This window comes from Gorilla gorilla, chromosome 7 (assembly GCF_029281585.2).
Source record: "Gorilla gorilla gorilla isolate KB3781 chromosome 7, NHGRI_mGorGor1-v2.1_pri, whole genome shotgun sequence".
Lineage (NCBI taxonomy): Eukaryota > Metazoa > Chordata > Mammalia > Primates > Hominidae > Gorilla > Gorilla gorilla.
Genome location: NC_073231.2, coordinates 67,520,371 through 67,664,549, shown reverse-complemented (window position 1 = coordinate 67,664,549; position 144,179 = coordinate 67,520,371). Strand labels below are relative to the sequence as shown.

The 144,179-nt window shown below is 39.0% G+C and overlaps 1 protein-coding gene and 1 long non-coding RNA gene across 2 annotated transcripts; one reads left to right on the top strand and one right to left on the bottom strand.

The window, feature by feature from the left end:
• Nucleotides 1–59,468: 59,468 nt before the first annotated feature.
• Nucleotides 59,469–112,698, top strand: LOC134759095 (uncharacterized). Its single transcript, XR_010134984.1, has 3 exons — nt 59,469–59,904; nt 98,219–98,423; nt 110,373–112,698. It is a non-coding gene; the product is annotated as an uncharacterized lncRNA (long non-coding RNA).
• OPRK1 (opioid receptor kappa 1) lies at nt 108,152–134,131 on the bottom strand. The gene is made up of 4 exons (XM_004047004.5): nt 133,873–134,131; nt 133,216–133,520; nt 117,196–117,548; nt 108,152–112,274 (listed from the first exon to the last, which is right to left on the bottom strand). Exons 2-4 carry the CDS (start codon nt 133,470–133,472, stop codon nt 111,742–111,744), a joined length of 1,143 nt encoding a protein of 380 aa, XP_004047052.4. The 5' UTR covers nt 133,473–133,520; nt 133,873–134,131; the 3' UTR covers nt 108,152–111,741.
• Nucleotides 134,132–144,179: the final 10,048 nt, after the last annotated feature.

The following is a 144,179-nucleotide window of genomic DNA, read 5'->3' as shown; positions in this document are numbered from 1 at the left end:
ATAGGTAGGTATTATCAACTTTTAAGTGTTCTTAATATTCATGTGTTAAGATTTTTTTTTATTATTATACTTTAAGTTTTAGGGTACATGTGCACATTGTGCAGGTTAGTTACATATGTATACATGTGCCATGCTGGTGCGCTGCACCCACTAACTCGTCATCTAGCATTAGGTATATCTCCCGATGCTATCCCTCCCCCCTCCCCCCTCCCCCCACTCCACAACAGTCCCCAGAGTGTGATGTTCCCTTTCCTGTGTCCATGTGATCTCATTGTTCAGTTCCCACCTATGAGTGAGAATATGCATGTGTTAAGATTTTTTTATTAAAATGGATGTTGAATTTTTCAAAAATATTTAACATGAAACTCTACAAATCATTTTTCTTTTTAATTTAATATGAATCTATGATAAGTCTTATTCATACATTTAAAAATGGAAATATCTTGATATCCTACAAATAAAGCCTACTTATTCTTGGTATGTTATTTTAAAAATATGTTTTAGGATTCTGTTTTTTGTGTTTCATTTGGGATTTTTTATCTGTAATTTTATGTGTGTGCGTGTTTTCTTATTGGATGTACAGTTTATTATTTTCCTCCTTTCATGAGGAATTTAAAGAATATACTTTTAAATATTCTGAAACAATTTAAATAGCATTAGAATCATTAGTTTTCTAAAGATTTTGGTAGCATCTCACTCTGAACCTGTATCTGTTATGACATAGAAATGATATTTCAGGGGTGTGTGTGTGTGTGTGTGTGTGTGTGTGTGTGTGTGTGGTAGGGAGAAGGGTTGGTTAGATTAATGACAATCATCTTGCCTCTTGTAAGTATCTAATCATGCAATTTATATTTTCCTGTTATCATTTCTTTCTTTGTGCTGTTGAGAATATATTCTGTGCTGCTAAATATTCCTTTACTTCTATTATTCATCTTATGAGCTTTAAACAATATAGATGGACTGCAATTTTTTTAAATGAAATTAGCATATTTTCATCCCCTCCCACGTTTCCTTCCTCTACTTCTTCAAAATGTTGATTTGGGACATTTATATTTACCTGATAGTCTCTAATCCTTGCATTTGTTTTAGTCTGGTGTATTTAATTAATTCGATTCAGGGCTTATTTTTCCATTTGTAGGTGATATTCATGCTGATATTCATGCTATGCTCTTTCAAGATGAATGCATGATGGCAATATTATCTATCTCTTTTTAATATTATCAAATGTTTTGTCTCTTGCTTTTACACTTGAATGAGAGTTCAGATGGGTATAAAAATAGGGGAATCTTGTCTTCTTTCTCAAACACTTTGCTCAGCTCTGCTCATGTTCCACTGAATGCTTCTGTGGAGACTATTTTTTTCCCTTTTGAGCATCTTAATGTTTTTGTCTTGTTGCCCCAAAATCTCTTTCTTATTTTTGATGTCCAGAAACATTACCACAATATGTCTTGCTGTAGAATTCTTGGTGTAATTTTTCCTGGAATCAAATATTTTCTTTAAATCTGCATATTCATGTCTATTTCTTGAAAGTTTTATTGCTTTATAAACTTTTGATAACTTTCTTAAGTTTTATTTACATTGGACTTATTTTAAATGAGGATGTGGGGGAATTCATTACATTGGACTTATTTTGGATGAGGATGTGGGGGGATTCAATTATGCATGTTTTGAGTCTTATTTGCTCCTCTTCTTTCTATTTATTTTTCTGTATTTAGTTACTTATTTCTGTTCTATTTGGTTCACTTTAATCATCTTCATCTTCTTTGTTTTTTGTGATGTTTATACTCTAGTGTTCACAGCTTTCAATTTTGCCTTCATTTCTATGATCCACTTTTTGCTTCAAATTTTTCCCCTTTATGCTTCTAATTTTTCTGCCAACTCTTATTTCATTGTCTTTTGTAGTTTTGCAATTTCTTTTCTGACTTTTTACATCTTGTCTTTTTGATATCATTTTTTATAAAAGGGGATTATTTCAGATTTTAAAAAATTCATTGCAAAAGCCGATTGAATCCTTATCTGCTTCAATCACCATATTAAGCTTTTTTTTTTTTTTTTATGCTGAGTGCTCCCTGTCATTCCTATGTTCTAGGTTCTTTTCTCTTTTCTTTATCCTCAAAAATTTTATAGGTCTTGTGGTGGCCTTTTTTGAGAAATCATATTTGAATAAGTCATGCTCAAAAGGGAGAAAACAGCCTCCACAGCAGCATGAAACAGAACATGAGAAGAGAGCGGAGTAAAGTGCTCGAGAAACGAGATGAGGTTCCCAGACTATATACCCATTTAAACTTTCATTCAAATATGAAAGCAAACACTGTAGAAACCGCGAAATCATGGGCAAGCTAATCACCGAATACATGTAAAAGGTGGAGGTCAGACACTTGTTCCAAGCTAGCATTGATTTTTTAATGATGCAAATATAGATGTTCTCTTTTAATCTTTCTTTACTTCTACATAGCCAATTAAGATAAACAGCCACATAGTGTCCAGAGTGAACATCTCTCTCCTCTCACATCAGGCCCAACGGGTAGATGTTTCCTGCAAATACAACTTGACTATGGGATTTTTCATGCAGCTGAATCTTTCTCTACTTCTTGGAGCCATAAATGTGTCCAAAAGAATATCCTATTCTCATTTTTGCATCCAAGAGACTTTGGAGTCTCACCTCGCATATAGCCCTACTCTAGGGTGTCAACATTGCCGGTTTGTTCTGGGATCTATGACACACTTGTGCTATTGTGAAATCTTGTCATACTTCTAAACCATCTTCACACTTTTTCCATTTTTTTCAGGGATTCAAACATTTTGTAGTTTTTCAAAGGAAGTTTCTTCTTTTATTTTTGTGGAATAACACAACTCATGAGCATGCTTAAGCAACATTGGAGTATATAATTAATTCTTCGGTACTGTCAAATTTTAAAATCTATGTGTAGAAAATAAGGATAAATTCCATTCCTATAAGAGACAGGAAAACTTGTAATTAAGTTCCACAGGGGACAGCTAATTAAAATGTTATCTTGACACTAGCTGTTTCACATTCTGTCACCGGTCTCTCTTCTCAGCAAAAGGTACATTTTTAAGTAAGTTCACTTTTCTCAAAGGCCTCATTAAGTGAGCTGATTTCTGGACACAAAGATAAGCCCAAATATTTGGTTGTGATGTTCTGTGTCCTGACACCAATAAATTTAACCTAAATTCCCAGAGATGTTGCCAAGGTAATTTCCTATTACCATCCTTATGAGAATAGTTGATGGCTCCCAGGAAAATGAGATGATTTTGAAATATGAATCTTTTTATTGATATGCTGAAACTTTATCATTGGGAAAACGCATTCAGGGACTTATAAATACAACTACTAATAAGTCTAATCTTTGTTTTGATGTTTGATGGGAGGTTGATGAAAAGACAATGGATGTGGAATAAGGATATCCAACTAAAGTTGTATTGAATGTTAAGAAGGACAATCTCTCCACCACAAAATGTTATACTCTTATTTAAGAGGTAATAAACATTACTTATTAAATCTTGCTCTAAAAGTTAACTACTACCTTTAACCAGTGTGGAAATAATTCTTGACTTTCTTGGCCATTAACCTTTGAGACTTAAACCTTATTATAATATGCACAACTTGATAAATAATTTTATAATTCATTTATTTTCAAGCAAAAGGGGCACTGCTGAAAGAAAATTTATCTAATTCATAAATTATGCAGATAAAATGCAAATAGACATAGTATGGTCCCATCAGTTGACTTACTACTGAACACTCTGACATCTGAAAAATAAATGGCTAGAAAATGTACAGGTAGGACATACAGAAAGAGCAAATTGGTAGAGGGCTGTACCCTGGCACTCCATCTAAGTGCTTGTTTATAGAACCATGGCTCTCTACAGGTAAGGGGTGTTATGCTATTAATCTGGTGTTTACAGAGTCCATCAGAACATTGTTTTTTTAATAGGTGGTTTCATCACTTGTTTGCTTGTTTTTTGGTTTTTGCTTTGTCTGAATATATTTAAGCCATGTGAAATGCAAATTTGGCTAATTAATTAGCTTCTTTGGTCCAAATAGCTAAGTAGTAACTTCAGATCTCAACCATTTCAATGTAGTCAATAAATCTTTCCTTTTTGGGCAAAAAGTATCATATATCTGTATCTATCTCTATCTCTGTATCTGTATGTTTAGGGTCTTGAAGGGCCAATTTGACTGGATTTATAAGTTGAGATAATTCACATAAGTTCTCAGTATTCAGGCCCTTAATCTGTATTTAAGTTTCTATTGTACGGTTTGCTCCTGAAGAAGTTCTGGGTCATGGTATGCTGGCTTTGCTCCACTGCTGTTGTGTTCTTCACATGTGTTTTGGGCCTTGTGCATTTTCTCACTCTATATTTAGATAACAAATTCTAGGAATTAAGGTAGGTGTTGAGCAAATTCCGTTACTCTTTCTTTCATTCTTTCATTCAACAAATCCTTCTTTAAAGCTGGGCCCTGCAGTAGGACCTGGTGATCCATCAGGAAGCCGGAATGGAGAAGGGCCTGCTTTTTGTCATTCTGCTGTGAAACATTTACTGCAGGGGGTCTGATCATTTTGGTCCTTAAGGGAATGAAGGTAATGAGGCAAATTTTATGATATATACAGGAATCACTCCCATTCTCCTGATTTTTGACTAAGTTCTTTTGAAGATATTCTGGCTTATAAAGTTGCTGTTGCTCAGAATTAAATACCTTTTAAGATAAAACCTGTCATGAATCCCACCCATTTTTTGCTCCTAGGAAACACCCAAGGAGGATATCTAACAGCTTAGCCAAATGTTTTTCTGAAAGTATATTCTTGAATAAAAAATAAACACAATTTTTTTTCTTAGAAGGAAGGAGGAAAAATGTAATTTCCAGAAAATGGATTGAAGTAGAGATAAAAATTACCAAGAAAAGTGGCTTTTTAAAAAAATCAAAGTAAGAAAAAGCAGATTTTAGATCATCTACATGGGGTAAAGTATCCTCTTTTGGAATGTATGACATATTTAATCTTCAGGTAGTTACAATTTAACTTATTTGCTTTTTATTAACTTGTTTGTTTAGTTGAAATAGTAGAATGATATGGTAAAAGTTTCAAACACTGTACAAACGTCTATGTCAACATGCTTTTCTCCCTCCCACATCAGACCAGCAACTTCTCAGGCTCCCTCCTCAGATGTGGACAATGTCTTCAGCTTTTTGTATTTATTTTTGAAGGCTCTCTAGGTATACACATGTCCAGATCCACCTTTTTACATTCATTTGGGAGAATACGAATACATACTAATCTTCACCTTGCTTTTTCCACTTGACAATATTTCTTGGAGATTATGTCATATAATGTAAAGATACAGACTGATCAAATTTTTTATAGCTCTTTTATTTTTTTCAAATGCAATGTCAAATAATATTTGCTTCCCACTCCAACTGAAAGGTAGGTCTGCAATGAGCTAAGTTTCCCTGAGCCCTACCAATGGCCTGTTCATTCAGCAGGGGATGGGGCAGGGTCTTCTTGTCTTATGGCTAAGCAACTAAGGAACCACTAGGTGACAGAGTTGTTGGGGCTTTTCATTACTATCTTCAGAGAGCCACCATGGGTCTGGGTGACATCCAATCAAAACTTTCTTTTCCTTGTTTAGAAGACAAAGAGGCAATTTTTTTTTCTAATATGTGTATTGAGATGACACTATCAAAAAGAGTAAGCAGATAGAATTTCTCAACAGAGCAAGGAATTAGCAAATGTTTCATATTGTTTGGTAGTACAGAAGTGCAGAATAATTTTTGAAAGTGGTGCAGAAACCTCTTTGTATAGCCAATGGTCATAATCTTTTAGTCTCCATACTCCCAAGAGAAGAGAGAACCCTTTCTGATGGTGCCCAGACTTTCAGACTCCTTTCGAGGAATTCCCAAGAGCCTTTGAGAGCAAAGTTAAATTGCTGGATCCAAGTGTATTTGGAATTTAGTTTTGAAAGATACTTATAAATTTCTCTCCTAAAATGTTGTAGTGATTTACATTCCAACTAAAAAGTTTCTCTGCTCTGGGGATCAGAGTGTATATTTTTAAAGTGTTTTCATTTTTTTCAGCTTTATTGAGGTATAAATGAAATACAAAAGCCTGTATATGTTTAATGTATACAGTTAGTTGAGTTTGGACATCTGTATTCACCTGTGACACCATTACTACAATCAAAGTAATGAATATATCCATCACCTCTAAAAGTTTTCTTTTTTTAACTTTTTCACTTTTTTTTTCTGTGGTAAGAATACTCAATATGAGATCTTCCCTTTTAACCAATGTTTTAGTGCACTGCATGGTAATGTTAACTATAGGCACTATGTTGTAAAGCAAATCTCTGTAACTTATTCACCTTGATAACTGTAACTTTATTATTTACTTTTTAATGATATAGATGCAGTTTTAATATGGAAAGATGACTGCGATATAAGTAAACATACATTTTAATGTCTGCCATTATCTGGTTTTGTGTCTTTTAAAATTTTCTTTTAACTGACAAAAATTTTATATATATATATATACACACACATATATTTATTGTGTACAACATCTTGTGAAATATGTATACACTATGGAATGGCTAAATTGAACTAATTAACATATGCATTATCTCACATACTTGTCATCTTTTTGTGGTGAGAGCACTCAAAATCTACTGTCTTAGCAGTTTTCAAGAATGCAATACTGTGTTTATAACTGGAACTTTATATACATTGAACAGCAGCTCCCCATTTCCCCCTCCCCATCCTTGGTGACCACCATGCTATTTTCTGCTATAGGTTTGACTACTGCAGGTCCCTCATATAACGGGAAATCATGCCGTATTTGTTCTTCTCTGACTGACTTATTTCACTTAGCATAATGTCTTCCAGGTCTGTTTAGTTTTTATTTTTATTTTTTAGATTTTTTACTTTTGATTATTGAGATACATAACAGCTGTACATATTCAAATCTATTGGCGTTGCTGCAAATGGTAGGATTTATTTCTTTTATAAGGCTGAATAATATTTCATTGTATGTGTATATCACACTTCATCCATTCATCTGTTAATAGATATTTGGATTATTTCCATGTCTTGGCTATTGTGAATAACAATGCATGAACATTTATGCCAACCTTATAGTTAAATTGATAACTCAGAGTTGTTTAATTTGTCTTTCCTAAATGGCCTCTTCAAATGCTTTTGGGCCATTTGTATTTATTTTTTGTCTAAACTCTTGCCTACTTTTTAAATTGAATTATTGATTTTTTTCTTCATCATCTGTAAGTTCTATGTATTAAAAAATATGTCTTCGGATATATTGCAAACATTTTTTCTTTTTTTCTTTTTGAGACAGGGTCTTGCTCTATTGCCCAGGCTGGAGTGCAGTGACACAATCATGGCTCACTGGAGCCTCAACCTCTCAGGCTCAATTAATCCTCCTACCTCAGCTTCCTGAGTAGGTGGGATTACAGGCATGTGCCACCCCATCCTGCTAATTTTTTTTTTTTTTGTAGGGAAGGGTCTTGCTATGTTGCCAGGCTGGTGTTGAACTCCTGGGCTCAAGCAATCTTCCTGTCTTGGTCTCCCAAAGTGCTGAGATTATAGGCATGAGCCACTGTGCCCAGCTTGCACAGTTTTTCTGTTGATTGTTTTACTTTTTATGCTAAAATTTCTGTACTCAAAATTATCAATTGCTTTATATATGGTTTCTGAATTTTATGCTTGGCGTAGAAGGGTCTTCCTGTCTCCAAGTTCATGAAAATAATTTTGCCTCATTATCTCACAGGTTTTTTTCAGTTTTTCGTTTTTCTTTTTTTTTTTTTTTTTGAGACAGAGTCTTGCTCTGTCACCCAGGCTGCAGTGCAGTGGTGCAATCTCAGCTCACTGCAAGCTCCGCCTCCCTCTTCAAGTCATTCTCCTGCCTCAGCCTCCCGAGTAGCTGGGACTACAGGCACCCGCCACCACCTAGGCTAATTTTTTTTTTGTATTTTTAGTAGAGACAGAGTTTCATCTGTTAGCCAGGATGGTCTCCATCTCCTGACCTCATGATCCGCCCGCCTCGGCCTCCCAAAGTGCTGGGATTACAGGCTTGAGCCACCGCGCCCAGCTTCACATATCTTTAATTTAAATCATTGATTGATTTGGAATTGATTTTGGTGGATTTTTCCTTTAGCATTATACCCTAAATTCCCGCATGGTTTTAGTACATTTCTAGTCTCTGTATTTATTCCATTGATCTATTTATTAATATATAAGAATCAGAATGGTTTGTGTGTTAGAGAGAATAACGTCCCCAGTCTCCAGAACGTGTGGATCTGTTAGCTGCACATAGATGATTCGCATAAGGGTTCTGACACAAGGAGAATGCCCTGGAGGACCCAAGTGAGCCCAATGTCATCAAGGGCAGGAGAGTCAGAGTCAGGGAAGGAGATGAGGAAGCAACAGGTAGACAGGAGGGAGCGAAAGGAGCCTCGCTGCTGGTTTTGGGATGGAGGAAAGGCCGGGAGCTGAGGAATGCAGGCAGCCTCTGGAAGCTGGAAGAGGAAGAAATGGATTCTCCCATGAGCCTTTAGAAGGAGCCAGCGCTGCTGACCCATGTTGGGCTTCTGACCTCTAGAGCTGTAAGAGAATACACTTGTGTTGTTTAAAGCCACTTAGTTTGTGGTAATTTGTTACAGCAGCCATAGGAAATATATTTTACTCTAACTTGAAAATAAAAAGCTGTTACACTTGTTGGCCTTTCCCCCCTTGTAGCACTTCTATTTCAAGATTTTCCTACCTCTTTTTATACGTCTGTTTTTCCAAATAAACTTTCCACATAGCTTGTTCTGTTTCAAAACTATTCTGTCACCAGTTTTATTGCCATTACATTAAATTTTTCAATTCGATTAGGAAAAATTGATGTTTTTTACAAAATCACGTATCAAAGTCTTAACCAACTTTTGGATAGGTTAGTCAGTGACAGGTCATTCAGGACTTGGAAGTTATCAGGTAAAATAGTCAGGCACCCGCATTGTCGTAAGGTGAAAACTGATCCCTTGACAAAGCAGAGGCAGTCACCACGGAAAGGATTAGAGAATGTTGCCTGAGACAGGAGGCCTGACAGAGACTCCTGAATGACCTAGTGCTGAATCCTCTTTGCTTGTTGAAATAATCTACCCAGATTTCAGACAGGATTGGTAAATTGGAGCCTCGGGCAAGCCTGCTCCATGGCGTAAAGTAGAGCCAGCTACGAAAAGGAAACCGAATTCAGTCCTGATCCTGCTTTCCTCCATGGGACCCCTTCACTAAGGCATAGGGAAGATACAGCTCTTGGGGCCCTCTACACCTTTATTAGGGAGAATCCTCAAAGAATGTTAGCAAACCTAACTTTAAAAGGAATACCATTAGCGCTCTTTGTGAACAGTTTATTTAAAATAGGGTTGCATGATTTTAGTGTATTAAGATGGTATATTTTACTTAAAACATGTTTTGATCACTGAATCAAAGTGTATAATACATATACAAGCCAAAAGCAGTGCTTGCTGGAGGTAAGGTGCTGTGTCCTTCACTGCAACTGTCTCTCTTACATTACAACGCTTTAAAGACTGAAGAGAGAGCTTTGGAAGAACAAGAAAATAGAGGGCAAGTAAAGAAGTATTCATGTATGAAACGTGTGTTTAGTCATTGAGAAAGCACAAATTAGATATCAGGTGTTAAACGTGCATAATCCAGATTTGTTCTTTTTGCTTCATATTGCTTCAGCTACACAGGGTCTTTTTTGGTTCCATATGAATTTTAGGATTGTTTTTTCTAGTTCTTTGAAGAATGATGCTGGTACTTTGATGGGAATTGCTTTGAATCTATAGATTGCTTTTGGCAGTATGGTCATTTTTACAGTATTGATTCTTTCCATCCATGAACATGAGATGTGTTTTCATTTGTTCGTGTCATCTATGATTCCTTTCAGCAGTGTTTTGTAGTTTTCCTCACAGATATCTTTGACCTCCTTGGTTAAGTATATTCCCAGGTGTTTTATTTAATTTTATTTTATTTTACTTTATTATTTTGCAGCTGTTGTAAAAGGAATTGAATTCTTGATTTGATTCTCAGCTTGGTGGTTGTTGGTATATAGCCATTATTCTAAATCTCCGTAAATGAGTCATTATATCACACTGAGGCCAGTGAATTTTGTCATAAAGTCTTTAATAACATTGTTTATATAGTTAGGAGCCTACCAAAAATATTTGCTCGGAAACTTGCCACTCTAGGAGCAGTCCTGTAAATGACCATGAGAGAGTTACTTAACTAGAAATTCCTCAATTTTCTTATCTCCAGAATGGACTGAAAAATAATGCCATGATAGGTTGATTACAAAAAAAAATTGCTGAAATCTCCACCCCTTCCTGTATCCATACCTTTTTCCATGTGAATTTGAAACTTCTCCTGTCAAGAGGTGAAGTCTTTTCCTACCTTCCCACGCCTCCTTGAGCTCCTTGAATATAAGCTAGACTTAACTACTTGCATTGGCCAATGTGATGTGAAGGATGAGAGTATGTCAATTCTGAGACTAGTCTTCAAGAAGCCTTGTACACTTTGCTTTCTCAGTTGGACTCCTACCAATATTATGAAGCAAGTCCAAGATAGCCTGCTGGAACATGAGAGACCATTGACTATAGTAAAATACTCATCTTCTAGCTGAGCCACCAGCTAACATCAGACACAGAGTAAGCGGACCCAAGATAAACCAAGCCTGGGCCAGGTCAGAGACCCATCCAGCCAACTACAGACTTATGAGAAGTGAAAAATATTTATTTTTTAAGCCACTGCATTTGGCAGGTTTTTTTGTTTTTTGTTTTTTGTTTTTGTTTTTTTTTTTGAGACGGAGTCTTGCTCTGTCACCCAGGCTGGAGTGCAGCAGCACGATCTCGGCTCACTGCAACTTCCACTTCCAGGATTCAAGTGATTCTCCTGCCTCAGCCTCCCGAGTAGCTGAGACTACAGGTGCATGCCACCATGCCTGGCTAATTCTTTGTATTTTTGGTAGAGACGGGGTTTCACCATGTTGGCCAGGCTGGTGGATTTAGTAGATTGAACCCCTGACCTCGAGTGATCCGCCCACCTCAGCCTCACAAAGTGCTAGGATTACAGGCATGAGTCACTGTGCTGGGCCTTCATTTGGCAGTTTAAGCCACTGTGTTATTACACAGCATTAGCTAACTGATACAAGAGGTTGTGAATATTAGACTAAGTTAATTAAATTAAAAGAATTGAATGAATGAAAACACATAAGGCACTTAGAATGATGCCTCCTACAAAATAAATGCATTTTTCTTATTGTCATTCTTATTATTATCAACAATTATTTCAACAACTCTGTAACTTACCAAGATCTATGAGAACAGGGATTTCAGCAGAATTTCTCGCATATCTGTGAGTTTGTATGTGGGTGTTCACTGTGCTTGGGCCAGGGCAGCAGATGTTTGCCGTAAAGTTTTATTAATAACCTAACTTTCTCAGTTTTTCCATGCCAGCTATGCCACTTGGGTTGGGTCGTTATAACTTCTCTGCCTGGTGTGCGGAGATTGAGTATCAAGGCAGGAATATTTTAGTAGTCTGTGAACACAGGTCCTGTCAGCATTTTGTGCCTAAGGCTGAATTGTACTACATAGAGAAACCACAACACTTTAAAACTGTGTTACCTTTTTGTGTTACATAACGCAGAGGTTTTACGAGCTGATATCTCTGAATTTGATAGAATTCAGTCATTCTACAAAATGATCAAAACTTGGGCCTTGTGGTAATATCACTTCTCTTATGTAAAACTGTGCTGATATACACAAGAGTATAAGAAATTAAAACCTGGAGGTGAAGGTGAGGAGAGGGTATACGTTCCTGCTCAGACTAAAGCTTTCCGGACACTGGAGGTCCTAGAACGCCTGATAGAATGAAGAGGCTGTACACATTGAAACTTCAAAAAGCCTATGAAACTCTTGGGCTTTCAACCAATATAATGTATTTTGTGTTAAACATCATTTGTACTGCCTGAGAACACAGTTGTTTTTAAATGGGTGTATTGAAAATATTTTCCTACATAAAAGTTTCTTTAAAGTAGGGCACAGTAGTTAGAAAACTTGTTCTTACTTAATTCTATGCTATAATTTTCTACAGATTCATGATCTTGGGTAATGTTAGGTATCTCTAATACATAACACAGGAAGCAAGTGACCCAATTTTTAAAATATTGCACATTCTAGTTGGCAAATATTATTAGAACCATACTGCCAAGGATTGGCATAGCTGGTTCATGATTACAGCTTTGGCTTGGGTAAACACAGAGAAGAGAAGAAGCTAGCAACTTCAGAACAATCAGAACATGTACCCTTTAATCAAGTATTATAAAAATTCTTGAAATAAAGTCATAAGGGAAGGTTGCAGAAAAACTAAAGTATTTGCTTTCATTTACTAGAGATTTTAACAGAATGGCATTTGAGGAGATGCAAGAATGTCACCAAGATTTCAACTGAAGTGGTAAAGGAAACCTATCTCTAGATGAATAAGGAGAACAGCTGGTTGGATTTAGTAGGCTGAGACATCAAAGGCTGCAAGACAGGTGGCTGCAGGGGTGTCAGCTGAGATGCCACTCCAGCTTGAAAGGTAAGAGGCTCTTGGGAAAATTAAGGAGCCACATATATTATATTTTTCTTGTTCATCTTTTCTGGTCAGGCTTTTTTTAAATTTAATTTTACTTTAAGTTCAGTTTTTTTTTGTTTATTTAACTATTTATTGATTTTTTTTATTTCAATAGCTTCTGGAGTATGAATCATTTTTAATTACATGAATAAATTGTATAGGTGAAGTCTGAGATCTTAGTGCACCCATCACCTGACTAGCGTGCATAGTACCCAATATGTAGTTTTTTATTTCTCACCCCTCTTATACCCTCCTGTTTCTGAGTCTCCAAAGTCCATTATACCACTCTGTATACCTTTGTGTACCTATAGCTTAGCTCCGACTTATAAGTGAGAACATATGATATTTGGTTTTCCATTCTTTAGTTACTTCACTTAGAATAATGGCCTTCAGCTCCATCCAAGTTGCTGCAAAAGACATTATTTTGTTATTTTTATGGCAGATTAGTATTCCATAATGTGTATATAACACAGTTTTTTTATTCCCTCATTGGTTGATGGGCACTTAGGTTGGTCCTATACCTTTGCAATTGTGAATTGTGCTGCAATAAATATGTGCATACAAGTGTCTGTTTGATATAATGACTTCTTTTCCTTTGGGAAGAGACCTAGTACTACTACTAGGTCTTGTTGGATCAAATAGTAGATCTACTTTTAGTTCTTTAAGGAATCTCCATACTGTTTCTCCATAGTGGTTATACTAATTTACATTCCCACCAGCAGTGTAAAAGCATTCCACTTTCACTGCATCCATGCCAACATCTATTGTTTTTTGACCCTTTAATAGTGGCCCTTCTTGCAGGAGTTAGGTGATATCTCACTGTGTAATTTGCATTTCTCTGATAATTAATGATGTTGAGCATTTTTTCTTATGTTATTTGTATATCCTCCTTTGAGAAATGTCTATTCATGTCATTTGCTCACTTTTTGATGGGATCATTTGTGCTTTTTTCTTGCTGATTTGTTTGAGAATCTCGATATTCTTTGATGGATACATAGTTTGCAAATATTTTCTCCCATTCTGTGGGTAGTCTGTTTACTCTGCTGATTATTTCTTTTGCTGTGCAGAAGCTTTTTGCTTAATTAGGTCCAATTTAATTTAGTTTTGGTTTTATTGCATTTGCTTTTGGCATCTTAGTCATAAGTTATTGCCTAGACCAATGTGCAGAAGAGTTTTTCCCAGGTTCTTTCTAGAATCTGTGTAGTTTCAGGTCTTAGATTTAAGTCTTTGATCCATCTTGAGTTGATTTTTGCAAAAGGTGAGAGATAGGAGCCTAATTTCACTGTTCTACATTTAGCTATCCTGTTTCCCCAGCACTGTTTATTAAGTAGGTCATCCTTTCTTAGATTCAGGTTTAAGAGCAAGATTTTAACTCTTAGTTTTCTTTCCAGAGCTGTAACAAATTACATCTCATATTATAAAGGAACATACTCTATGCAAAAAGATAACTTTGTAAACTTCCCTGAAAATATTTTGTTAAATAAAAGGGACCCAAAGTAATCAATGCCACCAACTCCAAATTCTATCTAAATGAACTGTAGTAGAGACATAGAGACAATTGGGAAGATATTTACTGCAAATATATTAAGTCCAGGGGCTGCAGCACTGAGACGCTGGGAATGGTAGCAGGAGAGGTCCCAAACTTCAGTACTGCTCCGGGGTATGTCATTGGCTCTCAGCCCTATGCCAAACGTCCTGTGCTCTTGTCTTGTTTCCAAGACTCTTCCCTAGCCCTACGTTTGATTCTAATTCTGTAAATGACACAGTATTCTTCCAGTACATTCTGAAGTTAGCCAGAATCCATTGCTGGGTCTTGAAAACAAAAATACTGACTTTTACAACCTTCCAATCAGTCTTTAATTTCTCTGTTTTTCGTTCATCCACAAATTTCTAGATATATTCTTTTTTAAAATAAAAATAGTTAAGAATGGTCATTCAGGTAGTTACATAGGCTTTTGTGGGTTTTATAGATACATAACCATTATTAGTACAGGATAAGAAATCAACACAAAAAAATGAGTAGCATTATATATGCCAACAGCAAGCAATCTGAAAAAGAAATCAACGAAGAATAGCTATAAAAAATAAAAATACCTAGCAATAAATTTAACCAAGGAGGTGAAAGAGCTTTACAATGAAAACTATAAAATATTAAGAAAAGAACTTGAAGGAGACACAAATAAATAGAAAGATATTCTGTGTTCATAAATTAGAATAATTAATATTGTTAAAATACCCATACTATAAGCAATTTACAGCTTCAATGCAATTCTTATCAAACCGCCAATGACATTCTTCACAGCAATAGAAAAAATAATCCTAAAATTTATATGGGACCACAAAAGACCATGAATAGCCAAAGCAATCTTAAGCAAAAAGAACAACCCTGGAAGCATTACATTACCTGACTTCAAAATACATTACAAAGCAACAGTAACCCAAACAACATGATACTGGCATGAAAACAGACACATGCACGAATGGAACAGAATAGAGAATCCAGAAGTAAATCCATGAATTTACAGCCAGGTCATTTTTGGCAGAAGTACCAAGAACACACAATAGGGGAAAGACAGTCTCTTCAACAAATGGTTCTAGGAAAACTGGATATCCACGTACAGAAGAACGAACAGACCCCTATCTCTCACCACTTACAAAAATCAACTCAAAATGGATTAAGTGCTTAATTGTAAAACCTGAAACCATGAAACTACTAGAAGAAAACATGGGGGAAACACTTCATGACATTGGTCTGGGCAAGGATTTTTTAATGATAAGGACCCAAAGCACAGGCAACAAAAGCGAATTGGGATTACATCAAACTAAAAAGCTTCTGCACAGTGAAAGAAAGCAAAGGAAACAATCAACAGAGTGAAGAGACAACCTATAGAATGGGAGAAAATATTTGCAAACTATGCATCTCACAGGACATTAATATCCAGAATATATAAGGAACTTAATTCAATAGCAAAATAATAATAATTTGATTAAAGAATAGTCAAAAGACCTGAATAGACATTTCTCAAAAGAAGACATACAAATGGCCAACATGTGTAGGAAAACAATGCTCAACATTGCTAATCATCAGGAAAATTCAAATAAAAATGACAATGAGACATCATCTCACTCCAGTTACAATAACTATTATCAAAAAGACAAAAATAAATGCTGGATGTAGAGAAAGGAGAACTCACACACTATATTTAAATTAATACAGCCGTTATGGAAAACAATCTGAAGTTTCCTCAGAAAACTAAAATTAAAACTATCAAATTATTCATCAATCTTCCTTCCGGGTATATATTCAAAGGAAAGAAAATCAGTATGTTGAAGAGATATCAGCAGCACTCCCATGTTTATTGTAGCACTATTCACAATAGCCAAGATATGAAATCAACCAAAGTGTCCATCAATGGAGGAATGAATGAAGAAAACCTAATATATTTACACAATGGAATACTATTTTGCTCTATAAGAGAATAAAATCCAGTCATTTTTGACCACATAGATAAGCCCAGAGGACAGTATGTTAGGTAAAATAACTCATGCTCTGAAAGATAAATACCCCCATGATTTCACTCATATGTGGAATCTAAAAAAACATGATGTCATAGAAGTAGAGAGTAAAATAGTGGTTACCAGAGGCTGGGAAAAGGAGAAGAGGGGGTTGGAGAGATGTTGGTCAATGATTACAAAGTTACAGTAAAATAGGAGGAGAAATGAGTTCTAGTGTTCCATTGCAGAGTAGGGTGACTATAGTTAACAACAAAGTGTATATTTCAAAATAACTAGAAGAGAAAATTTTGGATGCCCTCACCACTAAGAAATGATAATATTTGAGGTGATGAATATGCTAATTACCCTAATTTGATCATTACATAATGTATACATATGTCAAAACATCACACTGTACCCCATAGATATGTACAAGTGTTATATGTCAATTAAAAATATAATAAAACTGAAAAAGACATGAAAAATTTGTACATTTTCTATGAGAAGATGTGTTGCACATCCCAAAGGGACTTTTTAAAAACTTTTCCAAATAATAGTTATATATTAGTTAGAAGTTTCTAAATAATGTTAGGAGGCAGATTTTTTTCATACAAAGAAAGTTAATTGTACAAAAATAATTTCTTTCACAGTTAAGTTTCCTAACTATCAAGCTTCCCAGCTAAGCTTTCTTCTTAAAATGTCTGTTATTATCCCAGTTAAGGAACTATATATAGGAGCTCAAATTTTCATCAGATTGATGAAATGTCAGTTCCTTCAGAGAATGGATTTTCAGTAATCCATCTGTTAAATGGTTGGATTTTTTTAAGTATGAGATTTCACAATAAAAGAGGAAAATATTTAGATCCTTCAGCCATATTATTTTGACATAATGGCATATTTACTCAATAGAAGTTCTTCACAAATAATTATAGTTTCCATCAAGGTCATTTCTTATGCTCAACTGTAATTACTTTGGATTTGCTGTAGTTCACATCTCATTCAGTAGCTTACTTACAAAGAAAATTGTGATTAAAATTTAGAATTTTCAAAATTGTCCTTGAAACTCTTTGCCTCTTCCTAAGAGAAGAAATTTAAATCTCTTTAAAACTGATTCAACTAGAAGCCTAACATGAATGCAAAGTTGGTGAGAGAGAATATCAAAGTCACATAGCTAATCAGTGGCAAAATCAGGACTTTAATATAGGTCTTTTACTCCAAGGCTGTGTTCTACTTACAGCAAAATATTGTATTTTTTTTAGTATCACTATTTTAGAACACTTTTTGAAAACAAACTGAAACGCTCTTTTGCAGATAAATGTAAATGTCTCAATTGCATTCTTTTTCTACTTTAAAATGCACTTAGTAATTTTAGTTCCTTCAATGTTCACATATCAAGCAGCTTATGTTAGTGGATTTTAAGGTTGGATTTTAAGGTTGAATTTTAAAATATTAATGTTTAAACCAATTAAAGATGCAATAATTCAACTTGTTCTAACACTTTTTCAATAAGATTTGGGTTTCTTAAGAGCATTCTAACAGTAATAACTGATTCTTATTGTCTTTAATTTATTGAATAAATATTATTGAGAACCAACCATGGGCCAGGAACTGTTCTGGGAACGTGGGATGCCTCAGGTAACTAAAAAACCCCACAATCTCTGCTCTCATCAAACTAATGTTTTTAAAAATTATGAACAGACAATAAACAAAATGGAAATCCTTTGGAAAGTTTGAATAGAAAAGCAACATAACCCAGCTTATGTTCTAAAAAGATAGCCATAAGTGCTGTATGGAAATCATCCTAAGAGGGTGGGAGGAGATGAGGGTAGAAACATGAACACTACTTGGAAACATATTACAATAGTCTACTGAGAGATGCTGGTGGTGTGGAAAAGGTGATAGCCATAAAGATCATAAGCAGGTTAGACTCAGGAAATATTTTGAGGGTAGATCCGGGAGGATTTCCTGGCAGATAGAATGAGATGAAGGCAGGATTTAAAAATGCATCCAAGGATTTGGAGTAAACAACAGGAAGGATGAGCTGCTTTCAACAGAGATGGGAAAGAATTTGAGAAGAGCAAATGTGGGGAGAAATCTTTGTGTACAAAAGACTAAAAAGTGATTAAGAGCTCAGATGGGACCAATGACATATGTCTGTCTCCATGTATTTCATAAATGAGGCCACATGCTTTTTGGGGGTGTCTCTTTGCAGTGAGTTGAAACGAGAATGATGAGTTGTCTTGAAATGCATTCCTGGGGTCGGCCAGGCACGGAGTCTCATGCCTGTAATCCCAGTGCATTGGGAGGCTGAGGTGGGCAGATCATATGAGGTTGGGAGTTTGAGACAAGCCTAACCAACATGGAGAAACCCCGTACTGGATAGGGGTGAAGAAGGGGCTCTGCAGTGTAGTTTCCTCCAGAGGGGAACTTTCTAGGCCAGTCACAGAGCCAGTGGGTCGATCCAGGGGTCCTCAGCAGAAGTTGTTAGTTGAGCTCATTTGGAGTTCCATTTGTAAGGCCATCTGTAGCTTGATGGCCTTGATCCTGGAGGAAACAAATTTGACAAGGAGTTTAAAAATACAAGGTCCAAAGGTGAGTAATAGCAAGATGGCTGTCATGGGACGCAGAAAGGGGTGAAGCCATGTCACCCAACTCCAGAGGTTGGTATAAGAGTTTGAAAGGCATTGTCTGATTTCAGAAGCCTTTTCCTGTAAATGCTGGGTGGAGTCTCATACTATCCCTGACTGGTTAGTGTAAAAGCAACATTCTTCCCCTAAGAAGGTGCAGAGTCCTCTTTTCTCAGTAGTGAGGAGGTCTAGGCCTCGGCATTTTTGGAGAGTCACTGCTGCCAGAGTCTATTTGGGATTGAAGAGTAAGGATAGATTTTGTTATTTCTTGCAAACTGTCTAAGAAATCCTTTGAGAGTGTGCGGTAGTAGGACAATGAAGTAGATAAACCTGCTATTCTTGTTCCTGTAGCAGTGGTATTCCTAACTCTATAAGTAGGGGTATTAGTTGAATGGCCCTGCACTGATGGACTTGATCTTTAAGGTGCACTGATAGGGTCCGATTTCCTGGGGCAATGTTAATGTTGGGACTTAGGAAGACTAAGGTATGGGTGCCTGTCCAGTTGGTGGGGAGGCAGATATAGGTTGAAGCTCCACATAAGAAGAATATGCCTTGGCTGGGTAGACAGAAATGTACCCTGGCTTCTCTTTCTTTCTCTCTCTTTGTCTCTCTGTCTCTTCCTCTGTCTCTCTTTCCTCTCTGTCTCTGACTTTCTGTGTCTTTCTCTCTTTCTGACTCCTTCTTTATCTCTCTGTCTCTTCCTCTCTCTGTCTTTCTCTTTGACTTTCTGTCTTTCCCTTCCCTCTCTCTTTCTCTCTGACTCCCTCTTTGTCTCTCTGCCATTAACCACCCTGAGGGGAGAAAACTATGCCCGCATGAAAGTCCCCATTCTGTTTCAGTCCGGGAATACTGGGGCTTAATCTCTTGGAGGGGGTTGTTCCATACCAAGGATCCTTCCATAAGTATTTCTAATGAGAGGTTCCACCTGGCAGCAATTTTGGCCTCAGCACTGCCTGATGGTTTCCTTCTGCCTTTTCTCCTTCACCTTTTTGATGGCTTTGGCAGTGTAAGATTGCCACCTCCTTGGGTTTTTGCACTGCATGCAATAACTCCATGATTTCCTTGTGGTATTTAATGGGGGTTCCCCCAGAGGTTAGGAACGCCCTTTCTTTCCTTATTGCAGCATGGGCATGTAGGATTAGATAAGCATACTTGCTATCTGTATACACATTTATTCTTTTTCCCTTTCCCAGTTCTAAGTCTCAGGTAAGTGCCACTAGTTCTGCTAACTGGGCACTGGTCCCTGGGGGAAAAGGCTTACTTTCAAGTGCTGTTACATCACTAACTATGGCATGGCATAACCTACCCTTTGTATCTCATTCTCCACAAATGAACTTCCATCGGTATATAGATTAAGGTCAGGATTAGCTAAAGGGACTTCTAAGAGATCCTCTCAGGTGGCATAAGTCTGGACTGTAACTTGTTGGCAGTCATGTTCAATTGGTTCCCCATCCTCTGGGAGAAAAGTGGCAGGGATGAGGGCTGCACACATGTGTATTTGCAGCACCAGTCCCTCAAGCAGCAGCATCTAAGCAGACAGTTGTCTAATAGCCATAAGCTTCCTTTGGCACCTAGTATGCCATTTACATCATGAGTAGTCCAGACGGTGAGATCCTTTCTTTGTATTATTTTGATAGCCTCTGATACTAAGACAGCCACTGCCACAACTACCCATAAACAGTGAGGCCAGGCTTTTGCTATATCAATTTCCTTACTTAGGTATGCCACTGGTTGTGGGGTTGTCCCACGAGTCTGAGTAAGGACTCCAAGGGCTATTCATCCTCTCTCTGTGACGTATAAAGAGAAGTTTTGTCCTGTGGGAAGGCTTAAGCCTGGAGCTTGTACTAGGGCCTATTTTAAGGTTTTGAAGGCTATTTCTGCCTCTGGTTCCCATTCTACTAGATGAGTATTTGCCCTCTGGGTCTCCTTGATTAGAATATAGAGAGGCCTGGCTATCTCACTGTATCTAGTGATCCATAGTTGGCAAAAGCCTGTGATTCCAAGGAACCCCTGCAACAGTTTTAATGTCTTAGGGTGAGGATAAGCCAGCACAGGCTGTATTTGTTCCTTGCTGAGGGTCTTGGTTCCTCTGGCTAAAATTAGGCCTAGATATTTGACTTGTTGTAGGCAGAGTCGGGCCTTCAATTTAGATGCCTTGTGTCCTTGGTTAGCTAGAAAGTTTAAGAGATCTAGAGTAGCCTGCTGGCATGAGGCGTCCAAACTGGTAGCCAAAAGTAAATCATCCACATACTGAAGGACCAGAGTACCTCGACTTGAGAAGTGGTCTAGATCTTGGGCCAGTGCCTGACCAAACAGATGAGGGCTATCCCTAAACCCTTGGGGCAAGACCATCCATGTAAGCTGGAATGTGTGGTCTGTGGAATCCTCAAAGGCAAAGAGAAACTGGGAGTCAGAGTGCAGGGGAATACAGAAGAAGGCATCCTTGAGGTCTAGAACAGTGAACCATTCTGCTTCCTCTGGTATTTGAGAGAGCAGGGTATAGGGGTTGGGTACAATTGGATATAGAGGAATTACTGCCTCATTGATGAGTCTAAGATCTTGCACTAGTCTCCACTGACCATTCGATTTTTGTACTCCTAGAATCAGGGTGTTGCAGGGACTGCTGCATTTTCTTACTAAGCCTTGAACTTTTAAATATCTAACTATATCCTGTAATCCTTTATGAGCTTAGGCCTTAAGGGATATTCCCTTTGATAAGGAAAACTGGTGGGGTCTTTTAGCTTTATTTGGACTTGGTGGGCATTTTTTGTCCTTCCAAATTGTCCTTCCAATGCCCAGACTTCAGGGTTGATTTCCTCCTCAAGCAGGGGACAACAAATGGGTAACTTGTTCCCCATATTCATGTAGATAATAGCTCCAGCTTTGGCTAATATGTCCATCCCTATAAGGGTGTGGGACTTTCAGACAAAACAAGAAAGGCATGTGAAAAGAGCAAAGTCTCCGAATTACAACTGAGAAGGTGGGAGAAATACCTGGTTACAGGCTGTCCCGGGATTCCTCGGATGGTAATGGACCTTGAGGACAGCTGTCCGGGACAGGAGGTTAACACTGAGAAAGCTGTGCCAGTGTCCAGGAGGAAGTCAATTTCCTGGCCCTCAATAGTTACACATACCCGGGGCTCAGTGAGGTGATGACATGAGCTGGTTCTTGCCCCAGGCACCCTCAGTCCTGTTGTTGGATCATCTGGTTGGGGGCTTCTGCCTCAGAGAACCTTTGTCCTCTGGGACAGTGTGCCTTCCAGTGATTGCCTCGACATAGAGGACATGGATGAGGGGGTGGCTTGTTTCTCATTGGACAATCTTTTTTAAAGTGTCCTTGTAAACCACACTGATAACAAGCCCTACTGGGTGATTGACCTGCTCCATTTTCTGTCCTCTCTGAACCACCAAAGTTTCTTTCTCTAATTGCCATGACAAAGGCTGCAGCCTTTCTCTGATCTCGCTTTTCCCTTTGGGCCTGTTCCTCTTGGTCCCTATTATAGAACACCGAGGTTGCCAGGTTTAATAACACCTCCAGATTTTGTTCAGGGCCCAGGGCTTGCTTTTTGAGCTTTCTCCTGATATCTGCAGCTGATTGGGTAATAAACTTATCTTTGAGGATCAATTGACCCTTGATGGAGCCAGGTGACAGGGGAGTATATTTTCTTAAGGCCTCCTATAGCCACTTGAGGAAGGCAGAAGGATTTTCTTCCTTTCCCTGAGTTATGGTGGACATCATTGAATAATTCATGGGCTTTTTCCTAATTCTCCTTAGCCCTTCTAGAACACAGGTTAGCAGATGTTTATGACTCCAGTCCCTATGATCTTAGTCTAGGTCCCAGTGGGAATCCATACTGGGGACGGCCTGCTGACTGGTAGGGAATTTTTCCCTTTCTTTGGCTGTCATTCTATCATTTACTTGACTAAGCTAGCTGCAGCTAAAACCACATTTTCATTAAATGCCAGGGTTTGGTCTAAAAATAGCATGACATCTGTCCAAGTGAGGTTGAAGGTTTGCCCTAGACCCTGTAGGACATCTATGTACCTATCAGGATGATCTGAAAACTTCCCCAAGTCTACTTTGATCTGCTTTAAATCAGAGAGGGAGAAGGGACATGTACCCGCATTGGGCCAAATTCCCCTCCCCCTACAGCTTGAAGTGGACATAACCAATAGCCAGGGGTTTTTTGTGGTCCTTTGGAGATTTCTTTGCTTGTTTCCTTCTGGGGAGGGGAGATTAGAGGAGGCTTATCATTAATAGGAAGGGGAGCTATAGGAAGGCTAGGATATGGAGGTAAGCTGAGAGGTCCTCCTGTGGGATGTAAATTGCAAGCTTTGCTTAGTTGTGGATTACCCTTCATTGGAAAGAAAGCTTGGACATAATGTATTTCACTCCATTTGCTTTCCCTCTTACAGAAAAGGTCAAGCTGCAGGATAGTATTATAATTTATACTTCCCTCAGGTGGCCATTTTTCCCCATCAGAGAGAGAATACTGGGGCCAGGCCATAGTGCAGAAAAAATGAGCCACCTCTTTTTCAGGGTTTGTGGGTCAAATTGATCCCAATGGCTTAGGATGCATTTCAAGAGTGAGCCTGTTGATGCTTGAGTGTTTCCCATCTGAAAGAAAAAACTTCCCATGTTTTTGGTTTGTTTCCCCCCTACCCCACCCCACTCCCCACCCAAGAACCCACAATGGTCCACAGACCCTGCTGATCAGAATAGTTGCGCTCACTGACGCAGCAGCAGAAACACTAGTTTTCCTCCTAGACCACAAGGAGGACTGAGGACGGTCGGATTTAATGGCCCTTACTGATGCATTCTTAAAAACCTGCACCCTTGCCTTTCCTCTTAGACCACAAAGAGAACCAAGAAAAATCAGAGTTAGTGGCCCTTACTGACGCATTCTCAAAAACCTGTTAGAGTCCTAAACATTTTCTCCTGTTAGTATTGGGACTTTACCCCATCCTATAAAGATGATATGCCTAAAAATGGAGTGGAGGGCCATACCCTGAGGGAGGGAAGGGATCTCTAGCATTGGAAGAGTGACACCTTTTGTCCTCACTTCTCATCATATGGATAGGAAGGATATCATTTCTGAGGCTCCCCATATCCTAGCTTCAGGAATAGTTTTGTTAGGCCTGCTAGTCTGAGAAGGGATTCTAAAATTCCAGATAGTAACCCCCCAAGTGGGGTTTTAGGCAGAAATTATGTCTCTCTGATTGGTTAGCCTGGGTGCCTAAAGAAAGAAATAGAGTTCCAAAATTTATACTGGAAATCATTCTTACAGGAAAAACTAGAAAAGCACCAGAATCAGGGAGTGGTTTTTAGAAGTGGGACTAGCCTCAGAGAAGAGAGGCAGGAGGAAGTTTATCTGATAGGCATTAGGACACAGGAGGCAGGCATCAGGATAGATAGGATAGATGGGTGAGTCTCGCTTGGGCGATGTGACTTTCAGAGTTCCTCTCATGGCTACAGGGTCAACCAACTTTTTGTCGGACCCCAGAGCTGAATGGCTTTCCTCTCTGTCAACCCTCAGCTCAGCCCGGAAGTACAGGAAAAGCAGAAGCTGATTCCAGGCAAACCAATGATATCAACTCCAAAGAGTCAGGGGTTGTTAGAGAGTCCTTTCCCAGAAAGCCTGACACTCATGTCTTTAGTCGGGTGGCCATGCTAGTCACTTTTAACTGGCTGACAAGTGCCCGGTATTTAACCCCCAAATTCCAAGGAAAAATAGGACAGAATAGCAAGTGAAAGGGGTCCAGTGGTACTCACCACTTGGCAATAGTCCCTTTGTAATCACGAAGATGTATCCAGAGTTTGTTCCTTCCAGTGGGTTGGTGGTCTCGCTGACTTCAGGAATGAAGCCATGGACTTTCGCAGTGAGTGTTACAGCTCTTAAAGGTGGTGTGGACCCAGTGAGTGAGCAGCAGCAAGATTTATCGTGAAGAGCAGAAGAACAAAGCTTCCACAGCATGGAAGGGCATCCGAGCAGGTTGCTGTTGCTGGTTGGGGTGGCCAGCTTTTATTCCCTTATTTGTCCCCACCCACATCCTGCTGATTGGTCCATTTTACAGAGTGCTGATTGGTCCATTTTACAGAGTGCTGATTGGTCCATTTTACAGAGTGCTGACTGGTCCATTTTACAGAGCGCTGATTGGTCTATTTTACAAACCTATAGCTAGCCACAGAGTGCTGATTGGTGCATTTTTACAAAGCATGGATTGGTGCATTTTACAAGCCTCTAGTTAGCTCTAGAGCACTGATTGGTGCGTTTTACAATCCTAGCTACAGAGTGCTGATTGGTGCATTTTACAATCCTCTTGTAAGACAGAAAAGTTCTCCAAGTCTCCACCCAACCCAAATCCAGGTGGCTTCACCTCTTACAACTACAGGTTGAGCATACCTAATCCCAAAATCTAAAATTTGAAATGCTCCAAAATCCGAAAGGTTTTGAGTGGTGACATGATGCCACAAGTGGAAAATTTCACATATGACCTTGTAACAGTTCATAGCCAGAACTTTATTTTATGCACAAATATTATTTTAAATATTTCAGAAAATCCTACCTTCAACCTATATATAAGGTGTATATGAGACATAAATAATTGTATGATTAAACTTGGATCCCATTTCCAAGGCATCTCATTATGTATATGCAAGTATTCTAAAATAAAACAATAGAAATTTGAAACATTTCTGGCCCAAGCATTTTGGATAAGGTATACTCAACCTGTATTATGTAATTTCTTTGCATCACTTTGCATTTGAGTTCTGTATTAATTTTCTGAGGATTCCATAGCAAAATCGCATAAATTGCATGGCTTAGAACAAAAAAAAATATTATCCCACAGTTCTGAAGGTCAGAAGTCCAAAATCAAGGTGTTGGAAATTTTATCCTCCTTCTGAAGGTGTAGGGAAGGACATTTTTCAGGTCTCTCTCCTAGCTTCTAGTAGTTCTGGGCTCATGGCTGCATAGTTCCAATCTTCACATGGTATTCTGTCTGCATGTGAATCTGTGCCCAAATGTCCCTCTTATTTAGAATAGAGACATCAGTCATATGGATTAGGAGCCCACCCTACTCCAGTATGACTTTATCTTAACTAATTACATCTGCAATTACCTTATTTCCAAACAAGGTTACATTCTGGGGTGCTTGGGCTTAAGATTTCAACATATGAATTTTGGAGAAACACAGTTCAACCTATAACAAGATCACAATATTGTTGGTGTCAAGTGATGACTGAAATTTACAGTGTTTCTTTATTGAGGTCCATTGACTCCTGTGTCAGCAGATTTCTTTCCATGTCCACAGGTCCCAAGTTATAAAAATATGGGTGTACAGAGACTTCCACTTTAGACACAGGCTCTAAGGGAGTGACGTTAGAAGAAATTGAGCTCTTTTATTGAGCTATGATAGCTGTATTAATTGTGGCTCAGAACAAGCTCAAGGATGCCAAAATCAAGTGTCACATTAATCAAGCTCCCCCCAGCTTGGTCATGGAAGATAGTATCTGGTGGTAAACTGAGGCGGTAAATAAGAATTGAGGCCAGGCACTCAGCAATGTCATTCTGCTAAACCCAGTCAAACACCCAGGAAATGGTGTCGGAGTGGGGTGAAACCAGATGATAAGTGAAGCTGTAGTGCCAGAGAGTAGAGATGCTGGGGTGATATTTAAACCTAGGAAACACTGAATGAATTCTTCCCTACCTGAAGTTATCTTACATGCCAAATCCTGAGCCTTTAACTCCACACAGTTCTCTAATAGTTGGAACCATGTGGGATCTCTAAGGAGTCTGTGCAAGAGCCTTGAGGGCTTTTGAGCATCCTATGTACAGTTTTCTCCCAATGTGGTAGAGTTTCATGGTCTCTGTTTCAGAACATGACCCTCACTTGGGGAAGGACATGGGGGCTAGCAATGGTTCTTTCACTGTTAGGATTTCACATTTAAAAATTGTTGAACCTAACGAGAGGACAAGTGTTATGGCTCATTCCATTTTTCTTTTCTTTTTTTTTTTTTTTTTACACAACTGAAACTCAAATTTTTATTCCTTCCACAGAAAACACTAGAGAAACTTCGAGCCAAAAATACATGCTGACTTTCTAGAAATAGCATAAAGGTTTTTTAATTGTGTATATGTAGCATTAGACAAAATTATTTAAAGTCAATAAATTGTTATTCAAGGAATTCCATGTTGTGATTTCTTCCATTTTTCATAAAGCCATTTGAACAAATATTTCTTTAGATTGGTTAAAAGTCCAAGGTAAGACTGAAATGTAACAGTTACAGCACTAAAAATGTGATACAATCTTTCATTTGCAGGTAAAGATAGTAATACATGATAAAGAAGGGCAAAAAGAAAAATCCAACTCTGAGCTGTTAAAAGAAACCCAGTAAAAATAAGTTGTCACAGAGGATAAAGAGAATGGCTGAGTAAAGGCACTGTTCTTTATTACAGAACAACATTGTTTTCTTCTGTAATAAAGAAATATTAAAGTTTTAAAAAAGTTCCTTATCAATCAATATTGGTTGCATAAATATTAAATTTAGAGCAGAACAATTTATTTGCCTGCCTTTTGTTAAAGGACATTGGCTGGTCAGTGTTAGCTGATATTTACATAATCCTAGTTAAAAATATAAAATTCTGAGCTGGAGAATACTTTATATTATTATTTTTTAAGTTGAAAAATAAGTTTTCATATTCTGTGAGGAACATTTTGTACCTAAAAATCCATTTGCCATTGCTGTTAGAAACTATGAAAATGTTAACAAGGTTTTCAGAGTATGCTAATGATGTGCTGTCTCTTGAAGAGGAACGTAATGTGACTGACCTGAGGTGCAAGTTTGAGTGGCTAAAACAATTACATTTTTCTGGCAATAGCACATATTACATGGGTGTTTGGGGTTTTCTTTTTGAGAGGCCCCTTAGTGGGATTCAAGTGGAGTTCATACCCAGACAGTTGACTGCTCAGAGGTAGACATCCACAGGTATAAATGAGTGGAATGTGTTCTGATGTAATTGATTGAAGTGAACATGTGCCTCACGCATTCCAGATGAGTGTAAAGGGCAACTACACAGCCTGGAGAGCCCTTAGGGCCCAGGGATGGGGGCTATTCTTCTGTCAAATATTTTTCCAAGTTCTATCCCTGTGCCTTTATACTTGTACTCTTCAAGGACACATTTTGATAAACCACGGGCCTTCGTATACCCATACGTGTTTGGTCTTATTTTTTTTGCCTGCACTCTTATAAAACCAGACATCCACAACAAAGGCCAAGCTACTTCACCTGAAATTGGATGCACTATTTTGACCTCAGTTGCACGGGGTTCTCATCAGTTGATAATACATTCAGTGAGGCCTAAGGTCATGTGTACCAACCTGCACCAAGGGAAACCTGTGCCAGCAGTTCTCAAAGTATGATCTGTGGAACCCCCATGGAGTCCACAAAGTCAAAACTACTTTTGTAATAATATTCAGATTTTATTTACCTTTTTAACTGTGTTGACATTTGCACTAATGGTGCAAGAACAATAGTGGGTAAAACTGCTGATGCCTTCGCATGAGTCAAAGCAGTTGCAATAAACTCTGCAAGTCAGCATTGAGTTCTTCACCACACACTGTCAGTAAAAACTATATGCCAGTGTCACATAAAAACCACCTTGACAAAGAAAAATTAATACTTTTATTAAATATTATCCTTTAAATATGTCTTTTAATACTCGGTGTGATGAAACGATAAATAAGCATAAGGCATTTCCACTGGATACTAAAATACGGTGGTAAATCTGAAGGAAATTCACATGTGGGATTGTGTGGGCTGCAAGCTGAACAAGCCATTTATTTTTACGAACACCATTTTTACTTGAGAGAATTACTGACAAACCATGGATATTTAGACTCGAGTATTTGGCAGGCACTTTCTCAAAAATGAACAGAGTAAGCCAGTCACTTCAAAAAAGGCAACAACTCAGTGCTCACTGCCAATGACAAAACACGAGCTTGCAAGTGAATATCAGAACCTTGGAAAGCTTGTAAAAGCCAGTGCAAGCTTAAGAGTTTCCTGTTAGTTAGACTTTTCTGATGTAACTCATGGTAATATTAAGTGTCAACATTTGGAAGATCTATATAACTCAGTGAACTAGTATGTTGCCAAAATCTAATGCATAATGCTACAATATCATGTTTGGTAAAAGAACTACTCAAAATGCAATGGATTTTAATGTTAGACAGTATGAAAAATTCACTAAAATGATTTCAAATTCCACATTGGTGAACAACGTGAAGAAACTACCACTTGTCTGATTTTGCTCTAGTAGCAAAGAAGATTCACAATGGGCTAAAGTGGCTATTAAAATACTCCTTCCTTTTCCAACTACCTGTGTGAAACTGGATTTTCTTCATATATTTCAACAAAACAATATATTGCAACAACTTAAATGGAGAACCAAATATGAGAATTGCTGTCCTCTCTTAGGCCAGACAGTAAAGGGGTTTATAAAAATGTAAAACAATGCTACTCTCCTCTCTATTTTTTGTTTCCTTGTTTTGCAAAATCTAATTTTGTTTTATAAAAATATATTATTTATAATTATACTTAATGGATTTGTTGTTATCATTTCAAATGAATTAATAAATGAAAGGTTTAGCCGGGGGTGGTGGCTCACGCCTGTAATCCCAGTGCTTTGGGAGGCAGAGGCGGGCAGATCACAAGGGCAGGAGTTTGAGACCAGCCTGTTCAATATGGTGAAACCTTGTCTCTACTAAAAAATACAAAAATTAGCTGGGCATGGTGGCGCGTGCCTGTAGTTCCAGCTACTCTGGAGGGTGAGACAGGAGAATCACTTGAACCTGGGAGGTGGCGGTTGCAGTCAGCCAAGATTGCGCCATTACACTCCAACCTGGGCGACAGAGCAAGACTCCATCTCAAAATAAATAAATAAATAAATAAATAAATAAATAAATACATAAATAAATAGTTTAAAATGCAGTAGCTTCATTTTCTAATATGGCAAATATTAGTATATATAATCTATATAAATGAAGGCTTTCAGGGGTTCTTAATAATTTTTAAAAGAAAAAAAGAAAAAGACGGCACTGACCTACATAATATATACAAACTGTATCTTCCTATATAAGATAAAGAAGAATTACGGACTAGTGAAATAACTGAGACATAGAATCAAGAACATTTCAAATAAAAATAAAATTTCCCTCATTTGACTAGCTCTTTCAGCTACAATAGATTTTATATCCTGAGTCATCTAAAAATAATTGTCTTTACTTAATATTAACTTTCTGCTTAGAATAAGCACCCAGGCATAACATTTTATCCATTAAAATACATTGAGTAGCTCTATCAAAATCTGGCCAGACAACTTTGGGGCATGGCTTGAGCCAATGTTTAATGAAAAACTCACTGGCCTAGGGCCCCATTATCCATTTTGCAGCTAGAATGAACTTTAACAAACACACATCTGATCTTTGTCCTGCTCTCTACGACAAGACAAGATTAGAGAGCTTTCACGGAATATCCATGCAGTTTAGGATATAGCCCAGACTTCGCATTACTTCTAAGAAGTAAGACAAGGCCGGGCGCGGTGGCTCACGCCTGTAATCCCAGCACTTTGGGAGGCCGAGGCGGGCGGATCACGAGGTCAGGAGATCGAGACCATCCTGGCTAACACGGTGAAACCCCGTCTCTACTAAAAATACAGAAAATTAGCCGGGCGTGGTAGTGGGCGCCTGTAGTCCCAGCTACTCGGGAGGCTGAGGCAGGAGAATGGCGTGAACCCGGGAGGTGGAGCTTGCAGTGAGCCGAGATCGCGCCACTGCACTCCAGCCTGGGCGACAAAGCAAGACTCCGTCTCAAAAAAAAAAAAAAAAAAAAGAAGTAAGACAAGGCATCTGCTCACCTCTTGTCTTACCATTTTTCCTTTTCCATTCTATATGTATAATTTCCTTAATGTTCCATACTCTCAGAGAGTGAGGTTTTTTAAAATAGTATCTTCCGAGTCTAAACCCAATGCTTTAATATATGGACATTACTGCCATCATAATATTTATTGCATACAAAATGCTTTCCTAAGTGTTATCTCTTTTCGTTCTCACAAGAGCACAATATGTGATATTATCCTATTACAACTTACAATATAAGAGATTGAGATCCACAGGGGTTAAGTAGCACCCTCGAGATCACAGTTGTTAAGTGAAAAGGGCTGGCACTTAAGCTCCAGTCTTCTGATCTAACTTCCCTGATAGTTCACTGCACTAATGTGGTCAGAAAAGTGCCAACATGTATCTAATATGTACAGCTCTGTTACTCTTCTGGTAATATCAAAATTTTGAGATTTTTTTTTTAGCCAGCTCCAAATGATTCATCTGACTTGAATGGTTCTATATCACCCATTATTTACACCAGAATACCATAAAGATCTTCCAGAACCCAATCAACCATTATAAGTGAAGTTCAGCGTCAATTCTTTCAACGTGAATTATTACTTCTGTAGAGTAAGAACTTTACTAATATATGCATATAATATCTAATTTACTTGAAAATTCTACTGCCTAGACTACACAAAGAAGTTATGTTTCATAGTGTTAGTTTTAATCCACAACTTGGTGATGAGTAAACAGCATTTGAAGAACCATAATGGGATAAACCCTCAGGGATAGCTTGCATTTAAACACCCAAGTCAAAAGTCCACATTCTGCTGTGTTGACCACAAGACTTCCAGCTTCTTTCCACACATTCAGCACCAGAGGTTTACCAACTGGCATAATGGATGCTAGGAATGACTTCACCAGCAAAATGAACGGTGTGCATGAACAGAACATAAGCACTTACACAAATTATAGGGAATGGTGCATTTTTTTCAGCTGAAAATTCCCAACTGGATTAGGTCAATTTTCAAAAGCTCCTGGGTTCAGGGATCATCAGAAGATTTTGTCCCTGGATTCTGGCTGGAGCATTAGCCAAACTGAAAAATAGACTATTATCTCATCTGCCTTAAATGGGCCTTTCCTGAATGGGGTTACAACCTACCTGGATACCCTTTAAGGTTCCTTAATGTCAGTATGCATGGCAAGATTAAGCATAAAACATTATATATTTCTGTGTTTTGAAATTGTGTAGAGAAAATCTATTACACTGACCCACTTCTGACTGTTAGAAGCTATGAATATTAACCCCCCAAAATCTGATCATTGTAAATGACCAAATTTACATAGTTCAATTTTCAAAAGGTTCTATTATAAAGTAGTATAAGGAACTTAGAATGTTGCTACTTCATAAGTAATATTAAATCAAATAATGTTGAGTTACTTGCTATTTTTTGTATTTAAAGACTACAGAAAATAGGATTGCCTTTCACTTTGTACTTTATGTTCTTCTGTATTATTCAAATTACATAATTATTAATATTCTATATTACTCACGTTATACAATAAACATGTATTACTTTTTAATAAAAACCCTAAATAATAGAAAAAACTAAATTAATTTGATGCTAAGATTGATGTAGAACTGCAACTTCTTGTACAACTCCCTAATTTCAGGTTTTTGGGCTTATAAAAATATCATCACTATTTTCTTAATAAATTACTATAGAAATGTTATTTACTTGAGTTCATATTAATTTTATGTGTGAATTTTTAAGGACGGAATGACCCAGTTCTTTTATAAAACTCTGAAAAGCTCAATCAGGATCCTTTACTATCTTCACATTCCATAAAGCTGAGTCCTCATTGTCGAACTGTGGTCAACATGCCAACAGTAATCTTGAATATAACAAAAGATTTAAAAATTTTAAAAGCTATCATGTAGTAAATTATTTTGTTTTGTTTTGTGGATGAAAACTGGAAGTTAGGGACTGTATATTATAATCTTTAAAACATCTCCATTGCTTGCGTATAATGCTGTGTATATATGCCTGATTTATGGAATGAACACATGGTTTTCATCTCACTTAGTGCCTACGTGTTTGAAAATTAGTTTAAAAATTAACTACCTATATGAATGTTAATTTTTTAAGATGCCCAACCCTCTTGCTAGTTTTGGCATTTTCTGTAAGAATTAGAAGTGAAAGATAATGGTATATATAGTGTACCCACCAAGATACTTCTCAGTACCTAGGTTTATTACAATCTGGGGGAGAGAGCAAGCTACACTGTAAAAATAACTTCAGAATCAATTAAAATATGGGATAAACACTGCTAGCTGTGAACGACCAGACTGTCAGAGAGCAGCCTCCTGGGCCAATATCATCACAGGATATATTCTGACCTGAGAAAACCTGTATCCTTCCCACCTCTCAGAAGAGAGAAAAGTAAGACAGGATAAATTTCAAAAGCAGAATGAATGTGAGAAATCACTGTTCATTATACCGGCTTTCATTATTGGTAAAAGAAAGTTTCCATTTCTAATATCAAAACACATCCCTTCTGCTTATCTTTTCTTTACTTCATCTACCCTATGAATATTTAGTAGCTCAAGAGCCTGGCTTCCTGAAAAGTCAACTTTCTTACCACCTGCTTACAGTTCTCTTCATGTAGACTTCCAGGCTCATATCCTTTCTAAAAGAACAGGAGGTTAAAAAAAAACTTTGGTTTTAAATTATCAACTTTTGTCCATTTAAAATGAAGGAATATCTCTTCTAGACTCCAAGTGAATGGAAAAACAATAGCCCTAAATATCCTCCACTTCCACATAACTGCTCCCACAAACAGTTATGTCATAAAAACAAATGCCTTCAAAACAAATGTTGAGAAGGACCAATGCTTCTCAGTTTGAATGTAGGTTGTATATTGACATGTCAGGTAAATTTGAAAATGCATACTTATAAATTATATAAGTTTTTCAGGCTAATGGTTTTATATTTGGTTAAATTTATTGTCTAAGCAGCATGTGCACTCATAGAAAACTACAAAAATGATTTTCCCAAGGAGATGTATATTTAAAATTCTACTAGTTCTGCTCCACATTTGGAATGAATCAGAGTGAGCCTTGGCAGCTTCTCGCCATGCACCCACGGGGCATTAACAATGGCTTCTAGGTTCTCATATGAAGCCTGCATAACGTTTTAGGTGACTAGGATGGGATGTAGTTTGGGAGACCTGCCAAAGAGAAAGGGATACTTCCAGCTGAATTTGCTCATGGATGGACATTTGGGATGGCTGATTTGAGGCATATAAAAAAGTCTTTCTTTTACTCCAAAAATACTTTGAGCACTAGCTTCATGACCGGAAATCCTACCGTAAAATATTTTTTTTTTCATGCTAGTCTTTCTTCCTTAATTGAAAGGTAAACACACTTAGGGGCAACCACTAGTGATGGAAGGAAGTTCAGCCAAATACTCAGAATTCTTGGTGTCAATCATAGGCCAACCAAGTTCTGAGTCTGTTCCTTCTATCAGAGATGTCCTTGCAGTAGTGAGACGTGTTGGGATATCCAGGCACAAGCACTATGCCAAGGCTCAAGTGGGCATGTGGCTTTGAGGTGGTCTGATTTAGTCACCACAATGACAGAGGCTCATGTGTTGAAACCAGGTTATGAAATCAGAACAGAAAGCTACCTCTTAGTTGCATAAGCTACAGAAACCAACACTTGGAGCAGGATTGCTCCTATGCCTGAAGTAGGAATGTGCCTACAGTGGGGGTGAAGTTGCCTAGTCCCTCACAGTGAGGAAGCAGAGCAGAGCAGAAAGTGAAGGTTATCACTGCAAAATGTTTACATAGCATACAGAGCTCAATGTACCTTTAGTAGCTCACGTACAGAATCGTACATAAAAACATGAAGTTATTAATGTCACAAATTTGTTGAAAAAGAATGTGCTGATAATTTTACAACCTAAAAATATTCTTCATTTGTTCAGTAATAGTAACTATTGTAATGATTTTATCTTATTTTAATATTCAAATGAGCTTTGTCAAGATAATTTGGATGAGTTAGTACTTATTTTATATTTTCTTTCAATTTGTGATTTTTTTTTTCTGTCAATGTATTTTCCTAAAGCTTGGAAAATATTGCATTGATTTCAATGGTCTAAATGGCACATCTAGTATAACCCTAATCTTAAGTTAGGCTTTTTGCAAGGACATTCATAATCTTGATTTAAATAATAGGTCAACTGTGCCTGTAAGTGTAGGTGATATGGTTTGGCTGTGTCCCCACCCAAATCTCATCTTGAACCATAGTTTCCATAATCCCCACCTGTTGTGGGAGGGTTTGGATCATGGGGGAAGTAATTGGATTATGGAGGCAGTTACCTCTATGCTGTTCTCATGATAGTGAGTGAGTTCTCATGATATCTGATGGTTTTATAAGGGGCTTTCTGGCACTTCATTCTAAACTTCTCCTTGCTACCACCATGTGAAGAAGGACATGCTTTCTTCCCCTTCAACCATGATTGTTTGTTTCCTGAGGCCTGCCCAGCCATGCTGTACTGTGAGTCAATTAAACCTCTTTCCTTTATAAATTACCCTGTCTCAAAAATGCCTTCAGCAGCAGCATGAGTATGGACTAACACAGTAGACTGGTGCAATATATTGCTCGTTCCCCTTCCCATTACCTCTGATTATTTAAAGTTGCAAAGTAATGTTTTATATCAGCCAAAATAAGCTCATTTTGATGACAAAAGTGCCATCAAATTATTCTCATCCTTCTTGCTTAGCTATTGGTTTGTAGACTGCAATTAGAACAACTTCACACTCAATTAGAAAGCTGAGAAAAATAGGTTTTAAAAAAGAAGTTGGGGTTGCTATGACTTCCTTGAAAATAACCCTAGACTGTCCATTACAACTTGGGAGAAACGGCTTACAGAACCAAGCATCATGAGGTCTGAGGACAGATGTTTGTTAGGGTGTCTTCACCATGGCAGCTTACTTTCTTCTCTGAAGTCCCTGGTCTCCTATTAGTGGTGTCTGTGGTGGTAGGTGAGGACTCAGATGGGGGACAAGAGAGCCCTTCCTTCTTCCTTGTCTGAAAAAAGTTAAGGATGCTCAAATTCGGAACAAAAACTTGTTGAGACCATGAGGCTATTCTGCTTTTTTGCTAACGTTTCATTGAACAAACATAAAAGGTTTCTATCCTACACTACACTCTGTTCATCTACAATGGTATGTCTGTCTTTCTTTGATCAGTCGAATAATACTTCATCAGAAGGCTCGTAATGAAGGACTTTCCCCATAATTAGAGCTCAAACTCTAGCATCTTCTCCTATATCTTCTAGCAGGGCTCTCTACACCTCGGTTTTCTAATTTTTAAAAAGGCAATAACAATATTAAGAACAGCAATATTTACATCACTATGGCTTTGGAGATAAAGTATTTTGCATAAAACACCTAACTCTAACTAAGGACTATTAATCTCTTATTCCACCAAAATCACCTTTCTCTGACACACATTTCTAAACACCTAATTTATGTAAGTCATGTGCTCTAAAATAACTTTCATTCTATGAAACACATAACATTTTGAGGTGGGGATTAGTAATGGAGTTTCCCTTAGATATAATTAATCAAGGATTACTAGAATACTACCCCACAATTTTTGTTCTACTGTGCTACCTTTCATGTTGAATGAGCACCCTTCCTGGTAAAAGGGTATTTCATTACTTAAAAAGAATAAAGAACTGCTGAAAAGGAGTGGGGAGAGCCAGGGAGCAGGGGGACTGCAGGCTGGTATGTGTCAGCCGGCAAGAAAGTCAAGAAATAGTGACCAGAGAAATGTATATTCTGCATGCCTGGTGTTTTTATTACTGCTTTTGGATTATCACAAATAATCCTTTTAGAACAAGAATGTCTCACAATAATTTTTGGAAATAGCAAATGATTGATTTAAAGAAGTGGTTCCCTCCACTGCAGTGAATTTTTATGGATGAAGGATATAAAATCATAGAGGAAAGGTCATCATTCAGAAAAGGGAAGCAATGGAATTCACCCTGGGAGCCCAGAATGGAGAGACTTCAGGAGACAGCCCAGGGCCAGGAATGAGTCACCAGTAAGCCTCTGACACACGCTCAAGCCTTTTTTTTTTTTGTCCACACAGCCTTGCTCACGGCACAGCAGACACGATGTGAACAGGCAGAAGATGGAGTCTCAGAACACAGATTTGAGTCCCAACATTCACTGGGTTGTTAACTAAACACTTGGAACTTAGGTCTCCTCAGATTTTAAATAACAACAATATAGTACCTACTTCACATTGTTTTTTGCTGTTGTTTTTTCTGTAAAGAATAAGAGATATAATGAGAAAAGACATTTTGTAAAGCAGACTATCGCCACAAATGTTAAAGAGTTAACACTCAGAAAGTACTTGAGTGATTTTGTAGAAGGTGGGGGGAGATGAAGGGAGAGGACGGTTGACAACACAAACCCACATATGTCTACCGACAATTACTTTATTGCCAAAAGCCAGAAGCATCTCCAGAGTATTAGTCCCTCAGCCTGAAGTTCCCTTCTCCCTAAGTTTATCATGGTTGCTGATATTCTATGCTAGGAACATTTTCTCAATTTAAACTTGCAGAAAATGTTCAGCATACGTTCTGTGCATTCTATTCATGGGTTTTCATTTCCATGAATTTTAAGTGAATGCCATCATTCTGTTGTCTGCTAGGTTACTTCAAAAGCGATTGTCCTATTAAGCAAAAAATTTCCTCTTTTCTCTTCCTACATTCCCTCCCATTGTTACAAGGCATTTTCCATATGGGTTGGCCACACAAGAAATATGCCAGGAGATAAAAATTGTCACAGACTTTTTAGTGTGTATTTTCATTTCTCTTGCTACACATCAGAGTGATCATGAAGAACAATTTTCTGGCATCCATATTGGGTGTTTTTCACTGAGACACGTTGAGAACTAAATGCACCACTAGTTTCTCCATCTGACTGGCAGGCACATGATCGCTTACTGTCACATCAGGGAAGATGTAGAATGGAAATAAACTGGAATAAAAAACAGAACTTTAAGCCCAGCAGCAGGGTGTTCAGGTTTATCCAAGTGCTCAATTCAAGACCCAGGAAGCCTTCTTGCTCACTTGCAGAAAAAAACATCTTGATGGTCCACACTGCTAATTACCTGACAAAGAACTTGGTGCTGAATGGCATAGCTGAATGCCAGTTACCAGTGGGAGCGTGTCAATGAGGCAGACTGGATCAATATAGCATAAATAACTCAACCCAGAATTTAAAACCAAGACTTGGCAGCATTTCTGATCATCCTTGGAAACTTAAAAACACTAGACATCTACTTTTCAGAAAAATTAGACATATAGACAAAATTTCGTTTTACAGTTTTAGAGATACATAGATCCCAGGCTCATTACTCTTAATTTAGAAAAATTAACCTGTGGCATAATTTATACTGCGTGACTGGTACTTCCATGATGATAAAGTAAGAAAAATGAGTTGTTTGGTAAATGAACTTGATTTTTTGAAATTGAGTTTCAAAACAGTACAAACTTCAAGAAGTTCTACAAAAAATATCAATCATTTAGTCAACCTATCCAACTGTTCTTTGCATATCCACGGTTCTAGGCGAAGGTACAACAGAATTGATTAACACATGATCCCTGGTTGTTCCAGAAAAGGAGGAGGGCCACCTGGACCTGAAGGATGAGGGAATCTCCAGGGTAGAGATGTGTGTGAAGTACAGAGAAAACATTCCAGTTACCAGACAGATCCAGCAGTGAACTATGTCTGCCTCTCACTTGGAACTACTTGCCCTTCCTGTTGTTCCCCATGCAGTTTGCTCATCTGATTCATAAGCTCAATCTGTTTGAACATAGCTTAATAAGAGTTACGGGTTTTCAAATTCCACACATTCTAGCACAGTACTCAGGTGTGTGAAAGGAACAATATATGCTGGTAGAATGAATAAGTAATGGAATGAGGCACATAAGCCCAACCTCTAATTCTGCTCAGAAGTCATTTAAGGGCAACCTTCCAGTGACCAGTAATTTTAGTAAGAAAGAGTTCCTGCAAAGCTCTCCGTTTATGGAAAAGTGACACACTGTTCAGTTCTAGGCCAGAGTCTCTTTGAGAGAAACTGGGTCATGGTCTCGAGGAAGTGGTTATAGATCTTGATGATAGGTAGCCTGTAAGTGCTCTGACGACAGCATCTGTGCCTAATATATCTGCTCATTGTAGGTGCCACTCTGCTGGCTGTACTGAATTTAGGATCATGATAGGGGGTGATCCAGTTCTCCATGGCAGAACCCTTACACAGTGCAAACCTTAAAAAAAGAAGAAAAATGAACTCTGTGGGGAAACTCAAATAAAGCAAAAGAAGTGACATAAAACAATGACACCAAGGAGCCATGTTTTAGCAGAACACACTCTTTAAAAACAGGAAAACCAAAAATAATTATTATGGAAAACTTCACACATAAAAAATTAGAAAGACTAGTGTAATTAACTCTCAGGAGCCCTGATAGCTATTGGTCCACTTACGGCCGATATTGTTTTATGTATAACCCCTCCCCACCAACAACATATCTTTAAAAAAGTTTTATTGATATATAATAGTTGCACATATTTTGAGGGTACATGGGATATTTTGATACATGTATACAATGCATAATGATCGAATCAGAGTGATTAGGATAGCCATCACTTCAAACATTTATCTTTTCTTTGTGCCGGGAACATTACAATTCTTCTCTTCTAGCTATTTTGAAATACACAATACATTCTTATTAACAATCATTTCCCCACCATACTGTCTAGTACTAAATGTATTCCTTCTATCTGACTGTGAGTTTTGTTGTTGTTGTTGTTGTTTTATTTTGTTTTTGTAGAGACAGGATCTCACTATGTTGCTCAGGCTGGTCTTGAGCTCCAGGCCTCAAGTGGTCCTCCCACGTCGACCTCCCAAAGTGTTGAGATTACAGACGTGAGCCACCATGCCTGGCCCTAACTGTATTTTTATACCTTGTAACCAACTTCTCATCACTGCCCCCCTCATTTTTCACCCTCTGGTAACCACCATTCTACTCTCTACCTCCATGAGATCCAGTTTTTTTTTAGCTCCCATGGATGACTGAGAAAGTGTGTTATTTGTCTTTCTGTTTCTGGCTTATTTCAGTTAACACAGCGACTCCAGTTCCATTCATATTGCTGCAAATGGTGGGTTTTATTCTTTTAATGGTTAAATAATATTCCATTGTGTATATGTGCCACATATTCTTTATCTATTCATCTGTTGATGGACATTTAGCTTGACTCGATATCTTAGCTGTTGCGAATAATGCCGTAATAAATATAGGAGGGCTGATATCTCTTTGATATACTGATGTTCTGCCTTTTTAATGTATAAACAGCAGTGGGATTACTGGGTCAATGGCAATTGTATTTTTAGTTTTTTCAAGAAACTCCATACCATTTTCCATAATGGCTATATTAATTTACATTTCTACCAACAGTAAATAAGAGTTCACCTTTTTACATTTCCTCACCAACATGTGTTATATTTGTATTTTTAATAGCAGTCATTCTAACTGAAGTGAGATAATATCTCATTGTTGTTTTGATTTGCATTTCCCTGATGATTCATGATGTTGAACATTATTTTTTACATACTTGGCCATTTGTACATCTTCTTTTGAGAAATGTCTATTCAAGTCTTTCACCCGTTTTAAAATTTGATTATTATGATAACTATTTTGCTATTGAGTTTTGAGTTCCTTTTATACTCTGGTTCTTAATCCCTGGTTGGATTAATGGTTGGTAACTTTTTTCTCCCATTCTTAAATTGTCTCTTCACTTTGTTTGCTTGTTTCTTTGTTTGTTTGAGTCAAGGTCTCACTCTGTTGCCCGGGCTGGGGTGCAGTGGTGCAGTCACAGGTCACTGCAGCCTCAACCTCCCCAGACTCAACTGATCCTCCCACCACAGCCTCCTGAGTAGCTGAGACTACAGGCTTGCACCACCATGCCTGGCTATTTTTTGGAGAGATGAGGTTTTGCCATGTTGCTCAGGCTGGTCTCGAACTCCTAGGCTCCAGCAATCCACCTGCCTCAGCCTCCTAAAGTGTTGGGATTACAGGTGTGAGCCACTGCACCTCACCTTCTTAATTTTGTGGATTGTTTCTTTTGCTATGCAGAAGATTTTTAACTTAGTATAATTCTGTTTGTCTATTTTTGCTGTTGTTGCTTGTGCTTTTGAAGTCTTATCCATAAAATCTTTGCCCAGTCCTGAAGCATTTCCCCTATGTTTTCTTGTAGTTTCATTATTTCAGGTCTCACATTGAAGTTTTTTATTCATTTTGACTTGATTTTTGTATATGGTGAAAGATGGGGCCTAGTTTTATTCTTCTGCATATGGATAACCAGTTTCCCCAGCACCATTTATTAAAGAGACCATCCTTTCCCCCATTCTGTTTTCTTGGCACCTTTGTGGAAAATTAGTTGGCTGTAAGCGTTTGAATTTATTCCTGAGTTTTCTATTCTGTCCCATTGTTTATGTGTTTGTTTTTATGCCAGTACCATGCTGTTTTGGTTACTATAGCTTTATAGCATACTATGAGCTCAGGTTGTATGATGCCTCCAGCTTTATTCTTTTTGCTTAGGATTGTTTCAGCTATTTGGTGTCTTTTGTGGTTTCACACAAATTGTAGGATTTTTTGTTGTTGTTATTTCTGTGAAGAATGTCATTGGTATTTTTACAGGGGTTGCATTGAATCAGCAGATTGTTTTGGTATATAGATATTTTAATAATATTATTTCTTCCAATCCATGAGCTGGAATAGCTTTTCTTTTCTTTTTTATTTTTGGTTCCCTCTTTAATTTATTTCATCAGCGTTTTATCATTTTCTTTGTAGAAATTGCGAATAAAAAGATATGTTGACTTCAGTTTTTGAAACAGTTTGAGTAGAATTAGTTCGTTTTAGCTCTTTCTTAAATTTATGGTAGAATTCAGCAGAGAATCCATCAGATCCTGTGCTTTCCTTTGAGGGGAGACTTTTTATTACTGTATCAATTTTGTTATTCATTTTTAGACTCTTCAGGTTTTCTGTTTCTCCATGGTTTAATCTTGGTAGGTTGTATGTGTCCAGAAACATCCATTTCTTCTGGGTTTTCCAATTTATTGGTATATAGTTGTTCACAGTAGTCAACATATCTCTTTATTTGCAAATATTTCAGTATAGATCTATAAAATATAACTTATAATATAATCACAATAATGTAATAAATAATATTTTAGGTTAATGCTAATTCTTTATCATGTAAGATATAGCCAGTATTCAAATTTTTCCAATGGTCTTATAATTTATTTTTAGTTTGTTTACATAGGATCTCAATAAAGTACATACATTGCAATTGGTTGATATGTCACTGAAACATCCTTTAATTTATAGATTCCTCTTCATCTTTTCCCCTGCAATGTATTTGTTGACAAAGTGAATTCACTTCTTTTGGCCTGATTTTGATGATTGACTTCCAAAATGTTACTTGGTATGTTCCTTCACCTCCTTTATTTACTGTGAGTCAGCATTTAAATCTAGAGATTGAGCAGATTTAGTAAGAATACTTCATGCCACGGTATACTTCCATTGGGAGGCACATATGCCTAGTCATTTCTTTTTTTGTGGCTAGTGGCCCTTGATAAACATTGCTTAGATTTATTAATTAATCAAAGCAGACTCTTCACTAGGGGTAGTGATATGATTTGGCTGTGCCCCCACCCAAATCTCACCTTGAATTGTAATAATCCCCACGTGTCAAGGTCAGGGCCAGGTGGAGATAATTGAATCATGGGGGCAGTTTCCCCTATACTATTCTTGTGGTAGTGTATAAGTCTCACAAGATCTGATGGTTTTATAAATGGGAGTTCCTGTGCACAAGCTGTCTTGCCTGCCACCATGTAAGATGTGCCTTTGCTTCTCCTTTGCCTTTCATCATGATTGTGAGGCCTCCCTAGTCATGTGGAACTGTGAGTCCATTAAACTTCTTTCCTTTATAAATTACCCAGTCTTGGGTGTGGATTTATTAGCAGTGTGGGAACACACTAATACAGGTAGACTATGGCCTTTCAAGACAAAGAAAGATGTAGCTCTGAGGCAGAGGTGAAGGAATTTGAGCTCCCTCTTCATTAAAGCCTTTCTTGTCTTTCCTGGGAAATCCCTTTCCCATGCTGTTTCCTGAGATGTCTGCCACATAACCTGAGGGAGCTTCAGCCTGTCTGGTTAATTAAGAATGGCTCTTCTCTTTTTTAGATTTAATATTTGAATCCAAGGAAACAAATGATAGAAATATAACATTATTTGTAATCATATACTTAAGATTTACACACACATTTATGTATGTATGTAAATATTACTTATTTAGATATTTATAATTTTATACCTTAGCTCTATTGTAACCTTCCAGAATACATTCAATAATGTTTTGACTCAGTAAATGGCACATGTGGTACAAAACTAAAACTGGCTGATATAGTATTCTCTCAGCCACCAAATGTTTCTGTCCAGGAGCAATCATTGTCCAAGATTTTGTATTCTTTCAGACATAGTCTTTGGTTAAACAAGAACTTATGACTATAGTGATTCACTATATATATACATACACACACACACACACACACACACACACACATATATATAGTGTGTGTGTGCCTGTATAATTTATTATCTTCAATTAACAATTATTACTATATTTTATACTCCTGAAATTTTCCTTTGCATATGTGGTTACAGTTATATTTCTTTTTTTAAATTTCAACTTTTATTTTAGATTCAAGGGTACATGTACAGGTTTGTTATATGGGTATACTGGTTGATGCTGAGGTTTGGGGTACAATTGAACCCGTCACTCAGCATAGCACCCAATAGGTAGTTTTTTAACCCTTGCCCCTCATGTCCCCCCTCTCTAGTAGTCCCCAATGTCTGTTGTTCCTATCTTTATGTTTATGTGTGCTCAGTGCTTAGCAGTTCTCACTTATAAGTGAGAACGTGCTGTATTTGGTTTTAAGTTCCTGTGTTAATTTGCTTAGTATAATGGCCTTCAGCTACATCCATGTTGCTGCAATGGTCATGATTTCATTCTTTTTTATGGCTGCATAGTATTCCGTGGTGCATATATACCACGTTTTCTTTAACCAGTTGACCATTGGTGAGCACCTGGGTTGATTCCATGTCTTTGCTATTGTGACTAGAGCTACAATAAACATATGAGTGCATGTGTCTTTTTGGTAGAACAATTTATTTTCCTTGTGTATATACCCAGTAATGGGATTGCTGGGTCAAATGGTAGTTCTGCTTTTAGTTCTTTGAGAAATCTCTAAACTGCTTTCCAGTGGCTGGACTAATTTACATTCCTCCAAGCATGTATAAATGTTCCCTTTTGTCTGCAGTGTCACCAACATCTGTTCTGTTCTGACTTTTTAATAATAGTCATTCTGACTATTCTTAGATATGAGATAGTATCTCGTCACAATTTTGATTTACATTTCTCTGATTATTGATTTTTATTATTAATTTTTTAACATTAGAGTTGCTTCAGTTTTCTTATAAAAATAATACTTGATCACTATAAAAATTTAAATAGTATAGAAAAGTGTGAAGAAAAACTGAAAACCACATGTATTTATATTAATACTACCTAGATACTTTTTGTGAATAGAATTACATAGATAAACTAATGCAATAATTCAATGAAGATATGGTAATAGAGGTACAATAGAAGTTCGAAATAAATAAGAAACATGTTAGACAGGTTTGTGAAATTCTTCAACTATGGTATCTGATATGAGTGATGCTGAACAAGGCAGATGTTACCGACTAGATGTTAAAAGAAGATTAATTGGCCAGGTGCCAATTAACTAGATGTTAAAAGAAGATTAATTGGCTCCCACCTGTAATCCCAGCACTTTGGGAGGCTGAGGTGGGTGGATCACTTGGCATCAGGAGTTTGAGATCAACCTGTCCAACATGGCAAAACCCCGTCTCTACTAAAAATACAAAAATTATCCAGGTGTGGTGGCATGTGCCTGTAATCTCAGCTACTCAGGAGGCTGAGGCAGGAGAATCACTGGAACCCGGGTGGCGGAGGTTGTGGTGAGCCAAGATTGTGCCACTACATTGCAGCCTGGATGACAGAGTGAGACTCTGTCTCAGAAAAAAAGATTAATTAACCTGTGTAAGAAAGAGCCCAGGGAAAACGTAAAATGAGAAAATGTCTTAGACCAGAAAAACTGATGAATTCGATGAACCAAAGGGAAATAAGCACGCAACATGAACAGCCAGAAGAAAGTTTTCAGGAACTAGTAGAAGATTACTGACGTGTTATTGAAGGACTCATTCAAGAGTAAAGATTATACTACTCTGCACAAGAAGTTTCCAAGTGTCTGTACATCATCCTGTGAAAAATCTGATCATAAATTTAATTTCAAAATCTTGTACCATTTTACATACCTTAAAAGTTATCTAGCTTATCTTTAGTTGAATATTTTCTTTTGGAGAGATTGTATATTTTAAAAAACTGTTTAGAATTTGTGAGCATATATTACACGCTTTAAAAGTTATAGTTTCTGAAATACCCAAAGAAAAGCAGTTGCTTTTCTTCTTAAGCAGTATAGTAAATGATTAGTTATGATATGTTTAAAAACTTCTCTGCCCATAGTTTCATGTGCTCCTGAAACACTAGTACTCATTTTATAAACACTGAGGGTTTATCGTGGGCAAGATACCATACAGAGTATTAGAGACAGTGGAGTGATAGATTCAGTTCCTCAGTCAGGAAAGCCTAGAAAGTGTTTGTAGACTGCCCGTCCTGGCTCTGTATCCTCAGTGGAGCCTTTGGGTGGGCATGTGCTCATCCTCAGACATATGCTCCTTCATCTTTGGCCAGGGAGGAGCAGCAGCCATGATCTAGATGACGGCCACAGCAGGCAGCTTCAGACTTGGTCCTTGGTGACCTTTGGTTACATCAGCAAGGGGTATATTTTAAAACTTTAACCCCCAATTTCCACTTTTAGATAGCAATTGTCTTTTGAAGGTATCGTTAAAAAAATCACACTAAACTTTTTTTTTTTTTTTTTTTTTTTTTGAGGCGGAGTCTCGCTCCGTCGCCCAGGCTGGAGTGCAGTGGCGCGATCTCGGCTCACTGCAAGCTCCACCTCCCGGGTTCACGCCATTCTCCTGCCTCAGCCTCTCGAGTAGCTGGGACTACAGGCACCCGCCAACACGCCCGGCTAATTTTTTTGTATTTTTAGTAGAGATGGGGTTTCACCGTGTTAGCCAGGATGGTCTCGATCGCCTGACCTCGTGATCCGCCCCTCTCGGTCTCCCAAAGTACTGGGATTACAGGCGTCAGCCACCGCTCCCGGCCCACACTAAACTTTTATTATGAGAGAAAGTCTTCCAAGATTTGGTTTTGTTTTCTTTAACAATTGCAATCACCAGATTTTGGAGAAGTCCCTGAGAACAAGCTCTGTCTTCATCCATTTAGTGTTGCTATTACAGAATACCTGAGTCTGTGTTTATAAAGAAATGAGGTTTATTTGGCTCATGATTCTCGTGGCTGGAAGGACACCTCTTGGTGTTTACACCTTTGTGTAATCACTCCCTACTGGTTATGGGAGGAACCTAGTGACTTGCTTCTACTAATAAAATATGATGGAAAGTACTGGAATATTTATACAAAGTAGATGGAATATTCATTCCAAAATTAGTTTGCAGAAACTTTTAACTATTGCCTTGCTGGCAGTCTCTCTATCATCTTCTCCACTTGCACACTTTGTTGAAGCAAGTTTCTACGTGGGAGAAACATGCATGGCAAGGAACTGAAAGCAGCCTCTGGTCCACAACCAGTGAGAACAGATGCCGTTATGGAACTGAATCCTTCGAACAATGATGTGAGTTTGCAAGTGAATCCTTTTTCAGTTTAGCCATCAGGTAAGACCACAGACTCTAAACTCAAGTTTGATTGCAGCCAGACTCAGCTAAGCCATGCTCAAACTCCTGCCCCAAAGAAACTGTGAGAAAATAAATATACGTTGGTTTAGGCTGCTAAGTTTTGTGGTAATTTTACATGCAGCAATACATAATTAATACAGGACTGAAGAGCTCCATCCATATTCATTTGGACCTTGCTATGGTCTGAAAATGGTTTGTTTCCACCAAAACTCATGTTGAGGCTTGGTTCCCCAATGTGGTGGTGTTGGGAGGTGGATCTTTAAGAGGTGATTAGGTCATTAAGATGGATTACTCTCTTCTCAGGAAACTGGGTTAGTTCTTAAGAGAACAGTTTATCCCTGTGAGAGCAAGCTGTCGTTAGGCGAGATTGTGTCCAGTGTCTGCTCTTTTCTGCACGTGCACACTTCCCCTTCCCCTTCACCATGCTGTGACGCTGAGCAGATGTTGACATCATGCTTCCTGGACTTTCCAGCCACCAGAATCATGAGATCATGAGCCAAATAAATCTCTTTTCTTTATAAATTGCCCAGCCTTGGGTATTCTGTTATAGCAACACTAAATGGAATAAGACAGACCTTGTTCTCAGGAACTTCTCCAAACTGTGATTGCAAGTAGAAGCAGAGCCTGGAACTGTTAAAGAAAGCAGAACCAAAGCCTGGGAGACTTTAATCTCATAATAAAAGTTTAGTGTGATTTTAATGGTATTTTCAAAAGACATTGCTGTCTAAAAGCAGAAATTAAGGGTTAAAGTTTGAAAATATGCCCTTTGCAGAGGAAATTCTTTGTCAGAGTTATATGAGCTTAAGAAAAAAGCAATAGAAATTTAACAACTGGATGTATAGCCTCAAGACATAGTCAATTGTTACCTAACTGAAACCTTTTTTTCCCCTTCTAGCAACTCTCCCTCAGTTAAATAAAATTAAAAAAAGAAGAAAGTTTAGAGAAATAGTTAACCGCTTTTACAGTGGTTTGGGAAAACATTTATTTTCTGTAATACCTCTATAGGACCTCTGATAAAGTTCTTAGTCTTTTACGTTTGTTTGTTTTACACAAGATGAATTTTAACAATGAAATAACATATTCCCCTGTTGAATGTCCAAAAGAACAAACCTCAAAACGCATTTAATTGTTTATTTCTCTACTTCCCTATTTTTTCAATTTTTTTCTGTCTGATGAAGTGATTTGTACACCATCTATTTATTAAAGATATTTGATATGTTTACAATAGTAAAACACAAATAAAAGAGTTCATACATGATAGAAAGAGGAAAACTAATGTATATCCATTTACCTTAGATCAATTAGAATTAAATTTAGGTATAAATTTTCTGATACCCAGGCAAACGGGTGACCATTGAATCACCTCTGCTTACTTGGAATTCCTTAAGAATAGGGAGCATGTTTTATTCATTGCTTTAACCCAGTGTCTGATCCAGCCAGGCACATAGCTTGTATTTGTTGAACAAGGGAATGAGTGAATGAATACATAAATAAAATGCATCTCTGATTCCTGTTTCTAAGGCTGTCTCCAAGTTTTGACTTCTCCTAAGCTTTTAAAAACTCAGCAGACTGGATAACCAAACTCTAATTTTTGAGACATGAAAAATCAAAGGTGAATTGCAAGCTATCTAAAATTTACAGAAAGAAATTTCTACCATGGCATGGTGTTAGAACTCTTTAGTTGATGTCAAGATTACTTTGGGAAGTAACATTTATCTTCATAATCTCACCAATTCAGTCACATATATTTTAGACTCAGCAAAACAGGAGGATGAGCCTCTGTTCAATGGGAAAGTGTTTAATTTGCTGCAATTATACAGCTTTAAGATGGAGATATTTAAAATAATAATGAATACCATTTACTAAGCTCCATCTATTTATGAGACACAGAGAAAAAAGGTTTATACTAATGGACTTATTTCATCCATATAGCAAACTTGAAAGTAGATATTATTATACCCATTTTAAAGATGAGGAAACTGAAGTCAAAAAACTAGTAAGAACTTGAACTCAGGTCTATTTTAATGCAAAGTGTGTTTAGAGCCAAAACTAATGACACAGTTTCCTTGATTGAAAAATGTCGTTGACCAAATAAAACTTGATGCACAGATTAAAAAACAATGAACAAACGAAAACTAGTTTTTTGTTAGTACAGCTAAGACTGTCAAGCCTTAGTCTAGTTGCTGTCTCAGCCAGTTCCCTTGCTGTTTAGTCGGTCCTATGGATGTGCCTATCATTTATTATTTGTATTAAGTAATCACTGTACTAAAGAGGATTATGAATACTAAAGAAAAGAAAGGAAAAATGCTATTGACTCTGGGATTAATTGAATATCAGCATTTAGGAAAAAATAATCAAAATATTAAATGTATACACGATGTTATTAATTCATAATAATATGCATTTAATCTTACAGTTAAGTAACTTCTCCTACAGAATCAGACAAATCGATGTCTAAACTTCCTTCACATTTAAAATGTAAAGGTCCTTTTGAATCAGTTTTGGCCACTGGCAGTTAAACACAGCATTGCTATGATGTACTGATTTTCGTAACTTTTACTATTGGCCTTTTTGGCACTATTAAAGTTGTCAGTATAATTTCTAGGCATATTGCAGATCACAAGGGTTTTATCTATAGTGTCTACTTTGTCAGACTCATAGTCATTTATAGAGTTGAGAGCATTAACTTTGGATTCATGAAAACTTGTATTTGAATCCAACATCTGCCACTGTGTGACTTTGATCAACTTTCTTTTCAGTTATGATAGGTTACACTGTGCTTTGGTATCAAATTACACTTACATTTCAGTGGCTCACACAGCAGGGCTTTATTTTTTCCTCCAGCTGCATGTCCATTCCATGTTCACCACAGTGGTTTTGCCCATTTTGGGGGTTGGGAAGGCTTCTCAGAGCAACTGACACCCAAACCAAGACTGGAGGTGGAGTGGAGGATTGGGATGTGATGGGAGAAAAGCGTTTCAGGTAGAAAAACAATGTGAGCAAAGGTCTCAAAAGTTAGAGTTTGGAAATTGTGAAAACTAGTTTTGGAGGCTATAGAGTGACAAAGGCTGTATTAAGTTCTTGATTTATCAAATATTTCTGTGACCTCAACAAATTTGCTTCAAACTCTCTGGGTCTTGGTTTCCTCATCAAATGGAGAGAATGATAGCAACATTTTAACGTCAAATATCCAATGATTAATGAAGGCAATGCATGTGAGAATTCCTAACTCATTGCTTGGAACATATTAAATGACAGTTTTTGTGTATTTTGCTTGCCAGAATGTGAAATTGTGCAGTCTATCAAATGTAAACATAATGAAAAATTCAGTGAATATTTCTCAACACCAACACTCTTGGGCCTCAAAAGGAGGTTAAAAATGGGATCTAGATGCTTTGTGTTTCCACATAAACAGTTGTAATTCAAAATGTTTTTGCTTTCCTTAATTTCACATTTTATTTTTTTCAACTAGGCAAACTTTTTCAGTATCTATATATGAACACTTCTCTGGGTCCTGCAGGAATATCAAATCAAGTAAGACAGTCTCTCAAGATCTGTAGATCTGACAGCATCTACAGCCTAATGGGAGAGATAATCCAAACCATACTGAATTTGCTAGCTATCTATTTGCTAAGTGGTTTCATCTATACACAGCTGTCCTGAAATAAATTCAGGGTTTTTTTTAGCCATCATAATGAATGTCTATTTGTAATCAATTGTTCTTGACCCGTAAAGACAGCCAATAAAAATAGATATATCCTAATTATTTTGTGTATTTCTCATTTTTTGATTTGCTGTTATAATTGAAATAAAATTTGATTGATTCAATTAAGATACTATGATGTCAATAAAACCACAATTAAATCAAATGGCTGATTTAATGACATCATATTCTTGGATTGACACAACCTTTCTATAAAATGAAAGTAGAGAGAGAAGACAGAATGGAAAACTTAAAATGTTGGGCATTTATATCAAATAAAAGTTCTTTTAATTTCAGGATATTGGTTACAGTTGGCAGCTGCAATAAATTACAACATCTGATAAAGAATGATAATGAGCTTTTCTCCCTTCTGTGTTCAGCTTTACAGAATAAGAAATGAAAGTCTTTTCATTAAAATGATTTTATTTTTTCTATATAATGCCCTTCCATTACTTTGTTGAAGAGATTTTTTTTATTCAACAGCAAGTGGAAGAGCATGTGTTTTTGAATGTACATTTTGGACACTTTTATGACATACTAGACTTGGGATATCAATTAGTGAGGAGTTCTTTATGATTCTTATTTTAATTGTGAGGTATCACCTATAGAGTGATGTTTTCCACTCAGCAATTTAAAATAGGAATGGGGGCCAGTCATAGTGGCTCATGCCGGTAACACTAACACTTTGGGAGGCCCCAGGGCAGGATGATTACTTACGCCCAGGAGTTTGAAACCAGCCTGGGCAATATAGTGAGACCTTGTCTCTACAAAAAAATTGAAAAAAAATTAGCCAGGAGTGGTGGCCTGCCTTTACTCCCAGTTACTTGGGAGGTTGAGGTGGGAGAATGGCTTGAACCTGAGATGTTGAGCTGCAGTGAGCCATGATTATACCACTGCACTCCAGCCTGGGAGACAGACAAGACCTTGTCTCCAAAAATCTACATAAATTTAAAAAATTAAATAGGAATTGGAGGAATAATTTTCAACTTGAAGATAACCTACAAGAAATGAACTTTCATGTTTTGCCTCCTTAGCCCACAATTCTAAAATGCAGCACTAGGTAATGTAAAAGAGACCACTGGTGCTCACCTAATGGCCCAGTGCTCCTCTCCATTTTCCAGCCCTGGCACTGGGTGGAGTCATATCACTCATTCTTACCAGTGGAAAATGCCCATGGATGTCAAGAACAGTTATGCTTTCTTCTCTCTCTCCCTCTCTTTCTCTCAATCACATTTATAGAAATGAAGTTTTCTGGGTTTGGGAAAATGAAATATGGAGCTGCATGAGACCCTTAACCATTGCTTGGAGAAGAGCCACACAAGAGATCCACTAGAACTGCATCTGCCAGTGATGCAAGCAAGGAAAGCACTGCTCCAGCAGTGGGTCCCAAGGCTGGGTTTATTTGTAGCAGCTGGCTCGTCTTGTGTCTTCCAATCCCCTGTGGCTAAGGTGAGAAATGCCCAGAAAGCACACAGCATGCCTTCCCCCTGAAGTTAGGCTGGGGAAAGCAGCTGGGCTCTGCCAGTCCACGCAGGACAGATGTGTGGGCCATGTGGTCTAAGGACATTTTCCCTGGAGAATGTTGAAACCATTCCTATAAACTGTTTAAGTTAAGTTTTCCATTTGAGATTGTTCCTTCAGGTCCTGCATACTGATGAAACTACAGACTCAGCCGATGTGAGGGAACCCACTGACGCCAGCTGGTCTCACAAGGAGCTGACTCACCAAAGAATGCGGTTTCCATAAGATGATGATTTCATCCCCCTGCCCCAACCAATCAAAGATCCCAATTTTCCAGTACCTCTCCATCCATGACCCCCTTAAAAATCCCATCCCAGAACTCCTTGGTTAGATGGATTTGAAAATCTCCTCCCATGTCCCCACTTGACCAACCTGCGATTATTAAGCTCTTTCTCTGCTGCAAACCCTGATGGTCTGTTCCTGTACAGCAGGCATTTGAACCTGGTGGTCCTGTAACAGTGTGAGTTGGTGAGGAGCTCTGTAATAGCTTCACTGCCACAATCAAGTACCAACCATTCTTTCCCTACAGTGCAACTCAGGATCATTGGAGACATTTCAAATAGGATAAGAGTGCATCTTGTAATATAGATGGGTTACATGTGGAACATCTCTATCTGAGAACTAATTTCCATTAGATCATGTGACCTTCTAGGATAGTTAATTTTATGTGTCAATTTGACTGGGCCATGGGCTGCTCAGATCCCTGGTTAAACAGAATGTATGGATGTGTCTGTGAGCATGTTTCTGGAAGAGATTAGCATTTGAATTGGTGGACTGAGTAAAGCAGATGGCCCTCCCCAGTGTCAGCAGACATCATCCCATCCATGGAGGACCCCAATGGAACAAAAGTCTAGAGGAAGGTTGAACTCTCTCTCTGCCTGACTGCTTGAGCTGAGATGGCATCACTCTTCTCCTGCCCTTGGACTGACACTTACATTATCACACTTACAGTTGTCAGGCCTTTGGACTGGGATTGGAACCACACCACCACCTTTCCTTGGTCTCCAGTTTGTAGACCACAGATTGTGGAACTTTTCAGCCTCTGTAATTGCATGAGCCAATACCTTACAATAAATATCATTCTATGTATTTTCTATTGTTTCTGTTTCTCTGGAGAACCGTGACTAATACAACTTAAGAAAATAATTTCACTGTATTCTCAAAATAGTTAGAATCTTGAAACAATGCAGATACAGTCTCTAACCTGTACTCCTATGAGAAATAATATAGAGTATATGGGTAAACATAGATTTTGTTGAGAGTAATAAAATCAATATAGTATAATCATATCTGATTAACATTGTAGCCATGTATGCAGGGTACTATGTGATGCTGCTCTATGGGGCAATACAAAAATCATAGGTGAAAGTAATATTGTAGAAGCAAATAAAACTTTTAATGGTATAGATGTTGATGATCAAATACATTGGTTAATCAATCACAGTTCCCTCAAGGTGTTAGCTCTCTGGAGGAGGATCCTGAAGAAGTTTTAGACTTGATTAATGATAAATTAATTATGGTTCTCAATCACTGCATAGATGTGTATCATTAAGTCCAGATAGCTATAGATCACAGAGGTAAAAGAAGTGCAAAGTGAGTACAGAAACCTGAGAAAGTTTGCATTGCTGTTATTGGATGCTGCAGCTGCCTGTCTAGAAGTCTAGACCAACTCCTCACTGCTTACTTAAAATGCTTAGAATGTGTGCATTTTGATTGTTTATCTGATTATACATTATTGCAAGGCCAATAATGGCCATCAAACTATGAGTGATTGTTTTGCATAAGCAGGCCTTGACCACAAGTCGGGGTGGTGAGCTATGCAGGGGGATTTACTCCAGCAGGCCTGGGCTTGGCTTGAGCTGTTTTGCTGAAGTGAGAGAATTGTCTTTACACACTGACCCCTTGTCAAGAAATGAAATCTGCTAGTCAGCAGTGTGGCCATGGGTCCAAGACAAGTCTCTGGTGGTTTACGCCAGACTGTCAACATTGTTGATTGAGTAAAGTGAGTCAAGGTCACTTTCCTCAAAGAATCTGCCACTGGGGCTTGGCTGCATAGCAAGAATATGCCTACAAGACCAGCTGGGGATAAGAAGCTCTGCTCAAGACTCTTATTTTGGGGTCCCTTGTTCTGTAGTGTTCTGGGTACACGTTGGTATATGTTGGTTTTTGATCTGAGAGAAGAGGCCTGTGCTGGTGTGACTCTTTAGAGAGAGGGCACTGAGGACTTGCCCTCTCTGCTCCCCAGACCCCTTGCTGTACAGCAGGCAGCCTCTGGCTGCGGTGCATGTCCTCACTTTAATGGTATTCTTGTGTTGAATCATTTGCCAACAATAATTGAATATTTTGTAAGCGTGGCCATTGTGGATCCTGTGAATATTCTTTCGTGGCTGAATCCTGTCTAACTGCCACTGTTAGTGCAGTTTGTTTCCCCACAGAGACAGAAACAGTGCCTGACCAGTAGGACGCATCCACTAAATGTGAAATGACTGAAATACCTATGTACCCTTCCTTGGTGGGGAAAGAAGCCAGAGTGATTTAAATAAATAGTGGCCAATACAATTAAGTTACATTAGTTACCCAATAAAATCAAGTTTTTCATCTCCAAAGACAAATCTAACCACTAATAGAGAGAAAGAAAAAACTGGAAGCTCTGTTTGTAGATCTTGGTTCATCATTAGACCTTAATAGCTGATACTTACGGAACTGATATTTACTGAGCACCTACTCTGTGCCAGGCACAGGGCCAAATGCTTAATATTTATTTGTTCATTCATCCATTCATTTATTCAACAGATATTTGTTGAGCACTTCCCTGATGGCAGTAATGTTTTAGATGCTGGGGACTCACCTGATCTATTTATCTCAGCTACCCTGTGGGTTGGGTTCACATTCCCATTTTACAGATAAAAAACCTGAGCTTTATTGAAGTTAACTTGAATCAGATTGGTATCATAGAACAATTTCATGAATCTAGTCCTATCCCTGAGTCTCTTAGACTTTCAAACTATGCTTGGTTTCCATAAGACACAGAGCCCTCCCCTGTGAAATAGGATAATGTTCTCCCACCTACCTCAACAGGGAAGCAGCTTAAGACCAAATGGGATGATGTAGACCACAGTGCTTTTCAATCCATCAAGTGCCATATAAATTTATTGTTATTGTGTGCCTAAGGAGTATCTTTGCAACACAAAATTAGTAACATATTTTAAAATTTTTCTCATTGTTTACTTTTCCTGTTTAAGAATCAGAGGTAGTTTGTTTGAAGAAAGTAGCACAAAGATGCTTTTTTAAGAGTAGTTTCAAGCCCCATAGCCAAAGACTTTATTCCTTCACAGTGGATGGTGGCACAGCCACAGAGACATGTCAAGGGCAGCTTTTCTCCCAACACACAGAAGATCACAGCTCTTGAATCAGACTTTGTTCATTACCCATGCAGTTTGATTATGCATTTTGACCTTAAAAATCGTGAGTCATGGTGATAGGTTTTAACCAGTGTGACTCTGCCCGAAGGCAGAAAAATGGATTAATGACCTTCTGAATCCTACCCTCTTAGACTGAGAATTATGTTTTCTGTAAACGCTTTCAGAACTAATTATAGAAGAACATCCACCAAGACTAAAAATTTGTTTCAAAATGAAAAATAACTGCACCCACAGTTTAGGTACTAAAAGATTTCTTTTGACTGTTTCTGCAAAATACTGACTTTAGGCAAGAAATGGTAAACAATTTTTTTAATTTAAAATAAAATTTCCAAGTTACACAGCAGCTTGAAGTCTATACAATAGCAATTACCGTGTAATTAAAAGTCAGATGGTTTCTGGTCATAAATGTCATGAAAAAGACTGCCTGTCTGATGGATTGTTTTTAGGAGCCATCACTAAGCACTGGATATGGATAAACAGCCTTGAGTTACAAAAAAAAAAAAAAAAAAAAATCCTCTCATCAGGACACCACTTAATTAAAGAAGCAGAATGTATTGTTTTCAAAATATTCCAGGCCTTTGCATGAAGTTTCAGAAATCTGGCTACAGAAGAAAGGAATAAAATATTTAGAAGAGAGCTGTTAGTCATCCGTGAGATGGAGGTTCTGCAGGCCCATTTTTTTGCACTGGATTTTTCAAACTCTTGCCACCAATGAGCTGTTGAGAAAGTGGGCATTCTTTGTGCACCTAGTAGGGATTCAGACACAGTAGCAGGGATTACCTGCTATACCTGATCGTATGGGTTGACTTGTTCACTCCCAAAAACAACTTAAAGCCTGTCATCCAGAAGACCACTAGGATGGCTAAACAGTAGGAAGGAGAGCTTTTATTGGTCATATCAGTTTGCAAGTGGGAAAAGAAAGTCTCCAGCATGGACCAAAGGTGCTCTCTCTTTGAAGAGAGGCAGGACAGGTTGCGTTTTTATGCCTCACAAAGTCCATATGACACAACAGAGTTCTACATATTCAGCAGGTTTTGGGGAAATGCTAGACATACTTTTGAGGGGAGCCAAGCCCATGTACAATGGGCAAACATGTATGTAACATACATTCCATGTTCAGTTTGGGGTAGGCATTGAAATGAGATGGATTTTTCCTGTTTACATCAAAAGGTGAACTACAGGACACAGAGACAGTTTGTGCACAGCCTCTGTGAGCTGCTGAAGCTGCAGTAGCTTATCAGGAAAGAAAGCATGTTGGTAAGGCAAGTCCTCTGTCCAGTCCCCACTGAGGTGGTCTGGATTATAAGTCAGAGTTAGGATAATTTGCCTGATAGCTCCTATTGTTAGGGAGTTTAGCAAAATGTGTTTTTTTCTGCTAGGAATTTGCCATGTCAGCCAGGCCCGAACCCTTGACTCATAGGTAACTTTGTTTCCTTAACATTTTGGTTCATCTTAGTTGGTAAAAGGCATCTATTTTCATCTCTCAGATCACATGTCCTAACGCCTAGATGACTAAGGTTCACTCAGAATGTGACCTTATTTGGAAATAGGGTCTTTACAGAGGTAATCAAGTAAAATGAGGTCATTAGGTCAGGTCCTAATCTGACAGTGACCTTAAGAAAAAGGGGGGTACTGAGACACAGAGACAGTCATGCACAGAAGGAAGACAGTATGAAGAGACACAGGAGGATGCCGTGTGAAGACTGGAGCCACGCTGCAGAGACACAGAAGGATGTCATGTTGGGGCCAGAATCATGCTGCTGTAGTCTGATGAAGATCTGAGGCTTCCAAAGCTGGAAGAGGCAAGGAAGAGTCCTTCTCTTACAGGTTTCGGAGGTAGCATGACCTTGCTGACACCCAGAGCCTCCAGAACCACGAAGCAATACATTTCTGCTTTTTTAAGACACACAGTTGATGGTACTTTGTGATGGCAGCCCTAACAAATGAATATAATAATCTTTCTAAAGGAATCAATTTTGTTTAGTCATTAAGAGGATGGGCTTCCAAGTCAGTCAGTCAGTCAGTCATTCAGCCAATATTTTCTGAGCTCTCTGCCTTAGGCACTGAGACTACAGACAATGAAGACAGGCTGGGTCCACTTTTCACGCAGCTCACATCAAGCAGAGGAAGGCAGATAATGAACAAGCAGAACAGAATATAAAGTGAGTTCAGAATTGGTAAGTGATACCAAGAAACAAAAGTGGGACACTAGTTAAAAAGAGTTATAGTTGAGATTTTAAAGGGTGTCATGAAATGCCTCTCTGAAAAGGTAATTTGAGCAGAGATGCAAAGGGTAAAAAAGGAAATAGTCATGTGAATACCTGGCAAAATAAAATTCTGTGTAGCGGGAACACATCTGCTGTATTCCAGCAATGGACAGAAGAAGAATCTAGCAGGAGAGTCCTGAATTCAGGAGACCGTGATAGGAGATGATGTTTGAATGGCTTGTGAAACCAGGTGAGTCATGGTGGAGAATCTGGATTTTAGACTATAGCTAAAAGAAAATCACTGGAGTCTTTTAAGCACAGAGTCTATGTGACCTGTTTACATTAAAACATTTCTAATTGAAGTATTATTTTTATACTTCAATTTTATTCCCATTTATTTTTAATGGGAATGAAGATTGGAAGCAGGACAAGCAGCAACTTAGATGAGAGAGAGGATTGGCTCTGGCTAGTGTGCTAGTGAGGAGGGGTAATCAATTTATTTCCAATTTTTTTTGTCTTTTTTTTTCCTTTTTGTGGCAACAAGGTCTCTCTATATTGCCCTGGCTGGTCTAGAACTCCTGGGATCAAGCTAGTCTCCCACTTCTGCCTTCCTAAGTGCTGGGATTACACAGGTATGAGACACCATGCCTGGCTGGCCACTGTGATCAATTTAGGATTGAGTTTGGATGCAGGATTGGCTGATAAATTCAATTCAGTCCAGCTGGTGAGGGTAAATAAAAGAAGGAATCGAAGATGATTCTTTATGTTCTGATGTGCATCTCAATGGTGATGCCATTAAAGGGGATGAGAAGGAGGAGGGTTGATGGTAGAGAGAGATAGTGGAGTCAAGATTTTCATTTTGCACATGTTTAATTTATGAAGTCTGTTAACACATTTGTACAGAACTGTGGAGTATGCAGTTGTCAGAAACTTATGGGAGAGATTAGTGCTGAAGATATGACTTTGGAAATGATCTACAAATAGAAAAATGAAAGAAAGGGAAGGGTCAAAGAGTATGTCATGGACTATGCCGTCACATAGAGGTTGCAGAGGAGGAGAAACAAGTAAAAGAAGATGTAGTGAGCTTGGAGATTTAGTGGCTGACTAAGGAAAAAAGAAGAACATGAAAGCAGTATTGCACAGAAAGCTTTCTTGGTGCAACATGGACAGATTTACAAGAGAGGGGAAGTTCCTTCCAGCAGGAAGTAGTGTAAGACACCACACGGAGTGGGAGAGGAGTGTCGGAGAGGAGACTTACAAGACCAGGTGATGTAGCTCAACAGCAAGATGGGGGCCCTGTGTCAGGGAGCTGAGAAGGACAGCAGAGGCTTCAGGTCTTTTATAGCCACAGAGTTTGTCTTACCTATGACGAGCAGATATTGAGTGCACTTTTGTAGAGTATGCCAAGCAAGCAGGCTCTAAATCATAAAAAATATACTTATTTGAGCAATCGGATGTGTAAGAATTTGAGTTTGGCATCAGTGGTCCTTGATCCAAAGGTCCTTGACTGCTGTGAGGAAGTAAACATAGAGAACAGTGCAGGGGGATGTTAGGTACAGTAAGTTCCTCTTCAAAGAGTCAGCTTGTTCAGCTTCCTTGTTCTTTGTTCTCTATTTCAAAGCCTAACTTCCTCGTTCTTTGTACCTCCTTGCCCCTAGTTACATTTATCTATAACCCACATCTGTTCCCTTGGTTACCCACTCTACAACTGCCCTTCCTGCTGAAACTATTCTACCCGCCAAAACCACTCCTCCTACCACTGTAACCCACATCCCTACTCTATTTGAAATAGCCAATCGGGATTAGCTTAGATTGTGCCATCCGGCTCCAGCCAATGGGAACAGGACACAGAAGCAAGGACTAACCTCTTTAGGGATAAAAACCTCTTCCCTCGTTTGTTCGGTGTGTTCTGGCAGTGGCCAAGAGGGCAAGTGGCACCCTTCTGTGGAAGTAAATTTGCCTTGCTGAGAAATTCTTTGTTTGAGTGCTCATTTTCCTTGCGACTCCAAGCTCTTACTTCCAACAGGGAAATCTTTGACCCGTTTATGTAACAAAGGATGAGATAGAAAGACAGAAATGCTCAAGGATGGAAAGAAAAGTGAGTGAGCAAGAGAGATTAAGAGACAGAGAGTCAGAGTGTAACTTGGAAAAGTGGTGAAGAAAATCTCAGGAAAAAAGGAGCACTCCAAGACTGCTGAGGGTTCAAGAAGAGGAGGACAGAGAATTGATGCTGTATGTGCCTGAACAAGACAATTGACAACCTTGATGAGAGCAGTTTCAGTGGAATAGTCAGGGAGAGAAAACCTGGATTGGAGCATGCTAAGGAATGGAAGTAGAGATGTGAGTATCTACAACTCTTCCAAGGAAGACTTTCTAACTGTTGTAAGGTATGTTGTCTGAAGAAAAGCAGAGATATGGGCTAGTTGCTCTACAATAGCGGCAGACGTGAGAGTGCTTTTAAAACCTTTTTAAGGAGAACCATTACAGCATGCTGGTTTGGTGTTGGGGGCAAAGAGAACATCCTTTCCTTGGTTTCAGGTTTCCCAGTGAAGGGACCTTCACCAGAGGGAACTTTTGGCCTTTTGTAAGCCCTTTGCTCCTCACAATGGAGAATGAGTTAACTCGTCTATAGTGGAAACACATTGGTCCTGTTTCTCAAGCTGATGGAGTTGATCTATTAAAAGTTTGCAACACTAGGAAATTTTTTTCCCTTTTTTTCTTTCAGTGCCAGACTAGGATGAGACAGCCATCCTGGATAAGTGTTCCTACTCTAGACCTAAACTTTTCTTTAGGAAGGCTTTCCTAAGGTCTAAACTGGATCAGGAAGCAAAGAGTGTCAGCAAGCCCTTTGGCCAACAATTTAAAGATTCTCTACAGTGGATTTTCAGTAAGAATGATGAAAATCTTATTTCTATTACCCTATTTCAATCAAGTCTATCTCAATAGATTCCATACGTGGATCCATATAAAATATAAATATGTTGTGTATTGACCTGCTAAAAATGTACAAATTGGATATTGGCAAGAATGATTTGGTAGAATGGAAAGTAAACGTTGGGGATATGGGAAGGAGAATTGTAACTGGAGGAACCAAGACAATGAGTAGGCTGGACCTGCAGTATTGTATGTCCACTGCAACAGAAGAGAAAGTGAAATAGAGGGGTGCAGAGGCAGATAGAGCAGGGAGAGAGACTTGGGTTGAAATCTTGACTCCACAATTTAGCAAGCTAGACGGCTTTGGGAATCTTTCTTAATCTCTCTTTTATTTTTATTTGTAAAATGGGAATAGTAATACTTACCATAAATTTGCTGTGAAGCATACATGAGGTTTCAAATGCAAAATTCTTAGCAAAGAATCTGGTCCCTTATAATTGGTAAATAAATGATGATAATATCTGTAGTAATGTATCTGTAATAATAAGTGTATACATCAGGCAAGATGAAGTATAGAAAAGTGTGTGGGAATATATAGACATCCTTCTGGTGTCTAGCAAAGTTGTTAAATTTGTAGTTTGCACATCCATAAAGCCAGAGGAGTTTTCTAGAGATTTTGATATAAATAACTTCATGTCTTTCTTCAGTGAAAAAATCTTTTTGGTGTTTGGTGTTCAAAAAGTCTTTTTGGCATTCACTTCAGGCAGGATGAAAACTGTTCTTGCTCTTGGAAACTGAGCAACCTGGAACAGATGATTGGCCTGTTTCATACTTTTAGTTCCAGGAAAATTTAACTTCACTTGAAAATGGAAAAGTTTGTGGAAAAGTCTGAGAGCAGCTTTTTATCACAGAGTGTTTGTAGAGAGTCTGAGAACAGATACATTTTGTTTCTCCTGATTCTCTCCTTATTGATCACGCAGTTTAGACAAAAGCCCTTATCAAAGTTTCTATTAAATTGTAATGATTTTCTTCAACAATATGCAATGAAGAACTGAAGGAGAGCTTCATGACAGCTCGGTGCCTATTAGTCCACACTCCTTCTCTACTAGTGAGGCATCCCATATCAGAGATGTTAATAACATTGTCTGCCAGTTCCTTTTAAGGGAGGACACTACCCTAAGGTAAAAGGTAAAATTTATAAAATATATATATTAAAGCATTCAGTTTCATTGACACACACACACGATCTAGTGTATTTCCTGTACCATGGAGTGTTCCCTTACACCCCTTGGAAGTTAATCCCCTTTACTCCTCCTCCCCAACTACCAGGCAAATACTTTCTGATTCTATCTCCATCTATTTGTTTTGCCTGTGTTTGGATTTGGTGATATGGAATGATGAAGTATATATTCTTTGTATAAGACTTTTTTTTCCACTCCACAGAATGTTTTTGAAATTAATGTTATTTCTGATATCCACAACCTATTCCTTTTTATTGCTTATTGGCTGGCTGAAATATTATTCTTTTGTAAACTGTCTGCCCAAGTCTTTTGTCAATTACCTTATTTATTTTTTACCGGTAATCTTTAGAAGTTATTTACATATTTTGGACACAAATTTTTATCAGATATAAATATTGTGAATATATTTTCAGAGTGAGTGGCTTGTGTATTTGTTACTTTGATGGTACATTTTGATAACCACAAATTTAAAATTGTATCAAGTCTGACTTATCAATTATTTATTATAATACTAGAGAATTTGGGTCTAGTGTAAGTGATCTTTGTCTACCCTGAGAGTGAGAAGATATTGTCTGTGTTTTCTTTGAAAAGTTATATGGTTCTAACTTTTAACATTATGCCTACGATACAACTCTATTCGGCTTTATGAATGGAACAAGGTATGGTTCAAGATATATATAGATATTTAAATCAGGTTTATTGTGGTATAGTTTACATGAAATAAAATTCATCATTTTGAAGTATACTTGATAAGTTTTGACAAAAGCATACAATTCTGTAACTTCTACCACAATTGAGGTACAGAACATATTTATCAACTCAAAGTTTTCTAGTGCTCCTTTTCAATCAATTGCTTTTATTTTAAATGCTGATGTGTCTCTGTCCCTTTAGTTTTGCTCTTTCTACAATGTCATATAAATGAAATCACATAACATATAGTCTTTTCTGTCTGATTTCTTTCATATACCACAATGCATTTGACATTCCTTCATACCATTGCATGGATCAGCAGTTCATTCTTTTTATTGCTGAGTAGAATTTGAATGCATGGGTTTACCACAATTTTTTTTATTCATTCACCAATTGATGGATATTTGGGTTGCTTTTAATTTTTGCCTATTGTGAATGAGCTTCTATGAACATTTGTGTGTGGGTCTTTTGTGGATATATGTTTCCATTTCTCTACATGAATCATATGGAAATTGTATGTTACATTAATAAGAAACTGGCCAGCTGTTTTCCAAAAGTGACTGCATCATTTTGCCTTTCTATCAGCAATATATGAGATTTACTCACATCATCCCTGATACTTGGTATTTCTTAGTCTTTTTAAATGTTAGCCATTCTAGTAGGTATGCAGTGATATCTCACTGTGGCTGTAATTTGCATTCTAATAACGAGTATCTTTTCACGTATTTATTGGCCATTTGTATAGCTCCTTCAGTGAAATCTCTGTACAAATATTATTTTTAAATTCTACTTGGATTGTCATCTTATTATTGAGTTAGAAGAATTCTTTACATAATTTGGACATGTGTTTTATCAGTTATGTATTTTGTAAATATTTTTGCCCAATCTCTGTGCATGTATTTTTTATTATGAATGAGTGTTGAAGTTTGTCAAATCCCTTTTTAGTGCATTAAATGGAATAATCATGTGCTTTTTCCTTTCTATCCTGCTGAAATGGTAACTCACATTGTTCGATTTTTGAATATTGAACAAACTTTGCATTCTTGGGATAAGCATTATCACTTGATAAAATAATATTTGCATACATTGCTGGATTCTATTTGCTAGAATTTTGTTGAAGATTTTACATCTACGTTCATGAAGGCTACTGGCCTATAGTTTAATTTTCTTATAATGTCTTTTTCTGGTTTCAGTATCAGTGTGATGCTACCTTCATAAAATAATTTAAGTAGTATTTACTTCCCTTCTATTTTCTGGAAGATTTTGTGTAGGATCAGTATTATTTCTTCCTTAAATGTTTGGTAGAATTTATCAATGAAGTCATCTTGTCAGGAGTTTTCTTTGAGAGAAGGTTTTTAACTATGAACTAAATTTAATAATACGGACTGTTCCGGTTACCTATTTCTTCACATGTGAGCTTTAGTACTTTGTGTCTTTCAAAAAAATGTATTCTTTTCATCTAAGCTACAGAATACATTGACATAAAGTTGATTGTAGGATTCCTTTGTTATCTTTTAATGTCCATAGAATCTAAAATAGGATATCTTTCTTCCAGGTAGGGTAATTTGAGTCCTCTCTTTTTTCCTTTCTGGCTAGAGGTTTATAATTTTATTGATCACATCAGTGAATCCGTTTTTAATGTCATTTATTTCCTCTAGAGCTTCTTTCACTTTTCCATTTCATTGATTTCTACTCTTTGTCATTCTTCTTTTTCTGCTTATTTTGGGATTAATTTTTCTAGTTTCTTAAGACAATAGCTTAAATTAAAGGTTGACAAATTACAGCCTGTGGCATATTTCTGTATAATCTCTTAGCTAAGAATGAATTTTATATTTTAAACTGTTGTAAAATTATAAAAAGTAAAGCCAAGTAATATTCAATAATATTCAGTAGAGATCATAGTGGTCCACAAAGCTTAAAATATTTACTATCTGGGCTGGGCTCGGTGGCTCATGCCTGTAATCACAGTACTTTGGGAGCCCAAGGAGGGCAGATCACCCGAGGTCAGGAGTTCGAGATCAGCCTGGCCAACATGGTGAAACCCTGTCTCTACTAAAAATACAAAAATTAGCTGGGTGTGGTGGTGCATGCCTGTAATCCCAGCTACTTGGGAGGCTGAGGCGGGAGAATCGCTTGAAACCAGGAGGCAGAGGTTGCAGTGAGCAGAGATCATACCACTGCACTCCAGCCTGGGTGACAGAGCAAGACTCTGTCTCAAACAAACAAACAAAACAATTTACCATCTGTTCACTCATTTGTAAACATTTACTAATTGCTGGCTTAGATCATTGATTTATGATGTTTTGTCTTGTTTAATATAAGCATTTAAAACTACAACTTTCCCATGAATCACTGTTTGAACAGCATCTCACAACTTTGTTATGTTGTGGGTTTTTTCCCCATTCAGACAAAACTTCAATTTTTTTTGTGATTTCTTCTTTGCTCCAGGGGTTATTAAGTGTTGCCTAATTTCCAAATGTTTACATAGATATTCCCTCCACCCCTTTTTCTCATTACTGATTTTTAGATGAACTCTGTTGTGGTCAAAAAGCATATTTTATATTATTTCAGTCCTTTTAAGTGTATTGAAAGTTATTTGAGATCCAAAATAAATGTTGTCTGGGTAGATATTTTATTTACACTTGAAACTAATTTGTATTCTTCTGTCTTCGGGTGTTTTATGTATGTTAATTATAGAGATTCTTTTTTATACAGATATTCTGTTTTTCTTTTAAAAAAAAACTTTGTTGAAATATATCCCTTTTTTCCATCTAGTTGACAAAGTGCCTTGGCCAAAATTCAATACACTCAATATCTGCGAGTTAAATTTTGAACTCTTTAATCTGTTTTTTGTATAAGTTTTCTGTCTTTACATTAGTCTCATGCTCTTTTTATTACTATAGCAAGCACTGATAACAGGTGGTGTGCATTCTAGTATTTCTTCAAAAATATTTTTTGACTATTCCAGATCCTTTGAAACTCCATCTTAATTTAGAAATGCCTATCTCTTTTTTCAGAAGTATCTGCTTGAAATTTGTTTAGAATTACATTAAATCTGTAGATCAATTCTAGAAGGACAAATATTTTTTAACAATATTGAATCTTTCAATCCATGAATATAGTATATTTAGGCTTTCTGTAATTTCTCTCAAAGATGTTTTATTGTTTTTAATGTAAGAGTTTTACATAACTTTTTAAGGGATTTATTTCTAGGCACTTCACAGGTTTTGATACTCTTGTAAATGGATTTTTAAAAATTATTTTCCAATTATTTATTGCTAGTATATAGAAGTGCTATTTATTTTTTAATATATTGACTTTTTAGCATGCGTTTTTGCTAAATTCACTTGTTAATTCTAGTATTTTTTACATTGTAGATATCATAGGGTTTCTACATACGCAATCAGAATTTTAGTTATTCTTTACCAATTTGTATAACTTTATTTCTTATTCTTTCTTTATGAAGTGGCTAGAAGGCTAGAAGTTCCAGTACAATATTAGATTAACATATGAAGAAGCAGTGAAAGGGGACATCCTTGTCTTGTTCTAAATCTTAGAGGGAAAGCATTCAATATTTCACCAATATGGAGGAGGTTACTAAAGGCTTTTTTTCTTTAAGAAATCAAATATCAGTTTTAGAAAATTCTCTTTATTTCTAGTATACTGAGAGTTTCAACACAAATAAATTATAATTTTTATCAAATATATTTCTGCATTTATTAAGATTATCTTTTTTCTATTATTCTGTGTATGTAGTAATTGATTGATTTAGATATTAAACCAACCTTGCATTTTTTAATTGGATTCCACTTACTCATTATAGGTCCATTTTTAATATATTGCCAGATTTGGTTTACTGATGTTTTCTTAAGGGTTTTTTGTGTCTATGTTCATGATGAATATTGACCTGTAATTTTCTTATAATGCCTGTACATTTTAAAAGTTAGGATTTCACTAGCCTCATAAAAAGTATAATTGGAATTATTTGTTCCTTTTCTGTCTACTGAAAGCATATATGTATTAGTCATATTATTTCTTCCTTAAATGTTTAACTGACTTCACCAGTGAAACCATTTAGTCTTGAAACTGTTATTTTGTTTTTATTTTGTTTGTCTTTGATGGAAAAGCTTTTCATAATGAATTTAATTTTTTTACTAGATATATGAAAAATTTGATTTTTTGTTTATTCTTTTGTCTGCTTTATGTTTTAAGAAATTGAGCATATCATCAAAATTCTTGAATTTATTTACATAAAATTGTTCATACTATTATTTATTACATTTTAAGTATCTTTAGGATCTGTAATGTTTTTTCCTCCTTGATATTGGTAAATTGTTTCTTTTTTGATCAATCTTACTAGGGGTTTATCAGTTTTACTCATTGTCTCAAAGCACACTTTTTTGGCTTGTTGATTTTGTCTGTTGTCTCTTTCCTACCTCATTAATTTCAGTTTTTGACTTTATTATTTTCTTTCTGCTATGTATGTTTGCATTTTTGTGCACTCCTGTTTCTAGTTACTTAAAGTGAGATCTTAGGTTATGCATGTATTTGAGAAGTTTCTTCTTATCAAATATAAGCATTTAAAATTGCAAATTTCCCTTTAAATAATGTTTGATCTATATCCCATAGATTTTTATATATGGTCTTTTTAATAATACCTAATATAAAATCTTTTGTAATTACTCTAGTTTGACCCATGGGTTTTTCTGTTGTTTTGTTTTGATTTTTTTTTCTGGTTGGTTTATTTGCTTTTTAGAAGTGAGTTCAAATACTAAGATATTTTCTAGATGTATAGCTCATTGATTTGTAGTTTAGTTTCATTGTAATCAGATTCACACATTGTATATGATTTCATTTCATTTCTTTTTGATTCATTGAGGTTTATTATATTGCCCAGTATGTGATCCATCTTGATAAATGTCCATGCATATTTGAAAATGATGTGTATTGTGCTATTGTTGGGTGAGATTTTCTATAAATGTCAAATGGATCAGGTTGACTATTTGTGTTGTTTAAATTTTCTAAAGCTTTAATGATTTTTGTCTACTTGTTTTGTCAATTACTGAGAAATATTTGCTAAAATCTCCAGTCATGATTAGAATTTGTCTTTCTCTTTCTCCCCTCTCACAAGTTTTGTTTCACATATTTTAAAGTTGTAATATGAGATTACTATATACTTGAGTTTACAATATTTGATAAATTGATTCTTTTGTCATCATGATATGTATGTCTTTATTTGGTAATATTCTTTTTCTTGACATATAATTTATTTGACATTGGCATGGTCATATCAGCTTTCTTATGTTGAGAGTTGCATGTTACATCTTTTCCTATATTTTCATGTGTGGCTTATTTGTATCTTTATTTTTAAAGTAGCTTTATGAAAAGAGCATATTCTGAGGTCTAATTTTTTAATTCAGTTTGACAATTCTTGCCTTTTAATTAGAATGTTTGACTCATTACATTTAAAATCATTAATGATATTAATAAATTTAATCTTAAGCTCTGAGTAGTTTTCCCTTTTATCATATATATTTTCTTTTTCTTTTTCTTCTTTCTAACCTATTATTTAATGAACTGAAGGTTTTTTAAAATTTTTTGGTTTGTTTTTAGTATTCTATTTTATCATTTCTATTGGCTCTTTAACTATATCCCAATATTTTTTAAGTTGATGTGCTAGACACTAAAATATGAATATCTAAATATCTAAATTGATTAAGATACCCTTGGCTATATTAATATATTATTCTACTTCATAAACAATATTACAAATTCATACTAGTTGAATTCAGTTTACTCAACACAATCTTTGTGCCCTTGTCATATATTTTACTTTGACATCTGCTATGAACAGTGTAATACATTTTCATTATTTTGCTTGAAGTAGTCAACAGATTTTTTTATTACCCATATATTTGTTTTTTCTATCTGTATGTCTTGTCCTCCAAAGAGTCAATGTTTTAATATTTACCTTCAGCCTGATACAAATTCCTGTATATTTGTCTATCTAAATATTTTTATATAGTCTTCAAATTTTAAAGAATAATTATGATACATATAGAGTTAAAGGTTAACAAGGTTTTTTCTTTTATCATGCTTGATCTTATTCTCAAAATATTTGAAGTTAGTGATGAACTGAATCTAAGTAGAATTGCAAGAAAATTCAGACTCAGATCAATTACAGATTAGAGTGACTCAACCATCAACCCTAACAATCAGACAGAAGATATGTAGAGGTTAAAAAAAAGAAAAAGAAAAAAAACAACAAACAAACAAACAAAAATGTGGGAAAATGAATAAAGCCTCCAAGCTCCATGAGGAGGTGTCAAATGGTCTAACATACATGTAAGTGGAACCCCAGATGTCCTTTAGAAGAGAGTTTAAGAATGAATGAGGATTCATCCTGTCTGTGACTCCTTGGGCTTCTAATCCACTGTTGGATCCATTATCAACTTTCTGTCTCTGAAGACCAAAGAAAGCAAATAAAATAGCTGTAGGTACAAGCAAAAAATATTTGTAACAGAAACTTATTGTTCTGTCTTGCAACACAAGGTGTGAGACATTCCCATAAGTTATTACTTGAACGCTTTGGATGTATGGCTCTAGAATCTAGCCATGCCACATTAGGTAGAGGGCAAGGAAGATAATATCTAAAGACACATGTAGCATTTATCTGAGTTACCTGGAAATACTATACAGTCTTTCATGAAGACAGTGTAGTTAGCATAGTTGAAAAAAATGTGGAGACACAATGTTTCTGGTAATAGAAGGCCTAGTAATTATGCATAACTTTGTTATTGAGAAAATTTCAATACAATAGCAACTAATAAGAATCATCCCCTGCTTATGTAGGCATAGACTTTGCCCTTCTGGCTGTCTTAAGATATTTTCAAACTTCCAGGTATATTTTTTTTCAAACTATAGATACAGTAAGAATCCCTTGAGCATTATTCTCTTGCAATAAAACAGTTTGTAACTAAAGATAATTTCCCATAACCTTCCTTTGAACATTGTTATCAAACTTGACAGTAATTCCTACTCCTATAACTTCTAGGGAAATTCTTTAAAACAATTATGATTTCGATTTGTGTTACTCTGATAATAGTGATGTTGAACATTTTTTCATATGGTTGTTGGCTGCTTCTTTGTACCCCAAACATCAGTGCAACACAGTATACTCATGTAACAAATCTGCACGTGTACCCATGAATCTAAAAGTTGAAATCATTTTTTAAATGCTGAACAGTTCCCCTATCCCCTAGTTTAATAAAGAATTTAGAGTAAAACAATTGGAAACTATCATAATGTCATGATTATAAATAGATGGATAAGTTAAGTAGAAATGGAGGTGATTTTGAAGATGAACAAACAATTTTTAAAGTAACCCCAAAACTTGAGGGTTAAGTTCATACAGTTTTGACTTTTCATGATCACCCTCTACCATCTTATTCTTTTATTTTCATATTCCCAGGCAATATTATTTCAGCAGAGGCAACATTATGTGAAGAATCTTATCTTGTAAAATAAGATTCTTCTAAACATTTTATCTGAATGAGCTTATAAAAAGGGTTATTGAAGAAGAATTTAAAGAAAGCCAAGTATCAATAATCTGGAATCGTGAGATATTTAGGCTCACTTGGGAGTATATTTGATGCTAACAGGTTAATCTGTGACTACTCAATGTCTCGAGGCTCAGTTTCCTTTTTTCTGTATCTAGAGTGGTAAAAGTCTTTACTCAAATAGGTTTTTAAGACAAAATGTAGCATATTTGCTTGATCCAATTAATATTTAAATTGGAATTCCAGAAAGACATTTTCCAAAATGGCTATTTAAAAGAGGTATGAGGTCTAATAGTTACCTTTATAAGTGAATTCCTAGAGCTTCAGAAACCTGAGTGTCTTTGCTACACTCAGTTCCATCATTCCTCTGCTGATAACATACAAGAAGAGAGATAAAAAGGCATTTTTAATATAATCCATTTGGATGTTACCATATAAAAGATAAATTTTATGACAACTATGAGGCTTCAGGCCAGAATCCCTATTGGGACTTATATACTGCTTCCCAGCTGCAGAGCTCAAGCTGGACATAAACATGGGTTTCTGAATTAAGGGTCTGGAGAGCTAGAGGCTCAGAACTACACAGTCCTCTTTGGCCTTGGTGTCACTGTTTTACAATGAAGTGAGGGAGGTATTTCTGCAGTGTAGGGCTTTCTGAGGCTACCCTATGCTTCAAATGAAAATGCTGGTTTGTTGATGCTATGTCAAATCATATCTGCAGAATCCTGGGCTCAGAACTTGCCAGCAGCAAATCAATGCCACCCTGCTTAGGGAGAACCTCCTCATGGTATAAGATACTTTCCTTTTTTCTTCCGTAATGAATAGAATAAGCAAAATATGTCTTTACCTTGACTAGAAAATCCAAACGTAATTAGCAACCATGTTTATCTTTACATCATTTAAAGCATCATTGATACCAGTGAATTTTTCATAAATATGCATTCTGGTGCTGTTGAAACATTTTTCATGATAGTTAGCAGCCTTAGCAAAAAAGAGACTTAGACGGTCTTTAGGAGTAATCCTGCATTTACTGTAACTGTGAGGAATGAGAAATCTGTCCAAATGATATTGCTAGAAGATTTCTAAGTAAAAGCCTTAGGGAAGTTTATATAACTAAATATTAATATCTGAAAATTGAGTTTTCCCTTTACTGAAAAAGAAAACTTTTCATACTCAAAAATATTTTGAAAAAGTCCACTTCACTGAAAAGTGGTGACACAATTATTGAAATAATATATACCTCCTTTCTAAATTGATACAAATAATATAAACTTCCTTTATAAATTAGTACAAATGTAAACTAACAAAGATCTCTTTTCTTTGTTTACCCATGGATTTTGAAACTGTTAATATTAACCTAATAGAGTGCTTATGTTTAGTAACTATGACTCAGTAAAGATGTGTAAATATAGTTTATTCAAATAGTTAACTTATTTAGAACTAATTTGATTATAAATTTTCCTTGAACAGTCATTCCAGTTGTGTTTTAAATAATCTGTTTCATTAAAGATATTTTCAAGTTTCCTATAGTTATTCAAGACACAGACTTTAAGGTCATTATACAAATTATTTCTAGTTAATGCAAGTTTTTATAAATGTTTTCCCATGAAAGGGTTTCTAAATAACTGCAAAAACCTAGATTGTAAAAAAGACCCACAAAAGAAAAAGGTAGGTGTGGGGGTGGTGGAAGGAGTTCTTATCAGAGTGAAGAGCATTGGATCAAAAGATCCGGGCTTGGGGCAAGCATCTTGGCAGGCTATTCTGCTCACTTGCCTCTGGATGGATTCTGGTTTCTCCATTTACCTCTTAGGTATGATACCAAGAACTGCATGAAGCACACCTTTGAGGGCATACGGGTCCTGTGAATCTTGAGAGACAGCATCACACAGTGTTAGAGGATTAATTTCATTCATGAAATTGAAATCTACCAGTTCCAGTACTCAACCCACAAACAACCCGTGGGTCCCCAAATGTCTCCCTTACACTACATTTATTTCTTCATTTGGTTAGATCCTTGAAGTAAAGCAAAGACTCATCACAAATGAATACTTTGTGAACTGTCGTTGTGGTGGTGGTGGTGGTGGTGGCGGTGGTGGTGGTGGTGGTGGTTGTAATCAACACAATCTTCTGGAGAGAGGAATTGTCTGAATCAGAAACAAACTCTCCTGATTTTGAGTAAGAGTTTACAAGAATTTGTATTGCTTCCTTTAGTTATCTTTACATAGATAATAATGAGCTTATCATTGGAATGTTTGTTGTTTGCCTTTTTATTTAAAAGCACCTCAAGAATCTTACTTTGGAGAAAGAAGATAAAAAACCCATTAAAATTCTCACACGATGCATCTGCTCCACTTGGGCTTGTACTTCAGGGCCTTTGCACTTCCTCTCCCTCTTCCTGGAAGTGTTGATCCAGGTATCCCCATGGGTGCTCCCTGCATGTCTTAAAATCTTTGTTCAAATCTCATCTCATTACTCAGGCCCTCCCTGATGACCTTCTAAAGAGTACCCCATCTGTCTTTTTCCTTCCACGCTGCTTTGTTTTGCTCTACAGCACTTGCCCCTCTCTTATATTATGTTATGCATCTGTTTCTGTGTGGTAAGAGTCTATTTCTGTCATTGAAATTGAAGTTACATGAAGTCTGAGACTTCTTTATTTTTCATTTGTTGAATTAATAACTGATGGGAAAAGCACCACATATATTTGTACTTATATACAAGAAATTTAAAGTTTTGGATTGTATAATTCCATTTAGGAATAACATAAAGTATACTTTTAAGTAACAGGTTGATTTTCTCAAACAGTGGCCATTCAGGCGCCTTCTTTTTAAAACTGCATGTTCTGAGGCTCAAGTGCAATGAAAATGATCCAATTTATTGCTCTCCATAGTCAAAACTGTGCCTGTGCCTTCCAGCCTTCCTTCCTGTGCCCACTTCTTCCCACACTTGCTGCTGCTCTCTTTCCACTGCACCCACACCGAGGGGTTTTCATCGGACCCTTAGCCCTGCCATGTTTTTTTTTTTCTTCTTTTTTGAGACGGAGTCTTGCTCTGTCACCCAGGCTGGAGAGCAGTGGCGTGATCTCGGCTCACTGCAACCTCCACCTCCCAGGTTCAAGTGATTCTCCTGCCTCAGCCTCCCAAGTAGCTGGGACTACAGGCACGTGCCACCACACCCAGCTACTTTTTTGTATTTTTAGTAGAGATGGGGTTTCACTGTGTTAGCCAGGATGACCTATTAGCAGATCTCCTGACCTTGTGATCTGCCTGCCTTGGCCTCCCAAAGTGCTGGGATTACAGACGTAATCCTGGCCTAGCCCTGCCTTTTAATTTACTCGAGTCTGCTTTTGGGATTCATCCATGATGTCACGTGTATCAGCAGTTTGTTCCCCATTTTTGAGATTCATTCACCATGTGACATGTATCTACTGATATAGCAGAGTAGTCTTCTATTGTACGGGTATATAATATCTTTTTCTGCATTTACCTGTAGATAGAACTTTGAAATGTTCCCAATTTGGGGCTACTATGGACAGAGTTATAATGGACCTTTACACACGAATCTTTATGTGGGCATATGTTTATTTCTTTTAAGTAAATACATAGGAGTGGGACTGCTGGTTAATATGGCAAGTGTATGTTTAAACACTTTCAGTGTTTTCGAAGTGGCTATACCTTTTGACATTCCCACCTGCAATGGCTGAGAGTTTCTATCACTTCAGGCTTGGTATTGTGGTATCACATTTTGGTTTTAATTTTGATTTCTCTGACAACTAATAATGTTGAGCATTGCTTTTAATTTTCAAAAGTTATGGTATTAAATGCACAAAGTAAAATTCACTTTTTGATGCACATTTCTATGAATTTTGATAGGTGCATAGGGTCATGTAACCACTGCCACAATTAAAGTACAGAATGGTTCCATCTCCCCCTCATGCACACATTTGTCTCATGCTGTCCCTTCATAATCAAATCCTCTCCTACATTTACAGTTAATGTAATTATGAATACAGTTGGGCTACATAAACCATCTTTTACTTGTTTTCTATTTTTTCCTTGTGCTCTTTGTTATTTTTCCTTTTTTTAACCTTTTATGGATTAATTTAGTATTATCTAATATTCAATTTTATCTCCATGATTGACCTATTAGTTTTATATCTTCACTGTATTTTTTTAGAGGCTGTTCTGGGATTTACAACATGCGTCTTTAATTTATCACAGTCTACTTTCAACTAATGTCAGAATCATTCACATATAAATTAAGAAAATCCTAACAGGAGATTTACATTTCTCTCCTCCCATTCTCTTACCTGTATTTCCATGTATTTTATTTCTAAATGTTTTAAATCCCACAACACATTAATACTTTTTCAAATAGTAAACTGTCTTTAAAATTTTAAATTATTGAGGTATAATTTGCAAAACATTCAATCTTCTTTTAGAGAGACGAAAATACATATAGGACAATATTTTCTATTTACCCAAATACACACCATTTCCAGTGTTCTTCATTCCTTTGCACAGATCTTAATCTCCATTTGGTATCATTTTTTTTTCTTTCTGAAGAACTTTCTTGGCTGTTGTAAAACATTCCTTGGCTTTTATTTGCCTCAAATGTCTTTATTACACCCTCAGATTTTTTAAGAAAAATATTATTAGAAACGAATGTGGGATTAACAGTTATGTTTTTCTTTACACTTACTCAGTTTGAGTTTTCTTGCATCTGTGAATTTACAGTTTTCCTCATGTTTGAAAAGTTTTCAACAATTATTTCTTCAGGACCTTTTTCTGTCTCCCTTCCTCCCTCTCACCTCTTCTTCTGAGACTTTAATTACATGTATTTGAGGCTGCCCAATACTGGCCCAAAGGTCACTGAGACTTTTTCATTCCTTTCTAGTCTTTTTTCTTCTGTGCATAATGTTGGAAAGTTTCTATTGCTATGTTCTCAAATTCACTGATTTTTTTCTTCCACAATGTCAAATCTGTTAATCTTATCCAGTAAATATTTTACTTTATACATTTAGTTTTTCATCTTTAGATGTTTCATTTTCAAATATCCTTAATATGGTGATGTTTTACTGCAAATCCTGGAGCAAATTTATAAGATTTGTAGTTGCTGTTCTGAAGTTATTCCTTGACACCTCTATTGTTTCCGTCATTCCTTACTCATTTTCCTACTGCTTGTGGATTATAATTTGCTTATTCTTTGCCTGTGAAGTATTTTTTGATTGAATGGGAAACATTGCATACATCCCATTATTAAATGTTTAGATTTTGTTGTTTTACTTTTAAAATGTAGTTTTCTTTTGGAGAGGCAATTAAGTTTCCTCTGCATTACATTGTTACTTTTGGAAGGTTATTTTTAAACTGTGTTAGAGCAGTTTTAGAATATCCTTATGTCTAGAGCTAATTTAGCCCTAGTACTAAGATATGACCCTTCTAGTAGTTCCACTGATCTTCCCAGGTTTTCAGCAAGCTCTTTTTACTCTGGCTGGACAGAATTCAAATGTCTCCCCATTCCATGTGAACTTTGGGATTGTTTTTCATATTGCCACCAGGAGTTGTTCTTTGAGTGGACTTACAGTTTTACTCCTCACATGCATAGATTAATACTCCACTGAAGGCTCAAGGGGACACCTTTGCACATTTCCGGACCTCTTTTTCTGTGTTGCTGCTTCTTGTCTGGTTATTTGGCCTGATTATTTCAGGTACATTCACCTCCGTGAACTCCCACCTCTGTCTCGTCTCTTCACACCAGCGAGATGGCTGGTCTCAGTCATTCTAGCAGGAGTAGGAGTTGAATGTTAGGGATAATTGAAAGTTAGAATCAGCATTATGTCCATGGATTAGATGTAGTGTGTGAGAGAAGAAGAGACAAGTATGTCATCTACATTTCTGTGCTGAGAAACTGGGAGGATAGAGGTATCCTTAATTGAAATAGGAGTTTGTGGAAGAAAAAAGGTTTCTAAAGAAAGTGCGTTTAGGATATGTTAATTATGAGGTATCTATGAACTAGTCTAAGGAGATATTGAGTAGGCAGTTAGATATATATTCCTCTGGAGTTCAGTAGAGAGATCTGAGCTGAGATATAATTGGGACTATCGGTCTATACGGTACTAATAAAGTACTGTATGGTGCTCTAGGTGATTACTGGGAGGACAATGGTAGATAGAAAAAGGAGGCGGTCCAGTGGCTGAGCTCAGGGCACTCTACGGGAACAGGGAATCCAGCCGTGGGGGTGCAGCTGTGGTGAAGGCCAGTGGGTCTGGGTGGGTGAGGTGGAGCCTACGGCTGCAGCCAGGGTCCAGCTAGAGCTGACAGGCCCTTCAGGATGATAGATTTGAGGCACTTTTCTCTCTTCTGTGTACTTGATAGTCTGGGTGGTGAAGACATGACTAACAGGGTCACACCCTTGCTCCTCTGCCTGCGGAATCAAAGACTCCATCTGGGGCTTGTGTGTCATCTGAAAGCTACACGCTCAGATCTGGCAACGGAGAGGGAGCGGGGCTGAAGAAGGAAGAGTAGCGTCCGGGCGCAGTGGACAGCCCAGAGCACAGAGCTCCCGCAAGAGAGTGAGCCCCATATTGTTGGTGGAATTTTCCAGTATTCCAGTTAAGTCCCTTGTTTCATTGAGTGTTTTCTCCTGTGCCTCAGTCAGTAAGAGCACAAATTACTGGAGATCCTTCTTTACAGAGACATGTTTGGTGGCAGCTGGAGTTCTCCCCACACCTATTTTCCATGTTCTCTGACTGTGCCCTCTGATTACACTTAGCAAAACTGTCCAGGCCGTCTGATTTCAAGACATAGCTGACCTGCCATTTGGGGCGTCGGCAGGGAAGCCTCACCCACTCCTGAGTGTTGGCAAAATGACCGTGCCCAGCCTCTCCCACCTTTAGCTGCGGCTCTTGACCCCCTCCACAAGGTGTGGGCCAGTCTCGAGCCCACACGTCCACATCATTGGTCAGCTGGTCAGTCTCCTGCGTGTGTCTCTTCTCTACTCATTAAACTGCTTCTAGTAACCCTGGTGCAATAAAGAAAGTGGAATGCGCCAGCAGTTGTCAAGCATTGGAAAGGAATCAGCCTCACTACTTTGGATTTGGTTCACCCTTAGCTTTTCTCACAGCTACACCGTCCTCAAGCATCATCAGTAGCTGCTGCCTCTTCTCTCTCCTCTCTCCTTAGTTCATTATCAGCACCAATAAGCAAAGACGCTGGCAAAGTGCACAGTTTGCACCTCTTCTCCTTGGTGGTCTTAAGCCACAGACCCTTTTACACAACAGTCTCCATGCTGTCTGCCCTGCACAGCTCAACCTCTGCAGAGAAGTTCCCTTCACCACCTCCACCTCCTGCCTCACCGAGGGCTGCTGCAGACCACTGGGTCACCTGCCATCCAAAGGGGCTGGGTGGGATTGTACCGGCTGGACACTCCACCTACTCCCCACCACCTGCAAATACACAAGGAATGCAGGACCCACTCTGCCAAGGCTGTCACATCCCTTCTCTCTGAAGAACTGGAAGTTTATTCTCTGGTGCATGGAAGACAGAATCTCCCTGACACTATGTAGATTGTAAACACTCCCACGGTCTGAAAGGACCACAGGTTTTTCTGCAGCTCCTTTCTAGCCCTTGCCAGTCCCTGAGCCTGGGCTGATCTGGATACTTTGTCTTTCCACTTTGTCTTTCTCCCTGTGCTGTTGGGCCTTCTATCTCCGTGGAGGCGTGAATTGCATCACCCTTGCAGTTTGTGTTATCTTTCTGTGAAGTACATACATTGGATGTGGGACAGTAATGACAGCTGTCACTGTCTTGTTCCTTCTGACTCAAGTTAAGTTTCGGTCTGTCTTGCTCCACTGCAAAAAAAAGACAAAACAAAAGCAAAAGTGAACCTGAAGAGAAAGGAAAGGAGGGAAGACCTCATAGCCAGATCTGCTGGGTTTTGTGGAGTGATTTTCTTTCTCCCCCTTTAAGGGGCAAATGCTTTTTCCACTGGTACATTTGAAGTCCTCCAACTATGGAGAGGTACCAGCTCAGGACAGGTGGCATCCCAACACAGAGTGTTCAGAAAACCTGACCTTTTCAACTCTGGAGGGAAGAGATTTACTGTTGGCCACTCCTGGGTCTTTCCGGTATTTCAAAGGAATATTAGATTCTGTGAATAGGAAATGAAGAGGTAAATATGTTAAACCCATTAAATCCATGATTGGTCGATATACTTCTGTCATTTTAAGAGACTAAATATGGAAGGACGGCAGATGTGAAAACCATTGTACAATTTTAAAATGTCACAATTAAAAATGAACTGGCTCTTTCCCCCTGAAAAAGTGAATCTGTCATTAAGTAGCAATATAACCTTTGATAATTCACTTTACTTGTGTATCTCAGGTGCTTTGTGTGTAAAATGAAGCAGGTAGACTGATAATATCTAATACCTCTTTTAGTTTGAAATCCTCTTCTTTCTTTCCCTCCTCTACAGGCAGACAGAAAACTTAAATTGTAGGGCATTCCAAGGTCTTCCAATAATATTCAACAAAGGTAACTTAAATAAGTAAAGATATTATAAAAACAGAAGTCATTGGCCATGAGATTTCAAGGTCTACTTCGTTACTTGCTAGAAGAAAATTAAAGCAAAAAATAAAGAAGAAAAGATCAAGGCTAGAAGTAGAAAAAATGTAGGTGGCAGGAAATATAATTGCATGGAAGTTTGAGAAATAGGCAGACTAAGTAATGAATTTAATATCAAAATGTCGAAGAGTCTAAAAGGGATAATTGAAGGTCAAGAGTGAGCCAGAAAACCTTTGACTGAAAAAGCCAAAAATATACAGGATAGAAAGTAATACAGAAGATATAAATCTATTAAAATATTTATGTAAACAAATGAAAGCTATAAAACTTGTGGCAACAAAAGTAAAAAGTAGGGGAAATAATTAGCATTTATAGAATACTATTACATGTCAGGCATTGGGTTAGCTGGTTTACCTAATCAAAGCAATTCATGAGTTCACTGGCAAATTAAAAACAAGAAACTAGGGCCACCATGAATAATTATTGTTTATGATGCATAAGCTTTGAGGATGCAAAGAAGTCTTGATCGGCGTTTGTGAAGTCAGTAGGACATGAGCATGGGCCTGTTATCTGTATTTTCAATGTTTCTCATGCATGGTCAGGCTTGAAAATCACTGATCTAGTGTGCATCCTTTGAGGCGGGATGTTTGCATTCAACTGGTGAAAGCAATGCACTGCTATAACTGCAGAAGACAGCAGAGGGCTATGGAGATGAGGGGAGACTCCCATGTAACTGAGCCAGAAAGCTGGGTGGGTGGGGCTTAGATAAATAGAAAGGAGAGGGGAAGGAAAGCAGTTTTGAGGTTGGGGCAGGCCCGGCTTCTCAGGGAGTCAAAGTTAGTTGGCTTGGCTGAAAAAGAGGGCATAGATAACATGGATTTTAATTAAAGTAAGACTAGAAAGGAAGTTGATGTCATAATTGACCAGTCTTAGCCACTGGTCAGGGTGGTATCTGAAGTGGCAAAGCCCAGATGGAGAGTGAAAGCATTCACAAGAAAATTGTTGTAAGCACAAATTGAAATATACGAAAAGCTCCATCCAGGTTTATATCTGATATGGGTTGGCTGTGTCCTCACCCAAATCTCACCTTAAATTGTAATAATCCCCGTGTGTCAAGGGTGGGGTCAAGTGGAGATAATTGAATCATGGGGGGCAGTTTTCCCCATACTGTTCTCGTGGTAGTGAATAAGTCTCATGAGATCTGATGGTTTTATAAATGGGAGTTCCCCTGCACAAGCTCTCGTGCCTGCCACCATGTAAGATGTGCCTTTACTTCTCCTTTGCCTTCTGCCATGATTGTGAGGCCTCCCCAGCCATGTGGAACTGTGAGTCCATTAAACCTCTTTCCTTTATAAATTACCCAGTCTTGAGTGTGTCTTTATTAGCAGCATGAGAATAGACTAATACAATATTTAAGACTCCACAAAGAATAAGACCAGGTATGTCAGGCAGGGAACAGTATTGAGTTCTAACAGCAGCTGGGCACTACCTGGAAATACTTAAGTATGCATGTGTTCAGGGGGCAGGAAATGGAAATAACCAGAACCAAGCAGGTCAACAGGGTTCCAGGTAAGGGGGTCCCAGATAAGGGTCTTTGGGTTCCAAATTCTGTGGCTCTCACACAGCTCCCAGGAACTAGAGTATGCATGGAGTAGCAAGTCAGAGGGCCTCACCAACTAAATGGAAAGGCACAGTGAGGTCCCAGGGGAAAGCTGAAGTCCAGAAGGTCAACGGGGTTCACACAGAGAAGCCCACCCCAGGACCCCAGGTTCTGGGCCACTCTGGCATGGAAGTGATTCAGGACAGGCAAGCCCCCAAATTGGGGCTTTCCCAGGAAGGATTCTTGGATCACCTAGGAAAGAATTCGAGGGCCAGCCAGTGGTGTTAAATAGCAACACTTATTGATGCGGCAGTGTACAACAGCAGCAGACATACTGCTTCTTGCCCAGCAGGGCTACTTCATAGGTAGCGTGCCCAGAGTAGCAGCTCAGAGGAGCTTTTGCAGTCATATTTATACCAACTTTAATTCTATGAAAATTAAGGAGTAGTTTATGCAGAAATTTCTAGGAGTAGTTTAAGCAGAGATTTCTAGGATAAAGGCAGTAACTTCCGGGTTGTTGGGTTGTTGCCATGGAAAGGGGCGGTAATTTCTGGGTGTTGCCATGGTGATGGTAAACTGACATAGCACACTGGTGGACAATCTTGGGGAGGAGCTTCCTCCCCAGAACTGTTTTAGCTAGTCCTCAGTTTGGTCCAGTGTCTCAGTCCCACATCCTACCTCACCAACAGAGCAGAGAGGAGCCCAGGACATAGTGTGTGTTTGTGTGTGTGTGTGTGTGTGTGTGTGTGTGTGTGTGTGTGTGCATGTGAGAAAAAGAGGAGGAAGCCGGAGGAGTGCGCGGACATGGGAGAGAAGACATCAGGGGAGAGCAAAAGAAAGGCGACTCCGGAGGTGGGAGATGGGGCACCCTGGTCTGCACTGGAAACTGAGGGAGGTCCGCTGTCCCGGGAAGGATCCCCAAGGAGGTGCGCAACCCCCAGGCTCTGGTCACAGGTATCAACAATGTGTGCACACCTGAGAGATTCCATGTGAACTCACTTTTCACAAACAAGCGCTGAGATTGTGAAAAGTGGGTTCATAGGGAATCTCTTAGGTCCTTCCCTACTGCAAAATGCTGTGCACAACCAGTGCATTGGGGCAGGCTGTGTGGAATTACAGGGAGAGTGCTTTAAAAAGGAGGTGGCCAGTGAACACAGTTCTTCAGAATTTTTAAGGTAAAAGGAACTTATGTAATACCTTCAAGGACTAGCAGGCCAAAGAAAGGTGATTCAGTAACTACAGGTATAGTGTGCTGGACTATGTTCCAGTGGGAGAATAGATCATGCTAAATTCATGGGCACAATGGAATAAAATCGGCCAAAGAATCCTATAAGGGATATCTGTTTTCCTCAGTGATTCTCTGTGAAACCTTCTGGTTCTTATGAAATGAATCCACCAAATCCTCCAAACTATGAAAGCTAGTACCATGGAGTGCCAGGGAAACCAAGGAAGTGCTTTTGGGAGAATAGGAATATACATTTAAATGTCTTGGCATTTTGGCTAATTACTTGTGATTTCCTAGGGAATAGTCACAAGATGATACTCTCACATCCGCATATTCTATCAACCTTGTGCCTTGCAAAATATTATGCTCTTCACCACTAAAGAGTCCAGCAAGTAGTTGTTTCTATACATAAAATGTGTTTAAGACTTCACATCCCTGGAGTTTAAGATGAAAGGAGAAGAGATACATCACAAGGCACAAAGTTGCAGTTATATAGGATGAATAAATCTGGAGATCTAATGTTCACCTCCTGGTTAATATTTTTGTACACTGGTAACTTGCCAAGAGAGTAGGTATTAGGTACTCTTACCGCAAAGAAAGAGAAAGGTATCTACAGTATATGAGATGATGAGTGTGTTAATTTGCTTAACTGTAGAAATCGCTTCGCCATGTGTGTCTATCAAGATAAGTATATCAAAACATTATGTTGTACATCTTAAACATATACAATAAAAAGAGGAAACACAGTTTAACTGAAGAGCAGAAGCCCGAGCTATTGTGGTGTGTTTGCATTGACAAAACCAACAATTTCTTTATTACAGTGATCTACTTTGCTATAAAATTGCTCTGGGCAAAACTAAAGTTCATTAAAAGAAAATAGTTTGGAAAAAATTCTCATCAGATAATCATTCAGATCATTTAGTGGGCTTGGGCTTTTAACAAGGAACAGAAGATTTCTCCCAAGAAAGATTTTCTCAGAAAAATAAGATTGCTTTTTCATGGATGATGATGTTATTAAGAAAATGTTTAGTTTTCAAGAATGAAAACCTTGGAGTTAACAACAACCCTTTGAAATCTAGCTCAGAAAATCTGTATGGATTTTGATTCAACATTTTCCAAAAATATCTGACATACAGATCTAACCAGACATTGCCAGACATAGCTCAATATTCTGTGATTAGAGTTGCTGAACCCACTTCTGCCTTTAGGTCACACCAACCTGAAGCGTAGTTACCTTCCAAAAGGCAATAATGGGCTCTAGACAGGCTTCTTAATTCACTATAAAACAAAGACAACAAAAAGTCTTAATTCGGTCAAACTCATTCTCCATCCAGTTTTGTTCCCTTGCTGGCAAGCAGTTGTGAACCTTTGGAGAAGAGGCGTTCTGGTTTTTGGAATTTGCCACCTTTTTGCACTGGTTTTTCCTCATCTTCGTGAATTTATCTACCTTTGGTCTTTGATGCTGGTGACCTTTCGATGGGGTTCTTGTGTGGACATCCTTTTTGTTGATGTTGATGCAATTCCTTTCTGTTTGTTAGTTTTCCTTCTAACAATTAGGCCCCTCTGCTGCAGGTCTGCTGGAGTTTGCTGGAGGGCCACTCCAGACCCTGTTTGCCTGGGTATCACCAGCAGAGGCTGCAGAACAGCAAAGATTGCTGTCTGTTCCTTCTTTGGGATGCTTCATCCCAGAGGGGCACCTGCCAGATGCCAGCCAGACCTCTTCTGTATGAGGTGTCTGTCAACCCCTGCTGGGAGGTGACTCCCAGTCAGGAGGCACAGGGGTCAGGGACCCACTTGAGGAGGCAGTCTGTCTGTTAGCAGAAGTAGGCTTCAGAAAGCGGGTAATGACAAACTCCGCCGAGCTAAAGGAGCATGCTCTAACCCAATACAAGGAGCTAAGAACCTTGAAAAAAGGTTAGAGGAATTGCTAACTAGAATAACCAGTTTAGAGAAGAACATAAATAACCTGATGGAACTGAAAAACACAGCACAAGAACTTCGTGACACATACATGAGTATCAAGAGCCAAATTGATGAAATAGAAGAAAGGATATCAGAGATTGAAGAACAACTTAATGAAATAAAGTGTGAAGACAAGATTAGAGAAAAAAGAATAAAAAGGAACAAACAAAGCCTCCAGGAAATATGGGACTACATGAAAAGACGAAACCTACATTTGATTGGTGTACCTGAAAGTGACAGGGAGAATGGAACCAAGTTGGAAATCACTCTTCAGGATATTATCCAAGAGAACTTCCACAACCTACCAAGACAGGACAACATTCAAATTCAGGAAATACAGAGAACACCACAAAGATATTCCTCGAGAAGAGCAACCCCAAGACACATAATTGTCAGATTCACTAAGGTCGAAATGGAAGAAATGTTAAGGGCAGCCAGAGAGAAAATAATGATGAATGTGACCTTAGTTGGTAAGCGTTGCTTGTTAACCCTGAAAATATAATGTGAAGTACATGTGTAACACAAGACTCTTAACTGAAATTACTTGAGGTTTAGATTTCTATACCTAATCTTGGATGTATTCCTTAGGGTAAAATAAGCATATTTAATATTCAAACTACAGTGTTAAATATTTCAGTTGAAGTACTTTTCTCCCAATTCTGTTAATTCAGCACAATGCTCATCTCTGAGGATATGCAGGCAAGTAAAATTTCCTCTTGTAATAAGTTCACTAAGACCCGGAGCCATGGTTATTAACACCAACTATACTGCAGAGTTTTCTGTGGCACTTTTGAAATACAAGTGCTTCCCACTTTAACCCTTAGTGTTGGTTTTGGACAGCGCTCGGTATCTATTACTTTTATGCCCTGCAGAGGATTCTGATACCCAGCTAGTGAAAAGAATCACTAGCTTTATAAACATACTTTGCTTATCACCTCTTCCTTTATTTTTCTAAAGGTCATTTATATGCAATTTCTCATAAAACTAACTATGCACCTTTCCTGTAACCCAGCAGTTTTACTCCTAGGTAGTCGCTCAAAACAAGTAAAGACATATGCCCACAAAAGGACTTGTGCAAGAGTGTTTATGACACTTTATTCATAATAGCTCTTGTGTCCAACAATAGGAAAGTGATGGTGTGGACCCTCTGATACACTCATATAATGGAATACCACTCATTAATTAAAAGGACTGAATTATTGATGCATGCAACAAGATTAAATCCCCAAAACACCATGCTTAATAAAAGAAATCTCACACAAAATAAAGGTACTTTAGTATTTAATACTGTATTATAGTATTTATATTACATTCTAGAGCAGACACAACTAATTTTTGGTGGAGATAATCAGAACAATCATTGTGTTCAGTGAGGACAAAGTTGGGGAGAAGGCCAGTGAGTGTTGGTTGTTGGGAAGGCAAGAGGGAAATTTCTAATGTAATAGTCACAATCTATTTATTAATAGGTGTTTGGTCATTCTATTAGTCTGTTTTCACACTGCTGATAAAGACATACCTGACACTGGGTAGGTAATTTATGAAGAAAAAGACGTTTAATGGACTCACAGTTCCACGTGGCTAGGGAGGCCTCACAATCATGACAGAAGGTGAAAGGCATGTCTTACATGGCAGCAGCAAGAGAGCATGAGAACCAAGCACAAGGGGGTTCCCCTTATAAAACCATCAGATCTCATGAGACTTGTTCACTACCATGAGAACAGTATGAGGGAAACTGCCTCCATGATTCAATTATCTCCCACCAGGTCCCTCCGGCCACACATGGGAATTATGGGAGCTACAATTCAAGATGAGATTTGGGTGGGGACACGGCCAAACCATATCAGTCATACTGGTGCATACATTTATCAAAACTCATTAAATACTACACTTAAGATTTGTGTATTGGATTTTTTGTAATATTACCTCAAAAGAAACAAGTTTAAACAAATCTTGAACACCTGATGACACATACATTGAAGTATTTAGTGGGAAAATGTAACAAAGCAACAAGCAACTTACTTTGAATAAATGAGGTGTACTGATGGATAGAGAGCAAGATGGATGGATAGGTAGATAGGAATGTGATAAAGCAAACAGAATGAAGTGTAAATATAGGATCTAGGTGGTAGATAGTGCAGAGTTTACTATAAAATTTTTTCAACAGTTTTGTATATTTGAAAGTTTACATGACAGAATGTTAGGAAAAACATTAGAAGTGTGCATGTAATGTTCAAAGTGAATACTTTATCCATGATAACTCATTGATTTTGCATAAATCTTGTGATGGTGAGAGACTAGCTGTCCACCAAACTGACTCCTTCTCTTCTTCCTGATTACACAGCTATTTCCTAAATAGTCATATGCTTAAATGTGGTCAGGCGACTGAGTCTGAGCAATGGAATGGGAGTGGAAGGGATGCGCACCATTATCAGGCCTGGCCCATAAAAACCTTTCTCATCTGAAATTGGATGGAAACATGACCTTGGATACCTTTTGTTGAAGATAGTGGAGCCATACACAGTGAGTCTCTTACTCACTGAAGGGATGATGCTTGACAATCAGAAGTATCAGTTTTGGACTTCTTGTGAAGTAGAAATAGACTTCTAGTTAAATCACAGAAGTGTGTGTTTTATTTATTATAGTAGCCCGTGCACAACTCTACATGCCAGGTCCTATTAGTATCCTTATTTAACATATGAGGACACAATCCAGGAGTCAGGTGGCAGCTCAGCAGCAGCCTTGCCATCCAAACCCAGGCAGTCTGGCTGCAAAGTCCAGGCTCCTGAGCCTTACACTATCTTGCCTCTTTCTTCTTTGCAGGCAGAGATACAAGATCATTGTTTGTTTCTCTTTTAAGAAGGTAATATAACCCTGTGGCAGTGGGTAATCCTTCAGAATTCACATTTATATTCTTGGGAGCAGACTTTTCTTGCTAATGGTCGAGCATGCTGGTTAGCCACCATTTCTGCCAGCTGGCAAGCTTCCGGGTACATAATGTCTGGCGAAAGCAAAGGGAGGCAGGAGGGAAGGAAGGAGAGGACATGAATATGAGCATCGCCAACCCTTGCAGACATTCTATCCCCCATTGCTAGCCTAAATGATGAAAAAGAGGGGGTGCCCCAGCCATTGCATAAAGCTCCCTGGTATGTTTCCAGCTGGTGTTTCTGCTGGCCCCAAAAATTCACACCCAAATAAGGGAGACTGAGCTCTCTTCCTTAACTTTCACCTCGCTCTGTCTCATTAGTAGTATCTTTGAAATAAACCATGTGTATTGATTTACCGAACTCCTGGCAATGAAGCTGGTGCTTACAGGACCCACAATGTAAAAAAGAGAGGTCAGAAGAGGACCTCTCCTGTTTCACTGAACTGAGCTCTGATGGGTTCACCACATCCTGCAAAATACATGCCTCAAATACAGCATCCGGTCCTCCAACATGCAGATGCAGGAAGTGGAAATTTTATATATAGAACTATTACCATGGTGTCTTTGGAACTTGTGTGAACCATCACGCTCCTAATTGCCAGATGCCATGCAGCTTTGAGTTACATTTAGGAAATTATCAACGCTGCCAAATTCACATTTAAAGACAATAACAAGGGGCACAGCAATATCAAGTAGGCTTGCAAATCAAATGAAATTCAGCCACAGACCTTCTGTTTTCATGTTTGTTATGCTTTACCAGGTAACTGAATGTGAAAATAAACCCATGAGGATTCTGTATTTTTTAATGTAGAGCTACGGGTTACAAATCAGTCAGCTTTTGGCAACAGAATAGCGTTTCTGAATATTAATTGTTAACAATCTCTGAGCATTGAAATGATCTGAAATATCTTAGATTTTAAAATAAAATCTTCAACTTTCTCGAGGTGATTAATGTCAGAATAGAAATTCACCAAACTTACTCTTTAAACTGAACCTTTAGAAAAACTCTTGCAACCCTAGCCCAAATGAACCAACGGCATTTTGTCATACTACCCTCAGCTTTTTCCACGTGTAACAGATATCAGGGTTTGGTATGCAAATGTTTGTCAGCTAAGTCCCCAGAGACCACAACGTATGCTCATGTGTGGCCCTCAGGGCTGCTCAGTAACAAGAAAAAGAGTGGACCCCGGACTTTTGGCTCTGTTCTATCACATAATTTCTGAGGAGTTTCAAATTCAGTTAACTATTCAGCTTCCATATAATGTGCCTCCCTAAAATTCATGTCCACTCAGAACCTCAGAATGTAAACTTATTTAGAAATAGTATCTTTGCAGATGTAATCTAGTTAAGAGGAAGTCACACTGGAATAGGGTGGGCCCTAACTCCAGTCCTTATAAGAAGAGAAAACAGAAACAAAGACACATGGGAGAAGGCTATGTGATAAACAGGCAGCAATTGGAGCCATGTGTCCATCGTTTGGGAAACACCAAGGATTATGAGCAGCCTCCAGAACCTGGGAAGATTCAAGGAGGAACTCTTCCCAAGAACCTTCAGAGGGAGCCTGGCCCCACTGACACCTTGATTTCAGACTTCCAGTCTCCAAAACTGGGAGACAAACATTTCTGTCCTTCTAAGCCACCCAGTTTGCAGTGCTTCATTATAGCAGCCCTGGGAAACTAATACAGGAAACACTATCTGTTAAAGAGGTAGTGTTTTAAGGATTTATTCCTAAGTATTTGAAATCAGATCAATGGGAAATGCAAGATGAGTCTTTCCTCATTTTGTTCAACTTTCCTCTGAAAGAGAAAAAGGAACAAGCGTTTCCTCTGAGGTCACAGCTGCAGACGCCAGCTAGGCACTGCCAGCCATCTGTCATTCTCCACTATTATGCTTTAAGGAGCAGAAGACTTTCTATGGTAAAGAACAGATAGAGAGCAAGCCCAGGGCCCCTTCTTCCAGCATGATCCTTGCTGTCTTCCAAGACGGCACCTGTGAGACTCTAGATCTGAGATCATCCTCATTGATGAAAGTGTCAAAATATAGAAGCATTTCTTTGAAAAAAAAGTTTAGAACCAGGCTGCAGAGAGTGATATTGGCATGCTACTTGTCACATCAATGAGCTTGCACAGGTTGTCTAGCCTTCTGAAGTCTCTATTTCATCTTTTATGAAATGGAAACGATGGCAATGCCTACCTCAGGATTATTTAGAGAGGTAAACAAGTTAAAACCTGAAAAGTGTGTAGAACAATAGTCAGCTCACAAAAGCACTTAATCAATAATAGCTGTTGTTGTCTAGGACAGTCCCAAATGTTCCAGAAGGAAAAGTTCAATATAGAGATTATCATTGCCTGGGAGACATTTGCTTCGCCTTCTGTTTTCAAATGCTTGCAACGTAGAAGACTGGAGTGAATCCAAGACAAGTGTTAATACATTGTCCAGATCTTTTATCCCAACTGATGTAAAACCATGGAGCAAGATAGCTGTCTATCTCTGGTAAATAATCTATGTATTCCCTTGGCACAAGCAGCTTCCATGGCTTTCTGATAACAGTGACAAGAAAATTATTTGTCCATTAGAAGAACACCTTTTTATCTACTTTCTTTCACTGTATGGACAGAGTGCTCTTGACTTTTAGCCAAGACTTAGAATCAATTTGAAATGACACCGTTGATAGAGACAGCACCAAGTTTTTCTCCTGTGACACAGAAAATTCCAACTTCATAGGCATCTGAACCAGCACTTTGTGAGGCTGATAGATGCCTTCATTATTCAGAAAACACAATTATCTTTACTGTGTGATCTGTCATGAATATTCTGACTTCTTGAATGTGATAGTTCCTAGTCTCCCACAGTATGTTAATTCTAGAAAAAAAGTTGGTCACACTTATAAGGAAGATCACCCATTTACTTATTGTGTTTCTCCATGAAAGTTGACTATTTGGCTTGTTTAGTTTCTTTGAACCCTGTATTGACTCATTTGCTCAAAGCATAGAGCAAGAGAGTGAAACATCAAAGTTGGATGGTATCAACATTTCATTGCTTCAAGCTTACATCCAAATTTCACATGGTCTTCAGCTAAACTGCCTCAGGAGAGCTAAGAGCCCCTCTCTGTCTCCAGGTGAGTGCAGGTCCCTGCATTCAGTGGGCACCAAATGAGCAAAGGAGCACATCTTCATTTTGCTTCTGGAGACTTCTGGTTTCTGGTCTGACACAAAAGAGCTTACGTGTTATCACTTCTGTTCTCTGAACAAGAAAGCTAAAAAAACTGAAAATCAATGACTCTTCTTAAATCCATCAGAAAATTGAGGTGACAAGACCAATTACTGACTCAAAAGCTGGAAAGAGAAAGATACGGAGAACCAGAGTGTACTGAGCAAAAGCCCCAGCTAGTAGAAACACTTAAAGGGTGATGGACTAATTCCTAGAGGCTGCGAATGGACTACTTCAGTAAAGAAAAAACCCCTCGGGGCCCAGCTGTGGTGGTGATGGGGACACATGCATGAGTTGCAACTCCAAGAGACTACCAGATTCTCAAGGTGAAGATCAGAGAGAAAACCCTGCCTGATTTGAGCAAGGGGAAGGAAAGTAATCATTTTGAAATACACTTGGAGCATTTCAGTCTCATTAATAGAGGTAAATCCTAAAGGAAAACTATGTTATTTCCTTAAGGAAAACTTAGATCAACTAAGATGGGTTTTACCAGAGCCTAACCAATGAGGGGGAAGGGAAACACAAAATCTCAGCCCCTGTTCCCCTCCTATCCCACCTAAGACTGTGAAAAAAGCATGAGGAAGCATTTGTGAAGATTACATCCCAGGAACATAGGCCCATTAAAAGACTGAGACTCAGTTATAGAACTACAAAACACTTAGCTTTCCCCTATACCTTACCACTGTATCAATAGAACACTTTTATAATATAAGAGAGGATTACAGATAAAAAGAACTGCAAGGCTCAGATTATCTTAGAAGACATCTGTAGGGAAACCAAAGACAACAGGGGAGTTGAAAACCAGGGCACTAGAAGAAATTTTAGCCTCGGATACCTATAGCAACAGCAAACAGTAAACACAGCCTAACTCCTTCCTAGATAAATATAAAATTGCACACTAAAGGAATATTTACCTCAGTTTCCTTTACACAGTACACCATGTCTGGCTCAAAAAAACAAAAACAAAAACTCAGGGCATACTAAAAAAAAACACAGACTAAAGAGGCAAATCAAGCATCAGAATCAGACTCGGATGTGGCAGCAATTTTAGAATTATCAGACTAGGCATTTAAAATAATGGATTAATATGCTAATGGCTCTTATAGCAAAAGTAGGCAACATGCAAAAGCAAATGGGAAATGTAAACAGAAAGATGGAAACTCTAAGAAAACATAAAACTTAAACTTTAGAAATCAAAAACACTGTAACAGAAATGAAAGAACATCTTTGATGGTCTCATTAGTAGACTTAACACAATTAAGGAAATCAGTGAGCTTGAAGATATGTTAATAGAAACTTCCCAAATGAAATGGCAATGAGAAAAAATAATGGGAAGAAAACAGAACTGAATATGTAATAGCACTAGAGGGATTTTTTAATAGACTTTATTTTTTAGAACAAATTTAGACTTGCAGTAAAATTAAGAAAATGGTACAGAGATTTCCGGTATACCTTCTGCCCAGTTTCACTATTATGGGCATCTTACATTAGTAGGCATACATGTTACAATTAGTGAACCAATACTGATACATAAGTATTCACTAAAGTCCATATATTTTTCCATTTTCTTAGTTTTTACCTAATTTTTTTTGTTTCATGTCCCATCCAGAGTGCCGTGTTACATTTAGTCATCATGTCTGTCTCCTTAGGCCCCTCTTACCTGTGACAGGTTTTCAGACTTCCCTTATTTTTGATGATCCTGATTGTTTTGAGGAGTACTATTTGGGTATTTTGTAGAATATCATTCTCTGGGGATTTGTCTGACGTTTTTATTATGTTGTAAACTTGAGTTATGGTTGTTCTGGGAGGAAGCCCAAGGCAAAATGCCATTTTATCACATCATATCAAGGGTACATACTGTCAACATGACTTGTCACCCTTGATGGTGACCTTGACCACCTGGCTGAAGAATTGTTTGCCAGGTTTCTCCACCACAAAGTTACTCTTTTCCCCCGTTTCCATGCTATATTCTTTAGAAGGCAGCCATTCTGCACAGCCAATACTTAAGAGGTAGGGAATCATGCAATACCTCCTTGAGGGAGGAATATCTGCATAAAATATTTGGAATTTATCTCTTCTCCCATTTATTTATTTGTTTAGTTATTTGTAGGCCAGTGTGGTCTCATCAATATTTCTATTACACTTTGGGTTATAATTCAATACTTCTTTGTTCTGTTGTTCAAATTGTTCCAGCTTTAGCCTCGGGATATCTTTCAATTGGTTCCTGTATCCTCTGACATATCCCCAGAATTAGAAGATTATTTATTTATTTTGAGTATATCCTCAATTTCTGGCACTGGAAGACATTTCAGGTTAATCTTGTATATTACCTGCCTCAGTCTTAGAATTGTTGCTCATGTCTTATATTGGAGAGTGGCATTAGAAACTATGATCTGAGCACTAAGTGTGCTCATTGCTACTGGGTGTCATTTTACTTAGATTCTCTCAGTTGACAGAGCAAGGAAATACATGTGTATATGATAGGTCATACACATACACATCTATAAATTTTTCTATATGTAATTATCTGGATCTATATTAAGACAAACATGAAGTAGTACTGATGTCTCCAATTCTAATCTATTACTACATGGATGATTCTAGTTCCCCTTGCTTGTCTGCAAATTCCTGTGCAACTAGGAAACCTGGCCCGTACATCTGCCATCCATTAACCTAATTGCTCAATTCCAATATACATGTGTCATAATAGCATGTATCCATCATTACAGTAACAAATAAATTATTTCGCTGCCCTAAAAAATCCCTTGTGCGTCACCTATAATCTTCTCTCTCTCTCCTTGAACCTCTCATTACCATTGATCTTTTTAGTTTCACTCTAGTTTTGCCTTTTCCAGAATGTCATAAAATTTAAATCGTACAGGATGCAGTCTTTTAAGAGTGGCTTCTGAAAGTGAGACTTGGAAATATGCATTTTGGTATCATCCATGTCATTTCGTGGTTTGGTAGCTCTTTTTAAAAATCACTGACTAGTATTCCTTTATATGGATATGCTGCAGTTTATCCATTCACCTATTAAAAGATATCTTGGTTGTTCTAGTTTTTATCAAGTATGAATAAATCTGCTATTATGAATAAATATGCTATCAGCATTCATGTGTGGGTTTTTAGATGAACCTAAGTTTTAAATACAGTTGGGTAAATACCTGGGAGTTCAATTGCCACATTGCATGGTAATCCAGCTGTTTAGTTTTGTAAGAGAAAAGAGGGTTAATTTTTAAAATTACCCCCAGTACCAATGTTTTGTGATCCTACCAAAATATAGGATTTATATCCATTCTATATCAATGGTTAATAATGATAAAATGCAAAACATGAATGGGAGGAAACATGAAAATGATGATATACCAGCACTATTTTTCCCCAGAGTATTCTTTTCAGTGAATTAATACTTTATCTCAACCAGCTCATTTGGGATTAACAATAAATTCACATAGGGAAATAGGTGCTGATCTCTGTGACTGCCACCTTAGACATCTTGAAACCTATCATTGTCTTTCAGGCTAACAGTCATTAAGAAGTAATTCTCTTTTTTAGGGTTTCAGGGAGTATTCACTGGCCTGTCTCTGGCAATCAGTGAAATGTGTTCATTCCAGCAATTTCAATGTTATATAGTCAGGTGACATTAGCCCAGTTGTTTATGGACTGCTGAGCAAAATGCAATCTGACTCTTTTAAAAAGAAAAAAACACAAACTCTTATTTTAACTTCAGAGGTACATGTGCAGGTTTGTTATATAGGTAAACTTGTGTCATGAGGGTTTGTTGTACAGATTATTTCACCATCCAGGTATTAAGCTAGTACTCAATAGTTACTTTTTTCTGATCCTCTCCTTCCTCCCACTCTCCACCTGCAAGTAGGCCCCGGTGTCTGTTGTTCCCCTCTTTGTGTCCATGTGTTCTCATCATTTAGCTCTCACTTGTAGGTGAGAACATGTGGTATTTAGTTTTCTGTTCCTGCATTAGTTTGCTAAGGATAATGGCCTCCAGTTCCATTCATGTTGCTGCAAAGGACACGATCTTGCCCTTTATTATGGATGCATAGTATTCCATGGTGTATATGTACCACATTTTCTTTATCCAGTCTACCATTAATGGGCATTTACATTGATTCTTTGTCTTTGCTGTTGTGAATAGTGATGCAAAGAACATATGTGTGCATGTATCTTTGTGATAGAATGATTTATATTCCTTTGGGTATATAGCCAGTAATAGGATTGCTGGGTTGAAAGGTAGCTCTGGTTTTAGCTCTTTGAGGAATAGCCACAATGCCGTCCACAATGGTTGAACTAAGTTACACTCCCACCAACAATGTATAAGTATTTCCTTTCCCCCACAACCTCACCAGCATCTGCTATTTTTTGACTTTTTAGTAATAGTCATTCTGACTGGTGTGAAATAGTATCTCATCATGGTTTTGATTTGCATTTCTCTAATGATCAGTTATGTTAGGCTTTTTTTTCATGTGCTTGTTGGCTGCATGTATGTTTTCTTTTGAAAAGTATCTGCTCATGTCCTTTGCCCAATTTTTAATGTTTTTTTCCTTGTAAATTTGTTTAATTTCATTATTTACCCAAATGTCATTCAGAAGCAGGTTGTTTCATTTCCATGTAACTGTATAGTTTTGAGCAATTTTCTTAGTTTTAACTTCTACTTTAATTGCACTGTGGTCCAAGAGAGTGGTTGGTATGATTTCAGTTTTTTGTATTTGCTAAGGATTGTTGTATGTCCAATTATGTGGTTGATTTCAGGGTATGTGCCATGTGGCAATGAGATGAATGTATATGCTGTTGTTTTGGGATGGAGAGTTCTGTAGAGGTCTATTAGGTCCATTTGGTGCAGTGTTGAGTACAGGTACTGAGTATCTTTGTTAATTTTCTACCTCAATGATCTGTCTAATGCTATCAGTGGGGTGTTGAAGTTTCCCACTATTATTGTGTGGGAGTCTAAATATCTTTGAAGGTCTCTAAGAAATTGCTTTATGAACCTGGGTGCTCCTGTGTTGGGTGCATATATATTTAGGATACTTAGATCTTCTTGTTGAATTGAACCCTTTACCATATGTAATGCTCTTCTTTGTCTTTTTTGATCTTTGTTGGTTTAAAGTCTGTTTTGTCTGAAATTGGAATTGCAACCCCTGCTTTATTTCTGTTTTCCATTTGCTTGGTAGATTTTTCTACAGCCCTTTATTTTGAGCCTATTGGTGTCACTGCATGTGAGATGGGTCTCTTGAAGACAGCATACAATTGGATCTTGCTTCTTTATCCAGCTTGCCACTCTGTGCCTTTTAATTGGGGCATTTAGTCCATTTACATTCAAGGTTAGTATTGATATGTGTGAATTTTATCTTCCCATTGTTCTGTTAGCTGTTTATTATGCAGACTTGTTTATATGACTGCTTTATAGTGTGACTGATCTGTGTACTTAAGTGTCTTTCTGTAGTGGCTAGTAACTGTCTTTCTTTTCCATATTTAGTACTTCTTTCAGCAGCTCTCATAAGGCAGGTCTGGCGGTAATGAATTTCCTCAGTATGTACTTGTCCGAAAAGGATCTTATTTCTCCTTCACTCATGAAGCTTAGTTTGGCTGGATATGAAATTCTTTATTGGAATGTCTTTTCTTTAAGAATGTTGAATATAGCAACACCCCCCCACCATCTCTTTTGGCTTGTAGTGTTTCTGCTGAGGGATCCACTGTTAATCTGACGGGCTTCCCTTTGTAGGTGATCTTCCCTTTCTCCCTACCTATCTTTAACATTTTTTCTTTCATTTCAACCTTAGAGAATCTAATGATTATACATCTTGGGGATCATCTTTTTGTGAAGCATCTTGCAGGAGTTCTCTGTGTTTCCTGAATTTGAATGTTGGCCTCTCTAGCTAGGTTAGGGAAGTTCTCATAGATGATATCCTGAAATATTTTTTCCAAGTTGCTTCCATTCTCCTCTTTCAGGGATGCCAATATATGGCAGATTTAGTCTCTTTACATAATCCCATGTTTCTTTGAGGTTTTGTTCATTCCTTTTCATTCTTTTCTTTATTCTTGTCTGACTGTCTTATTTCAGAAAGCCAGTCTTCAAGCTCTGAGATTCATTCCTCAGCTTGATCTATTCTGCTGTTAATACAGGCAGTTGTATTATGAAATTCTTGTAGGGTGTTTTTCAGCTCTATCAGGTCAGTTATGTTGTTCTCTTCTGTGCTGGTCATTTTCTCTGCCAGCTCATGTATCATTTTCTTGTGATTCTTAGCTTCCTTGGATTGGGTTTCAACATTCTCTGGAATCTTGATTATCTTCATTCCTATCCATATTTTGAATTCTATTCCCACCATTTCAGCCCAGTTATGAACCCTTGCTGGAGAATTAGTGTGATCACTTGGAGGAAAGAAGGCACTCTGGCTTTTTGAGTTGTCAGAGTTCTTGTGCTGGTCCATTTTTGTCTTTGTGGACTTGTATTCCTTCAGTCATTAAAGTTGCTGTTCTTTGAATGATTTTTTTTTCTTTTATCCTATTTTATGACCTTGAGGGATTGATTGTGGTATAATGTGGTTTTGGTCAACTGGCTTCATTTCTGGAAGATTTTAGGGGGCCAAGGCTCAGCTCAGGCCTCCTGGACTACATTCTCTAATTCTGGGGGACTGGTATCTGGTCCTGGCTTTGTTCTATGGCCCTTGGAGGTTAGGAACCTGCTGTGCTAGACACTCCACGGTTGTCCCAGACTACTGGTCACAACACTATGATGGGTGATGTCATCCAAATTGCTTCATAAGGTAGTGGCAGTGGGATCCATCCTTGTTTGCACATGCCAGCCTCAGCAGCAGTGGCAGCATGGTGGGGTACAAACTCATCAGCTATGGTGGGGTGCTAGCAGGTGCCAGGGTGCCAGACTCTGAGTTTGGAGCAGCAGTGATGGCAGCATGACATGGTGGGATGGGGTGAGGGGGACCCTACCAGCATGTGTGTGTGCATTCACACTGGAGGTGGTATTAGCATGGCGGTGGGGTGCTGGTGAGCACAGGACTGTGCATGTCCTCTTTGTGAATTCGTGTATATGGCAGTTGCTGCTCAGTGTGGGAGTGTGTCCAGTGTTCTCTGTGCCTAGTTTCATGCCAACAGCAGTGTTGGCACAAGGGCAGGATGCTGGTGGGGGTGGGACTGGTAGGCTCCATGCCTGACAATGCTCTGACAGGTGCAGTGAGGGTAGGGAGGTAGGGTGCACTCATGCTTCCAGCAGTAGCATGGCAGGGTGCATGTGCACATGTATGCTGACAAGGAAGGATAGGCAAGGTCCACTTGCTTACACACACACCAGCAAAGCAATGTAGGGGATGTCCATGGGCAAATGCATGCAGGCAAAGCAGCACAGGGAAGGCTGCAGTGGGATGAGAACATGAGTGGGTTGGTATATGCCCATGGGGGCTGCTCTGCTGGAGCTCTCTGCTGGTCAGCTGCCATCCACCAGGGCAGGAGCTATGATATGGCCCCTAGGAGGTACACAGCCCCCTCACCAGCACCCAAAGCTGCACTGCAAACAGGCGTGGTCAGGCTGGGGCCATGGAAGAGCCCAGGAGACTGAGGGATGCTAAGGTCAGACTGGCTCCATCTCATGGACAAGACGCTCTGCTGAGCTCAGGTCCAACAGTTCCCCTGGTGTTAAAGTCTCCTATGGGAGCAAGTCAAGCCCAGGGGGATGAGCATTTCTGGCGGTGCTCCACTGCAGACACTCTCACACCAAACCCTCTGGGCCACTCAGGCTGGAGTTCTGCCCCTACCATTTCTCTAAGCAGCTCTTCCTGCCAACTCTAGTGTCTGTGTTGGTCAAGGGGTCTCCTCCTGCCAGGGTTCCAGAGGACTTTGGTGACAGCAAGTTGTTCCTTGCCTGTTCAACTCACCTCTTCCCCAGGAGCCATTGGAGGCCAGGAAAGAGTTCCAGTGCACAATAGCCCTGTGTGAGGTTCCCAGCTTCCTCTGCCTTCAGCCCAGCTTCTGTGTCTTCCCTCTGTCAACTCTCAATGCTTCCCTCTGAAGATCTGCTAGGAAGGGACCAGTCTTTCTGATGACCTGGTCCCTCACTGGCAGATGTTCCTCTTGGCCCCATTTAGTCGGCCATCTTGATGATGTATATCACAATCTGATTCTTAAAATTGAAACATTTTTGGAAAGAAACTTGATAAAATTTTGAAATTTTTAAAAATCTTAGTTTGCACAATGTTGTTTAAATTTGAATTAAATAATGTTACAGATTTTGAGATTCATCATGGACTATATTCATTTGCTCGGGCTGCCATAGCAAAGTACCGCAGTGTGGGTGGCTTAAACAACAAAAATCTATATTCTCACAATTCTGCAGGCTAGAAATCTCAGGTCAAGGTGTCAGCGGGATTGGTTTCTTCTGAGGCCTCCCTCCTTGGCTTGTAGATAATCGTCTTCATATGCTCTTTCCTCTGTGTGTGTGTGTGTGTGTGTGTGTGTGTCCTAATGCCCTCTTTTTATAAGGACACTGGTCATATTGAATTAGAACTCACACTAATGGATTCATTTTAACTTAATTATTTCTGTAAAGACTCTATTTCCAAATAAGGCCACATTCTGAGGTGCTGGGGGTTAGTGCTATACAGCACATGAGTTTTTGGTGGGCAGAGAGGGGAATAGAATTCAGCCTAATATATGTACTTTAGTTTCTCACTATCAATTTTCAAACTAATAGTCATCACAAATTCAGTACAGACTTGATTTACCAGGAGTGTCATATATGAGCTTTATAAAAAGTGAGTCAGGAAACTTTTTTTTTTTTTCATTTCAGGAAAGCACTCAGGGGTGCCCAGCAGGACAGCCTCCAGCTCTTCAATCAGAGCTGTAACACCATTTCCTGAAACACCATTTTCGACTAAGCTTTGGAGTGAAAAAAATACCTGTTATCACGGACTAATGCCTCCAGGAAAGAAATCCTCGTGATATGCATCTGTCCCCAATATGGCCACAGTAAATCTGAGAGGAAGAAGGCAAAGGTAAAAATTAGGCTTGCTCATAGAATACAATATTTATGACTGTTGTTTACACCTGCTTGTTTTACAGAGGAAAATTAAGAGCTGTGGAAGTTAAAGACTAAGATACTCAGCTAGCTAAAAGCAGAGCCTAAGTTCCAGGTTCCTGATCCACTGCTCATTATTCTTTGAAGAAAAGATCACTCATATTGTTAAGGATTCTTTAGATCTTATATAGAAATCTAGAACATTTACACCTCTATTCTGAATATTTAACTGACTCTGAAATATACAAGGCACTGTGCTGGGCCCTGAGGAATAAAAATTTTGTGTAAGACTCCGAAGCTGCACTTAGAGGGCTTGTGATTGTATGGAGGTAGCTAGTGGGAAGGAGATTGGAACGTGTTCCCAAATGTTTCTAGAAAAAGATAATTTAATACAAATGTTGTGTGAATGGAACAGAAAGGTAACACAGGTACACTAAGGGTAAAGAAAGTACTTCCTGATGGAGTAATCAATAAAGCTAAGATTCCTACAATTGATCAATGTCCAACAGGAGACCTTGGGTTTTTCAATAAAAGCCATTAAGCAGCAACAGTGATCTCAATCCCATAAAAGGATTCCATAAACCAAACATTTAGTTGGTATAGATGAATAAATGTAAGATACCTTATTAAATGTCCCACTATTAAAATTAAGCTTTACAATTATCTACCAATTGGACAATGCCACCAACACGTGACAGTATTAGTGTTCTTGTTTTATGAACGTTGTCGTGTGTGTGTGCGTGCACACATGTCTTTGTATATGAATGTGTATGTATACATATATAACAAACAGGGGTGTTATTGAGAAACATTTAATGAAGTTAATGTAAAGTATCAATGTCCAAAGCAAAAAATTAAAACTATATTTTTATTTTCTAGACAGAACTATGTGTTTATATGTATAATAAAACTGCTTTCCAAGTGATGTAAGTTCAAGTCACTTTAATCATTCCCAAATCACCTGCTGAGGTTTAGCATTTCTTTTCCACATAACCAATCACACTGTGTCCCTCCTCACTGGGTTTCCGCTGCACACTTGGTTGCAGTGAAGGAATGGCTGCTGTAAGGGTCTGTCTGCTCTTGGTTCCCCAGCGCCCCCAGAGGCCGTGAGCCAGGGTGTGTCCACCAACACTGTGGCCTGCAGCCTCATCCACTGCCCCTGCCTGCTGAAGCTTGGAGTGAGGGGGCAGTGACCCCTAGGCCTCTTCTCCCTCCTCCAGCTCTGTGTGCCCCACAGTCATGGGGCCGCCTGCATTTGGGCTGACTCACAGCCTCTGCTGGGGACACCATCCTCTTATGCTCTTTGCCAAATGGTGTGGAAGACTTTGCAGCCTTTATGCTTCACACAGAAGCTACGGTTTGAGTGTGCGCGTGTGTGGGGGTGTGTGTGTGTGTGTGTGAGATTTATGCGTTTATTAGATAATAAATGATTCTAAGCATTTAAGTCAGTTATAGCCTCTCTTTTATGGAGAGTGAAGGCAATAAAAGATTCCCTCCTCCCCACCCTTCACTTTACCTTATATTGTTGTCTGAAAATCTATTATCAGACTTAAAGGAAAGATGGACTAAATTATGCTCCAAATATTTTGAGTTTTATAAAGCCAACTTTAAACCCCGCTAGCCTTCCTGTTCTGTAAAGCTTTAATGAACTTGTTTATCTAGTCATAGAATCCAAAACCCCAACTGCCATTAATTCAGATCAAATAAATTGCTACTACTCTGAGAAGAAATAATTATGGACTCTTTGATGTTTTCTTCAGCTTATTAACTTTATATAATTTGCCTTGGGAAATATATTTTAACACAGTATCAAAAAAGTACATATCTATTTATACTTCTGATTCCTAACTCAAAATCTCAAACAGTCGAATATGTTAACAGATTAAGAAGATAAGCATTTTTATCTTTGCTTTTACTGCACAAAGAAACTAGGTCTGAGAACTGTTAAATAATACATTCATAGTCATAAAACCAGTCGATGGAGGTGATTTCGAATATAAATTTCTCTGGCTCCCAAAACCATGATTCTTTAACTTTCTTATAATGTTGTCAGTGATAATATTTGCATAAATTTGACACAGTAATATTTGGGAATCTGAGATAATATGCAATGACAAATTTACTTTTTACCACAAACACTTTATTATGGTAGGGAAATTATTCATATCTAAGAGAAATTGTTTTCTGTGTCCTTATAAAATGTTTCAATGTATTGCTCAATTCCACTGTTAATAATTTCATTGTATTATTCTCTGCCACCACTAGGCTGTCTTTTTAGTTGTCTTCATTGTCTGGCTTTCTGTGGCCCAGCAGTAGTCAGAGGAATGGGGTTTACATGAGTCTTTTAAAAGCCTTAGCATTTATGTATTACTATTCCTTAAAGAGGATGTGAATTGGTGAGCTAACGAGGTTTTAAAGAAAGGCTGAATCTACTTGGGATGGTTCTTTTTATCATGCAGAGCAGTAGATTTCCCATATGCACTGTGGAGAGGTGAGTGGGGAGGTTTTCAGTGGAAGAATGGGGTGAAATTCTGTAGCCTTCTAGCGCTGTGCATTCCAGTTTCTATTGCTACATAACAAACTGCTGCGGAACATGGTGGCACAAAACAAACTCAGCTGCACTCACAAATTCTGTAGGTAAGGAATTTGGAGACAGCAAGAATGGATTGCTCTGAACCACATTGTCTGGTTTCCCAGCTGCAAAGATGAAAGCTGAGAGTGACTGTACGGCCAGCGGTTGAAATCTAGGGCAATGCCTTCACTCACCTACCTGGCAGTTGATGTCCTCTGTTGGCTGGGGCCTCAGTGGGGCAGTTACATGTGGCATCTCAGCAAGGGCTTGCCTGGGATTTGTCACAAGATGACAGCTGGTTCCAAGAGTAAGAATCCCAAAAGGGAAAGGCAGAAATGCAGGGTGTATTTTGATTTCATCTCAGAAGTCACATACTCTGTGGATTGTGACAGTAACACTGGTCTGTCCACGTTCAAGGGAGGAATAGACCAAGCACCAGATAAGAGGCATGCAAAGGTATTATTGTATGAAGATCATTTAGAATAAAAGACATTGTACCATTTGGGGACATCCAGTCTGCTGCAATGAGTCAGATCTTAAAAATATACTTTCATTACTTTGTGAGCCATGTGATTTCCCAATAGCACAAGCAAGTAGGAAAAGAATCAATGATCTGGGACTATTTGACAATTAAATTTCTCATATCATGAGACTCTCCCTAGAGGACAATGAAAGTTGACTGTATATTCATTTTTCACGACTGAATCTTTACTCCTTCAGTATTCCTATGATATAGACAGTGTAACGTACAATAGCTGATACTTTACCCATCGATTGCCAGTCATTAGGATCTGTTTTATGAAAATGGTGAGAAAGACACTAGCAAAGCCTGCTTGAGTAGATATGGCCAGGAAAACTCAGTGCAACCAGCAGCTGAATCACAAAACACAGAAGCCTAACCATACCTGAACACTTCACCAAAACAAGTCAGTAGCAAAGACAGTGTTGGCTCACAAAGTTTTTACTCCCTGTCAAAATATTTGTGGGGTTTTTTTGGAAAGGGGTGGGATATGGGATAGTGTTAACATCCTTACTTATGTTTGAACAAATATTTAAATGACTTAATCCGAAGAAACCTACCTTAAAGCAAATAATTTTTGCCTGAATGTTGATCTAACTACAAAGACCCTCGTTCTTTAAAAGTAGCCCTTAGAAATAAATGCTGATATGGAAGAACAATTTCCAAATGTGACTTAAAGAAAAGCCGAGGTCTGTTTTTAAATTTGAAAATGAAGTTGTGGGGAAGCTCATAGAATGAAAGAAGACATTGCAGAGGGTCATCGTATCACAGTGTGGTCATCAAAGCAGAGTTCCAAAATGTCAACAAGCTATGGGAAAATATTTCGTACTTTACCAATAAAAGTCATCATAAAAGACAAACCTAATCAGTATTTGGTGGTGCACTCCTCAGTTTGTCCCAGAGAATGATAAACACTCTTAATTTTCACTTCAATTGAAGTATGCTACAGCTGGCATAGGTCACAGTGTTGTGTGGGGTTGCAAGGCGGATGGCAGAATCCCCTTCTTTGTAAGTAAGCTAAAGACACATTATTTTGTGTCTTTTCCTCTCATTGTCCCTGCATCATAATCACTTCTCCATGCCAACAGTATACCTAGATCTACATATCTCAAAACGGTGTGTCATTTAGAGGGGACAGTCATAGGATAAACTAGGTCCAGAGAGCCACCATATGACAAAGTCCATGAGTTAAAGAGCCCATCTTTACGGAAGGTCCAGGAAAAGCATTAATTTAGTCAGCAGAGGGAAGCAATTGTTGTATCTTGTGTTTTGTGTTAGCAGTCGCATTTTTAGAGTTTTTATTTCTAACAACTGAAAATACTCATTGATTTCTAACAGATGTCACCTTGTACTATTTAAAAAATAATGTCAGTATTAGAACTCTTCAAAGGTATCCCTTACTCTCAGGCTTCTGTGTTAAATTTCACTAATTTTAAGTATCTTCTATTCTTTTCTATTAATACAAAATGCATAAACTTAGATATTAGTTGCTACTTAGAATTGATACTAGGGAATGAAAATGTTCTCAGTGTGGGTTTTCTTATTGGTGATATGTGAATTTGGAGCCTATTTCCCAGAGTGGAAGGGAAGAAGTAGTGCAAGGTGTCAGAACTCCATGTCCCTCCAGCCCGGGGCAGTCTGTGCCAGTGACACTTCTGTTCTTATTGTCCACTCACCCCACACCTTAGGTCACTCTCCACCTCCACCAGCAGATATGCTCTCCACATGCATTCCTTTAAAAGCTGTCCTCCCCATTTTTCCATTCTCCCAGATTCATCTCCTTCCTTCTTGTAGAGCCATTGAGGAAAGGGTCAAAGTGTAACTAGATGAAACTGTGGTAGATAACCATTGTATTCCTCTTTCCAGCATCGCTTTCTCTTCTCTGGTAGTAGGATCCATCTTTCCAGTGGAAACCCATTCTATGAGGATCGAGGAAAACTAACCCTTCTTGATGCCTCCCTGCTAATACGCACATGCACATGCACCCAAGGGGCTCTGGGAACACATCACTGAGCCCAGACCCACTAAAGCACACATCCCCCAGCAATGGGATTGGTTCAGGGATAGGACAGTTAGAATCTCATCCTAGAATATATGGGTTCTGGAAAAAAGAGGGTCTCTCTGTTCCTCAGCTCAGTATGAGCTGCATGGACTATGTGAGCCTGGACCTGCCAGTGCCACACTTAAAGATACATGGCCTGAAAATGAAGGTGCCAGAGAAATACAGAGAGAAATAGAGCCCTGGCGTCATCATTTGAACACTGAATCTGCCCATATCCCTCATCTGAGACATCAGCTCCCTGAGCTTCACTGCAGGGGAAGCCCCATGACTTGTGAATCAGCAACCCTGTGCTCCCTCTTAGGTGAGAAAGTAACCAACCCAGTCCTTTCACCTTCCTAGGACAAACCCTCACTTCCAGAAGGCATGAGCCAATGGTGATAAGGCAATCCATTTGTCAAGAATGAATCACTTTTATGTTTGGAGAAGGAAACAAAACTTTCATTATGCAGAAAGACGAAAGACCTGTGTTTCCTCTTGCTAGATACTCAGGCCTTCTTCCTAGCACATAGTGATATCCAAGTTTTATTTTGCAACTACTGATGGGAAGGAGATGGCAGTAGGAATGAGTCATGTCCCAACTACCCACTAGATCTCATGAGTTCGTTATGTGTCAGGTGACTATGAGAAGCAGCCCATGGGAATCCAGAGTTGTGTTATTTTAGAACTGGAAGAAACCATAGAAATCATTCAATCCAATGTTTATGTAATGAGGCCAATTGAAAATAATAATAATTTTATCAACTAACACTTAGTGAGTACTTACTATAGTTATATGAGCACAATAACTTTATGTGAATATTTGGTCACTATTTTACTGAGGAGACTATAGTGTAGAAAAGATAGCATTTTGCACAAAACCACACTAATCCCAAATGGAGCTGAGACTTGAAACTAAGCCATCTAATTCCCAAGTCTATCCTAGTTTTTATTCTCCCAATCTCCTTAGTTGCAATTCACTAACCTCCATGAATACTGACCCTCAGAATTCTCATCATTTTGCATGTAAAAATCACATTTTTCCCACCTCTTCCACTTACTAACAATGTGGCTTTGGCAAATTTACTTGACAGACACAAGTTTTATACAACTAACTCATAGGTCTGTTGAGAGTAGTAATTTGGGACACATAAAACACTTGGTATAACAATAAATATAAGGATTTATAATTATTGGTGTTATCAGTAGCAGCACTGTTCTTTTTAAACAAAAACTTGCTGATACATTTCCCTAGTAAATAACTCTCAAGCTTGAACAACATATTTTTAACCTGAATTTCTGAGTGAGATGTGTTACGACATACAAATATCAACTTTTATTGATAATTTCAAATATACAGAATATCTCCAGTTTGGGTGAAGTGAGAGAAATCTGGGACTAAAAGGGTGGTTCCTAGTCCTTCCTTCCTGCATCAGACATGGTCTCTCTTCCCCTAAATAATAGCTGGAGTTTCTAATGAAGTTGCAGTTCAACTCAAACAACAAGGAGAACATCTAAGTTATGAAACACATCCATTGTATAACCCAAAATCATAAACCCTTAGATTATAGGTTTATTATAAGTAATCCTCTAGCCAGGGACATCCTGCTAAAGATATTCTGTAGGTTTTTTCCACATAGCAAAAATCACTATTTATCACAGGTCTAATTGGCAAGGAGAATAGACAGTCACTGTTTTATTTGCTTTCTCCACCTGGTTGCTGGGTGGTGAGGAGGCTTCCTCACAAAACAAATGAACTGGTTGCAGACCAGCTATTTTAACTCTTTCCTCCCTAGTTCCATTAAAAAATATTAAAAACAGCTACACTAGATCCTGTAGTTCAGTCTGTGTCTTATATGCACTTTTATAGCATAGCTCATAATAATGTCTCCTCTGCTAGTGTCATTCCGAGGCTATATTGCTGCCAAATTATTTGGCTTCCAATATATTGGCTTCCTCGACCAACTCAAATTCAAATAAGTCATATATTATTGAAAGCAGTTGCCACTTTAACTGTCTCCAAATATTTGAATAATTTTTATTTTAACTTTTCTAGTAATTTCAAGTATAACATAAATACACAGATAAAACCATTTTAAAAATATATCTAGGTAGATGGATAAATAGTGTAACCAAGTACCTCCATTTTTCTAAGTTGGTTGTTTTTTTTATTATTTTCTCTTCTTTTCTTCTTTCCCCATCACCCCTACTCCCTTCTTCCTACTTAGTCCTTTAGAAATGCAGCGGCATTATTCACAATAGCAAAGACTTGGAACCAAGCCAAATGTCCAACAATGATAGACTGGATTAAGAAAATGTGGCACATATACACCATGGAATACTATGCAGCCATAAAAAATGATGAGTTCATGTCCTTTGTAGGGACATGGATGAAATTGGAAATCATCATTCTCAGTAAACTATCGCAAGAACAAAAAACCAAACACCGCATATTCTCACTCATAGGTGGGAATTGAACAATGAGAACACATGGACACAGGAAGGGGAACATCACACTCTGGGGAGCTGTGGGGTGGGGGGAGGGGTGAGGGATAGCATTGGGAGATATACCTAATGCTAGATGACGAGTTAGTGGGTGCAGCGCACCAGCATGGCACATGTATACATATGTAACTAACCTGCACGATGTGCACATGTACCCTAAAACTTAAAGTATAATAAGAAAAAAGACATAAAAAAAATAAAAAATAAAAAATAAAAAAATAATAATAAAAAAGAAATGCAAATGCAACCTTTCACCTCCCCTCGCCAGACATTCCCTACAGGGCAACTTCATCTATGTGCTCCAAGATCTCTCCTTGACAGTGGATTTGCAGACCAAAGCATGCCCCAGGGAACCCTCACCTCTAGGGAGTCACCTCAGGAGAGCATGTCAAAAGCATGCCCACTTGGCCACTTTTACAACTTATTTCTGACCAGGAAGGTACCAACTCAACTGCCCAGTACATAACTGCCCAGTAGGAGGGGGACAACTTCCCTAGCTCATTTGCTCCCCTACCTTATAAAAGTGCCCGCTTTCTGCTCCCAAAGTGAAGCAGCACATTTAAATGCAGGATGCTTTGTGCCCTTCCCCAAGCTAGCTTCTGAATAAATTCACATTTTTTTTTTTTTTTTTTTTGTATCAGACCTCACACTCCCTAACTGGACTCTGCATTCAGCAAGCAACTAACCTCCTTTTTGGTTACAATAGACCTTTTAGAATAAGCTATGTTGTACTAAAATTTGTGCTGCCATTGCAATATATTGTAGTTACTTGCTTAATTGCTTGTTTTTTGTAGACTGTAAGATCAAAAATGTATTTGGCCACTGAAGACACTAATAAATCCACTAGTAAAGCACTAAGAAAAGTTGGGGGTGGGGGGTGCCTGTTTTGTTTACCACTGTTTATTCAGAATGTAGCACAGTTCCTGACAGAAATATATGACTGAATATTCTCTCAAACACAAGTTATTGAAAAAAAAGTAACTGTCCTGTCTCTTTGTTCATTTGTTTTATGTTATCATTAGTTTTCACAAACATGGGGACCATCAGCAGGAATGTGAGGAATGTATAGTGCTCCCAATTAATCATAAAGAAGATATTATAATGCCTAAAACTTGCTGTATATTGAGTTATCTCCCCAGATATATTAAAATTTTCTTTAGAAAATAAGTTTCTAATTATATTCCATATTCAGAATTCATATACCCAAATACGCAACAACCAGCCCAAAGAAAGGATCTTAATTCAAATGAAAAACTATTTGCTCTCTTATTTCCTTAGACTTTTTCTAACTTATTTTTGTCCTCATTTCACTAACCAACCAAAGATTCCACTGAAAATGGAAGCGGAGGCCCCTACCACACTTGCACTCCAATCCCTTATGAAATTGACTTACCAATCAAAGATAAACATGAATAAGAAATTTGCTTTGTTTTGAAAAGAGACTAGGACTTAGTAGTGTGTTCTTCCCAATTAGCAAAATGAGTCCCTTTTTACTTCCCATGCCTAAGTTTTGCTTCTGCTTCCACAAATCTTTCTTTCGTCAAGATACTGGGTTTTAAGTTGTTCTTTGTGTGTAAAATACTATGCGGTTTAGAAACAGATCATTCTTGGCAGGGATGTGTTGTATTGTACTGGGAGCAGGGCAGAAGGCTGCTTGTGTTTCCAGGTGGAGTTGCTATTTCTTTATGCTTTTATTGATGGAACGGTTTGATTTTGAATTTTGCATGTTTTTGTAGTGAAAAAAGTGGGTTTTCATTGTGAGAGCAATAGGTAACATTGATTCTGGGGTCCTGGCAGCATTATTGTGAAAACAGGTGAATTATCCTAAGCAATTCACAGGTCTGGGAATTAAAGACCACAGTTTAGATCCCCACAATTCACGGGTCTGGGAACTAAAGATCACAGTTTAGATCCCCACATATTTTGTTTTTATCCACTAATCACCCACAACATTGTCATGGATGGAAAGTTAGAGTAACCCTTATAGTTTTGAGAAACAGTTCCCATTGTTCTTGCTGAAGTAGAGCATCACTGAAGTAATTATAGAATAAATAATTTACCACAATAATTGACTGTTGTGATTTTTAGCAGGTACAGTTTTGATTTTATTGCAAGGCACACAATCGTATATACAATGCATAATTATCATCTTTCAAACTACAAGATAAAAATAATATACATTATAGTAAAGAACATATGAGTATATTCTTGTTTCAGAGAAGAAAATTGCCTCAAGGAAGCCGGGTTATACCATTTTTGGATGTGATTTTCGTATTTATACTGAATCATCCAAATAGCTCTTGGTTAGAAAATAAATCTCATTGATAGGACACACAACCTTTCACAGCTTTCACTTTACAATGTTCCAATTTAAAGTCAGCCAGTGTGCTCCCTGAATTTGCGTGAGTCATCTTATTTCATCCCAGGACTAGACAAAACACCTATAAATTGTCTGACAATAGTTATACACGTTTAAGAACTGTATTTCTTAGTAATATATCACAGAATAGAACCATTTTCTTAAGATTTTATGTGACTCTTTACTGATTTTTTTTCTCCAAGCTATTTTTCCAAATGATGTATTATTTTTGGTATTAAGCCTAGAGTTTTGACTTAAACTCGAGGGATGCTCTTAGATTGGTAACTACTCTGAGACACTAAGAGTGTTTCCACTCTCCTCCCAGTTAGAGTAGGGGGTTTCCTCCTCAGTGCTGCCCCTGCATGGCTGGTTCATTTCTCTGTGCCTTCTCTGATCCCTCGTTAGGACCTGTCTTCCAGACCTTCTTACCAGGGTGGAAAGAATAGGGTTCATGTACAGAATGGATCTGAAGGTTAAACACATGCAGTTCTGGTCTCAAAGAGACACAACAGACAGTGTCCTCCTTGTTGAGGTCAGAGAATAGGAACATCAAGAAATGAGAGATATCAGAGAGCCAGAGGGGTTTGGACAAATGCACTGCCTGGAACAATGAATAAATGGCAATGTGGTCCCTGCTTCACAGCAGGACATCAGGACATACAGAAAGCGTGTACACACTTTGACAAAGAAATACATTTGTGCAAGTGGTATTTTCCCTGCCACGTTGTTTACTTTATCATTCCTTTAAAGCAGTACCCTAAAATGATATTCCCTTCTTCACTCCTTTTTCAATGTTGGGGAGTCGATATTAACAAGAATCAAGAAGCTTGGACACCCCTTGTGGGCACATACAGCTACTATTATCTCCTTGGGCTGCAGACTTACATATGAGGAGATGCAGGAAAATCAGGCAAACCAATAATGGCAATTAACGCTGTAAGAGCACGTGAAGTGCTAACTTAATTAAAGGAAACAGGCCAGGCGTGGCCATTCACACCTGTAATCCCAGCACTTTGGGAGGCCGAGGCGGGTGAATATTCTGAGGTCAGGAGTTTGAGACCAGCCTGCATAACATGGTGAAACCCCGTCTCTACTAAAAATACAAAAATTAGCCGGGCTTGGCGGTGCACGCCTGTAATCCCAGCTACTTAGGAGGCAGAGGCAGGAGAGTCGCTTGAACCCAGGAGGTGGAGGTTGCAGTGAGCCAAGACTGTGCTACCGCACTCCAGCCTGGGCAACAGAGCGAGACTCCGTCTCAAAAAAAAAAAAAAAAAAAAAAAAGAAGACAGAAAAAATTAAAGGAAACACACTACTGTGATTTCATCTCATAATCCTATCTCTGTTATACTTTGCACTGGAAAGGAATCTGACGAGAAAATCTCTTGGGTTTTCCTGTTCCATAAAGAAGTTTTTATATCTCCTATTTCACCAGGGCTTGTTTCTGGAACTATCCTCTATATAGATATCCTCCCTGTACCATAGCCAAGATTTTTAACTATGGGATTAGTGTAAACCAGTATTTAAGCCATTCCTATTTACATTCAGTTATAAAAATACAAGGGCAGATAGGAATCTCAATAAAACAAGAAATACTCAAAAGAGCACTTCATTTTCATTAGGAGAAATCACTTCCATTCTGCCATATGTCATCTGTGTTAGGTGCCATGATAATCTGGAGTAGAGGCAAACATGGCTTCAGAGTAACATTCTGAAGCCATGTGTAAAACCTTCAATGCAAGGTTTTGTTTCCAAAAGGTGAGAGTACATACACCACCAAGAACTTGCATGGTGAACAGAACTTAACAGTTGTAATGACGTCTGTAGTTACATAGGGCTATATATTCAATTTTTCTATTAAATTCCAGAGGATGCAGCCCTAATAATATATAGGCTTGGAGTGTTATTTCTAAATTATCCCTTTTTTCTTCTCAGGCAAATTACAGAAAAAGCCATTACCTCTGAAATGGTAAGTTTCAGGGGGAAAAAGAGGGAATTTATATGTCATCTGGAAGTTTTAGCAAAATTACCCTAAATGTGCTGCTCCTGGCATTATCCTCAGCAGGTATGCCCTTCACAGAATGCCATGCAGGATGTGTCCTGGCACCACGAGGGACATCATGTCCTCATTCAGCACACATTTAGGAACAATTCTACTTCCTGCTGAGAGCCACAAAATAGTACCTTGAGATCTACAGAAGCAAAACACCTTCCTCTCCGTGAATAGAGAGATCTGCGAATCGCTATATGTTCATAAAGAGATGTGGCAAATAAACTAGATCCTGCTAAGGCTACAACCTGGGAGCTAGTTAAAGCCTTTGTGATTCATTAACACATGAGTTGTGAGCACTGTTACAGGACTAAATGGTATTCAGGGAGTCTGAAAGAGATCATCCCATGACTAATTCCCAGCAAAACGTCTCAGCATCAACTTAGCAACTCAGGGGATATCATTAGTGTGCCCTCAGGAAATTGCCTGGCTGGGAGGCAAGCTTATTCCTTATTCACACAGGTACTATTATTTACAGAAGATACTATATATATATTTTCAGTGGTATTCACACCACTTTATGTTTCTTGACAATGGGACATGCTTTATTATAAGACTGTCTACCTGAATAGCATGCTAAGAAAAAAAAACTGTAGTTTTTGAGAAATTAAACCATGTTAAAAACAATCTTTTGAATGTTTAAATAATTTCATAAATAGCAAGATAATGTTCTGGTATAAGTGAACATCAGATTCCTCAGATGTGGGTCCAAGCCATATGTAAGCTGTAATTCTTACCACACAGCCACATGAAATGCATGTCCACACAGCATACAGTGAGCTGGGCATGAACCCTGGAAATAGTTCCCATTCCATTGGAGGTTGTTGCTGTCATTGTGAAACATCTGGATTGGATGCCCATTGAGCTCTGAAAGCAATGTTTTTTCTTTTCCTTTTTTCTTAAACCGAGCTTTTGAACTACATTTCATAGGAAGGCCACAGCAGACGGGTGCTGAACCTTACCTAGCAAACCAGAAGGAAAAGACCTGTTCCCTTGTTCATCAGAGGAACTGAGGCTCTGCCTCGCTTCTGTGCCCTAGAGAAGAGGTGCATGTGTTGCGTGGACCTTCTGTCCTTGATGTTTCCACTGATCACGAAAGTGGTCTGCATCTGATGACTTCAGACCATGAGATCTCTAAAAGTTTATTTTAAATTCTATCTTTTCATGTCACACTGCAGTAGTGATCTGAGTTAAACCTAGATCATTGAACTCCTCTCTTCCTGAAGAACTGTACGAAGACATCTCCACGACTAGTCATACTGGTTTATTCATCCCATCGACGTCCCTCAGGTAAGCAGGCTCCTGAACTGTATTTCGGACTCTGCTAGTGCTCTGCCGCTCCATCCTCATCTTCAGTGGAAAGCAGAAGTCCCGGAAACATCGCTTGAAGTTTTCATCAAGAAAGGCGTAGAGAATGGGATTCAGGCTACTGTTGGTATAGCCTAAGGCGATGCAGAAGTAATAGCTGGAGAGAGCAGCTGTGCTGTGGGAGGTGCTCCCCAGAGCCTCCACCAGGATGAATATGTGAATGGGAGTCCAGCAGACAACGAAGACCGCCACCACCACCAGGACCAGTCTGGTGATCCTACGCAGGTTGCGATCTTTCTCTCGGGAGCCAGAAAGGAGCCGGACGCTCTTGAGACGCAGGATCATCAGGGTGTAGCAGACAATGATGATGAGGACAGGGATCACGAAGGCAAAGATGAAGACGCAGATCTTCATGAAGAGGTCCCACCAGGAGTAGTCATCATCTGGGAACTGCAAGGAGCACTCAATGACATCGATGTCTGGAGGAGGGCAATAAAAACCACAACACAGAAACCTGTTATTGTTATTACCATGGCTGCAAAGTGTTTTAAATATGAATTTTAATACCTTTTATTGCAATGGTCCAATTATGGTAAGATGACATTACCTGAAGTAGATCACCAAATTACTAATGAATACTGTATTTTGTTAACCATCCTAATCTTTGTGCATGGAACAATGATGATAGTCACTGTTTACTGGTAACATACACAATACTGTAGAATTAAGATTAGCTGACAATCTTGCTCATCTAGTTGCAGAAGTTGGTTTGACACTGATGGCTTGCAGAAGAGGTAAAGAGTTAATGTATACCATGAGTACTTATTTCTATTTCCATTCATTAACACTTCTCCCAGACCTAAGGCTCTGGCAATAAAAAAGCTAATATCTATTTGTAATAAATGACTAAATATTTCAAATCTAGCCACTGAATTTAACAAAAGCCAACTTGTTTGAAAAACATTAACTGGTTTACAGGAAATCATTATGTGGGTCAACAAAAATTGATATGGAATTTGTTTAAATATGACTCAAGTATTGTCATTTAATGGAACCAATGACACTCATTGTGATTAAGGGCATTACTGAAACACAAGTAAAACCTTTGGAGGAGGTGGGGGAGAATCATCAACATCATCAAGGGAATTTTGAGTAAATCAGGCACATTTATTTTCATTTTTACCAACATTATTATGTAGCCCAGATAAAACAAATATTTGTATGTGATTACTTAGAAAATTGCTATATTTGCTCTGCTTCTCTTTGCTGGGTAGTATTCTCTTTGGAGTAGCCTTAATATTAGGAAGACCAGGGACTCAGGATGGACACCTTCTAAACTATTTTTGTGGGTGTCCCATGGGCTCACCTTTCCCCAAACACCAGCTAGCCCACATTTCCAACCCCTGCCCCTGAGAAGTCAGCGAGCACGCAGCAGAGCTCTCTTTGCCCTGGTCCTTCCTCACAGACAAGGTAGTCATGAGCAACACCATGAGCATGATTACAGTAATGAAAATATTTTCTTCTGACATTGGAAAAATCTGCTTCAAAAATAGCACATTAATATTTTTTAAATAGCAAAACAGCTCTATTAATGTTTTCTAAAACATTTTAATGCAATCTTAATAGAATATCCAATCTTACTAGAATTTTAATTACATATACTTTAAAATAAAAAGGATATAATCATTTTTGACAATTAATAAAGACTATCTTAGAGACCTTCATGTATCAATGAAATACCAGATCAAACCTTGGAGTAGTAAATGAACACTTCCAGAGAAATTTGTCATTTTTGATTTTTAAAAAAAGTCATTGTCCAAAGTAATATTACTATGAAGACTATTAACTTTTGCTTTAGTGTTTATGGTAAATGATTTTTAAATCATTACTATTATAATAGAATATAAGATATCCATTAAGCAACTTTTGATGGGTGACACATGAAAAAAAAATCTGAGTTCAATATAAATATTCTATTCTGGGTTTTGACTTGTTTGTTGAATCTGGTAGAAGAGTTTCCTTGGAGGTAGGGAACATGGTTTGGTTTTTTTTTTCTGCTTAGCTTTTATTTTCAGCATTAGTTGTTTCCTGTGGCTGACCTCAGCTTATATGTCACTTCAGAGACGTTTAGATGGAGGTCTGTCTCTTAAATGGTCCTCTCCTCGGTAACTTACACTTTGTCTACATGTTATATTCACCCAATTTCCCAGACAGAAGCCTGTCTGATCTGTAATTGTGTGTTACCTTCCTAACATTTTTCTCTCCATCCAGAATGTGAACTGCCTTAGTGGAGAAACCCAGCCTGCCTTAATCAACACTGAATCCCTGGCACCTAGGGTAGTACCTGGAACATGTGGTGCATAAACAGAATAAATTGTTAAATAAATGAACAAACAAATACATACTACATGAATAACAAACCCTTCAAAGTGTGTCCTAATTACAGTAGTTACTATGGAAAAGTCACCGGCTAAGCTAAGCTAAGCGGAAGCCGCACAGGGCTGCTGTTTAATTCGGATACACCTTTAACTCTGAGGCTCAGCTTCCTCCCAAACAAACTGCCTTGCATGTAGTGGGAGATGATAAGTATTAGATGACTGGGTGAAATAATTAACAACAGCTGCTTTACAAGACTTTGGGAAACAAACGTCCCACTACAGAGTTGGAAATATCCTCCAGAAATGTCAATGAAGCTGAATTTGTAGCGTAAAGAGAGTGCTGAGGCAATCATCAAGAATCCCAGTGCACTTCACATTATGCTAAGGGGATCAAGCCAGGCACAGAAAGACAAATATCACATGTCCTCAAGCATCATATTTGGAAGGTTAAAAAAAAAAACCTGAACTTACAGAGATAGAGAGTAGAACCTCTAGTGGTGACCAGAGGCTGGGAAGGGTTGTGGAGAGGGGGATATACAGGGGTTGGTTAATGCATACGAAATACACTTAGAAGAAAAAGGATCATGTTCAGTAGCACAAGAAGGTGACTACAGTTAACAATAATTTATTATATATTTCAAAATAACTAAAAGAGTGAAATTGGAATGTTCCTAACACAAATGATAAATACTTGAGGTGATGAATATCCCAATTACACTAATTTGATCATTACACATTGTATGCTTGTATCAAAATAGCACTGGTACCCCCTAAATATGTACATCTATTATGAATTCATAAAAACTAAGCATTTTTTTAAAAAAGAAATTCCTGTCCAAGCGTGCCATTTTTATTAAATGTTCTGTTTCAGGAAGAAGGGGGCATTTTCAGGTTGAAGTATCCATACAACTGCCTCAGTTTAACAAGCAGATTTTGGTTTCTTTATATATTAATATCAGAGGGCTGCGGCTTCTGCTGGCTCCTGTTCCAGCATCTCATGGTTGTCATAATTATAGAGTTAGTTCTAATAGCTAAACTAAAGCTTTTCTTGTGTGTATTCATTTTGTTAAGAATAATTGTTTCTGCTTATAGCGATTATAATAATTCTTAGCTACTATAATAAAAGTAAGAGCAGACTATGAATCCTCACATAATACACACACATATACTACAGTATGGAAAATATTAGAGTCAACATTTTACATTCACAAAGTGAAAGCTTTGCCTCAGAAGTTTCTTGCACTTTATTTCTATTTGCTGTAGGCATGAAGAAACAAAATCCTATGTGTGATTAATCATATTTTGAAATGCAAATATGATAAAGTTGGGCATTTCTTAAAATTTACCTAGTAGTATAACTTGACACCTGCTATGGCTATGCTAGAAATTCATTTTGTAGTTTCAGAGGGAAAAGATCAGCTTCATTAAAAAACAATGAATAAAGTCATTATACATTTGTTCAAATCCACAGGACACATAACCCGGAGAGTGAGCCCTCCTGTAAACTCCAGGCTCTGAGTGATAACGACGTGTCAGTGTGGGTTCAGCAGCTGTAATAAATGGACCACTCTGTAGGGGAGGATGTGCCTGTGTGGGGTAAATGGAGGTAAATGAGGTAAATGGAAGAGCTTCTCTGTGCTTTCTGGTCAGTTTTGCTGTGAACCTAAAACTGTAAACTGAAACCTAACTAGATTAAGTCTAAAAACAAACAAACCATGTATTATGCAAGACAAGCTATGATTTTAGTGCCTTGCCCTTTCACTATGACCTGGAAAATCCTCACTATATACACTCAGTTATCTGCTCTCACAGGTATTACAAACCCCCTAGTAAACTGGAGCATTTATATACCTGCTGGAGCATTAAACAGCATGAGTAGGCCCAGAGTGACTATTCTGCTCACCATCATTAATTTCTATGAGGAACAAAGATGCTTTCTATAGCTTTATATTTTGCTAGTAAAGCAAAACTCCTAGAACAGTACCTCTCACCTTGGCTGCAGGTCAGAGTCACCTGGAGAGAGCTCAAAAATCTTGACACCCAGGCTGTACCCCAGGTCAATTACACCAGACCCTTAAGGGGTGGGATGCAGGCAGCAGTGTTTTCTAAAGTACCCAGGTGATTCCAGTGTGCAGCCCAGAGTGAGAACTACTGTCCTAGAAATACAGGAAAAACATCAACAGGGGGCCGGGCGCAGTGGCTCACGCCTTTAATCCCAGCACTTTGGGAGGCCGAGGCAGGCAGATCACGAGGTCAAGAGATTGAGACCCCCTGGCCAACACGGTGAAACCCTGTCTCTACTAAAAATACAAAAATTAGCTGGGCATGGTGGTGTGTGCCTGTAGTCCCAGCTACTCGAGAGGCTGAGGTTGAACCCGGGAGGCAGAGGTTGCAGTGAGCCGATATCGCGCCACTGCACTCTAGCCTGGCAACAGAGCAAGACTCTCTCTCAAAAAAAAAAAAAAAAAAAAAAAAAAATCAATTGGCTGGTTTGCATGGGGTAAAACCTGATATGTCCAAAATCAAGTGGTTCTGCTCATCTGTAACTACCATCCGTTAACTTGATTTTGAATGGCCTACAGCCAAAGCTGTTAAAATAGTGATTTGGAGGTTATCCTTTAGGAATAAAAGAGCATATGTCACCAATAATTTATATCCCTTGTTAAAGAGAAAAAAAGGAGTGAGAAGGTGTGTCCTGGACTTGCCAGGTTGTACTTTAAAATTCCACATCCCTGTGTTTTCTTACCTCATCCTCACCCCTCCACTTTCTACTAAACATTGCCAGAATGGGAGACAGGTCGGGCATCTCTCTTCTGGCAATGTCATTATTGCATTCTGTGTTTAGAGGAGGAAAGGGACACAAAATTGTTCTACTTCTCATCTTCCATGGATTTAGGCACTACATTTCCGTCATCTTTTGGCATCGATTTCCACTAAATATGTGGCCTACTCACGCTCAAATTAAAAGTCTATGTAATTTGAAGCTACATTTTTATGAACAGAATGAAATGACTGCTCTTACCTTCCCTGACTTTGGTGCCTCCAAGGACTATTGCAGAGATGCCAACAGATGACGACAGCAGCCAGATGCAGATATTGATGATCTTTGCCTTCAAGGGTGTGCGGAAGTCCAAAGCCTTCACGGGGTGGCACACGGCAATGTAGCGGTCCACGCTCATCATGGTCAAGGTGAAGATGCTGGTGAACATGTTGTAGTAATCAATGGAAATTACTATCTTGCACAGCACATCCCCAAAAGGCCAGGAATTCATCAAGTAGACCGTACTCTGAAAGGGCATGGTTGTAGTAACTAAAGCATCTGCCAAAGCCAGGTTAAATATGTAAATGTTGGTTGCTGTCTTCATCTTTGTGTATCTAAAAGAAAAGAAACAATAGCATTTCCCTCCATTTTCAAGTCAAACCCATAAGGTGAATGTGTTTGTGATAGCCTTTGGATTACTGATTTTGCTTCTTCATTCAATTATTCTTATATTCATTGAGGGTCTAACATGTAAAAGGACTGTTCTAGACATTGATAGGAAAAATGGACAAAGATCTCCGACTTTATTGTTTATTCTAGTGCTTTGTTTAAAAAATTTAAATATAGAAGATACAGAAAATAGCAGAGATAGATGAATAGACATATAGATCTAGCATTGCATATAATACAGATCTTTATTTTGTGGCTGACAATTCATCTTAATCCTGCCCAGAGTCGCTTGGCTTTAAGCATTTTTCAAACACTATATTCATTTTCTTTGACTTGTTTAAAACATTTTTTTCCTCAGGGTTATTTTGAGAAATCAATCATTATAATTATGATGTATTTTGAAAATACAAAATGGTTTTCAATTTTGATATATGCTCAGTTGCAATGGCTGAAACACAATTAGGTTTGCTGATTTTTGTTCTCCAGTGCACCATTAATTTGTCATTTTAAATATATTATATAAATAAAGCAGATTGAATTCTGCTCTTACACGTCATAGCACTAAGCATAGTATGGTACAGCAGAAAAGAAATAATTCTGTCTTTCTTTACTCCTTGAGATATTTTCTAAGCACGTAATATGTCTCATCTTCCAATTGAGAGAAGAGTAATTTTCAAGGTAGGTAAGAAAGATTGCTTTTATGCCTGAGTTATTCTTTACATTATAACATGATGTTTAGGACAACTTAATTTTCAACTAAGACTGAGTTATGAGGGTTGTTTTGCTTAGAGAATGCTTCCTCAAATATCCATAGAGTATTAAATAAATGTTCCAAACCATACCATCAGATTTTCAAAGGCCAAGAGCTGAAATATGTTGGGAAAATCCATACGTTGATTACTTTCTACAGCCTCAGATTTGAAGACCTTGTCACAATTCAAGCGTGCCCCATTTGATACAGGAATTTCCACATGAGAAACAACTCTGAACATTTCATGATAGAACAGAACAGCCCTTGCTCCTCTTGGAGGCAGTGTGGTCTCATGTGAACTCAGACAATCCTGAGTCTGAACTCAGAGAATGACTTATCTGATTTTCAGTTCCTGCTAAACAAGAATCATAAAACCTAACTCACAGTACATGAGACAAGGGCAGTAGATGGCCTGATGCACAGGTTCACACTCCAGCCTCAGTGTCCACTGCCTTCCCTCCCCACCTCCCATCTCTACTCATTAGGAAGTGGCTGTGTTTGGGGTCAGCTGGGAAGGCATTGTGAAGACGGGTACTAGAGTTGGTATCTGTTAGTTTCCATTTGGATGTTCTGCTTACTAAAGAGTGATTTAATCTGGAAAGCAAGGAGTTTATTTAAAAATGTGTTTTGCCTTTATACTTTTTATTCAGACATTATTAAATGACCTATAAGTTTTAGATAGTGACTAAACACGGATGGCCAAGTTCTCATAGCACAGGCTTTAGAAAAGCAGAGATAGCCAAGAAAGGACAGTTACTGAGAAGGAGCCACATGTTTCTAATGAGAAAGACTGAAATGCTATCTGTTCAGATATTTTCTTAAAAATATGGTTTTATGTTTGAAAAAAAATGCATCTTACAAACCTAACTTCTACTCTTTCAACTCCTCCCACCCCAAAACCCCAGATACTAGCAAGGATTCCAGCAGGAATCTGACTCCTGCTCTTGTACTTTATGACTCTGATATTCCCCTCTTCCTTTATGAAGTCAGAGTGGCATTCTTTTTGCTATAAACTTAGGCAGACCTGGGTTCTAGTCCTTATTTTTCACACTAACGAGTATACTTTAGAGGGTCCTTAACCACCCTGAGCTTCAGTTTCCCCAACTATAAAATGGAAACTATAATATTTATCTCATAGAGTTCCAGGGGTAATTAATGAATGCACCTGACCCAGACAGCATGTCTAATCTATGTCATGTTCCCCAACTCCCACCTCCCTTCTTACGTGAGTGGAAGCCACCAGTTACCACAGGAAGCAGAAAAGAATGTAGTTTCTAGGTAACATCCATGGTCATATCTACCCAATTCAGCTTAAATATAAAAGGTGAGAATAAAAAGGAGCCCCAGGACCTGACACAAAGAACATGAATGGAATGATCCATAAATTACTATATAATGTAATGTGCATCTTTAAGTAGTCATACAATGTAGAGTGATAGCTTGATTTTAGTTTTTCAAAATATTTATAGCCAATAGATGTATGGAACTGTGTAAGACTTGAACATGTAAAGAATTCAAACTCCATCTTCAGATCTCAGAGAGATGAGTACAGGCAATAATCACACTAACCACATTTCCGAAGTGCCTGCGTCAGGCCCTCTGCCATGCATTCCCCAAGCTTTGTCTCATTTCATCCTCACAGTCACTTCATGTGGTAGGTACTGGTATCCCTATTCTATAGATGAAGTGACTAAGAATCACAGGATTTTCTTTAAAATTCTCAAAGTGATATAACTATAGGCATAGCAGAAATTTAAACCCAGGGGTTTGATCCCAATTCGTCCATTCTTACATCTCCCCAGCACTTTGTAATTTGCAAAGTCCAGTATTTTGACTTCCACGTATCTTACTTGATTCTCAAAACTACTGCCCTTCTAGTTTACCTGAAAGACTTATGTCTTTTCCCTCATATAGCTGAAGAAATTTAGGCTCAGGTAAGTTAAGTGATTTGTTTGGTATCAGCAGAGGCAGGACCTCAGTGGGAGGATCTGGAAGGGGTGGCAAGGCAGGGCCCCCTTCCAGGTTTCTGGAAGACACATGCTTATAAACCTACAACACTAGAAGGGGAGAACTCATGAGTATAATTAAAAGTAATGAATAAACTCTGAATTCAATGAATATTTATAGATAGTTCTTCTGGGTACTACACTGGACTACTCTGTGAACGTGAATATAAAGCAAGGCTGTGACGCTCAGAGGCAGGCCGGTTGAGCCCCAGGGTATTGTTTGTATCTAACCGCAACAGAATTAGCCAGTCTTTTCATTCACTGTATGTCCACCACTGAAAAAACAAGCAAGCTTTCTCATTATGCTATGATATGAAATTATTTTCCATTTCACCCACACTGCTTTACAAAAATTCACAAGCATTTTAAGCAAAATGGCACCATCTGGGTGGGAAGTTCTGGCTTGTGTGGAGGAGCTGGAAGTGGGCTGGCAGCTCATGGCTGCACTTTTGAGCATACACACCGCAGGAGCATATGGTATGAAAAGAGCAAAGTCTGTGGGCTATCCTCGCTAAACTGACAACATAACAGACCTGAAAAAACAGTACGGTGCATGGAATGGGAAGCGAGGGGCAGGCCGGGAAAGAGGGCTTACCTGGGGAACTTGAGTTGTGAGCACCGGGAAGGCTATGGTGGCCAGGCAACAGGGCGGAGGGTGTTCCAGAGACTTAGAAATGCTCCCCAGTGACACTTTAACTCAAGACCATCCTAGCGTACTTCTCTTTACAGAGAAACGAGGGGTGGCTTCAAAATTGGCAGACACTGGTGCTTGCGTGATGGTGAGGGGAACAAAGTTATCTGCTGAGATGTCAGGAACCAGTGTCACCAGGCAGGGTTTCTGGGAGGATGTGACACTCACCATGCTAGAAAGGTGGCACTTGAGAAGGGGGAGCTGACCCTGCAACACAGCACTCTCAGGACTTCCTGTCCTTTCCATGCACGACTGTACTCAGACAATATGCAGGAGGTAGAGGAGGTAATTATTGGATTATTAGCATGCTTTGCTGTTGAGGTGCATTGCCTAGGTTTGTTTTCTGTTTTTTAAATTTCAATGATGCTTCTTTAATCAGGAACTCCTTTTCACCTTCATGACAATAGTATAATAAACCTTTAATCTTGATGACTGATTACCGTATACCTTTCAAATCAACACACTTTCAGTTGCACTGATTTCAGTTATTCTGGGTCTTCTCTTGCACTTGCCCCCTATGGTGACGCATGCGCCCTCTCTTCCCTCTCCAGTTATGTGCATGGCCCCTCCTCTGTCTTTACTCTTTCATTTCCCTACCCCATAAGTAGCAATATACTAGACTTTGAGGATGACTGAAAAACTCAATATACAGACCCTGGCTCTGAGGATCTTTTAAACTGAGAGCAGATTATAATGTGAACTATAGGAATACATGGAAGGGAAAGATTGCTGTGTAGTGAGGAAATCAGGACATATTTTGAAGAGAAAATTTAGCAGGATCTTGAGCTTTGAGAAAGATCTGGACAGAGAGAGAAGCTTTCTGGCTAGTGTCTTATTCAGAGTCAATGAGGAAATGGATTTCCTGGTTCAGGGTTCCTGCTGAGGAGTCACAGGTGGCTGCCTGGGATGGGAACAGTAGTGTCAGGCCACAGAGGGCCCTGAACACCAGAAGGAAAAAAATCACTTTAACATTTATTGATGACATTATGTGACAGACACTGGGGAATTTCATATTATCTGATAAAGTTGTCATGATGATTAAATGAGACATGCATAAAATTACTTAGCACCAGACTGGTACTTGATAATTGCTTAGTGAATGCCAGCCCTCATTGTCACATGACTGCTCCTGCTGTTGTTACTGTTATTATTCATTACCTACCACAGCCCTAATAAGCCATATCACAATCCCATAAGATACCACTGCCCCTACTTTCTTCTGAAGAGAAGAAGTTTGAGAAAACGTCTTAGAAATACTCTCAGTGTTTTTCAGTTCTTGGAATCTACATGTAATAAGTAAAGGAACTCAGGCTTGTCTTATTCCAAGCTTTCTTTAAAAATCAGGTATTTTATCAGAGAAATAAATACTGCCACTTCCTGCAGTTCAATGTTGAAAAGCATTCTGATGAGGACGGTCAAGTATGCATCATGAGGGTAGAAAACATTTAGCATGAGAAACAGGGCAAGGTCCAGGCAGAAATACTGTAATAATACATTAAATACTACCCCTCAATGGACAAAACAATGTCATGTACATTGTGGAATTTTTCCATAGGCCCATTTTTGGGGGTGGGGAAACTGAGTTAAAAGGGAGTAGGTGACTTGCCTGAAACCACAAACTAGTGAGACAATGGGAATTCAAACTTCAGCTCCAATATAATAAAAAAGAAAAAGGAAACAAAACAAAACAAAAGCCCTGATGATTTTCTAAATAGATTCCTTTAATACAGCAAAAACCTAAAGGTCCATAGAATGCACCTGAACAAATGCTGTTTGGTGAAAACACAAGTGTGATCAAATGCCACGGACCCACAGGAAGCTGGTGGCTCTCTTACAACACTAGAGCTGCCCTTGGAGTCCAAAGAGGCCCAAGACACCAAACTCAGTAAGAGGAAAGCTCTGCAGCAGCAGGGAAAATGCAGTCCTTTTTCACAAATGATGGAAGATGAGCATGGTCAGAGATGAGTTTGGGAGCTCTTTTCTCTGTATTGCCAACAAGCATTTTCCTGGGCGTGTCTTCCAGATGCATGGCATTCTAGATTTTATGTGCAAAATGATCAGAAATGGTGGGGGAAATGGAGAGGGCTGGTCAAAGGATACAAAGCTTCAGTAAAAGATGAATAAACTCAGGGGATCCAATTTACAGCAGGGGGCTAGCATCAACAATACTGTATTGCTTATCTTGAAATTTGCTGATTGAGTAGATCTTAACTGTACTCACCCCCCCAATACACACCATACATGCACAAAATGGTAACTGTGTGTGGTATTGGCTGTGTAATCTGTGGTAATCACAAATTAATGTATATCAAATTACCATGTTGTGCATGTTTAATATATGTAATTTTTATTTGTCAATTATGCCTCACCAAAGCTTGTGGGTGGGAGGAATAATGAACTCTGATGTAAAGTATGGCCTCTGGGTTATGATGTGTAAATGCAGGCTCATCAGTCCCACAAATGTCCCACAAATGTCCCACTCTGGGGGAATGTGAGAATGGAGACTGTGCATGTGTGGGGGCATGGGGTATATGGGAACTGTAACTTCCCTTCCATTTTTCTGTGAAGCTAAAACTGCTTTTTTAAAAGTCTGTTTAAAAAATAAAAATGAAATGAAGAATGATGACCGTGCTGACGTGACTTTTCAGTGGAACTTACTTAAAAACATAATTAGTGTTTCACTAAATTTTTCAGTCAGTTTCAGTTCACCTCAATGAAATTAACTGCTATATGCTCTTCTGGATTATTTACTATTGAAATTGTGGGGTTTTTTTTCTAAAGGGGCAGTAGTTTATTAATGCTAGAAAAGAAAGGAGGGAGGCAGAGGCAGGAGGATGGCTTGACCGCCCCACTGCACCCCAGCCTGGGCCACAGAGAGAGACTCCATGTTTGTTTGTCTGCTTAAAAAGAAAGGTAAAAGGAAAGGAAAGAAAAAAGGAAAGGGAAAGAGAAAGAAAGGAAAAATGGAAGGAAAGGAAAATGGAAAGGAAAGATAAGGAAATTAAATTCACTGCTTCTCAAAGGATCTGATATCCTTTGATATCCCTCAGTCTGTAGTATTCTGAAGGAGTCATACTCACATAGGATCCAGGCCCTTGCAGCTCTCCAGAATCACTCTCCTGCGTGCAAAGCGCAAAGGCATCAAGAGAACAGCAGGCACCTACGTGCGATCAGGACTCCAGACGCACAGCCCCGCGCAGGTGCAGGCTATCCATGCAGAGTGGCAGCAAGCAAGGAAGGAAGGGTAACGGGGAGCGATGATTCCGCGGGAACAGCCAGTGCCCCTGGGAGCTGCTAAGCTCCTCCTCTCAGTTGTCCCGGCTGTGGAATCATGCGCCTCTGGACCCCTAGAAGGAACGTTCTAGTGCATTCAGGGTTATGTGCAGGGTGAGCGCTTCTCACGCCCAACAGCACCTATAAGAAAATGGCACCTCGCTAATAACTGGCGTGCACTTTCCTAGGGCACCACTACCCGGATGCCTAGCGGTATATGGATACTTAAAATTAGTTTTCCTATCTTTATACAGAAAGCTGACCTAAGTCAAAGCAAGCCACAGAGCGTGGGCACATGGAGAGGAGGATGATGGCCCTCTTGCGCTGCCCTCTCCCCATGAAGCCAGTCCTCCACTGGACAGGAAGCAACCCAGCCAGGCAGAGGGCGCTGAGAAGATTCAGGGCTAAGCAAATTGGGTTGTGATACTGGATTGATCATTTAACAATTGCCTGCCCTTGGGCAGTTCATTAAACCTCTGTAGTTGATTTCCTCATCTGAAAACGAGCTCTAACAATCTTCATTTCATAGGTGCGTTGTGAATTTGAGTGAGCTCAACAGGAGCTCTGAAAATCAGTCCTGTCATAGCTGATCTCTGACTGCATGTAACTAACTCCAGCCATTCTTTTTTTATTTATTTTTTTAGACGGTGTCTGGCTCTGTCGCCCAGGCTGGAGTGCAGTGGCGCGATCTCGGCTCACTGCAAGCTCTGCCTCCCGGGTTCACGCTATTCTCCTGCCTCAGCCTCCCGAGTAGCTGGGACTACAGGCGCCCGCCACTACGCCCGGCTAATTTTTTGTATTTTTAGTAGAGACGGGTTTCACTGTGTTAGCCAGGATGGTCTCCATCTCCTGACCTCGTGATCCTCCTGCCTCGGCCTCCCAAAGTGCTGGGATTACAGGCCTGAGCCACCGCGCCCGGCCACTCCAGCCATTCTTAATCCAAGGCTTCCCTGCCCAGCTTCACACCAGTCCCTTTGGGATCTCTCAATTCATCACATGGTTTCGTCGTCCTCCATTGAAATTCCAACCTGCTTGGCCAATGGAGAAGGCAAGTGTTAAGCCATTTACAGTATTATCCCCACTCCTAAAATCTATTCTTCATATATAAGCCTTCCTTATCCAAGACATAAACCAGCACCCCCTCCAAAGAAAGGGAAAAAAAGGGACTGCTGCTGATCTTTCTGTTGAGGAATAAATAAATGTTATTCTGAAACTATCTCTTGTTAATATGATTCTAAGTATGTATTACTTGCACCACTGAAACCACATAAGCTAAACCTTCAAAAGGCAACTGTCCTGCAGCCATACTTTGAGGTTTTTAGCTGAGCACAGAGACTCCTGGGGCCACGACAATTAAGTGCATCCAAGTTAATCAGGAATGAAGGGAGGTGCCAACTGCACAGCCACATGAAAATATTGCTGCTGATGAGATGCAGCTGAATGAGTCATGGAGAGGAGATATTCTGTACCAGTGAGAAGCAAATTCCTTCTGAAACTAACTCTGAGACAGGCGTCAGAAAACACGTAAAGTCAACACAATCAAGAAATGATTTTGAAGGCTACAGCTTTTCCTGGAGTCTATTAAAGTTTAGGACCTCTATACCTGATCACCCAATTGGTTTCTCGCATTCTCACTTGCTCTCTTTCTCTCTCTCTCTGCAGTTGTATAGTCTCTGATCCCTGAGAAACAGTTCCACGAGACTTTGGCCTCCATCTGTGATCACACATCCCTCAGGGGAGAAAATAATTTGGCTAATCCACATAAGCAGTTGCAATTCTCTCTTTCAAAAGGTTGTCAAATGTATACAAATTACTTTGAGAAATGAAAGATAGTCTCTTGAAAATAATTTCTGAAGTTATTTTTGCTACATTTGTATTAAAGAAAATGTTTAAAGACAGGATCAAGAAATTAAAGACAGTTTCAAGAAAAATTAGAACATACTATATTAACCAAAGCCTAAAATAAGACTGGTGTCCTGTAGGGAGCAGCCATTGGTGAATTATACAGGTACCATATTGTACCTTTGCTTTTTTTTAATGCCTCTGTATGTGTGATTTGGTGATATTATCTAAGGTAGGCTATGTTGACACTTAGGAGAATGTGGAACATGTATGTACACACAACTACAGTGATTACAACACATACTTCAATGATGGAGAAGAAGAAACTTGGGAGAGAAGAGGCAGGCATTGTGCCAGACCCTCTGTCACCCCATTCCGTCCCACACTTCTCTAGTTCCAAGACAGCCACATAGTTCTGGTGAGGCTGAGACAAGTACAACCATGAGGCCCAGACTGGCCCAGGGGTGACTTGAATGAGTCAGTAAATGGCACATAACCTAAGATGATCCCAGCAGAGGAAGCCTGGAACTTCTGTTCAGTGGACTGGGGAAGAAACACTGTATCCTGCTATTTATAAGCAAGAAGATGAGTATTTTTAGAAGGACCAAGCTCTACGCCTAGCAAGCTTGGGTGAGTTGGCTCCCTTTGGTGCAGAAATTTGAGTTCAGGAAATGTAACCATTTCCATAGTACTTTTGCAGTTTTGTTTTCTTCTACACCCCTTACAAAGTTCCCCCTTTGGGGAGGTTTCAATACTGCTGAGGCTGAACTGTAGGGAAGCAAAGGTCTCCCAGAGGAAGGTTCGTGAGAGATTGAACCCTACAGGTCTGTATTGTGATAGCAACAAATTAATTACAACTAATGAGAAAAGGAATAGGCTAAACTAAGACCAAGGATCAAAGAATTTTCTGATTCCTCCTATTTTTTCTTAACAAAATTTCCTTGTTTATCCTTTTAATTAATTTACAGAAATAAATGAAAAGAGAACATATACATAATTGTTATGAAAACTGAAGCTTGACAGAGTGTCCTCTTAAGGAGAACAGAAAGAGGATGGGCAGTGTTCTGAGCTGAACCGTGTCCTCTCAAAATTCCTAGGTTGGAGTCCTAAACCCCAGTACTTCAGAATGTGACTATACAGTCCTGCCTTGGTATCCCTGGGGGACTGGTTCCAGGACGCCCCCGTCAGATCCAAAATCCATGGATGCTCCAGTCCCTCATATAAAATGAGATAGCGTTTGCATATAACTTACGCAGATCCTCCCTTATACTCTAAGTCATCTCAAGATTACTTATAATACCTACTACAATGTAAAGGTTATGTAAATAGTTGTTATACTCTATTGTTTATGGAATAATGACAAGAAAGAAAGTCTGTACATCTTCAGTGCAGGTGCAATTTAAAAAAACAACATTTTTCAGCCATGGTTGGTTGAATCCATGGATGCAGAATTCACAGATATGGAATGAGGGCTGACTGCATTTGGAGACAGGAGCTTTAAAGAGATAATTAAGGTAAATGAGGCCATATGGGTGAGCCCCAATCTGATATGACTGATGTCCTCATAAGAAGAAGAGATTAAGACACAGATTGTAGGGGAAAGGCTATGTGAAGTTACAGGGAGAAGGCAGCATCTACTGGCCGAGGAGAGAGGCCTTGGGCCTCAGGGGAAGCCCTGCAGACACCTTGATCTCAGGCTTCTGGCCTCCAGAACTGTGAGACAATCAACAACAGGGGTTGCTTAACCCACCTAGTGTGTGGTGCTTTGTTATGGCAGCCTCAGCAAACTAAGGGAGGCTCTAGAAACCTGAGGTGTCAGGGAGATCATCACACTGAGCCATTTAGAAGGAAGGAGGCCAGCTGAGTCTGCAGAGAGGAATGGATAACTGGGAGAGAGAGAGATAATTAGATTTAGGATTTGTCAGAATGTACCTGACAGTTATGGCCACACGAATGGATGAAACCATTGAAAGGGAGTGTGATGAGTCACCTTGGCCAGGCTACAGTCCCCAGGTTTTCAAACACTCATCTCGGTGCTGCTGCAAAGGTGTTTTGTAGGAGTGATTTGAGTCCATAACCAGTTGACTTTAAGCAAGGGAGACCATCCTATGTAATCTGAAAATGGGGCCTGATCCAATCAGTGGGAACCTTAAAAGCAGAGCCAAAGATCCCTGAGGAAGAAGAAATTCTGCCTGGAGAGCAGCAGCTTGTCTCTCCTGACTTCCTATCTTAGCCAGTCCCACAGTCACCTATGCCATTTTTTTTGTGAGAAATTTCTTAACATGGACATCCCCTACTGGTCCTGCTTCTTTGGCTGATCCTTGACTAATACAGAGAATATGCAAAGTGAGGACAGAAGAGAGCTGAGAAGGCTCTGGAGAATATGAGCATTTAGGAAACCTCAGAGGAAGGGCAATCTGTGCAGGGGAGCACGGAGAATGCCAGAGGATGTGGGGGAAGCCAAGGAGAGGGTGCTATTCGAGAAAGTGAGGACCTAAGGTCGCCCAAGCATGCCAGACCCTCCACACAAGCCAAGTGAAAGTGGCCTAAAACGAGCATCTGAAACACACACCAGGGCTTTGGTGAAGGAGCATCAGGGGGAGCTCAAATGCTCAGGGCAGAGGACTGCGTGGAAGAAAAGGAAACAAAGAGGAGGGATTACTCCTCCAAGAAGCTTGCCTACCCATGACAGGCAGGAGGATGAAAGGACATTAGCTAAGGAAATGAGGAAAATGGAGGGTTGGTGGATAGTGGGTTGTTGATTGTTTGTAAGATGACAGATGCTTGGGTATGTTCATGTGCTGAAGAGCAGGTGAAGAGGGAGAGATTGCAGACACAGTAGAAAGGAGATAGCTTATATGGTAAAGACCCCAGGAGGCAATGAGCTTCAAAACCAAAGAGAAGGAATTAGCCTTGGATAGAAGGAAGGAGAATCTTCCTGTGAGACAAAACAGAATGCAGGGAGGATGGCTGCCAAAGTGTGTATGTAGAGAAGCAGTGTTCCTGAGGGCTGCACTCCAGTGTCTTGGTGAAGTACTGGGTAAAAACACTCATGAAGAGAATATGATAAAGAGAGTAAAGAATATGACCATGAAGAGAATATGATCAGGTGGAGGGTTTGGGAATAATGGTAGATTTGAATTCATTTTTTAAAATGGGAAATGAAACAAGGAATTGGCTCTTTCTGGAAAACAGAAGAGGGACACAGAAAAACTTCTAGGGAGAATTAGGGTCAGATATACTTGAAGGTGGTGACTGTCTTGACAAAAATAAAATTGATTTTATCCAACAGCATCCAAATAGCTGGGTATAGGAATAAGGAAGGTAGGTTACTGGCTTGATCAAGGGTTAAGGCTTTGGTGGAAGACACTGGCAGAAGTACAAGAAGGCAGGACACTTGGATGTGTTGTCAAGACAGAGCTTTAAGTGATAGCTCATGCAGTCTAGGATGGGGAAGAGAAAAAGAGACAATCTGGGAGAAAATGTAGAACCTCCTGGAAAGAAAGAATCCAAATGTTTGCAGGAGTGGTATGGTGGGAAATGAGGAGCAGAATGGATAAGAGCATAGGATCAATGGTCAGGCCACTGGCATCATTCTGGCCCCGTGAGTTACCCAGGTGTAACCTTAGTTTATTTCATCTTTCTGCACTTTAGTTTCCTCATCTGTTAAGTGGGTATGGTAATGATATACCTATAGTTGTGAAGATTAAATAATTCACATGAAGAAGGTAGCTTTACCTGCTTGACACATAATAAGTGTTCATTAAATGTTAGTTATCTTCTTTAAGGGAGGAGAAAGTCGAACGTGTATGAAGTTGTGGTAAGAGTGGCAGAATGGATGTTTGTGATGTCAGAGGTAGGGCTGCCTCTGGCAGGGCAAAGGGGTGTGAGAGTCATGGTGTTCATTAATTAATGAAAAATGAAGACTGCACGGGGGAATCCTGCACAGGAGGAAGTCAGGAGACCACAGGATTAGAATCCTGATGGTCAGCCAAGTGTAGTGGCTCACACCTGTAATCCCAGCACTTTGGGAGGCCAAGGCCGGCAGATCACTTGAGATCAGGAGTTTGAGATGGGCCTGCACAACATGGTGAAACTCCATCTCTACCAAAAATACAAAAATTAGCATGGTGGTGCATCCCTGTAATCCTTGCTACTTGGGAGGCTGAGGTGAGAGAATTGCCTGAGCCTGGGAGGCAGAGGTTGCAATGAGCTCAGATCATGCCGCTGCACTCCAGCCTGGGCAATAGAGCCAGACTCTGTCTCAAAAAAAAAAAAAAAAAAAAAAGAATCCTGAGGGTCACACCCATATTCACACCCAACAACCACAAACCCCAAAGCCTGATGAGTGAGGGGGCTGGAGCACTGACATTTTAAGGTCTCCACAGTGAAAGTTAATGTGCCCTAATTATCAAGGGATTATGTCAGTTGGTACACACTAAATGATGAGAACTCTTGAAACTTTAAATCAGAAGATACGAGGCAGCATTCCAGGGGCCCAAGGTGGGAAAAGCTATTTGTAAGGCAGGCCTAAAAGTAGCCATATCTTTCTCCACAGCTCTTTCTCCCCAGGTCTGAGCTGAACAGTCTAGATCTGCACCTGCCCACACTCTGAGCATCTAAGTTCCATTTCTACAATGATTTTCTATAAGATTGAACTATGCTAGGAGCCTTTCCCATGTAAAACATTTAAAATAGTATCCTCCATCTTTCAAGCACAGCTACTCCGTCTCTTCAGTAACAAGGGCTATGGGGCCTCCACACCCTGGTTCTGCACTCAGGCCTGATGATCACAACGCAACCCACTTCATGCCACCCTCTCTCCGATCTTCAGTCTCTTCATTTCCTAAGATAAATAAACCCAAGTACATCAATTCTTCTTCAAAGGCTTTATTTTTCAATCCTTGGACCATCTATCATTATGAAATAATACTAAATACTCCTTTTCCTTCTTAGCTATAGACTTGAGTGAACTAGGTTCACTAGACATTAACCTTTTACTTGTGAAGACCTTAAAATGTATGTGCTCTAGCCATAAGTGAACTAGATAGATTTCAGTAGGTTGGCACTCCAGGATGGCAGTAGAACTCTTCGCTTTTCATTCATCATCAAACGTAACCTTTAAGTATTGGGGGGTGGGAGAATGGAGAATGATGTATGTGAACTATCCAACTTCTTTTATATTTTTAGCTGAACTTATCCCCTTATAACACACTTTAGTGTTGGATATATTTGGGAAATCTATCCATTAAAAATCCTAGCTAATCTACAGGATTTTTTTTTCCTTCTTACATGTCAAATGTTCCCCATGGAGTTATATTTGCACATAACATCTAAATGTTATTTTAGGATTCTTCATTCTTTTTAATCCTAGTCTGCAAAAGGTTGTAGAGCAACTACAAAGCTCTTTGCAAACTGGAGACTTCAGGGGCTCATTCAAATAACAACAATATGTATCTATTTTACTTGAGCACCTAAATATGATATGGGTAGAAACAGAGCTATTGTTTTCTTAGAGCTTTCTTTTGCTTAACAATGTTTCTATTACCCCACCACCAAATAAATAGCTTCTGTACCAAAGATCTCCTAAAATTTTTAATTAAAATTTAGAATACAGTTGTCTTTTCTTTTGTCTAATTGTCTCTTTAGTGGAGGCCAGCCATGAGATTACTAATGCCTTGGACAAACAATTTAATTTTAAAATATTCCTTCCTTCTATAACCTTTACTCATCATGGATAGAATTCCTGCGAAATGCAATAGGCAATTATGAAAACCAAGGGCACCAAGCTATAAACACTAGTTGTTGATGAAATGAGCTTTATAATATGTGTTTGGAGACTTAAATGATGGTTTTTAATGTCAGAGCATACATAGGAATAAAAGACCTGACATTCTCAAGCAAAAAAATAAAAATAAAAATAAAGCAGTATTTTATTATGATAATTTTCCAAGAGAAAGATTTATGCTACCATTCATGATATGGTTGTTTAAGTTCGTAATAAATAAATGGCCTGTTTCAAAACTAAAATCCAGCTTAAAAAAAATCAGCTATTCATCGTTTCAGAGTCCCTAGCCAGGGTGACTTGCATCCCGCCCTTATTTCATAGAGACTTCTCAAAGGAACACAAGCTTCCTACTCCCTCTCACAGGTGTGTTGACAAAGCTCTAGTGCTCCCAGAAAAGGAAACACATCTATCTTAAGAAAAGTGCAGAACAAAGTTAGGTTTTTCTTTTCTTGTTTTTCTTTCTTAAAGTCAGAATCACTTTGCTTACCAAAAAATTAGCATATATGTGGATATTGGGATACTTATTATTGGAAGTTGACCTAAAGAAATTTCCACACACACACACACACACACACACACACAAATAAAACCTTCAATTTTTCATGGTGGAAAAAAACAGCGAAGTAGTTTTTGAAAATCTCCACAGGCCATGTTTTAGAGGATAAATATTATTTACTGATATTCCTAACAAATGGGATGCCATTTGATACTAAAAAGGCTTATATATGCATATCAACAACGCTAGAGCATATATCAGGTTTTGTTTCATAAGCCAAAACACCAGTCTGAGGAGTCCCAGGAAATTCGGAATTATCTTCAGTGCATTGGGTGGGCTTGAAATTTATCTTAAGAAATATTTGCAAAGGGCATAACAAAGTGCTCCAAACTGGCGCAGGCAAATGGATTAGTTCCTTTACCAGGAGCCCCTGACCCTGTTGTCAGCACCCTGGCACCTTGCCCTGCGCATAGAGTTTTCAGCAGAAACACTGGGCCCTAGGGTGGGGTCGGGGGTTACTCTGAAATCTTCCAGACGCCCCTGGCCGCTCGGATTCGCCTGTGTGAACCTCTCAGCACTCCACCAAAAACTCCCAGAAAATCCTTCACCTCTTCTAGGAAGCCACCCTGTAGCATTTCCAGGATCCTTCACGGAACAGAGTCCCCACCACCTGGCTGGTTGCCCCCACTGCTGCTCCAGTGGCGGGGCCTGACCCTCACTCCCTGCCCCGCCCAGCCCCCAGCGCTGCGCTGTCCCCGCGCTCACCGGATGATCACGAACATGACCAGCGAGTTGCCCACCAAGCCCACGACGAACACTACGGAGTAGACCGCCGTGATGATGACCGGGATGGCCGGGGAGATGTGCGCGGGCTCCAGCTGCGCGTCCTCCGAGCCGGCGCTGCTGTTGCTGTCGGGCTCGGCCCAGCCGGGAAACCAGGCGCTGCTGTTGGCGGGCAGGCAGGCGCTCGGGGCGCAGGTAGGGCCCGGCTCCCCGCGGAAGATCTGGATCGGGGAGTCCATGGTGGGGCGATTGCAGCAGGAAGGCGAGGACAGGCGGCACCTGCGGGGCTGCGGGAGCAAGAGAACCGGCTGGACGCGGAGAGGCAAACTTTGCCCGCGCCCTGGCCAGCGGCGCTGGGGACCCGGAGCCTGCGGACTTCCAGCCGGGCCGCAAGTCGCCGGGGGCAGGACAGGGAGAACGGACTTCTCGCTGCCTTTCCGGCCAGCAGGCGCGCCGCTGGGTGCCAGAGAGGGGCGAAGAGCGCTCGCTCCTTCTCCCCCAGCCTCTGAGGTGCCTCCCTCACCAATTCTAGGCACCGGCCCTTGGTGGAAGGTGCCTGAGTCCCCAGGGTCAAGCCCCCTTCCCACCTCCCAGCACGGAGCTCTACCTAGAACTGCACCTCGAAAGCCCAAAGCTTACCTATGGTTCCCAGAGACAGGCGAAGGCGAGGTTTTTTAGGGGACGCCCTGGTAGGTGCTGAACCGCGCGCTCACGAGTCCCGCTCAGCTCTTGGCGTCACCTGCTCTCGGACCCCGGCCCCGCTCTCCGCCCGAGGGCTGCTGTTCCGCCAAGCGCAGCCCCCGCCTCTCAGCGCGCGTCTCCCACTACCGGCGGCGGCTCTGCGGGGCGGGGCGGGGCGGGACGCAGCCAGGACGCGGCTGGGCGCTGGGGGCCTGCGGGCGGAGAGCTCGTCTGGTGCGCCCGCCCCAGGCCGGCAGGTCCCTGCCCCGCCCCGCCCGCCCGGAGTCAGCCCCCAACTCCCCAGCCTCCCAGCCCCGCGTCCCCTCCAGCCCCGCAGGCTCGCCCGGCCCACTAACTGCCCGAGCGGCACACCGCCTGGTCCCCGGCCATGCAGCCTTCCCCAAGACCTGAGACTGAGCCATTTAGATTTAGTAAAAAGGAGGAGCGTGCCGATTTAGTGCAAGTATGCACCTGGATTTTCATATTGTGTCTAGAACTTCTTATCTGCTTACTTCGCAGTCAGGAACTACGCTTATTAGAATGGCCCATCCAAAGAAAGTAACAAAATGATCCAGTTAGAATAAGACCAGTTCATAAAATAATGACTTAAAAGACACATAAATAGAATATTTCCTTGCGTTCTCTTCCATTCCGTCTGCTCTAACTGGGATGACAGGCTGCAGACAAACTGCACCTTACGGGTATTACCTGAATTGCTGATAGTATCTGAGAAGGGCAAAACACTCTCCTTACCCGGGCCTCAGTGGTGCTCCAGGGAGGTGACAGTGTCTCTGTTTTACATTAATCCCTGCAGCCATCACGTTCTCCTCACTTCTCCCTCACAGTAGGGCTGCCTCCATTATACGGCCGCGAATCTGAGCGTCCGTAAATAAACTGTCACCATCATTTCTTTGCAAAACTCTGCTAGTCCAAGGGTAGCTGTCAGATTCTGCTGAGTGAGAGACATTCTCTTCTCAGGCAAAGGGACTGGTAAGACACAAAGGGAGCAAGGGCTCAGCCCCTGAGGTGAAGGTTCTGAAAGGGAGTGGGGAAGTTCCCCTTCTCCACAGGGTACTGGAGACAGGCCTGGGGGAGACTGGGGGTTTAGGCACCTCAATTTCCCCAGCGGATTCACTGCCTCAGGCTGACAAACACAGGTCCCCACTGCATCCCACAGCTAATGTCCATGCCACACCTGGACACACTAATGACTGATACAGCCCTTCCCTCCATCAGCTGAGGGCAGAAGGGGGTTCCTGTCTCTTTTAAGACGCCATGACCCCAAAGTGGGATTTGACCACCAGCGTCTTGCCGCCTGGAGATGCACAACTCTTTTGAGCAGTGTAATATGAAGAGCATAAGGAAATCTTCCCTTCGTTCAACCATATCCCTTCAACCCTTTCAAATAATTTTGAAAATTATTATCAAGTCTTAGAGTTCTTTTAAGTCTGATTGCAAACTGTCATTGAAGGATCACATCTCCTTCAGTAACACATCAGACCTGCTGAGACCTCCGCCTGTCTAAGGGTGCCCTCTTCATAAGGAAGATGGCAGACAGTCTTCCCCGCATGTCTGGGAGCTCCTTTCCTGCCACAGTGATCCCATGCTGCCCCCAAACAAACCCAGCAAATAGTTTACTTGAGACTAACAAAAACTGAGTGGTATCAGTGTTAAAAAGAAAGTAAAAATAGTATGTCAAAAGGAAATAAGTGGGAAGTTCAAAATTATCCGTCTATCTTTTTATCTATTACCTATTTGTCTATTTATCTATGATTCCATGCATCAAAGATACAATTGTGTTTGTGCTATACATTTTTGAAGGTGCCCGTATTTTCTATCTAGGCTTCTTTTGTACTCGTTTACCAGATTGGTTGTTTTCTTTGGTTAGTGCACAGGTGGCTCTCACAGCTGGTAATGTTAGATCTGGGTTCAAACACATATGGCTCTTGCCATATGCTTATTGAATAGAACTATTTCATATAAGGAGACAAATACAGAGCCACTTTTCCCCTCCAAAGACAAAATACATTCAGGAAGGGGATATTCAGCAAAGATGAAAAAAGAAAGGAAAAGTTATTATTTGAAAAGATTTAGGTAAAATTGTAAACAGGTGAAAACCTTTAAAGAAGTTACCAAGTTGATACAATTTCAACAATTCAGACTCTTGAACTCCATTTCTCACATATATCATGAGTGCAGAGGGGTTTTCCTTCCATAACAAAAGCAGGGGTACAAGACCAGCCTGGGGTTTCTAAACTATAATAGGAGGTTCTCATTCTCATTATTGATTAAAAAAAAAGTCCTCTTCTAGTTGAGACAGTCTTTTGAAGGTAAAACAAGACTAATTATGATAAAAGTAGTTTTATTTCATTTGAGCACTATTACCTTTCTTGTTTACCAAATTAATGGCCAAAATAAAGGGAAGACAAAATGAACAGAGCATTGAGAAGCCCTCAGGTGGCTCAGGTTGCCAGGGGAACCCACTCGAGTCTCTACATCCAGGAAGTATGGCTCCTTCTGTGGAGTCATGCTCTTAGGAGTATGCAATTTTATCATAATATCAGATAAAAGCTCATAAAATGGAAAGGAAAAGTAAACTGCTAAAATGCTATATACTGTTACACACTGATATAAAGACATGTGGTTATACTTGGCGATTCTACTCAATGCAAACACTATGCTTATAACTAAGTATATGGAAAGCACTTTTAAAGATGAAAATGTGGAGATTTTTATTGGATAATGCTACAATGCTAAGGAGCATGCTGGGTAGTGGGTGGCTTTGACATTTTTGTTAGATAGACTAGATAACCCACCAGTAAATTGCAATTAACTCCCTTTCTTGTGGCTCCAACAACAGATATTGTTGTGCAGCCGTGAGTGCAGAGCTGGAGGGAGCAACTTCATTAGCTTAAGACCCCAGTGCAGCCAATGGAGTCTTGCTGAGCCGGGATGCAGCTGGCTTCAGCTCACTTCACTCAGCAGATATTGCAGAGTATCCCCAAGTGGCTGAAGAAAAGGCACCCTCTGGGGATACAACAATACCAACACAGAGACAATCTCTTCTCAAAGAGGATGTGAAGCTAGTGTGACAGATGGGATCTAAATTTTTTTTAATGTTAGGAATAATAAATAATTAATAACAATTAAATTCATCCAACTCTGGCAAATGTTATGTGGAAAAGGTGTTTAATAAACAGTGATAGCCAGTGCAGCAAATTTGCATGAAATTTAAAAATAGCATCCCTTTCATAAGGCACTTTACTTATATCTGTCAGCAAGTTGTTATAATAAATACCCAAATCAGTCTTGTCTTCGGTGTGAAGCATACTGTGAGATACTGCACACTTAGGTACAGTGTAGTCTACACGTGTGTGCAGATCCCCTGAAGAAGACCTGGTGTCTGGGAACCCTGCTCAGTCAGAGAACATCAGGGAAGCCCTTCTTGAAATGGCATTGAAGCTGATATTTAAGGATTGCAGTTATGGCAGTTATCCAGGAGAGGGGGAAGAAAGAGCATTCCACAGCATATGTGAAGAATGTAGTTGGTCAAGAGTGGGGCATTTCTGTGGCACCCTGACGAGGCTGAGGTGCTTGAGCCTGGTGATCAAGAGCAGTTAAGGTGCAGACCATGCTGAGCCTTGTCAACAATGTCAAAGACTTTGGATTTCAGCCTAAGAGTAATAAAGAGCCAGTGAAGGCTCTCAGGCAGGAGAGTGGCATGTCCAGATTGGGGTCTTTGGAGTATCACTTGTCTTTAGTTTGGTGAACATACTAGAAGGAATGAGTAGGTGTGAGGAGCTCCATATTGAATCGGAATCATGTGCTGTTCCAGCTAAAGGTGCCGCGCATCTGCATGTGACATAGACAACATGCAACCAGGACTTTTTTACGGCCATAGACTTAAACTTGGAACTGCTTATACTGAAATTCTTGACTGCATTAAATCCACAGGTTTGAAAAGTCAATGCCAGTCACATGTCAGACTCTAAGTTGGGGAGTGAGAGAAATTTTGGCAACACAAAGCAATGAATGGCACATCAGACGTATTGGCAGAATTATTTCAAAAGAAGTTGAGATTATCTCTGGTAGTAGAAGAAAGATGACACTAAGGTAGGGATCGAAATTTAAGCAAGAATTTTATCAAGAAGGAAAGGCAAGGAGGCACATATGCAAAGGTGTGAGAGCCTGACACGTGGTGGTGTGAGGCTTGCATTGTTACAGAAGGTGTGGGGGGAGGAAAGTGGTGCATCAGGACAGCCAGGGCGCAGACTCAGGGAAGAGCAGGTCGGCCCGGCTGTGCTGGGATCGTGAGCTGACCGTGTGGTGGAAGTGGCCCTGACTGACACAAGGAGGACACCTTTGGACAGAGAACAGTAGTAAAGCTCTTCTAACCATCTAGGTGAGAGACGAATCAACCCTAAAACAACACAATTGCTAAGCAGATTGGGGAGGATAGGATAGTTTTGAGAACTGTGTAGGAAATTAAATTGACAAGAAATGGTCTGGATGAATATGGAAGTTAGGGAGGAGAAAGAGTTTAGAATTACTTTAGGATTATGCTTGGGTGACCAAGTGAATGACGGTGCCATTAACTGAAATAAGAAATACAGGAGGAATCACAGCAAGCTGTAGAAAGAACATAATGAGCTTGGGTTTGGAAGGCTGTGTTTGAGACATCAGTGAGGCATTCATTTGTGTGCGTGGTCCAGGGCTGTCTAATGCTGGGCAGATTGTGTTGGAGAGACACAAGGCAGAGCCATGCAGGTGAATAAGGGCATGGAAAGTGAACATCGCAAGAAAATCAAGCTGATGAGAAAATGCTGGAGAAAGCATGCGCTTTAATAGTGATCTATCAAAGAACACTGATGAAGAACAGGCATCAATGAAAGAGGAGGAAAATAAGCAGAGAAACCAAGAGAAGAAAGAATTTCAGGATGGAGAGGTGATCAACAGTGTCCACATGTCCAAGAACTTAAATAAGTTATTTGGCAAAGAGAATGTCACTGGAGACACCAGTGCTATCTATAATTAAAATTATGTTTTATATTTGTGCAATAGAACAGAAATGAACAGACAATAGAACAGTGAAAAGGCAAAGACCCACTGGGCCTTAGAGTCTCTGCTGAAGGTACTCCTAACCTGGGGCAGAGGGTAGGGGTATGCCACATGGCTAGTGCAAAACACACCTGCCTCTCTTTCACTGCCCAGGGCCACTCCCCACTTTATATCACAACTGTGGGAACACAAAAAGCACCCCTTGCTGCTGGCCATGGGAGAATTTTGCTCTCTGGAATGGAGGTGCCCTCCCTCTGGTAGACAAGGTCTCAGGCTCTTGGCTTGTGTGATGTTACTCTCCCCTTTACTCATCGAAATTCAGTATGTTTCCACTGAGGTTAAAACACAGCCAACTCCACACACTATAGGTCATCACTAGCCTGGATTTTGACCAAAGGTCATCCTTATTGGTGACTGTAGGGAGAGAAGGCTCCTGCTGCAGCGGACAGCTGCTCCAGTGCTGCCAGGCCATGGGTCACACATGGCAAAGCCACTTTATGTCTCAGCTGATCAGCCTCTATCTGCCTAGTTTGTAGGAAGTTGAGTTTTTCATAAGGTTCTCTGTAATAGAATTTCTAAAATCACTTTTTCTAAATCCTTTTGCAGACAAATTAAATTAAGGCAATTTTTTTAAAGGAAAATTCACTCTTTATTCTCTGTAATGCCTGTATTATTTGAATTTTTACAAAACGATATATTACTTTTTTAAAATTTTATTATTATTATACTTTAAGTTTTAGGGTACATGTGCACAAGTGCAGGTTTGTTACATATGTATACATGTGCCATGTTGGTGTGCTGCACCCATTAACTCGTCATTTAGCATTAGGTATATCTCCTAATGCTATCCCTCCCCCCTGCCCCTACCCCACAACAGTCCCCAGTGTGTGATGTTCCCCTTCCTGTGTCCATGTGTTCTCATTGTTCAATTCCCACCTATGAGTGGGAACATGCAGTGTTTGGTTTTTTGTCCTCGGGATAGTTTGCTGACAATGATGGTTTCCAGCTTCATCCATGTCCCTACAAAGGACATGAACTCATCATTTTTTATGGCTGCATAGTATTCCATGGTGTATACGTGCCACATTTTCTTAATCCAGTCTATCATTGTTGGACATTTGGGTTGGTTCCAAGTCTTTGCTATTGTGAATAGTGCCACAATAAACACACATGTGCATGTGTCTTTATAGCAGCATGATTTATAATCCTTAAGGCAATTTTTTAAAAAATAAATAAATAATCCTTTTGCAAAGACATATTCAAGTTCCAAGGGATCTTTTCTTTTTCTCTCTCTGTTTGGTTTGTTTTCTGTCAAGTCCAGGAGGATCCTCTACCCCTACCCAAGCCCCTGTCAATACCTCACATTAGTGGTTACTAAGACTGTTTCTGGGAATTATATTCTCTTCCCCAGTGTGGGGATGCTCCTCATCTACCTTAGAAGAAGCATGGTGGGAAGATCAGACCCCTCCAAGGATTATTTTCACAAACATTGCCTGAAATGACTCCCGCTCTGATATGATCCCCCTCAAGCGGGTCTGGAGGACAAGTGGATGCCTCTCTACTTCCATCATTCCCGCCTTCACTGTACTTGAAAATTCTGGTTTGGACGGTAGCTGTAGGCACTTTCCATTCTTCAACTTCTGAGAACTGAATCAAAAAACCATTTTAAAGGGCTTGAACACATTCTTTACATGAAAGCGTTGCTCATAGTTCAGATGACTGTCTTACAGTTTCAGTTTATGGATAAAGACATGAGTCTGCAGGGAGAGCAAGACGGCCAGGAGCTTTTCATCTTCAGGAATTACTATAATTACTGATGCACAATCCAGCAAGCAAGGACATTTAGGGCAGATGCACAAAAGCACTTTCCAGAGAGGGACTGGTTGACTGCTAGTTTGGAGAATAACTGGCTTCCCTGGGAGTGAGGGACTCCTCAGTCCCTGAATGGCTGGATTTTGCCTTGCTCTTGAATGGGCCGGGAGAGGCTGTGCAGAATCTCCAGAGTGTAGCCTGGGCAACCAGCAGACATTAAACTCTTCTTCCCCACTCACCTGGCTCCTTGGCATGAAAGCGCTCTGACAAGGCAGCCATGCTGTCAGCTTCTGCAGAGGGAAGACAAACTTCACCCTGGGATGGTGGGTCTTAGTATTACCAAACCCACAGTGCTCAGTCCCCCAGAACTTGGTCTGGTCATGCAAGTAGTCTGATCACCCTCAACCTTACCAAACCCACTGTCCTGTATGCAAAGAGAGAAAAGCATTTTTAGTTAATAAATATTCATACTGATACTTTTACTCATATCTCCAATACAATCTCTGGCATCTACAAAGCATAAATTAATTGGATGAATTAAAAATGATGGCAGGCTGGGCGCAGTGGCTCTCGCCATGATCCCAGTGCTTTGAGAGACCAATGAGGGAGGATCTTTTGAGGCCAGCCCTGTACAACAAAAATATTTTTTAAAAAATCAAAAATTATTAAATAAAAATAAAAATTAGCCAGGAATGGTGCCCACCTGTAGTTCCAGCTTGAGCCCAGGAGTTCCAGGTTACAGTGTCACTACTCTCCAGACTTGGGGACATAGTGAGACCCAGTCTCAAAAAAGAAAAGGACAAATTATATGTTACATTTCACATTAAAGAAGCAAAGGAGAATGGATGGGCTCAGGACCAGAAAAAGTGCTGATAGAATGTAAGCATGTGTTGGAAAGCTAGCATTACCTTGAGACAGTGATTATATTTAATTTACCAACTTCGACAGCATTTTATTTTCTTTTTTCTTACATACATCTTGAAGTATAATTATGGCCAAAATGGTAGAACCCAAGTCTAGAGAAAACTGGTTGGTGGATTTCTTTGGATCCCACGTAGCATTGTGCACATTTATTAAGATCAATAAATTCACTGAGTTTAACAAAACTTAGGAGTTCACGACTCCAAAGGCAATTATACTTGGAATAAGCTTTGTATCTGAAGGCAGTGATTGCTCAAAATTTTACTTATTTTGCAATAAAGTTAACAATTATTCAGTTAGCACTCAGAGTCTAGAAACAAAAATCCTCTCAGTGGAGAAGCCTCAGTAGCTTGTGACATCTAATAATATCATCTCTACTGACTCCTTTGTCTTATAAGAAAAAGATCTTCAGTTTCTAGCATTTCACAGCATGTGCCATTCAAATTAAAAGCTTTAGACTGCACTCAAAAAATCATATTTAGAAAGAAGATCAAAGCATGGTTCTACAAACTACAAGAAAAGAAAAACAGAATAGAGAATGTTTGAATAATCTACCCTAAGAAAGAACGAGATAATTGCAAGCATGTTTCGGGTGATACAGAGGTGAATTCTATGTGATTTATTCCTGCCCCCCACTCACAGTTTAACACAATGTGAAAACAAGGACGTTCAAACAGCAGAGGGAGTAGGTGCTATAAAATATTACTCCTGGTAAAGAGATTAAAAATAAACAGAGATAGAACTGGCATAAATACTTTCAATGACACAGCCAAATTTGAATCCAGCTTTATTTAGAAGATATTGAAATTTTTTATATTTCAAAATCTAGGCAGCATATTAAGCCACCTCTGTGGTCATGGTAATAATAATATCATAAATTTGTTTGAGTCTTTGCTTTCATCAAGGCACTTCATATAAAAAATGCCTTATATTTGGTCATATCTTCCTTGTACTTTACGCAGAAAAAAACTGACTATCCCTATTTTATAATTAAGAAAACATGTTCCAAGAGGTTAAGCCCTATAACCATGATCACTTAATAAATGGAGGACTAGGAATAGAATCTTCCTCTTGAATTTCAACCCAGTGATTTTTTTCACCTTCCCAGGTTGCACAAAAATTTTAGTTTGAATGAAAGCAGAGATGAGTCATAACAGTAAAATTAAAATGTGAGAAGACTGTCAAGAGTTCTCTTTAACACTGAAGCATGAACTGTGGCTTCATTGTCTTCATTGTGCAAGAGCTACCTAATGTAATTTTAAACCAGAAACAAATGGTCACAACGGAAACAATTTTGAAAAACTGCATCAATATTAGTATGTTGAACTTCTCTGTAAAAAGGCTGTATTTGGACAACTAAAGCAAGTAGAAGAAAAGACTCATCGATTCCGCAGTCAATGAAAAGAAAAATATCGAATAAGTGAATACTGAAAATATGTTTATTTGGGGAAAAATAATTGATATGAACAGGATTACATGAAACATGTGAAAGTAACATTTTGTTATATAGGATAATTTATCAAGCTTAGATGGTGAACAATAAAAAACATTATGTATAGGTCAAAACAAGCAAGATTTCCTTTTATTAGTTTCAAAAGATTGTTGGCCAGGTGTGATGGCTCACGCCTGTAATCCCAGCACTTTGGGAGGCCGAGGCGGGAGGATCACTTGGGGTCAGGAGTTCGAGACCAGCCTGTCCAACATGGCGAAACCTTGTCTCTACTAAAAATACAAAAAATTATTCGTTCATGAGCGCATGCCCCTGTAATTCCAGCAACCTGGGAGGGTGAGGCAGGAGAATCACTTGAATCTAGGAGGCAGAGATTGCAGTGAGCCGAGATCACGCTACTGCACTCCAGCCTGGGTAATAGAGTGAGTGAGACTCTGTCTCAAAAAAAAAAAAAAAAAAAAAGATTGTTAATTGTTTTGCTAATATGTTCACATGAACCAAAAGTCAAAACTATTTACAAAGATATTTGGAAGCTTTGTTCTCTCCTATTCTATCCTTTTCCTCCCATCCTACTCCTATCTCATATAAGCAAACTACTTTCTCAGTTTCTTTTACATGTGTTTTTGTGTTTCTTTACGCAAATGAAATCAAATTACATGCTCTACTTTTTTACATAAAAATATTAATTGTTCCCCACCATGTTTTTTTTTAATGTAGTTGTACATTCTGGAGATATTTCTTTACTGAGACACAGTTTTCTCAATTTAAAAAAAAAAAATTTAACTTTTTCAGAGTATTCCACTTTGAGGCTATACCAGAGTTTATATAACCAATCCTTCACAAATAGAAGCTTGGATTGTTTTCATCTCCTGCTATCACAAGCAATGCTGCAATTGTGTGTATACATCACTGGGCAGGAGTGCAGGTATACCTGTAATTCTCAGAGGGGGGTGATTTAATCAAAGCATAGTTAAAGTAAGTAGTGTGCTTTAGCATTTGGGAATCTTTTGTTCTGGTCGTTAAA

Excerpts from the sequence above, each read along its gene's own strand:
- OPRK1 (XM_004047004.5), bottom strand. The coding sequence starts at position 133,472 with ATGGACTCCCCGATCCAGATCTTCCGCGGGGAGCCGGGCCCTACCTGC. Across the intron at positions 117,549-133,215 it reads GTCATGTTCGTGATCATCCG|ATACACAAAGATGAAGACAG; the intron begins GTGAGCGCGGGG and ends CTTTTCTTTTAG. Across the intron at positions 112,275-117,195 it reads AGGCACCAAAGTCAGGGAAG|ACATCGATGTCATTGAGTGC; the intron begins GTAAGAGCAGTC and ends GCCCTCCTCCAG.